The sequence below is a fragment of the Ipomoea nil genome, unplaced genomic scaffold, assembly GCF_001879475.1.
Source record: "Ipomoea nil cultivar Tokyo-kokei standard unplaced genomic scaffold, Asagao_1.1 scaffold2159, whole genome shotgun sequence".
NCBI classification, from domain to species: Eukaryota; Viridiplantae; Streptophyta; class Magnoliopsida; order Solanales; family Convolvulaceae; genus Ipomoea; species Ipomoea nil.
The window spans coordinates 2,213,183-2,346,943 of NW_017618587.1; the positions used below are offsets into that span (position 1 = coordinate 2,213,183).

The 133,761-nt window shown below is 36.3% G+C and overlaps 26 protein-coding genes across 59 annotated transcripts in view; 12 read left to right on the forward strand and 14 right to left on the reverse strand.

The window, feature by feature from the left end:
* Window positions 1-5,051: 5,051 nt before the first annotated feature.
* On the forward strand, window positions 5,052-7,544 carry LOC109149423 (mitochondrial outer membrane protein porin 2-like). The gene is made up of 6 exons (XM_019297188.1): window positions 5,052-5,169; window positions 5,336-5,403; window positions 6,301-6,411; window positions 6,492-6,578; window positions 6,683-6,891; window positions 7,008-7,544. Exons 1-6 carry the CDS (start codon window positions 5,118-5,120, stop codon window positions 7,312-7,314), a joined length of 834 nt encoding a protein of 277 aa, XP_019152733.1. The 5' UTR covers window positions 5,052-5,117; the 3' UTR covers window positions 7,315-7,544.
* A 190-nt stretch (window positions 7,545-7,734) lies between these two features.
* On the reverse strand, window positions 7,735-12,071 carry LOC109149420 (DNA excision repair protein ERCC-8-like). The gene is made up of 9 exons (XM_019297183.1): window positions 11,705-12,071; window positions 10,982-11,242; window positions 10,717-10,876; window positions 10,204-10,382; window positions 9,765-10,005; window positions 9,487-9,641; window positions 9,277-9,366; window positions 8,342-8,413; window positions 7,735-8,024 (listed from the first exon to the last, which is right to left on the reverse strand). The coding sequence occupies exons 1-9, from the start codon at window positions 11,852-11,854 to the stop codon at window positions 7,968-7,970; spliced, it is 1,365 nt and encodes a 454-aa protein (XP_019152728.1). The 5' UTR covers window positions 11,855-12,071; the 3' UTR covers window positions 7,735-7,967.
* A 6,816-nt stretch (window positions 12,072-18,887) lies between these two features.
* On the forward strand, window positions 18,888-22,010 carry LOC109149416 (tetratricopeptide repeat protein 7A). Of its 2 annotated transcripts, none has more exons than XM_019297168.1 (7): window positions 18,888-18,998; window positions 19,307-19,542; window positions 19,629-19,890; window positions 20,012-21,216; window positions 21,290-21,437; window positions 21,518-21,833; window positions 21,878-22,010. In XM_019297168.1, exons 2-6 carry the CDS (start codon window positions 19,333-19,335, stop codon window positions 21,826-21,828), a joined length of 2,136 nt encoding a protein of 711 aa, XP_019152713.1. In that variant the 5' UTR covers window positions 18,888-18,998; window positions 19,307-19,332; the 3' UTR covers window positions 21,829-21,833; window positions 21,878-22,010. The 2 variants fall into 2 exon arrangements, with proteins under 2 accessions (XP_019152713.1, XP_019152711.1); XM_019297166.1 differs by having other exon boundaries at window positions 18,890-18,998; window positions 19,291-19,542.
* Window positions 22,011-22,016: 6 nt separating this feature from the next.
* On the reverse strand, window positions 22,017-23,106 carry LOC109149425. The gene is made up of 3 exons (XM_019297191.1): window positions 22,855-23,106; window positions 22,358-22,463; window positions 22,017-22,211 (listed from the first exon to the last, which is right to left on the reverse strand). Exons 1-3 carry the CDS (start codon window positions 22,965-22,967, stop codon window positions 22,197-22,199), a joined length of 234 nt encoding a protein of 77 aa, XP_019152736.1. The 5' UTR covers window positions 22,968-23,106; the 3' UTR covers window positions 22,017-22,196.
* Window positions 23,107-23,794: 688 nt separating this feature from the next.
* On the forward strand, window positions 23,795-28,585 carry LOC109149421. Of its 6 annotated transcripts, none has more exons than XR_002048958.1 (7): window positions 23,795-24,452; window positions 24,970-25,111; window positions 25,645-25,804; window positions 26,002-26,193; window positions 26,549-26,602; window positions 26,866-26,983; window positions 27,826-28,585. XR_002048958.1 is itself a non-coding variant. In XM_019297187.1 (6 exons), the coding sequence occupies exons 1-5, from the start codon at window positions 23,930-23,932 to the stop codon at window positions 26,552-26,554; spliced, it is 1,023 nt and encodes a 340-aa protein (XP_019152732.1). In that variant the 5' UTR covers window positions 23,795-23,929; the 3' UTR covers window positions 26,555-26,602; window positions 27,826-28,585. The 6 variants fall into 6 exon arrangements, 4 of the variants coding, with proteins under 4 accessions (XP_019152732.1, XP_019152731.1, XP_019152730.1 ...); XR_002048957.1 differs by having other exon boundaries at window positions 27,831-28,585; XM_019297187.1 differs by lacking the exon at window positions 26,866-26,983.
* Window positions 27,777-28,472, reverse strand: LOC109149202. Its single transcript, XM_019296866.1, has one exon. The coding sequence runs from the start codon at window positions 28,470-28,472 to the stop codon at window positions 27,777-27,779; it is 696 nt and encodes a 231-aa protein (XP_019152411.1).
* Window positions 28,586-29,845: 1,260 nt separating the features above from the next.
* LOC109149417 (spore wall protein 2) lies at window positions 29,846-32,512 on the forward strand. 7 transcript variants are annotated; one of them, XM_019297175.1, is made up of 4 exons: window positions 29,846-30,999; window positions 31,201-31,604; window positions 31,783-31,802; window positions 32,116-32,210. In XM_019297175.1, coding segments are annotated over exons 1-4 (1,455 nt in total). In that variant the 5' UTR covers window positions 29,846-29,969; the 3' UTR covers window positions 32,117-32,210. The 7 variants fall into 7 exon arrangements, with proteins under 7 accessions (XP_019152720.1, XP_019152719.1, XP_019152716.1 ...); XM_019297174.1 differs by having other exon boundaries at window positions 29,846-30,857; window positions 31,050-31,604; window positions 32,116-32,208; XM_019297171.1 differs by having other exon boundaries at window positions 29,847-31,441; window positions 31,475-31,604; window positions 32,116-32,204.
* LOC109149419 (serine carboxypeptidase-like 17) lies at window positions 32,483-35,419 on the reverse strand. Of its 2 annotated transcripts, XM_019297181.1 has the most exons (13): window positions 35,245-35,418; window positions 34,891-35,036; window positions 34,733-34,809; window positions 34,523-34,645; window positions 34,328-34,430; window positions 34,193-34,230; window positions 34,011-34,109; window positions 33,664-33,897; window positions 33,499-33,570; window positions 33,290-33,408; window positions 33,081-33,194; window positions 32,935-32,980; window positions 32,483-32,716 (listed from the first exon to the last, which is right to left on the reverse strand). In XM_019297181.1, the coding sequence occupies exons 1-13, from the start codon at window positions 35,382-35,384 to the stop codon at window positions 32,633-32,635; spliced, it is 1,395 nt and encodes a 464-aa protein (XP_019152726.1). In that variant the 5' UTR covers window positions 35,385-35,418; the 3' UTR covers window positions 32,483-32,632. The 2 variants fall into 2 exon arrangements, with proteins under 2 accessions (XP_019152726.1, XP_019152727.1); XM_019297182.1 differs by lacking the exon at window positions 32,935-32,980 and having other exon boundaries at window positions 35,245-35,419.
* Window positions 35,420-40,626: 5,207 nt separating this feature from the next.
* LOC109149418 (serine carboxypeptidase-like 12) lies at window positions 40,627-48,065 on the reverse strand. Of its 4 annotated transcripts, none has more exons than XM_019297178.1 (13): window positions 47,911-48,065; window positions 47,435-47,571; window positions 47,272-47,348; window positions 47,066-47,188; window positions 42,986-43,088; window positions 42,825-42,862; window positions 42,636-42,734; window positions 42,408-42,515; window positions 42,128-42,280; window positions 41,868-41,939; window positions 41,165-41,283; window positions 40,954-41,067; window positions 40,627-40,858 (listed from the first exon to the last, which is right to left on the reverse strand). In XM_019297178.1, the coding sequence occupies exons 1-13, from the start codon at window positions 48,048-48,050 to the stop codon at window positions 40,729-40,731; spliced, it is 1,413 nt and encodes a 470-aa protein (XP_019152723.1). In that variant the 5' UTR covers window positions 48,051-48,065; the 3' UTR covers window positions 40,627-40,728. The 4 variants fall into 4 exon arrangements, with proteins under 4 accessions (XP_019152723.1, XP_019152724.1, XP_019152725.1 ...); XM_019297179.1 differs by lacking the exon at window positions 42,986-43,088 and adding an exon at window positions 46,864-46,966; XM_019297180.1 differs by lacking the exons at window positions 42,636-42,734; window positions 42,825-42,862; window positions 42,986-43,088 and adding exons at window positions 46,526-46,624; window positions 46,699-46,736; window positions 46,864-46,966.
* On the reverse strand, window positions 44,619-46,386 carry LOC109149424 (putative serine carboxypeptidase-like 52). The gene is made up of 6 exons (XM_019297189.1): window positions 46,301-46,386; window positions 46,046-46,195; window positions 45,882-45,953; window positions 45,196-45,314; window positions 44,985-45,098; window positions 44,619-44,852 (listed from the first exon to the last, which is right to left on the reverse strand). Exons 2-6 carry the CDS (start codon window positions 46,169-46,171, stop codon window positions 44,723-44,725), a joined length of 561 nt encoding a protein of 186 aa, XP_019152734.1. The 5' UTR covers window positions 46,172-46,195; window positions 46,301-46,386; the 3' UTR covers window positions 44,619-44,722.
* Window positions 48,066-53,325: 5,260 nt separating the features above from the next.
* Window positions 53,326-55,641, forward strand: LOC109149824 (U-box domain-containing protein 4-like). Its single transcript, XM_019297832.1, has 2 exons — window positions 53,326-54,540; window positions 55,423-55,641. The coding sequence occupies exons 1-2, from the start codon at window positions 53,560-53,562 to the stop codon at window positions 55,501-55,503; spliced, it is 1,062 nt and encodes a 353-aa protein (XP_019153377.1). The 5' UTR covers window positions 53,326-53,559; the 3' UTR covers window positions 55,504-55,641.
* Window positions 55,642-61,672: 6,031 nt separating this feature from the next.
* Window positions 61,673-66,980, forward strand: LOC109149718 (calcium-transporting ATPase 1, chloroplastic). The gene is made up of 7 exons (XM_019297656.1): window positions 61,673-62,112; window positions 62,425-62,479; window positions 62,563-64,496; window positions 64,803-64,961; window positions 65,649-65,820; window positions 65,911-66,209; window positions 66,332-66,980. Exons 1-7 carry the CDS (start codon window positions 61,936-61,938, stop codon window positions 66,578-66,580), a joined length of 3,045 nt encoding a protein of 1,014 aa, XP_019153201.1. The 5' UTR covers window positions 61,673-61,935; the 3' UTR covers window positions 66,581-66,980.
* Window positions 66,981-69,567: 2,587 nt separating this feature from the next.
* On the forward strand, window positions 69,568-70,248 carry LOC109149203 (mitogen-activated protein kinase kinase kinase ANP1-like). The gene has a single exon (XM_019296867.1). It carries the CDS (start codon window positions 69,568-69,570, stop codon window positions 70,246-70,248), a length of 681 nt encoding a protein of 226 aa, XP_019152412.1.
* An 803-nt stretch (window positions 70,249-71,051) lies between these two features.
* LOC109149351 (cyclin-D5-1-like) lies at window positions 71,052-73,423 on the reverse strand. Of its 2 annotated transcripts, none has more exons than XM_019297073.1 (5): window positions 72,780-73,423; window positions 72,597-72,683; window positions 72,224-72,518; window positions 71,697-71,830; window positions 71,052-71,572 (listed from the first exon to the last, which is right to left on the reverse strand). In XM_019297073.1, exons 1-5 carry the CDS (start codon window positions 73,032-73,034, stop codon window positions 71,444-71,446), a joined length of 900 nt encoding a protein of 299 aa, XP_019152618.1. In that variant the 5' UTR covers window positions 73,035-73,423; the 3' UTR covers window positions 71,052-71,443. The 2 variants fall into 2 exon arrangements, with proteins under 2 accessions (XP_019152618.1, XP_019152619.1); XM_019297074.1 differs by having other exon boundaries at window positions 71,497-71,572; window positions 71,714-71,830.
* Window positions 73,424-79,793: 6,370 nt separating this feature from the next.
* Window positions 79,794-83,855, forward strand: LOC109149204. The gene is made up of 3 exons (XM_019296868.1): window positions 79,794-80,806; window positions 80,954-82,758; window positions 83,107-83,855. Exons 1-3 carry the CDS (start codon window positions 79,794-79,796, stop codon window positions 83,853-83,855), a joined length of 3,567 nt encoding a protein of 1,188 aa, XP_019152413.1.
* Window positions 83,856-84,547: 692 nt separating this feature from the next.
* LOC109149712 lies at window positions 84,548-94,939 on the reverse strand. 3 transcript variants are annotated; one of them, XR_002048991.1, is made up of 9 exons: window positions 94,551-94,939; window positions 92,957-93,699; window positions 90,826-92,087; window positions 90,096-90,307; window positions 89,128-90,010; window positions 88,952-89,033; window positions 86,615-86,662; window positions 85,030-85,421; window positions 84,548-84,807 (listed from the first exon to the last, which is right to left on the reverse strand). XR_002048991.1 is itself a non-coding variant. In XM_019297648.1 (8 exons), the coding sequence occupies exons 1-8, from the start codon at window positions 94,852-94,854 to the stop codon at window positions 85,218-85,220; spliced, it is 3,738 nt and encodes a 1,245-aa protein (XP_019153193.1). In that variant the 5' UTR covers window positions 94,855-94,939; the 3' UTR covers window positions 84,690-85,217. The 3 variants fall into 3 exon arrangements, 2 of the variants coding, with proteins under 2 accessions (XP_019153193.1, XP_019153194.1); XM_019297648.1 differs by having other exon boundaries at window positions 84,690-85,421; XM_019297649.1 differs by lacking the exon at window positions 94,551-94,939 and adding an exon at window positions 94,388-94,405 and having other exon boundaries at window positions 84,690-85,421.
* Window positions 94,940-95,914: 975 nt separating this feature from the next.
* Window positions 95,915-97,321, reverse strand: LOC109149205 (transcription factor bHLH85-like). The gene is made up of 4 exons (XM_019296869.1): window positions 96,920-97,321; window positions 96,540-96,800; window positions 96,143-96,274; window positions 95,915-96,031 (listed from the first exon to the last, which is right to left on the reverse strand). The coding sequence occupies exons 1-4, from the start codon at window positions 97,319-97,321 to the stop codon at window positions 95,936-95,938; spliced, it is 891 nt and encodes a 296-aa protein (XP_019152414.1). The 3' UTR covers window positions 95,915-95,935.
* A 3,307-nt stretch (window positions 97,322-100,628) lies between these two features.
* On the reverse strand, window positions 100,629-103,839 carry LOC109149599 (adenine phosphoribosyltransferase 1-like). 4 transcript variants are annotated; one of them, XM_019297444.1, is made up of 7 exons: window positions 103,498-103,839; window positions 103,249-103,359; window positions 102,637-102,729; window positions 101,996-102,145; window positions 101,845-101,903; window positions 100,940-101,000; window positions 100,629-100,874 (listed from the first exon to the last, which is right to left on the reverse strand). In XM_019297444.1, exons 1-6 carry the CDS (start codon window positions 103,814-103,816, stop codon window positions 100,947-100,949), a joined length of 786 nt encoding a protein of 261 aa, XP_019152989.1. In that variant the 5' UTR covers window positions 103,817-103,839; the 3' UTR covers window positions 100,629-100,874; window positions 100,940-100,946. The 4 variants fall into 4 exon arrangements, with proteins under 4 accessions (XP_019152989.1, XP_019152988.1, XP_019152987.1 ...); XM_019297443.1 differs by having other exon boundaries at window positions 100,629-100,903; XM_019297442.1 differs by having other exon boundaries at window positions 100,629-100,898; window positions 100,936-101,000.
* A 3,307-nt stretch (window positions 103,840-107,146) lies between these two features.
* On the forward strand, window positions 107,147-108,168 carry LOC109149600 (zinc finger protein ZAT10-like). The gene has a single exon (XM_019297445.1). The coding sequence runs from the start codon at window positions 107,276-107,278 to the stop codon at window positions 107,990-107,992; it is 717 nt and encodes a 238-aa protein (XP_019152990.1). The 5' UTR covers window positions 107,147-107,275; the 3' UTR covers window positions 107,993-108,168.
* A 1,035-nt stretch (window positions 108,169-109,203) lies between these two features.
* On the reverse strand, window positions 109,204-111,997 carry LOC109149601. Its single transcript, XM_019297446.1, has 3 exons — window positions 111,439-111,997; window positions 109,893-109,954; window positions 109,204-109,679 (listed from the first exon to the last, which is right to left on the reverse strand). Exons 1-3 carry the CDS (start codon window positions 111,536-111,538, stop codon window positions 109,467-109,469), a joined length of 375 nt encoding a protein of 124 aa, XP_019152991.1. The 5' UTR covers window positions 111,539-111,997; the 3' UTR covers window positions 109,204-109,466.
* Window positions 111,998-112,690: 693 nt separating this feature from the next.
* On the forward strand, window positions 112,691-117,814 carry LOC109149598 (transcription initiation factor TFIID subunit 4b-like). Its single transcript, XM_019297439.1, has 15 exons — window positions 112,691-112,799; window positions 112,938-113,037; window positions 113,684-114,258; window positions 114,353-114,448; window positions 114,537-114,597; window positions 114,706-115,403; window positions 115,879-116,009; window positions 116,121-116,208; window positions 116,305-116,440; window positions 116,562-116,617; window positions 116,691-116,747; window positions 116,834-116,974; window positions 117,068-117,133; window positions 117,200-117,455; window positions 117,542-117,814. Exons 1-15 carry the CDS (start codon window positions 112,761-112,763, stop codon window positions 117,706-117,708), a joined length of 2,667 nt encoding a protein of 888 aa, XP_019152984.1. The 5' UTR covers window positions 112,691-112,760; the 3' UTR covers window positions 117,709-117,814.
* A 257-nt stretch (window positions 117,815-118,071) lies between these two features.
* Window positions 118,072-119,170, reverse strand: LOC109149602 (uncharacterized protein At2g23090-like). Its single transcript, XM_019297447.1, has 3 exons — window positions 118,916-119,170; window positions 118,747-118,787; window positions 118,072-118,348 (listed from the first exon to the last, which is right to left on the reverse strand). Exons 1-3 carry the CDS (start codon window positions 118,989-118,991, stop codon window positions 118,229-118,231), a joined length of 237 nt encoding a protein of 78 aa, XP_019152992.1. The 5' UTR covers window positions 118,992-119,170; the 3' UTR covers window positions 118,072-118,228.
* Window positions 119,171-123,839: 4,669 nt separating this feature from the next.
* Window positions 123,840-126,401, forward strand: LOC109149608 (acyl-CoA-binding domain-containing protein 3-like). Of its 9 annotated transcripts, XM_019297460.1 has the most exons (6): window positions 123,845-124,166; window positions 124,198-124,333; window positions 124,388-125,014; window positions 125,673-125,778; window positions 125,856-125,933; window positions 126,088-126,401. In XM_019297460.1, exons 2-5 carry the CDS (start codon window positions 124,236-124,238, stop codon window positions 125,916-125,918), a joined length of 894 nt encoding a protein of 297 aa, XP_019153005.1. In that variant the 5' UTR covers window positions 123,845-124,166; window positions 124,198-124,235; the 3' UTR covers window positions 125,919-125,933; window positions 126,088-126,401. The 9 variants fall into 9 exon arrangements, 8 of the variants coding, with proteins under 8 accessions (XP_019153007.1, XP_019153008.1, XP_019153009.1 ...); XM_019297461.1 differs by having other exon boundaries at window positions 123,843-124,574; window positions 124,635-125,014; XM_019297458.1 differs by having other exon boundaries at window positions 123,845-124,333.
* Window positions 126,402-127,021: 620 nt separating this feature from the next.
* LOC109149607 (syntaxin-61-like) lies at window positions 127,022-129,339 on the forward strand. Of its 3 annotated transcripts, none has more exons than XM_019297454.1 (6): window positions 127,022-127,240; window positions 127,293-127,466; window positions 127,645-127,759; window positions 127,909-128,520; window positions 128,595-128,775; window positions 129,033-129,339. In XM_019297454.1, the coding sequence occupies exons 2-6, from the start codon at window positions 127,390-127,392 to the stop codon at window positions 129,053-129,055; spliced, it is 1,008 nt and encodes a 335-aa protein (XP_019152999.1). In that variant the 5' UTR covers window positions 127,022-127,240; window positions 127,293-127,389; the 3' UTR covers window positions 129,056-129,339. The 3 variants fall into 3 exon arrangements, with proteins under 3 accessions (XP_019152999.1, XP_019153000.1, XP_019152998.1); XM_019297455.1 differs by having other exon boundaries at window positions 127,022-127,234; XM_019297453.1 differs by having other exon boundaries at window positions 127,022-127,466.
* Window positions 129,340-129,501: 162 nt separating this feature from the next.
* LOC109149609 (protein TRIGALACTOSYLDIACYLGLYCEROL 5, chloroplastic) lies at window positions 129,502-131,265 on the reverse strand. 2 transcript variants are annotated; one of them, XM_019297465.1, is made up of 4 exons: window positions 131,158-131,265; window positions 130,996-131,040; window positions 130,048-130,080; window positions 129,502-129,826 (listed from the first exon to the last, which is right to left on the reverse strand). In XM_019297465.1, exons 1-4 carry the CDS (start codon window positions 131,195-131,197, stop codon window positions 129,648-129,650), a joined length of 297 nt encoding a protein of 98 aa, XP_019153010.1. In that variant the 5' UTR covers window positions 131,198-131,265; the 3' UTR covers window positions 129,502-129,647. The 2 variants fall into 2 exon arrangements, with proteins under 2 accessions (XP_019153010.1, XP_019153011.1); XM_019297466.1 differs by lacking the exon at window positions 130,996-131,040 and having other exon boundaries at window positions 131,158-131,252.
* A 1,595-nt stretch (window positions 131,266-132,860) lies between these two features.
* LOC109149606 overlaps window positions 132,861-133,761 on the reverse strand; it is a 2,743-nt gene continuing 1,842 nt past the window's right edge. Inside the window, exon 3 of the mRNA XM_019297452.1 lies at window positions 132,861-133,761. This exon is cut by the window's right edge and continues 40 nt beyond it. Coding sequence (XP_019152997.1) covers window positions 133,175-133,761 — 587 coding nt within the window. The 3' untranslated portion in view covers window positions 132,861-133,174.

Below are 133,761 nucleotides of genomic sequence, written 5' to 3' on the forward strand. Positions count from 1 at the left end.
ACTATATATATGATGGACCAATATTATTAATTAGTTTCGGAAATAAGGATCAAATAGGCCATTGAACTGCACACGATAATTCAATTAGGCCACTGAACCTAAAAAAATCAACAATTTGATTCCTAAACTAACCAATTTCAAACAATTATTCCAATTTGAAGGTTTCCAACAGGTCAACATGTCATCCTTCCAAATCAATTATTTTTTAAAAATTAAATTTTAAAACTTAATTATTAATTATTTAAGTAAAAAAAAAAAAGGGGACTCTGGCCGGGTCCTTTTTTTTTTTTTTTTTTTTTTTTTAAATTAAAAATAATTACTTTTTATTTTTTTAAATAATTAATTTGGGAGGATGACATGTTGACCTGTTGGAAATTTTCAAATTGGAAGAATTGTTTGAAATTGGTTAGTTTAGGGACCTAATTGTTAGTTTTTTAAATTCAGTGGCCTAATTGCATTATCGTGTGCAGTTCGATTGCATATTTGACCCTTATTCCAATTTTCTGCTTTATTGCCCTCAATAGTCTATAAATGTAGATTATAATTAGGCACTATATGCAACAGTACAAAGATGCTAATTATTTTAACCTTTGCTGGAATTCACCGGAGTGTATTACTGACTGACCATGTAACTATTTTCTCAATTTACTGAAGGCCGGTCAAAAAGTCAATATTATCTTTATTAGAAATCAAACACATAACCTCCCATTTGAGAGAGTCACTTTGTGCCACTAGACAATAAGTTCATTGACAACTAAACCTCAATGTTAAATACATATTAAAACTATATATTGTAGTTAACGACAGTTCCTGACACAAACATTGAGAGTTTTGATTAGAATTTTTATGTATAGAAGTGTACAATTTGATCCTAAGTCTTGAAACTAGATTAACTCTATTTATCTCTTGAGAGGTAAGAGGATGAGTTTATGATATGCAAAATATAGTCGAACAAAATTGGAAAATATGGGTTTATATATATATATATATGGCTCATAAAATGAAATTGATGAACTTGGGTCGAGTTGAATCATTTATAGCCCTAAAGCTAACATACATGAAAATATTAATATGCCTCATAATGGGCTTCGTGAGTGTATGATGTTTTACGTTGGACAACCTATGCTAAAATATAGAGGCCAACTAACAGGCCTAGACTAGGTTTCAGTTGTCGTGGATCTAGCTACATTCTAGAAACGTTGAAACAGAAGTTTCCAAAGGAGGATTATTACAATTTACAAACATCTCTATCTACTAGAACACTCCATCCTCACAATTCGAGTCAAAGGCATGCAACATTATTTTGATCAAAATTCTACGTGCTTGGCTGCTGCATGTGAGGAAGTTTCCAAAGAACATTGTCACTTCTTAATTAAGATTATCTGATCTTTTCATTTAATTAAATCAATAGCTATGATTTAATTTTATGTTAATTTTTCGTACTTAGTTTGTTGTGCATTCGTCAGTTTGTTGTGCATCTATCCCATTTTTTTGTGCAATTTGTTTTGTTATAGCATTTAAATCATTCAAAATGGATAATCTGAATTAGTCCTCACCTAAAGATAGGTCCCCACCTGATACAGAACTTACAAACACCCTCTAATAGTACGTAATTACAAATTTCTCTAGTGATTTAAAAAAAAAAAAGAATATATCATTTAATTTGGTACAAGAACCTGGTTGATGATATTTCTATTTTTTTCAACTTTGGTCTACAACGTGGTCTTCCTTCTTTCACTAATTAATAATTAATTAACGTCGTCATCTATTCTCAATTAGTCACAAGTGGTGTGCTATAAGTATGTCCCCTCCATTATTTCCACTGCCATCATCTCCAACTTCATTCCCTTCAATTCATTAACACTGTACTGTGCAGCATGGGAGGCAAGGCGAGGCAGCAGAACAGAAAATTGATGCGACTTCTGGCACTGCCGGCGAGGTGTTTGACGCGAGCAAGGGACTATTACGTGAAGGGTATGAACAGGTGCGCTGTGAATCCGCCGAAGCAGCAGAGAATAATTGGGAGGAGTTACAGCGCACGCAGCAGCTCAAACGTGGATGACAGCGAGGATTTCCGGGAGCTCCTCCGGGCGGCTTCCGGCAGGAAAGAGAGTAACGTGGTGGTGGTGCAGCCGCGGATGCGGTTGCGGAAGATGCCCAGGAGTTGCAGCGTAGCGATGGGGAGGATTGATGAAGAGAAGCCTTGTTTCTTTGAAGAGGAAGATGATAATAATAATATTTATGTCATCAATCCTCAACTCCATTACTATCCTAGAAGCAAAAGCCATGCTGTACTGCCAAACTACAAGATGCTACTTAGGTAGAAGACAGTATATATGGAGAGTATATTGTATTGTACTTGAATGAAAGGATTTTGCAGCTCAAACATGAGTGGTTTAATTGCGCAACTGTTGAGACAATATAGATGGGTCTTTTTTTTTTTTCTGTTTTCATATTGGTATCCATACCCAGCCAAACTACTTTGACTGAATTTTGATATATTAAGTCTCATTGAATTGGGAATATCTTTCTCTATCATTTTACTACATACTCCATTTGTTTAAGCAACTTAAACTCTAACTCAATTAGTTCAATCGACCCACAGTAGTGAGACTTTGTAACTATTTGTTTATTATTTGTATGTTTTTTTAAAACCTTTCTGCCTCTAAAATAATACAACTTGAGTGATTCCTATATTTATTGTTTGATTGTTGTCATTGTTGATTGAATTATTAACACTGGTTGATTCACAGTGGGGGCAACTGCCATCACCCCATCCATTTTGTATATATTGTAGGTATATGTCCCTTGTATATATATAGTTAACTTATAAATATTAAATTAATTTACATTATTTAACCAAAGGATTAGTTAGTTTATATGGTAAGGTATATGGCTTCTATTAAATGTTAAGAGTTTGAATCTTACATTTTGATTTTTCATCCCTAATTAACAATATGTATGTTTCGACCTCTAAGCTAAGTATTTTTTTTTTTTAATTTCATTTTGATGTATTTTAATTTTTCGTCTAGTCAACAATATTTATGCTTCGACCTCTAAGTATTTTATTTTTTTCTTTCAAATTATAAAATACATCATTTGTTTTAATCTTTAGCACACACTGACGAAGATTTCTGAATCCGTCCCTAAATATTAACTCAATCTTAGCTCATTTAATTTCATTGAGCACGTACCTTGGATCAATAACCCAACAACCATAAAATGGGGAACCTAAGAGTCCTTTTTTTTTTTTCTTTTTAAATAACATTTATAATCCCTTTGCTACAAAAGTATATCAAATATGAGTAACTTTGTAGCAAAATTAGGGTAAGGAGATAACATTAGTTACAAATAAAATGATACTTAGGTTATCCACACATCAACTATCCGCATAAGAGCAACGAACCTCATTAGGGGTTTTTAGGTGATTTTTTTTTTTCAGAGATAAATAATCAAAAACATTATTTTGAACAAATAGGAAGATGAATTTTTGAAAGGTTTTTTATGCAAGTGTTGGTTCTTTATGAGCCTTGCGCTGAAATAAAATAATGCGCATGGCGCACGTTCTGTGCCAACGACCTCTTTTTCTTTTTCTTTAAAAAAAATAAAAATTGTCAGATCTATTTTTTTCTTTTTCTTTTTTACATTTTTTATTTCCATAATCTCGCTCCTACTTGACTCTTAAAAATTTGTGAAAAACATATATTAATGTAGTTGCTAAGACTCAATCTCATGACCTCCCATATGGGAAAATCACTACATATCATCTGAGCACAAAGTGCTTAGCAGCATATGTAGGGGTGACCACGGTTCCGGTTTCGGTTCGGAACCGCCGGTTCCGGTTCCGTGGATGGCGAAACCGGAACCGAAACCTTATAGTAAGGTTCCGGTTCAGAACCGGAATTATTTTTAAAAAATTTTTTTAAAAAAAACACTATAATATTTAATTTTTTCCGGTTTGGAACCGGAACCAGCGCGGTTCCGGTTCCAAAATTTTACAAACCTTAACCGGACCGGAACCGTACGGACGGCTCCGGTTCGGTTCCGGTTTGCACAGTCATGGTTCCGGTTCGAACCGGAACCGTGGTCATCTCTAGGCATATGATGATTTTCTTTATAAAAAAAACAAAGAAAAAGCATATATTTTGAAAATGAATTGGAACTTTTTTTTTTTGAATACTACTGACTCTCTCAACCTATTGAAACACTAAAGGCATCCTCAATAGTGGAGGTTTTGGTGTCGTTTTTGAGGAGTTTTTGTAGGTGTGATTAAAAAAAATGGAAGAAGGTTTTTTTTTAAAAAAAAAACAACGGCAAAATTCAAAAAAAAAATTAAATTAAAGGCTCTAAACGCGCCCAAGTGGGCACAAATGTGCAGTCCATGCACAGTTTTCTACTTTCTTCTTTTCTTTGTGGGGCCCACACAAGGTGACAAAGAACCCCAACCTCCTGCAACACCCTCACGTACTCTCTCTCTTCCGATCCCTCTCTTTCCTCACCCAAAATTTCATAAAATCTGGTCCAAAAGCCCCTTTTGGGATGCTCTAAGAGCGTGAATATCAAAGTTTATTTTAGGGATAATGTCAGAAAAGCTAATGCCAAATAGGAGAGATAATTTAGGAGAGAGGGAATCGGTTCTTCTGCATGGGGTGGATCATGGAATAATAAAATGAAAGTTAAGCTGGAAAAAAAAAACTTGATTGTTGTGCGCATTTCGCGCACAGCGGAGGCCTACACGGGATCGTGCAATCGGTGGCGCGTCACGCACCCCTGACAATATAACTGTATATTGTTTTTTAAAAAAATCAGTTTAGTTTTTTTTTTTTCTCTCTCTCCTCTCATCTTCTCTTTTTTAATCACACTTACAAAAAGTCTTTAAAAATTTCAAAGTAAATTTACTATTGTGGATGCTCTAAGGCTCGATCCCACAACCTCCATATAAGGGAGCATCTTGGTGTCATTCATACAAAGAATAATGGTAATAAATGGTTAAACCAATAAATTTAAAATAACCACCATGCCAGATTCTCTTTCTTGAATATTCAGAATCTTTTATTTTTTCCTTCCTTCTTCTGTTCTTCATCACCCGCCCGCCTCCGCCTCCCCAGTCAAAAGAAATGAGCTCTGAGGGACCGGGCCTCTTCTCCGATTTCGGCAAGAAGGCCAAAGGTAAACGAAGATTTACAGTAATATTTGCTACATATTTTGTTAAATACATCTAATATATACTTATGTTATGTGTATGTTTAGGTGGCTTTTTGGTATATGCATATATAAGCGTTAAGTTGAGTGATGAATCGCTTGGTTTGATTATATGTCTCTACTGTTTTTGCAGAAATTTTGACGACAGGTTACAGTAGCCATCAGAAATTCACTGTCGATTCTCGAAGTCATGACGGAGTTGTAAGCAGCTTATTGTGAACAAATTATTTACACTGATTTTGCTTGTTTCTGTATGTGCTCGATTAGGGATTTGGTTTTACTAGGCTCAAGATATTGATTCCTGAGAACTCGAATTTATTACTTTAATCATAGCTTACCCCTCCTTTAGCTATTAAAACGTAATTTCTGTTTGGATTATGATTTTAATCTACTATTGACTTAAGTTCACTAAACTTGAATCGTTTATCTAATTCATTTTACATTTATCAGTTCTTGAATTTATTCAGTTCCTTTTAGTTTGTATCACTGATTAATTATAAACTCTTATTATCTCATGAATCTAGGGAGTATAATGATTTTGTTAAGTTTGAATTTGCTGCTTTAGTTCTCCAATTTAATGATGGTTTTACATATATCAAACACACGGGACTAGAAAGTATAGCAAAGAGGAATCTAGAAATAAATGCAGGGAGCAAGGGATCTTCATTTATTTATTTCCGTTCCCATTTTTACTGAAATCCTTTCAAATTGTGTTAAATTGTTAACATATGGCTCATACTTTGCAGTTGCATTAGGTTCACTAGTCAATTAGAACAGAGTTCTACTTTATCTTTCATTTTAGGTATTTATATTTAACTATAGATATTTGTTCTGGATTACAGCATAATCACACCTATAATAAATACGGAGTAACAAAAAGCTTATATATTTTTGTTTTTTGTTTTTCCATTATACTACTGAATGATATGGGGTTAACTTTGATTGGTAAGATGTCTAATAGCAACCCATAAGACTTGCTGCAGTCTAGTAACCTATTGCTCTAGCGGTTTATTTGCTTTCGTTTACCATATAAAGAGATTGTACCTTGTTTTCTTTCATATTCTCTCAATAGTATTGAAATCTTAATTTTGTGTATAGGCCATTGTTTCAGTTTTAGAAAAGAAGGGAAGCCTCTCCACCGGATATGTGTCAGCAAAGTACAATTTCAAGAACACTGGAATAGATGTCAAAATTGACACCGACTCAAATGTATTTTCTGTCTGTCCACCTACTTTCTTTGCTCCTCAGCCGTATTATATAGTGGTCTTACTCCGATTCTTACATTACAGATCTTGACAGAATTGACCTTCGATGATATTCTTCCATCAACAAAGGCTATTGCTTCATGTAGATTACCTGATTATAAATCTGGGAAGGTACCTTCTTAATTGGGACTTTTTACAGTCATCAATTCAATTAGCTTGCTTGGTTTTAATGTTCTGTTATGCTTTGTTTATTTATAATTATTCATATTTTGCAGTTTGAGGCTCAATATTTCCATGAACATGCAAGGTTCACTATGGCTATGGGTCTGAACAAGTCTCCTGCTGTTGATGTTTCGGCAACAATTGGCACTCCACACATTGCCTTTGGCACAGAAGCTAGTTACGCCTTCGCTTTTCGTAACTTTACAAAATACAATGCTGGTGTTAGCTTGACAAAACCCAATTTTTCTGTTTCTGTAATTCTGTAAGTGTCAATGCTAATGGAAAGATAATATTCTGCTGATTTTGGTGTTAGAAAGCATACATTATCTTTTGCTATCAGCATTTCTGAGTTACAACTTTTTATTTTTGGTGCTGCAGAGCTGAGAAAGGAGATGCATTGAGGGCAATATATTTACACCATCTGGACCAGAAAAAGAGAGGAACTGTTGTTGGAGAGATGGAAATAAAATTCTCTGCAAATGAGAGCACACTAACAGTGGGATGTTCATATGCTGTTGATGCTCACACAACCATGAAGGCGAAGCTCAACAATCACGGCAAGCTTGGAGCCCTAGTAAAACATGAGTTGAAGCCAAAGTCTTTCTTGACAGTATCTGGGTCGTTTGACACCAAGGCAATGGATCAAATCCCCAAATTTGGCGTGTCCCTCGCTCTTGTGCCTTGAAAAGCTTTAATTGATCTAGTGGCAAGAGGATAGATATTGAATATTGATTCTTTTGAACACTGCTGTTAGAAGGGTAGATTGATTCATTTTAGGATTGCTGGGGGATTGAATATTGATTCTTTTGAACACACACACACACACACACACAAGAGACATGAAAATACCATTTTCTCTTTCATTGTAAGTATTTTGTTACCAAAATATAAGATCGAAGTTCATTTTTGTTACTTATGTACATTAATTTGGTTAGAGCTTTGTGAAAAAAAAACTCTTGATGATAATTATAATTTCTGAGGATGACATCTGTTCAAACTCTAGCTAAGAATGGCACATGAAGTTGTAAACAAAAGATTTATTTGATAACATATCCATATGTACTGGAGACAAGAACCATAGGCTCAGAAAGGGGAGGGGTAATTATAGATAACCCCTAAACTTAAAAAGGCTACAGAGAATATAGATCTGAAGGGCCATGTTTTGTTCATGATTTCAAGATGCAGTCCAAAATCTTAACCTCACCAACATAGTAGAAACAAAAGCTTCCAATTGTTCACAAAGTTCTCTTCATTCTTCAAGCAAGCTAAGATATTTAAAAAAAAAAAACATGTTCTTCCACAAACTTGCAAAACCTGTAAATTGATGGTCAATAGTCCTCAGTCACTCCAACAATCTTCATCAGCGACCATACTTTGCTGTTTCATCTTTCCCTCCTGCATTACAACCAGAACACTATTAAGATAGTTTTGTAACTTTTGTTGAATCAATAGTATGATGTCTCCCTTTGAGACGGTGTCTTTTCGGTTTATTCCTAGATCAACGAACAAAGTTGCTCATGCTTTAGCTAGAGATGCGAGTTCTCATACTGGTCCTTTGAGTTGGTTGTCTTCTATTCCTTATTGTATTTGCGCATTTCTTTAATTAAAGTTAATGAAGTTTGTTTTCAAAAAAAATAAAAATAAAAATAGTATGATGCCTCCCCATTCTTAGCAAATGCAGGGAAAAAAGGTTCATGGTTTCAAATGCATACTGATTCTTCAATAACAGTTTTGGGGGGAGACCACGCGAGAATTTTCCTGTCATTACTTCCAGTGTATAGTTCCTGCAACAAGGCAGATAATGTTCATCACCAATTTTACAAACAAATCCCAAGCCTGATAGTACTCATAATCAAATAAAATGATATCATCGACCACAATAGGGAAAAATAATTTAAATAAACCCTGTGGTAGAACCAGAATCCCCACTCTGGAACAAGATAAGGCAAATGGGTTAATATACTTAATTTAACAGACTACAAATCTCAATGTCCTATAGTTGAAAAAATCTCTCAATTTTGATTTCTTGGTCTTTGTATGTGTATATATCATAAATGTATAGATTAACTGACTCGGGATCAATTTCTATAAAACTGTTACAGTGATTGAACCAGCATCCAAAACCAGTTTAGGGGTAGTTTGGTTTATGGGATTGGACTAGCTATTCCCAGGCTTGTTAATTTTACGGGAGAGTATTGGCCTTGTTTGGTAAAATATTAGCCTATCAGCCAATTTTGGCTTATTTGATCACTATTAATCGTCTGACTTGGTTAAAAAATCAATTCCAAAATGCTAAAATTTAAAAAGTTGCTCAAAGCAGCTTTTTCAATTAGCTTTTTGAGAAAAGAAATTATACCAAACAGCTAAACAGCTAATTTACCAAACACCTCCCTACAATCGGCTACTGTTATCAACTAGTTACCCTTTAATGAACCCAAACAGCTATCAGCTAGCAGCCATTTGCCAAACAGGGCCTAATGTTGTTGGGAGGAGGTGGGGTAAGTAATGCTAAACTTTGGGATAGTATAGCAAATAGATTGTCAATCCCTTCACTAAGCAACTTTGGACCAAATGACCCCTAAAATTTTATGAGCATAGTAAAAAGTCATTCTTATAGTGGCAAGCAGGAGAGAGGAGAGGTTTGTACCTGGTCCTGAGCATTGTACCAACAACAATTTACATTTTCATAATGCCCACGGAAATTCATCATTGCCTTGCCCGACCATAAATTGAATGCCTAAGAGATTCAATATGATGCAAGTGAACACTATACTCTTAAAAATTGTTAAGAAGAATTAAGGAGAGGTTCAATATTTTGAGAATTAAATTAATTGAGAAGAGTTGCAGAAACTCTTACTTTAGTGGTAGCCATGCATGGAACAAAGACAACAGTTGAATCCTCGGATATTGCCATTTGTAGTGCTTTGGTGGTTTGAAGGCGTCCAGTTTCAAAGTTCACTAGTGTATTGCAACCAGACTCTATATCCCATAACCTTAACCTTGAATCAGAACCTGGAGTCATAAAAAGTTGTAACTTAACACTTACAGGACACAATCCACTAATTTCATAAACAATTTGATGGAGATAGAGATAATGAAAGTAAAGTATGTATTAAGAAAGAAAAAGACGTCTACCTGCACTGAGAAGATACAAACCATCATCAGTCACTTTCAAACTGCTTACTACACCATAATGAGCAGTGGCACGATCCTGACTCGACAACAGCCCTGGATGTAGTCTCTGCTTCGATGACACCCTAACTTGTCTGTCAATAACAGACTGTTTGTGACCGTTACTGATTACAGTTTTCCGTTGAGATGGCCGGGACTTTAAAGATGAAGTCTGATTTACTGATGGAGATTTAGATGTTGAACTCTGAGAAAAACAGTGAAGGAAATATAAGAAGAAAGACAGAGGTAATAAAGGAAAAGGAAGAAAGTTATTTGGGTGTCTCAACTAAGAAGGCAAAGAAAAATGCTTTCAAAATGGAGTAGAGGTAAACTTTATCATCAGAAGATTCCGAACTGATAATTTCCAATTGAATAAGTATTAACAGTGTCTAGAGATCAAGACCTTATTCACAGCAGAACGTGCAAGTACAGGTGGGCGTCTCCCAAGCTGAGAATGGGACTGATCTAAAACACGAAAGCATCCTGCTCGCCTAATGTCCCAAAAACGAATTGCACCATCACATCCCCCAGTCATGAGAACCCACTCACTAGAAGAAGACCATTCCATTGACATCACTCCATCTGCCATGAGAAAAATAATTCCTATCAATTCCAACAATCAATGATGCCATAGCCAGAAATGCACATTCTAGGATCTAAATCTTCATGATTGCATCCCCTTAATTTTTTTTTTCCCAAGAAAATGAAGGTACGCTGTTGCATTATTTCATATTAGCTGGTTTAGATAAACCTCTTCTTGATGTTCTAAACTTATATCTAAGGATTGGTTGATGAGTTTATTGCAAATCAGATTTCATTATTGATGAATAAGAAGTTTCCCAGAAGGATATTATGTAGCTTAAGATCTAAGTCATAAATATTTTGTAAAAACAACTTTACACAAATCTCAGCATACCACGATGACCAGACAAAGTGTGAGCAAAGGCCCCTGAAGCTATATCACAAAGCCGAACTTGTACATCTTCAGTTCCAGCAGCAATTAGCATATGAGATGTTGCCAGAGAAGACATGGCAGTCTTATTAACCTTTCCAGGCATTTTAAAATTAACAACCACCTAAAAAAGAATGAGTTTCAAAACATTGTCATGAATATATAGAAGACCAGACTGAGGAAGGGGGAAGAATACTGTAAGATGAACATAATAACAAACCTACACTACCTGTGTTGTGTTTGTGTCCCATACATTAACGCGATGGTCATATGAACCAGTGACAAACAGGCCAGTGTCAACTGGATACCATATGGCTGTAGAAACGGCATATTTGTGGCCCTGTTCATGTCGTTTGTCAACAACAAAAAGGGGCTTATGCTTAGCGATCAATCCACCTCCCTCATGACCTGTTGCACGTTGGACATCATAAACAGCAACTGATGCATCCGAAGCACAGGATAGTAAATACCTTTGCTCTGTCAAATCAACCTGATTTTGTGATCAAAATAAATGGCCACAAAATGCAAGTTTCACCCCACATAATTTTCAACAACAGATCCTATCAGAAAACGAAAACGGCAACGAGCGAATAACATATTTCAATGTGGCAAACCCAAAAGCTGTAAAATGCCTAACCTATACAACTCTGCCTTCACTTCAGTTATATAATTAAATTTCAAAGCTGAATTAAGAAAGATTTTCATTCCCCTTAAGAATCTTATATTAAATTATTACTCTAATTACACCATCCTTCCATCAAACACAAAATGAGCACAATTAGAATCTGTAAATCACAATTCTATATGTTTTTAAGTTCTAATCCTCTCAAATTCAGCTAATATTAGTAAATTCAATAAAGCGCAAGTAATCTACAGCTCAAATTCATAGGGATTCCTCCTGATATGAAATTGTGTAACGCGCAGTGATCAAGGGGATTGAGTTGGGGCGAACCTGAAGAGAGTTAACGGGGCCGCGGTGAGGGGAGACGATCTCTTTGTGATTGGAGAGCTGAATAGCAGCGAGTCGGTTCAACTTAACTCGGTTGCTGTACGAATTAGGTCGAAGTTTCCCTGATTCTCTGTCCCTGATTTCCTTCCACATCTTCTTCCTCGCATCCTTCCCGGCTTCCACCAACTGCTTAGATCCACCGCCACAACCGACCAGCCGGATTCAATTCCCCCCAGCTTCTCTGTATGTATAAGTATAAGTTTTACACCCAACACACAACATATATTGATCTCAATCGCACAGAAATATGCATAAGAAATCACAATCGCAAATCTTTTCTCTTCTGCTTTGCCGTCACTGGACTATTTCTCACATTTCACGTTTTATTCCTTTATTTTTTTTTTTTTGAAACATTTAGTCCTTATATTTTATTTAATTAACTTTTGACCATCTACTACAATTTTCATCAATTAACATTAACTCTTTTAATCATTTCATAACTCTACGATTTTAACCTCCTTTTTTTGTTAAACAATATTTGAATTAATAATATTCATACAAAATGATTTGAGAATTAAATATGACAGTATTACAATAATTGTAAAGGGTTGTTTTCAAAAAAAAAAAAAAATTGTAAAGGGAAATTATCTATTGTTGAAATTATCAATTTCATTTTGAACAAAATAATATTTTCATCATATATTTATATGAAATTAGTAATTTTAGCCTCTCAATTATTGATGTGACATTATTAACTCTTCACAAAGTTATAGTTTCAATTCCTCTTCCTACAAGGTGGTGATGTTGAAGATTTTGATTTATTAACTTGTCAATGAGGACTTTAATTATTTAAAATCATAAATTATACTCTATAGTTGCTTCCATATATTGACTAACATACTCTCCACATGCAATACAAAAGTGATAAACTTTTTTTTTTTTTTTTATACATTAAGTTTTAACTCATGTTTAATGGGAGGATATAAATTGTGAATTATCCCATCAAAGATGTTGTTTTCATCCTTACTTGTACATACTTTTAACAGTCTCCATTAGTAAGCGACTGGACCAGAGTCTACTTTGCAAGATACCTGGATCCTAAATAACGTGTAAATTGTGTATTTTTAGTATTAAAATTATGTATTTTTAAAATATAAATCATGTTTTTAAGTCAAAACACATAATAATAATACAATACATGGTCATAAAATCCTAATCTGTTAATATTGTGTGACTGTAATATTTAAAAGGAATTTGTCAATACAAAATAAGATAATCAATTATATATATGTTAACATCATGTGTTCGTAATATACAAATTATAAATTTTTTAAAAAAATAAATTGTGAGCATTTAATATGTAAATTGGCATCGTTATACCCTACACCACGGCGCACATAGTACTGTGCGCCGCGCGCCTCCCAAAATGACATCGTTTTGGGAGGCGCGGTAGGAAGTTGCTGGGATTATGTGTATTTGTTCACACAGTTATGTGTATTTGTTCATACAGTTATGTGTATTGGTTCATACAGTTATGTACATTTTTTATACAATTATGTACGTTCTTTTTATACAATTATGTACATTCGAATCAGAAAATTTGTGTGTATTATGTTAATAGTTGATGTGTATTATGTTAAAAGTTTATGTTTATTATGTATTATGTTAGATTATGTGTATTATCTTTTAAAAAGAGTATGTATATTTTGTTATATAATTATGTACATTCATGTATACAATTATGTGTATTCTAGTATAACATTATGTACATTCTTGAACAGCGGATTTTTTTTGAAAGAAAAAACTACTGCCATTCACTGGGGCGGGAAATTTCAAAAAAAAAAATAAAAAAATTAAAACGACGTTGTTTTGCATCTGAGCGCATAGTGCAACGCGCGCCGTGGTATAAGATATAAATTGCCATGTAAATTGTGAACATTTGGACATCATCGACAAATTGTGATTAGTAAGAGACCAGAATCATCAAATTTGAAAGCCCATATAAATAGCTTAAAGTGGTCCATCTAAACCCATTACCCATATAAGATGAATAGTTATGCTGTGCATCTGTATGCACCATGCATGGTGCATACAGATGCAAAAACGACGTCGTTTTATTAAAAACGCGCGTCTTCCCTTTTAAAAAAAATTCAGGTTCGATTCCTAGTAACAACATTATTTTGTTCATTCATTATGGAATTTTAGTTCATGGATTATGGAATTATAGTTCATCGATTATGGAATTATAGTTCATCGATTCTGAAATTTTAGTTCATAGATTCTGAAATTTTAGTTCATTCATTCTGAAAATTTTAGTTCATAGATTAGATTATGGAATTATAGTTCATCAATTATGGAATTATAGTTCATCGATTATGGAATTATAGTTCATCGATTATGGAATTATAGTTTCGAACCTAATTTTTTTTTTTTAAGGGGAGACGCGCGTTTTTATAAAACGACGTCGTTTTTGCATCCGTATGCACCATGCTTGGTGTATACGGATGCACAGCATAATTTGCCATATAAGATATATTTGTGTGGACTGTGGATATTTGTTGCGATGGCCCATTTAGGATTTGTTCACAATATGAATTCAAATTGTGAACATTCAGAATGTAAATTGTGTATTTTAAACTCGAATTTTGAGTCTATCTTGCAATATGGACCAGATCTATGGTATAATTGATGTGTTAAATGTGGTCCATCTAAACCCATATAAGACAGATTTTTGTGGATAATCGTTTTGATGGCCCATTTAGGGTTGATTACTGGCCCAATCAAGTTTAGTGTACCACACAGGCAAATTACGCAAATTATACCGTGGAATCGTGTTTACCGAGAATGGTGAACACAAGTCAAAACGATGTCGGTTTTAGGCAAAAAAAAAAAATCGCGGATGTGGAGTTAACGGCGCGTTACTGATCAAATTATGAATTTTCTGTTATAAGATTATGAATTTTATGAAAATTCATAATCTCATAACAGAAAATTCATAATCGCATAACAGAAAATTCATAATCTCACAACTGAAAATTCATAATCTCATAACAGAAAATTAATAATCTTATAACAGAAAATTCATAATCTCATGGTTCCAAAGTGAATGTGTAGGCATGGTTCCAAAGTGAATGTGCAGGCATGGATTCATAATTTATGAATGTCCGTGATTTCGGACGGGAATATGTAGGCATGGTTCCAAAGTGAATGTGCATGCATGAATTTATAATTTATGAATGTCCGAAACTCCGAAATTATGAATGTAATGAAAATTCATAATCTCATAACAGAAAATTCATAATCGCATAACAGAAAATTCATAATCTCATAACTGAAAATTCATAATCTCATAACAGAAAATTCATAATCTCATGGTTCCAAAGTGAATGTGTAGGCATGGTTCCAAAGTGAATGTTTAGGCAGTCACGTAATTAATTAAAAGAAAAAAAAAAAAAAAAAAGATAACGGTGCACTAACACCATTGGAACCGTGTTCACCATGAATGGTGAACACGACGGTTCCATGGCATAACGTCTGGGCAAATTATGCTGTGCATCCGTATGCACCATGCATGGTGCATACGGATGCAAAAATGACGTTGTTTTAATAAAATGCGCATCTACCCTTAAAAAAAAATCAGGTTCGATTCCCAGCAACAACATATGAACTAAAATTTCATAATCGATGAACTATAATTCCATAATCTAATCTATGAACTAAAAATTCCAGAATGAATGAACTAAAAATTCCAGAATGAATGAACTAAAATTCCATAATCTATAAACTAAAATTTCATAATCGATGAACTACAATTCCATAATCGATGAACTATAATTCCATAATCAATGAACTATAATTCCATAATCTATGAACTAAAATTCCAGAATGAATGAACAATATAATGTTATTGCTGGGAATCGAACTTGAATTTTTTTTAAAGGACGCGCGTTTTTTAATAAAACGACGTCGTTTTGATATCCGTATACACCATATGCACCACCATGCATGGTGCATACGGTGCATACGGATGCAGAGCATAACGATTGTACCACACAGCCATTATTAATTGTCAATTCATGAGGGATACGGTTCAGTCAACCATATACATCAATGAATCAATTCATCAAAGAGCTACTAACTAGTAACTACCTCTATGGCTCAACAATAACTAACAGTTAATAGCAGTGGATAATATGATTGTGTATTTAAACATTTATTAGGTGGGTGGGTGGGTACCTGTCCATTATGCACCAAAGGTGCACAATTATGCCATAATTTCTCATGCACCTTTGACTTGGCAAAACCATACAACCTTTTGTGGTAAATGACAAAGTTTTCCTACCACACCACCAACTTTTATCTAGTTGAAGCACTTTATTATTTTTGGTTAGCCTTCTGCCTGCCTATCCTAATTTGAAATATGGAAAAATCTCACCTAATGCATTAATCAACTATCTATTCTTTTCAAATTGTAATCAATAGTGTAAATTAAATTGAGAGATAGGAGTTATTAAGGACCACAATGAGTTAGGCACCTTTTACGGACAGTCAAATTTGAAATCCGACTTGTGGTTATCAAGTCAACTAACCGATCAATTCGACTACGGTTGCTTCAGTGATATTATTACTGATCAATGCTATTTAATATGTATGTATGATAAGGTTTGAGTATAAGTACAAATTAAAAGAATCCGAGAGACCGATATTATCTATTGAGAAAATTTCAATTTTGGTCCACTGACTATTGGGGTTGTGTTAATTGCAACACTTGACTTTCAAAAATGTTAATTTCGTACCTTGACTATGAAATTTCTATCAATTTTGGTCACTCCGGCCAAATTGCCGGCCAAATCTCACTGGAAAATTTTAATAGGTCAAATAATGAGGATTTTTTGATCATTTTACATTTTTCCTTTCTTCCCCGGCAAGCAACTCCATTTTCGGCGACTTCTTCTTGAATCTATTCGGCGGCAGTTGCTCGACGACTTTGATGCTCCGTTGGCGTCTCCCCCGGTTTTCTGCCGTAGTGGAAGCTTCGGTGAATCCGGGTGGTTGTCGGCGGTGGATGAGACGCCCACTGCGGTTGTCAAGGAAGAGCCAAAATTCTTCGCGGAGAAGTAGCCAACGGTGATGAAGAAAGAGGATTTTTCAGTCGGCACGGAAATCCAGTAGCCATCTTTAATTTGTGGGTGTGTGTGTTCGCCGAACCCAATCTCACACTTCACAGCTCACTCACCGCCGCCCTGCATGTATTGTATTTCCAACCAATTAATTTAAAAGCAAGATATTTCAAAAAAAAAAAAATTTAAAAGCAAGAATCCACAAACCAACAGTGAAATTCTCACTCAAAAAGGACTCAAAATCCATTTGGCCTGTCATCAGTGAAATTCTCACTCAAAAGCACACCAAATCCGCTGAAGAACATCGCCGGAAATGGAGAAGAACGTCGCCGGAAACGGAGAAGCTCATCGGAGAAGAAAAAAAAGGAGTAAAATTACTAAAATACCCTCATAAATTGACCTATTAAATTTTTTCGGTGAGATTTGGCCGGCAATTTGACCGGCGTGATCAAAATTGATAGAAATTGCATAGTCAAGATACTAAATAAACATTTTTGAAAGTCAAATGTTGCAATTAACACAACCCCAATAGTCAGTGGACCAAAATTGAAATTTTCTCTTATCTATTATAAAAGCTTATATTGGGCATATGAAAGTTGAAGTGGAATAATATTATGGAAGTTTGTTTCACATCTTTGAATTTCGTCCCAACATATATATCAAATTAGACTAGACAGGGAAGAATGGAGTACGAATTGAAATTGTTTTTTGAATTCAAAAAACCTGCAGTGTAGTGGTACGAGCCTCGAGCACCGTGACAATGTGGAGGCATTATAGAAAAAGTCGACAAAAAGCACATTAATAAAAAAGTTGGTTGTTTGCTAATGATGTGCCCATGATGCCATTATCCCCTAAGAACTCGTAAACATAATTATTCATGTTTTTCAAACTCATTTGAATATCCAGCTTCAAACGCAAGCCCACACAGCTTTGCATCAAGGACTACTGACAGTACTGTACTGTTTACACAGAATCATGTGGATTTGATTTTATACATCACATTTCCATTCAACTTTTTTTTTTTTTTTTGGACTATTTGAATGCTTGCAATAAATATAAGCGTTATAGTTTGGTGTTAGTTTATAAATTAAATTAATGCGATTTACTTTCTCATGAGTCGGGTTTAAAAATGTTTTAACTTTTAACTGAGATTTGTAATTATAGTTAATGGTGGGGGGATATTAGCATTTGGGTTTAAGCTTGTTGTGAATTGTGATAGTGTGAAAGGGGCATTCCAGTTACTCCATACTTCAATGCATATTCTTGTGGCTGGTCCCTGCCAGGCTACAAAGAATCCGCCAGTGATAAGTCACATGCCAAACATCAAAATCTTTGTTTTTTTATTTATTCTGCATCGTCATTGGTCCATGTGAATTTTATTTATTTTTTATTAGAGACTCCTAAATACAATAATCAAACTTAAATTAACCATCTTCTTTTCCTTTGAACTATCCCCCCTAGTCTTGTAAAGCATGTTATCATGAAAAAAAAACAATGTTGCATATATGTTATAAGCTATAGTTGTTGACATTATACTAATGATTGATCTTTGATTAACTGTATTTACTCTGGTTGTTGGCTTGGTAATTATAATGTTTCAAGTTCGACTTCAATAGCAGCCAATCGACATTCTCAGTTTGATTCATTTAACTATGAGCAACCTAAGTTAATTTATCTTATTATGATCCTTTATGAACTAGAGTCTCAAGCGGAGTTTCACCTGAACGCACATTCACGTAACAACTTTATATTATCGCCGTAAGTCAAAGTATTTTAGTCTCAGTTTCCCAAATCAATGTGCTTTCCAAACCATGAAAGTATGAAACAAGCATTATAGAAAAATCAAACAATCCAACTAAAGAGCAGAAAAGAAGTTGGAATCTATGACCAGCTAGAGTTTCAGCAACCACTTTTTTTTACCAATGCTGGGTGCAAACTTCTCTACACATGCAATTAAAATACATATATTTTTCAAGAAAAAATGGTGAATGGAGGCCTAGAGGGGTGATAGAAAATTTCAAAATGTCCCATCATTTGGATTTGACATTTAACCCCAATCCATTAACCAAAAATAATGCTTGTCAAAACACAGACTTCTTCTCAGATGTTGCTTTCATGGCTATTACTACTAACAATGGCTGATGAGTGGCTAAACCCAAAATATTGATTTGTTGTTGGTAAGCCCAAAGCTCTCTCTTCTTGCTCTTGTTTGTGTCGCCCCTCTCATTGTATGCTTTTTCTTGTCTTTTTCTTAACGTTCTTCCATTTATATTCTAATATTCCTTCTGGTAATTCTGTTCCATTTAGATTTTATGCTTCTCTTCTGGCCTGGCCCCTTTGCTGGAAATTTCTCATTGAAATCTTTTGGCTCTTTGCTATTGTTATCTGATCCCTTCTTTTCCTTTGGGATAAGTTCTTTTTCCTTCTCAGATTTCTTGGACTTGAGTTTAAACTGAAAACTCTATAAAGTTGGCATTTTTAACAGGGAGAGCTCATTGCCGGAGAAGGAAGATGCTGTGCGCTTGTTCCGGTGAGCAATTCAAATTTGAGGAGCCGGAGCCGGCGCCTCAGTCGCCGGAGTCATTGGCGACGAGGGATTTCTCTGCGAGTGGTCTTTCTTCTTCCAGAACAGGCACTGCTGATTGGGAATCAAGATTCGAGGAGGCTCAAGTTGATGAAGTTGAGTCTACGTTGAAGGAGGCACTTTCCTTAAACTACGAGGTACTGACAAAACATTAAACATGTCAAGATTTTGATGTTTTGCACCTGTTTGTGAATGTGGGTTTGGTTTTTCCGGTGAGATACAGGAAGCCAGAGCTTTGCTGGGGAGGCTGGAATATCAAAGAGGGAATTTTGATGCTGCCCTTCAAGTTTTCCAGGGGATTGACATTAAAACCTTGTCACCAAGAATGTCCAAGGCCATAACTGAGAGAACTAGGCCACGCAAACCGCGTGGTGGCAAGGGTGAAATTGTGGTTTCTGGGGTAATGTCACTTCATTCAGTGAGTCTACTTCTTGAAGCAATCTTGCTTAAATCCAAATCATTAGCTGGACTTGGGCGCATTAGAGGTATTCTATATATGTGTGTAGGGAATTTGCAAAAACCTGTGCTTTATGTGTGTTTGAATGCAATGATGTTACCTGCTGTTAGATTCTGATGTTTCTGTTTTGGGATTTCCACCTTCATCAGATGCTGCTCGAGAGTGTAAAGCAATTCTTGATATAGTCGATTCTGCATTTCCTAATGGGATGTCGGAGGGCGTTGGGGAAGACTGCAAGTTGCAGGAGATGTTTCACAAAGCGCTGGAGTTCTTGCCCAAGCTATGGGTGCAGGAAGGGTTGATAGATGAAGCTGTGAATTCGTACCGAAGGGCTCTTGTGAAGCCATGGAATTTGGATGCAAAAAGGCTGGCCAGTATGCAGAAGGATCTAGCCATCGCGTTACTCTTTGCAGGCGTTGAAGTGGATCTGTCTCCCCGGTTCAAAATCTGGTGTTCGACGCCTCCTAAGAATAACATGGAGGAAGCTATCCTGTTGCTGTTTGTACTCATGGGGAAAATCCAGCAGGGTGAAGTTGAATGGGATTCAGAAGTTATGGATCATTTAACTTTTGCGTTGACAGTAGTTGGAGAATTCGAGTCTCTTGCAGATAATGTTGAGCAGATTCTTCCCGGGATGAAAACCAGAGCCGAGAGGTGGTACTTTCTTGCTCTCTGTTACAGTTCTGCAGGCCAGAACGAAACAGCACTGAACCTTCTGAGAAAAGTTTCTGGTTCTTCAGAAGCCGAGCACGAGCCTCATATCCCATCTCTCCTGCTGGGAGCGAAGCTGTGTTCTCAAGATCCATGTAAAAGTCGCGAGGGAATTAGTTTTGCTCGTGGAGCAATGGACTCAACCGTGAATCAGAACAAGCATTTACTCTCCCAGGCTCGAAAGTTTCTCGGTGTCTGCTATGGAAATGCTGCTAAAATCTCTTTCTCAGATTCTGAAAGAAACTCTTACCAAACACAGTCGTTGAACTCTCTCACCCAAGCCGCTATGCTGTGTAAGGAGGATGCAGAAACCGTGTTTAGCCTCGGATTGGAATACGCAACCCAGAGGAACTTGACTCCCGCTTTTGACAATGCATTGCAGTATTCTGAAATGACGGCTGGAAGCACAGCCAAAGGGTGGAAGCTTTTGGCGCTAATCGTCTCAGCTGAGCAGAGATTCTCAGACGCTGAAGCCATAGTTGATCTCGCTTTAGATGAGACCGGGCAGATTGACCAGCTGCAATTTCTCAAGCTGAAAGCTGCTCTTCAGATTGCTCGACAACACCCCAATCAAGCCATGGAGACTTACAGGATCTTGCTCGCTATGATTCAAGCTCAGAGACAATCGGGGATGGATCACGAGGTGCACACTCCTACAAGTTCTAATTCCAAAAGTATATCTACATCGTGTTTAACATTATCTCCTCGATATGTAGGTACTATCTGATAGGAAATTGGAAGTCGAAGCTTGGCTAGATTTGGCCAGGATTTATATCGATCAAGATTCATGGCCAGATGCACAAGTCTGTATCGACAAGGCTAAGACAATTGACATTTATTCGCCTCAGAGTTGGCACACAACAGGTCTAAAGTTCAACTTCTCGAGCACAAAAACATTTTCTGCATTTCTTTCTCGATCACTAAATGGTTCTGAAAACTTACAGGTGCGTTATTTGAAGCTCAAGAGAGATGCAAAGAAGCCCTAGTCGCCTTCTCATTTTCATTGTCAATCGACCCAGATTATGTTCCCAGCATAGTGTCCACAGCCGAAGTGCTGATGAAGATGGGTAGCCAGGCAGTCCCCATTGCGAGAAGCTTGCTAATGAACGCTCTGAGAATAGAACCCACATGTCACGATGCATGGTTCAGCCTGGGAAAGCTTTCGAAAATGGAAGGCTCAGCACAGCAAGCTGCAGACTTTTTCCAAGCTGCACACGAGCTGAAGCTTTCCACACCAGTTCAAAGTTTTGTTTGACAGACAGGCCGGCATGGTTTTGGTTCAAATTTTAAAGGTATTTATCCCGGATCTTAGGAACTCGAGAGATTCTCAACTGGAAATACTCACCATTAATTATTTCCTACCATTTGTTCATAGTCATTAGATATGTAACTTATCTGTAAATGCTGTCAGCACTTTGATCAATCAATGGAAAAAAAGAAAAAAAAAAAAAAAAGGCTCTTTATGAGGCAGAACCTGAGCATTTTTGCTATCTTTTAACCATCTTTTCACAATTATATATAAACTTTGATAGTTAGGAATCAGAAGAAAGTGGATAAGAATATCTTTACACATTTTTCTCTTCTCCTTTCCAAACTCTTTTCACAAATGCATAGTAGAAAGCATCATCCCATTTGCCACTGCATAAATGTAATGCAAACACAACAGAAAAAAAGATCAAAAAAGGAAGATGAAAGATTCTGACGTGATTATCAAACTGACTGTTAGAGAAAGAACAAAAGCACATAGAGCAATAGCATCAAATCTAAATGAACAATTTCAAAACCTTGAGAACTGGTTCTCCTTTGTTAGTATTTGCAGACTGCTTGGCAGCTGCTGCCATCTGAGCCCGCGCAGCTCTTCCTGCAGCAGATTGTTCAAATTGCTCTTGCCTGCAAAAATGGTGATTATATTGCACGTCAGATTGTTGATTTGGTAACCACAATGTTACAATTAAGTTCGACTCTCAATAAGAGCAATCAGGTTGCCTTATTGGCCTTCTGATTTGAGCTTGTCAACTATGGACAACTTAGAAGCAACCTAACACCCAGTTTTCTGGTCAACGTGAGAAAATTAAAAAACTAGTATACATGTATGTTCCAAAATGCAGATTCTCCATTACTGTATATGCCAAGAGAAGAAATATCTTGATTCTTGAACTTAAGGTGCACATGCAATGTAAAGATGAGATTTTTATTGGAGAATCTGAGGAATCCGAATTGAAGATCAGAAGAAAGGAAACATATATAAATAAGTAGAGAGAGAGAATAATAGGTAGCCGGCCTTTTGTGGGCAGCTTCGGCGGCCTTGGCGCGAGCTTGCTCTGAAGCTAATCGTTCTTCTTCTTCTTCTCTCCGCTTGGTTGCTCCTCCGGTGAAGCAATTGAAGCAACCCATTGTTGTTTGTCGAGGTTTATTGCAGATTTTGAGGTGGATAACGGGCGCGATTAAGATTGAAGGCCGGTCGGTACCTAGTACCTATCACTTGTAGTACAACTAAACTATAAAAATACAAGGCACGCACGGGTGGGTGGGTTGTTATGGAATCTGCCCCTTAAATTGCCCCAAGGGGCTTATGTTGTTGTGGGGATTCGCCCCCTTAATTGCACCAAAGGCCTTGCTTTTGTTCTAATACTAAGGTGAGAAGGAATTGAAATTTAAAAGATATTGAATAATAGTTTAATTTTTGCTACTAATAAAAATAATATCATTTTTATTAAGTTTTAAAATAAAGGAGGACAATTCCAATGAAGTACCAACTACAAGTAATTGTCACTTGCGATTTGATTAGACAACTGGAACGACATCTTGTATATTATTACTAGAATATTTTTTTAGGTCACAATATAATGTGAGACCTGCTACAATAACTTTTATATATTCAATCATATGCGTTCATCCATACTTATATAATGTGTCTGTTTCTATAAATATGACGTTGTATTAGTAACGATTGTGAAGTCCCCTTGATCTTTTTGATAAATATTTAATATTTTGTTGGTGCTCCTGGAACTTTTTTGGAGCATATTTCAAAATTCAAAGTATATAATTGATTTAAATACATCTGATATTTTGATTTGCGCAGTTGAATGGATTACAAAAGTAATTAGATAGATTATTTTTATCAATAGCCAAAATAAGTGTTCCGAAGTGCACACAAGAATTAATGACAACATATAGTTACAATATGAATCCTCAACAATAATTGACTTATTTTCATAGTTACATCTTAATTAGGATTTTGTTAATTCTCGGAGGGTCTATGTGCTAATATTGTTGAATATTCATTCTAAGTTCTAACCCGTCTGAATAGCGCAGAAGCTGACTAGACCCGTCGCGCCACCGAGGCACAGAAGAAGATGAGCGATCGATCCTTAGAATTTCTCCGGCCAACGGAAACCGTAGAGCTCGAAAGCGGACTTTCACTGGTCCCACGTGTCAAACTCCTACTCACAGTCTCACGGGCCGACAAGTCCGTATCGCCGGTCGACGAGTGGAAGCTGAAGCGGTCACTGATCGATTACCTGAAGAACACACATTCCGTCACCGTTCAAGAGGAAGACCTCGAAGTCCGGAGATTCAAGGACCTCAACAAGCGCAAGCGCGACGAGCCGGTTGCTCGCGGCACCCTATGTATTCGGGACCTAGGGTTTCTGGCGAAGCTCTTGGCCTCGAAATCTCAGTATGATGATGAGAAGGATGAAGTTAAGGCAGCTGAGAAGAACTTCCTGGAGTGGAGGAGAGGAATTGTGGAGAGAATGGATGGTATGGAGGTTAACATTGAAGGCACTAAGTTCAAGCTGAGTGCTGTGCTGCCGGCGTCGGATGATTTTGAAGGGATGAAGAAAGAATGGGAAGAGATTGCTGCTTTTGGTGGCCGAGGTTTGTAAAGTTTCAATCTTTTATGACTATAAGTTTTCTGTATTATGAGCCTTCCCTATTCTAAAGTAGCATTGCCTTCTTTGATTACCAAGTTTCCTGTCTATTCTCAGGAAAATAGAGTGGCTTGATAGTTATTGTGTCAATATAATGGCTGGTTACAGTGGGGAATGAATTACCTTCCACAGAAGTCCACATAAACCTTTGTGATTGTTTATGTTTGATAAATGATGTTTTCTACATGTTTATGTATGACACTGTCCATAAATCCATAATTAAACATCAGCTAAGCTTTCCTAATATTCAGAAAATCTATAATTCTGTACTAATCACTAAATCAGTGTCTAGCTGTATGGAGGTTTGTCACTGAAGGATTCTTTCTTTTTGTGCGTGTGTGTGGAGAGATGGAGTTATTGCATTGTGTATACTACTATACTAGATTTCTGTTCTGGTAATTGCAAGATCAAGCTCATAATATTGAAGTCAATTAATGCCATTGACTATTATCTACGTTTTGTAGGATATCAAAGGGGTTCAAGTATGCAACCAGATACACTTGTGTTGAGAGGTTTGCCATCAAGGTGGTTTGCTGAGACAAGGGTGTCTTCGAAGCCTTCCATGCTAGTCAGCCATACAATTTTTTCAACATTTGGGAATATTAGGTGCGCGTGGTAGTTTTTAGTTTGATACTCTGCTTGGGTACTTTGCCAATGTTCTTGAGTAATTATTCAGGCGATTTTATGAATTATAATTGATATAGTCTTATTTTAAAGATAAGAATCACAATGTTTCTTGGTTATATGGTAATATTATATTACAAATGAAAAAAGTGGAGGCTTCACCTTTTTGTTTAATATTTTTAATTAGAATTTTTAACAAGCAAATCTCAAATGTTTTTATTGAGAAAGTGTAACCTTAGCACAAAATAACAAGCTTCGACAGGATTTATTGGTTTATGCATTGCAAATAGTTAACATGAAATTCTACGGGATAATAGGACAAATATTGTTCGCTATACTTGTAGAACTTTTCCGAGGTAAAATTATAAATGGGGGTAGGGGAAGTGGGGGGTGCAAAAGCTTATTACTCAAGATGTGGTGTGCATTTTCTTTCTAGAATTGTAATTGATACTCCGTATTAGAGATTGCCTAGTTATTATTACTTTTTTATTTGCTTTAATCTTTTCATTCAATAGGAACATTGATGTGGCTGAGGACAATTATGTTGGTAAGGATGTAGAAGAGGATGGACTGGACATTATTTCAGGACTCCAATGTAAGATTGTGGTTCGGTTCAAGAAGCACAAGGACTTCTGCAATGCTTTGAAGGCGTTATGTGGCCGTTCATTGCAAAAGGTATTACATATTTCCTTTTGATGATATGTAAATAGAACAATCTCACCTAAATGAATTTCCATATTTCCCTCCTCTTTTTAGTGCCTGAAGGCTGGTCTTTCTATTTGCATAAATGTGTGTGACAATTTTGTACTTGAGCTGCAAATTACAAATATTAGGGTGATAATCACATAATTGGTAAATGGTAATTTATGCAGCAAGGGTCACGTTTGCGAGCTGATTATGATGTCACTTGGGATAAGGATGGATACTTCCGAAATGATGAAAGTCAAACAGGAGAAAGAAATAGATGGGTGCCTGCAAGGGAAGCACTGAATGAAAGAGATGAAGCACCTAGGAGTCGATCACGCAACTTTAGTTATGAAGATGGCCGCAGAAAGAGATTTAAGGTTGGTTGGTAAATATGTTACTACTGCAAATGACTGAACATTTTTTGTATTTCCAGCCAAGATAAGCTGTTAGTGCAATTCTTCCATTCCTTGTCAGTTGTCACTAAGTTTTTATTTTTTTATTTTTACCTAATCTTGAAAATTTGTGTTGGTGCTTACTAGCATGAAGCTGTCATTGTTTTCGATTTCATAAGCCCCGCATTTGTTCTAGCATCTATTCTCCACGTTTGCTCCTCTCCAACTTTCTACATGTATACACGAAAGCATGCACTAATCACAAGCCCAGATTTAGTTCTTTAAATTTGCTAAATAAGATTTGCATGACTTACTTAATTCTCTTCTTCTTGAATTGCAGGAATGATGCTTCAAAATTCAAAATCTTAACCTGTGCAAGCTTAATATGGAAGTGGTTAGTATTTTTTGAAAAAAAATTCCCCTTTGGATTCTTTTCAGCACCATTATACTTGTACTAGTAGTAATTGTACTAAATACTGATCCTGTATTGAACCATCTGCCAAGGAATTTTTTTACTTGGTTTGTCAAACAAGCAAATGACCTCACTTCTTTCTCGATGATCCCATGTCCATTTTTAACTCGCTTTTTATTTCTCGTTTTTAGTCTTCACCCCCCACCCCTCTCTTCATGACTGTGTTTGCTTCCTACATGACGAAGCTAAATGGTCGATGATAATAGCATCAAATTTGCAAATCTGTGGTCTGCATGACAGCCAGAGATTTATGACAGCGATTTCGGTCAACTTCAAGTTTGAGAAAAACCTTGCATTTGGAAGGTATTCTATCACCCTGTTTCTGCACAATGGATCATCACAAAATTTTCAGCACTTCCTATACAATTTCTATAAGATCATTTTGCTGTCTCAACTCTCTGCCTGTGTTTCTATGACCATTTGAAAGTTATAGAATATAGCTCTTAAGGTCAATTGGAGGAAGCTTGAATAGAAATTTACCCATCTGGCCATGGAAGGCAATTCTGAATTTATGATCCACCACCCCACTTGGTTGAACAAATATAAAATGTACAAAGTGTATTGATTATAGATATATACATATAAATATTTAAAAAAAAAATGCATTGTGATATGATTTCACATTGACTCAAGAAACTTAGGGTCGGGTTAGTCTTTTGGGATGTGCTTTTCTTTCTGAGTTCGAGTACCTACTAGTGCTCTCATTAAGAAGCTGGAGTTGTTTGCTCCACAAGAGATTGTGGAGTGATACTATTGACTTTTGTCGAAAACAATCCAATTCCAATATATACAAGTCAAATATAAACAATCCCACACATTACACATGTAATGAATGTAAAATTGTTTTTCTCATTGTAATAAGTCTTTGTAGTAAGTTGTTCAGGTTTGAAAATTTGAAGGATGAGTGCACATTTTAATGATGACTTCATCTAGAAACTTGAAGGCTCACAACAGTGACATCCATGGAACTCACCAAAGAACATATGAACAAGTTCAACAACCTTACTTTTAAAAGAACAGCCTCAATTTACATTCATAAAAAAGAAAAAAAAAATCAAGAATTCACACTAGAAAAACCTTAACATGAGGATGAATCTCAGAAGCCTCTCCCATTGCTTGAATTTGTACTAACAACAGTTTTGCAGCTCAGTTTTCTGGAGAAATCCCTCTTCCTCTTCTGCTTTCTGGAGCTCAAGCTTGAAGATGAACTCTCTCTAATGGTGGGAATTGCATACCATCCAATGGAGGTACACATAACTGCAAACGTCCTTCCATAAACAGCCAATAAAGCCAAAATCAAGATTATAGCCACAGGCAAGTAATACCTCGGCTTCTTCCAGTTTTCCCACTTCATGACATAATTCATCTTCTTCCAAGAAACACTCTTGCCCAACCTTTTCTCTTCACCACCAGTTTCTTGAGCTTCACCTGTGGACTGAACCACATTCTGCTCAACTTCATCCTTGTCTGCTGCACCTTGTTTCTTGTTCTTTGACTTGACAATAATGGGCTTGACATCATTGGAGTTCAAGAAGGCGAAGCGGACGAAGGAGATGTCATCTGAGCCCATCTGTGTGTAGATTTTCTGCTTCAGGTTTTGAAGATCAGCCAAGAGTGCAGAGAACTTGTCGAGGCCGCGATTAGCATAAGGGTTTTTGATCTCTCTCCCCCTATAAAATGTGCCCTTCTTTGACCTCTTGGGGGTTGAAGATGGGCTAAGAAGAACATACATCTCATCTTCATCAGTTTGAAGATCAAGATGCGAGCTTCCACAAATGCATGGACTGAACATATTCAGAAACTAAAGGGTTTTGCAGTTGGAGGAGATGAATATGTGGAATGTTGTTTTGGGATAACTTTGATGGACAAAGATAGAGAAAACTGGGAGCAGAGTGGTTCTTAATTAGTGGTTTGATTGCTGCATTTGATCCAGTTGGGAAATAGTCAAACTTGACATCAGAGGCTTGAAAACTTAGGATAAATATGACACAAAAATAATAATAGTTATTGGAAATATGGAAGGGAAGCTTCTATATATTGATCTTTGTTTGACTTTTTGTTTGGAGCTATGGGTCAATATATTGCTGCAATTAAAGAGAATTAATGATAAGAATATGAAGAAATGTATTCCTACATTATCCAAAAATTTCTTAATCCTTGCTGGAAACTAGAAAGCCACCCAGAGATGATGAACATCTATGGATAGTTAGGTGACACACCAAATAATAATAATAATAATAATAATAATAATAATAATAATTGTTTGGGGTAAGAGCATCCACACTAGTGGTTTAAGTGGAGTTATTTCAGAAATAAATCACTCAAGTAAAAAATAATACTTGATGTGGGAATGAGTTATTTGAAAAAGAATCAGCTTGCAAAATGTGGGTTAATGTCAGAAATTAAAAAAAAAAAAAAAAGAAGAAGAAGAAGAAGAAGAAGAAGAAGAAGTAAGGCTGTGCGCGTTTCGCACAGCTGGGCAAAAGCCGGGCGTGTGCAGTGCGCTTGACAACATCAGTTTTTTATTTTTATTTTTTTAAAAAATCAATTTTTTCTCTTTTATTATTATTATATTTTTTCTCTCCCCTCTCCATTCTCTTTCCTAATCACTCTTACATTATCCCAACATTCTTCCCAATTAATGCGGATGCTCTAATACTTTTGAGTATATCGAGCTCGATCCATTTATGAACGGTTTAAATAAGTTATCATTTTCTAGAAGCCATCAATGTTTGTGAGCTACAACTATTCCATTATGAGAATGACTTGCCATCATGGTCACTCCAACTCCTCCAAGCACCTCTCTACTAAGAGAGGTATCATAGTTTAAATGGAGTTAAAAAAAAAAAAAAGTGTTTTGTTTATTTTAAAAATATTATTATTGAAGTATTATAATATATTTTGCAATTTAATAATTTTATAGAAACCGGTATGTTACCACCTAATTGAAATGATAATAGATTTGTTATCGTTTGGTTTTTAAGTGTCAAAATCTCACATTTCAATCACATAAATGTTACTAAATTCTTTCATTTGAAAAAGCCACAATTATACCGTTGGACCTCCGGATAGCAATATTAGCATATAATTTAGAGATTTAAAGAAAAAAAAAAAAAAAAAAAAAACCATTTTGGCATTTCTTAGTTATTCTCGTGTATGAACCAACCCCTAATTATTGCTTTTCGTCTTGTAGTCAACTTGGCGCTTTCTTGCTTCTCTTTACACAAAGAACACAACCCTTCTCTGTTCTCCCAGTGAACCTTCTGCTTTTCCTTCTCTTCATCTTCCAATGGAGGAATCCGACGACAAAGATTCCTTTAATGAGCCGCCGCCGCCTTCTCTTCCCCCGAACTACGTTACGCTGACGATGCTCAAGGAGCGGTGGCTGCAGAAGAAGCAAGAGGAGGAAGAAGCGAAACTTAATAAGCAACAGAACATGGAGCACGAAGCGAAAGAGGAAAGAGCGGGCGGGTCTAGGGATGTGATTACGCCAACGACCCGGAACCAGAATCGCGGGAAATCTGGGCCTGCTTATGTTCCTCGCCGTCGCCAGCAAATCGCGAGGGATCGGCGCGGAGGTGAAAGCTGGGTGAGGAAGCACGAGGAGCCGGAGAGCAGTGGCTCGGTGGTAATTGGGGGAAACCAGGAAATAAAGGAAAAGAAGCACTGGGAAGGAAGAAAACCTAGGGCTCCACAGAATGTGAAGTATCCGGAAAATGTGGCTGAAAAGGGGGAAATTCCAACGGTTGTGAGTGAGGAGAGTAATGGGAAAGGGAAAAGTGTTGAGGAACTTCAGTTGGATGGTGATAATGGAGGTGTGGTTTCTGAAAATGGGGTTGAACGGGATAGCAGAAAGGGTTTTGGGGGAGAACGTAGAGGAGAAAGGAAGGAATGGAGAGGTGGCTTTAAGAGACATGGGAACGGTAGGATGAATTCTAGGGTTCACAAGCAGGTAGGAGAATTGGAAGAGAATGAAAAGAAAGAAGAGGGAGTTGTTGGAGGAGCTGAAGAAAGAAAGGAAAAGGCTGAGAAGGGGAGACAAAGTGGTATAGGACAGTCTGCAGTGAAGATTGATAAGAGTTCTCAGGATTTGTTGTTGGATGATAGAAAAGATGCCAATGTGAGTGTGAGGGTAAGTGGTCAGCAACTGAGCATGAATTCTAAGGTTCACAAGCAGGTAGGAGAGGAAGAAAAGAAAGGGGCGGAGAGGGTTGTTGGAGTGGCTGAAGATAGAAGGGGAAAGGGTGAGAAGGGGAGACAAAGTGGCATAGGACAGTCGGGGGTGAAGATTGATAAGAGTTCTCGGGATTTGTTGTTGGGTGATAGAAAAGATGGCAACATGAGGATGAATTCTAAGGTTTACAAGCAGGTAGGAGAATTAGGAGAGGATGAAAAGAAAGCAGAAGAGGGGGTTGTTCTAGTGGTTGAAGATACAAAGGAAAAGGGTGAGAAGGGGAGACAAAGTGGTATAGGGCAGTCGGCTGTGAAGATTGATATGAGTTCTCAGGATTTCTCTTTGGATGATAGCAAAGATGGCAATGATAGAACGGGGGTAAGCAGTCAGCAACAGAGCATTAATTCTAAGGTTCACGAGCAGGTAGGAGAATTTGGAGATGAGGAAAAGAAGGTAGAGGAGGGGGTTGTTAGAGTGGCCGAGGATGGAATTAAAAATGGTGACGAGGGGAGGATAAGGATTAGAACTTGTGCAGGACCTTGGGCTAATAATATTGAAAACAGATTCAGGAATGATAATAGAAAATATGGCAATGTGAGAAGGATAAGTGGTAGTGCTGTTGGTCGGCATGGATATGTAGGTGGTTACGGAAGGACGGCTCGACAAAGGGTTGAGCAGGTAGAGAATCGATTAATGTGGGTGAAGAAGGGAGAAAATTCCAGTGGCAATGTTACCGAGTTCAATTCTCAGGTATCTAACATTTTTTAATATTATGTGTGGTTTCTTCATTATTTGAGATCACGTTAGTATGGCTTGTGTATTCTCTTGCCTTGTTAAGAATGCTGAATTTTATCTCTATAAGTGGCACATGTGTCTACCAGTACCTCATGTAAACATGGTGTTATAATTGGAATATCTGTGATTATAGGTTTATGGAATGAGCATCTAGCTTAGCTTGCCAATAATTGTATTGGATTGCTTGACTCAAGAACAAAGTTTTCACAAAACTTAAGCACCTTTGTTCTTGAGTCAAGTAATCCCATACAATTATTGATTATAGGTACATGGGAGTGTTTCAGCCTGCTGGTCTTACTTAATTTGATGAGTCATTATACTACTGAACCCAATCGATTAGACCACAGTTGGTTGTTTCTTCAAACTAGTAAAGGGAAAGAGAAAAACGTTTGCATTACCCATGGAGTTAGAGGGTATCTGGTAAGTGTGTTGATCACAGCAACTTCGACATGCATATATGCTTCATGCTTTCAATTGGTTGACACGAATTGTATGAATTGCGAAAGACCCTTTGAATGTCAACAACTGTGAACAATCTCGGGTTGCCTATATTTATTTAATAACATACTGAACTTGTACTTCTGACTGTTTTGCACTTAGGTTCATCTGTGAAGGACATAGTAACAGAACCAATGAAGCTGTAGACAGCAGGAGAAAAGAAGAGGACTCACCAAAACATGTGATGTTAGTTCAGTAGGTGACTTTAGAATGCGTCACTGGTCTCTTCACCAGGCAAGAAAATGCTTCGGCATTTAAGAAATGCTGGTTAATGCTTTAACCTCATGCTCAACATTGTTCAAGTGATTGCATTATAATAATCTGAATATACAAACTTGAAAGAATGCTTTTATTTATTTATTAAATGCCAATTTTAAGCTTATTGAGAGAGTTGGATGACAACATATAATATATGCTAAACATGGATGACATACTATATAATATATATGCAGATATCATATATTCCTGTATGAAAGGAATACATCCTACAGAGGTTTATAAGATAGCCATCTTTCTATCATGGCCTGACATTCTGGAGGTTTGTACTCTGGTGCTGTATGCCCTCCACCCTTCAAGAAAAACAATAAAAAAAAAAAAGATTCAGGTTGTTTGACTTCACCTGGAATAAGTTGTGTGAGACGTGTAATATTTTTCAGTTAAAATGCAATAATTTTAATGAGTGCATTTTAACTAAAAAAAATATTATATGTCTCACGTGAGACAATCTCATACAAGACATGCTCAATGAATTGGTGATGCAATTAAGAAAGTGAAATAATTTTCTTGCCTTCACAGTGGCAAATGTCATCTGGTTGGAGTATGTCCTTGTGTAACTACATTGTTGACAAATGCAAGACATATCTACTTAGAATTTCTACTGTTTAACAAATCAAAACTTAAATAAACCAAAAGAAACCTTAGTTGAGGGCTCACCCAGCAACCTGACCTTCAACAGTCCATGGTCGCCACTCATCAACGATAGAGTAGTTCAGAGATCGTATCCACGCTTGAGTAGAAAGAAAGGGGACCATCATATCATGATCACCGCTGTTTCATATACAACTTTTACGCTCATTAATTTTTGTCTAAACAGCTCATTTTAAGGTTGATGATTCTTAGCCATAAGGTGCCCATCTAGCTACCTGTATATAAGAGACCTGTATCCTTTAGCACTGAGGTTTGCATGGTACGGAATGCTATTCCAGGTTGTTATTTTGTATTGCAATTTAAGGTTGCACCTAGTCCAGCTCCCAATACTTCCCTGTACTCATCAAAACCACATTTTCTACTTGTTTTAGCTTACTTTCCTTTTCTTGAAGGAATGTAATGACTTCCTTATCAATTATCATACCTTGTTTATATGGAGGGCGTCACGAACACTTTCATTATCTGCCCAGTAATAAGAGAGCCTATACCAATCAATCTGCATATCTCATGACAGATGATTGTTACAAGAGAATCAGGAGGCTTAGCTTAACCAACAATTTCTGCTAATCTTATTTGCAGGAAGACTTACATGGCATTTTAGTGCAGATAGTGGGTGATGATTGAGTTGTTGGTGAAGAGATCTTCGTCGTTGGCTGGCAATATCATCATCTGCCATCGAGACTGCAAAACCGCAAGTCCAGTCTAAGATTTGTGCACCATCAATTCCATTGATCAGTTCATTCAAAGTGTTTATATCCTGCAAGCACTTTGCATTGCTGGGATCTACACTCTGGTACTTTCCATTGCAGTTTACCTGAAGAGACTGCTTAGAATATGAAATTCGGTTAATGAGTTCTGTTTCAACTAAAAGTTTAAGCTGTTATAATGGTTGGGGAAAGACGAGTGAAGTATGTGGGGAGTCAAGAAGATGCATACTTCATACAGTTCATCAGAAATAAGTGCCATTCCATGAGCAAATTGAATTTTATAGTCATTTTCTTCTGGAAATGTTTTTGGATTCCCAAGCATATACCCCTGGAATCATTTTATATGTCATATGGTGTTTTAAGAATTCATCCATGAACAAAAAACAAGGAGTTCATGAATTTTGACAAAACCTGGAGATTAATCTGTGGATGAATTTCCATCTCATTCCCTGCATGGTTGCAAGAAGTACTAACTAGAATGGATAAACATTAAAGCACAATACTTCTGTTATTTCTGTAGTTCTGTACATATCATTCATGTCTTACCATCAGATATGAGCTGAGAAATGATTGGAACCAGAATGCCAGCGTATGAATCCCCGGCAACATAGAATGGATTGGATATGAACTCCGGGTGATCATTCAACCACTTGCAAACAAACCACCAAAATATGATCAAAACAGATACTTTTTATCAGGATGCATTTCGGTTTTAACTAAAAGTTGTCATTGAAGTCTTACCTTCCGAACAAATTCATATGTTTCATGGCAAGTTTGCATGTCACTAGATTGCAAAGCAGATGGGGTTTTGGCATATGAAAATCCAGTACCCACGGGCGAATCCAAGAAAATAATGCTTGCAACCTAATAGCTCCTCAAAGCTTTCAACTTTAGTGATGAGGGCATGTAACAGTTCCTATGCAGACAACTAATGACAGACAAAAGATTCACCTTTGTCCAAGAGTAAGGATTCAAAACAATCCTAGGTAAGCTCCCATTATACTTCTCTTTTTCAAGAGTAATCGGCCCTGCTTATTACCATGCATTTAAACACTCAAGAATTTGTATAACATAGCGATTAAAATCCAAGAATTTGTAATCTGATTTACCTATTTCAAACAGTAACCCAGAGAGTGCAGAGCAGCCAGGACCTCCAGTTAGCCAAAGAATAATGGGGTCAGATTCAGGCTGCGATTCTGACTTGGTGAAATAATAGAACAGCTGAACATCCTCGGACTCTCCCACTCCAATGTAACTGATACAGACAATCAATTCTTGATCATCAATTCAGAAACTAAATCATGCATTATATTCTTGGGACAACCCACGCAGTTAAGGTTCTAAGTTCGACTCCCTGCAGGTTGATTGGTTTTCTTGATTTGAGCCAGTTAGCAATGAAAAATGTAAACTGGTTTACCTCGAGTTTCCCAAAAAGAAAAAAATATATCATTCTTAAAGCATACCCGGTTTCGAGTTCAAAAGGGAGAGGCCCTTGAAATCCAGGCAGAAATTTGACTTGTGAACCGCCATCTCCAAACACCAGCAGATACAGAAACACACAGCACCATATCTGTGCACTGTTAATAAGCTTCTCTGTGACCATTTCTTTTGCACTTTCAGGCACTTGCAATAATACTGAGCTTGATTGAATTGCTACTTATTATCTCAGCTGGCTGCGCTGCTTAATTAACATATATATTACTGTTTTTATTATTATTATTATCTGGAAACTGCATTGACAAATTCAGAAAAAGACGTACAGAATACAGTTATTACTATAATAATAAAAATGGAGTATTTATGTTGTACATCGAGCCATCGAGGGTGATCGTTCTAATATAGATGGTGATGGGGACTGTTCTCTTGTTACTATTTTATTATTATTATTATATGTCATTTTTCATGGACGTAATTAAGCATTTTAAAGACTTTAAGGTTTTGCAGGCGGATCACGCCAACAAATGACAGAGACATGGAGATATATATCTGCTCTAGCTCGGCAAACCCAAAGATCAAAATCCTTGAACATATCGTGAGGACGACAAGATAATATATAGATTGTTAGAGGTCAAGATCCCCACACACGCGCGTGCACACATATATATTGTTAGAATTTTTAGTTAAAAATGACATTTTGAGTGATTATTTTATGGTACAAATATATGTGGGATCCACTTTCGATTTGGGTCGGGTCAAAGTGGATTCGAGTTCTTCGTAGTAAGACGAAGAATTTGATATAATATACGCTCAAAATGGATAATAGGTGAATGAGAAATTGATTCTCAAAGTGAACCCTATTAGAGAGAAGTGAAATTTTAAGCTTAAGTAATATGATTCGTGCTATTTGTAGCACTGATGGTTCGTGCCAATAATGCATGTTAATGTTGAGCATAATTTATTAATTAAGGCTCAATAAAACTTAAGCTTTGGAATTGGGAATATAGCACTATGCATGGATGAATGATGCATCCACTTGAAAGCTTAAATTGAAGTTCGTGCTCCCTTCGTGCTGTGGATTCGGTGAGCACGAGTCAATGCGATATGCATTGATTCGTGCTGCACCGTTTCGGTGCTCGTGGGCCGATGTGCTTTTCACTCCCAATTCGTTAACCTTTTAGGTTTGTACGAACTTCTCGGTCGTTCAGATATTTTCGAAACATGTGGTTATGGTCAGTACGAATTAATCATATATTAAGTTCGTGACCGTTGGTATTATTATGATAATAAGTACGACCGTTTCAAACGTTATTATCCAATTATTAAATTTTGAATTTATGTTGGTTAATGTGCCATGAATAAGCTATTAATTCTATTTCTCCTACAAAAAGTTTGTGTGTTGGCAGATTGTTCATTTTGTTTTTGAAACTCTCAAAAACTTTTTAGTTTTCTCTAAAACTTTCATCCTTCATTTACAAAGAGAAAATTCTGCCAACATCTTCCATAAAACATCGGAGTGCTCAGCTTGTGTTCTAGTTCGCCGGACTTTGAGTTTGAGTGCTCGAACACCAAAGTTGTGATCCGTTTTATCCTGGGAGACTGACGCTACAACGCTCCTAGCACCCTCGTGAGGCGACGAATCGGTTTTAAGGAGAGTGTGTGTACACACGACTCGGGCTTCCTCTGCTTTTTCTTTCTTCTCGTTGGGTTAAAACCTCATGTTAAAAACCCGTTTTTTTTTTTTTTTTTTTTGGTTTCGTACCAAGTGGTGGGATTAATCTTGTAAGGATTAAATCCCTTGTACTAATTTCGTACTAGTTGTGGTGGGATTAGTTTTTGATAAAATAAATCCCTTTTATATATATATATATATATATATATATATATATATATATAATTTTGGTTTCGTACCAAAATTGGTTGGAATTAATTTTCTATAAATTAAATTTCATTTTTCGGGACAAATATATATTTTATATATATTTTGTGTATCGATTTATTCACCATATCCAACATATATATAGTAGTCTCTCTCTTTTGGAATCTTATTAAATAAGATATTGTTTTAGCCATGAAATATAATTGTTATAGGTCGGGATATCTGGGATTCATATCGCGTCACAGGCCTAAAACTTAAGAATGAAAATGCAAAGCTTTGTTGGAGTGTTACTTCTTCTCCCCTATATAGAAGTTTTTCTGGAGTGCTTCTTCTCCCAATTTTTCATTTAATAGAAAGTCAAATTATAAATTTCTAAGGTGTCCCCTCTTAAATACGACATCTATTTATACAGGATAATAAACTTGCTTACTATCCCATTATTGTGTTATAATTACCCATGAATCCCACTAATAAAACTACCGCCTATGAATTCCACTAATAATAATAATAATAATAATAATAATAATAATTGCAGCAACACTGTGATTGTATCATTTTTCCGCTAATCAAAATTACATTGTCCTCAAGGTGATGATACACAGTGTATTATTGTAAGCCTTCATGGTCTAGACCAAAAGATTTCAAAGTCCTTCGAGATTTTTATTTTTTGCCTTCCAAGTTCATACTCTCAATGAAAGCACCTGCATGGTTTGACCGGGATTAGAACCTGTAATTGCGTGTAAAGAGAGATCTGGATTGTCAGCCATCCGTGTAACACCCCCAACTCAACAATATGTTAACTTAGAATTCCATAGCCATTCTACTACACAAAGCAATCTAAAAGTTTAACTTCATTAATATATATTCAAGTCTATAAACATAAGACTTAAAAGTCACATCATTACCAACATAATGTCAACTTCAAAAGATTACTAGCTAAGGTCAAACTAAAGAAGAAAACTATCAAGATAAAGCCTCTTTCGTGCTCTCATCATGCATCAAACCAAACCTAAAAAGGGTTATCAAGAAAACAAGGAAAAAAACCCGATTAGCATAAAATGCTAAGTATAAACTACTCAAACCTGTAAAGTAGATATAGGTTTGAAAAATAAATAGTTTTGACATTTAAACATATCAGCAAACGTAGGATCATAGAGGATCACGCAAGTATACGCATAGATACGTTCACATATTTACATATCTATAAGGTTCTCGAGAGTTTATAAAATTTATTTTTCAAAATTTTTCAGAGGGTAAATATTTTTTCTAAAATTATTTTATCTATTTAGAAAGGTTTTCTAGAGTTTATAAAATTATTTTTAAAATTTTTCAGATGATCAATTTTGTATATGAAATTATTTTCCATATTTAAAAACTTTGTCTAGAGTTTATAAAATTATTTTTCAAAATTTTTCAGATGGTCAATTTTTTTTCTCAAATTAATTTCTACATTTAGAAAGGTTCTCCAGAGTTTTTAAAATTATTTTTCAAAATTTTTTGAGGGACAATTTTGTATATGAAAATATTTTCCATATTTAAAAACTTTGTCTAGAGTTTATAAAATTATCAGAGGGTCAATATTTTTTCTAAAATTATTTTCAATATTTAGAAAGATTCTCTAGACTTTATAAAATTAGTTTCAAAACTTTTCAGATAGTCAATTTTGTATATGAAATTAATTTCTAAAATTAGAAAGGTTCTCCAGAGTTTTTAAAATTATTTTTCAAAATTTTTAGAGGATCAATTTTGTATATGAAATTAATTCTATATTAGAAATGTTCTCGAGAGTTTATAAAATTTATTTTTCAAAATTTTTCAGAGGCTCAATATTTTTTCTAAAATTAATTTCTACATTTAGAAATGTTCTCCAGAGTTTTTAAAATTATTTTTCAAAATTTTTTTGAGGGACAATTTTGTATATGAAGTTAATTTCTATATTTAGAAAGGTTCTCTAGAGTTTTTAAAATTATTTTTCAAAATCTTTTAGATTGTCAATTTTGTATATGAAATTAATTTCTATATTTAGAAAGGTTCTCTAGAGTTTTTAAAATTATTTTTCAAAATCTTTTAGATTGTCAATTTTGTATATGAAATTAATTTTTATATTTAGAAAGGTTCTCGAGAGTTTATAAAATTATTTTTCAAAATTTTTTAGACGGTCAATTTTGTATATGAAATTAATTTCTATATTTAGAAAAGTTCTCTAGAGTTTTTAAAATTATTTTTCAAAATTTTTTAGAGGGTCAATTTTGTATATGAAATGTTCTCGAGAGTTTATGCTGGGAAACCTGAATTTTTTTTTTTAAGGGGAGACGTGCATTTTTAATCAAACGACGTCGTTTTTGCATCCGTATGCACCATGCATGGTGCATACGGATGCACAACATAATTTGCCATGAATGGTCAAAATAATTTTTTTGACTTTTGACCAAAATTTATAAAATAACCCAAATTTTTTTCTAGCTATGGGCCCAATATATATATATATATATATATATATATAAGGGACAATTTGGAAAAAATATTTCTAACTCATTCTCCAAGTGATACTTTGATCTATCAAGAATATAATAAATTAATTATATTCTTAAGGGACAATTGACCCAATCATAATGCATCTTCAATCTCTGCTCTGCAGCGGCAAAAATAAAAAGGTTTACATTTAAAAATAAGCATGCAGAATATTATCCTGCGTCAACTGTCTGATCTGATTGATATCAATGGTTTGATTAGTTTGCTTACCACTACATTTAATGGATCCTATCTGATATTGAAACTCAAGACTCAGGCAGCCAATCTTAAAGTCCATGTAATTTTGTCTTTGTTAAAATTCATTCATCGAGTGCACCTGTGCAAGTAATAGTGTAGGATAAAATCACTTACAAGTGCACATATTTTCACCTATAAGTGTATGTAACTTTGCCTTGTTAACATTCATTCATCAGGTGCACCTACTTATAACTATAGGTGCACATAGATCTGAATACGTGGCGCGCTCTAGATAGTTTGCAGTTCGTTCCTAGGCGCGCCGTTCGTACCTGAACGCGACTATATATATATATATATATATATATATATCACATGGCTCTAGAATGTTAATAATAATATAATATTATAGCACATGGTTCTAGAATAACTCTTGGAAAAGGATATATTAGAGCCACGCATGTGTTCCATGTGTTCATATATATTATATGAGCACATGGGTCTAGGATAGCTCCGTTATAGACACATCAATCCATGTTTTCAAGTGTGTTGGAGAGCTATCTATCAAGTGCCAATTCCGCAACAAATTCAAGCAATAGGCGTATAATTTAAATTGTTCTTCCCCATTAAAAGATTCTTTGGAAAAAAATGATTGAACTTAATATAATGTCACGTCTATTATTGTACATGTTCAATTTTGTAAATAAGGTAAATTGTGAGATGTGTCTTAATGAGTAAAAAAAAATTAAGAATTATCTATACTACCAAAGTGTCTCAATAATGCATGAATTCAACTTATTGTGAATAATAATACAAATAGTGTACTCATAATATTATAATAATGATAGTAATAATGGTTACAAATTAAGCAATCATACCTAATTTAATTATTGAAGATAGAACATTAATCAATAGATATGATTGATCACAGTGGACTGGAAGAAAACCATCTTTCTACCATAACTTGGCATTGAGAAGGTTTAAACTCAGGAGCGATATGACCTGCACCCTTCACCGTTGCAAATGTCATATTATTGGAGTAAGTCCTTGTATACCTATATACATGATTGATAAAAAAAATATTTTAAAAATTAAAATTAATTTAGTTTGTGTGTGTGTGTATATATAAAAAAGTAAATTTTCATCCAACCCAGCAACTTGGCCTTCAACATTCCATTGTCGCCATTCATCAATAATAGAGTAATTTAGAGACCGTATCCATGCTTGCGTTGACTGGAATGGTACTATCATATCATGGTCTCCACTGTACGTAAAATATTAAAATGATAATAATCATTTTATGTAACATAAAAATATAAAAAAAATCTTATTAAAATATGAAATGAATAAATTATTATTACCTATAAACAAGTGATCTATAACCTTTAGCATTGAGATTTGCATGATATGGAACTACACTATCAAGCTTATATATATAATCCAAATCATTGCTGCATCTTTCCCAGTTCCCAATACTACCCTGCGCCCATAATTTATATTTAATAATAAGAATAATAATAATAATTTTTTATATAAATGGGAAGAAAAACAAAATATTACGATCATTTACTAATTTAACAAAAAATAAATTAGGTTAGGATCAAATAAGTTATTAAACTTTTAGGAGGTAAAAAAGAAAGGTCTAATTGTATCATTTTGTCAAGTTCAATGGTTTAATTGCAATTTCATAAAAATTGAATGACTTATTTGATCCTTATCCCAAAAATTTTTAATTTTTAAAAATTAAACATGAAAAGCATAAAATATTTATACTTATACAATTTTATTTTAAAAATTTTGAAAACACTTACTTTTTAAAAATTATTTTCTAAAATTTTCAAATATAAAATCACATAAAACTTTACTAAAAAATTACTCAGAAGTCAAAAGTTTGAATTTGTATTATTTTTATAATGTTATAGTCCCAAATAATTAAAATTTGAAAAATGATTATTGATAAACGTGTGTTTTCTTAAGCTAAAAATATTTTTAAAAATAAAAAATTGAAATATACAGCTCTTAGTTTCCAATTTTCATCTTTCTTTTCTAAGGATAGGGTTATACCTGTGCTATGTGGAGTGCTTCTTGAACACTCTTATCATTCATCCAATAGTCCGACAAATCATAAAGATACTCCTAAATTTTGTTATAAATAATTTAATATGAATGCTTGAGAAGTAATCAATATATGTGATGAAATATAGGTAAATTTCATAATAAAGTAATTGCATGTTGCCACAAGTATAGCTTGTGTTAAAGTTGATTTTTCATAACTTTGAAATTCATAATATAATAAGCAGAGCAGTGGGTATTTTATGACTTACACGACATTGGTTTGAAGATTGTGAATTAAGGTTAACAAGATTTATATGCTTCTCGTCAAGAAACCTCCTGTTAGTGAACAATTTCTGTGATGTTTGAAGTCCACTATTGCAACTGGGATCTAATATCATACCAACTTGAATATCGCTTGTCAACTATTAAATTGAAAAACAAAAATAAGAAACCTATCAAGTTACACCAAGGTTATATATATATATATATATATATATATATATATATATATATATATATATAAAATATAAATTCTTGTGACCAAAATACCTCCTCAAGAATTTGAATATCTCTCACACATTTGAGATTTTCTGGATTTATGTTGCCACCCGGCTCCCTCATTTGATACTTTTCTCCTTTACAATTTTCTTTCAAGGACTGTATTATTATAAAATTAATTAATTATATTGTCATTGTAATTAAATTAAAGTGTGAATTGAAACACACTTTACAAATTTTTAAAAAATATATATATATATATATATATATAGACTTTGCCTCATAGAATTCATCAGAAATGAGAGCCATTCCATGGGCAAAAGGGAATTGATAGCTGTTTTCACCTAGAAAAGTTACTGGATTGCCCATAACATACCCCTGCACCATTCAAAATTTTACCTTAGCAAATTAAAACCTTACACACATACAAACAAACACATACATATCTACAGCTTGCAGGTTGCAAACCTTAAGATTGATTTGGGGGTTATTCCCTTTCTCATTCCCTGCATTCACAAAAAGATGAAGTGATGAGAGCATAGTTGTGGAGATTAAAAAAAATAATTATTAAACCATAGTATATGTTTTAAATTAATATTTCGAGACGATATAATATAGTGAGGTCTTTCCATCTGATATGACTTGAGTAATGACAGGAACGTATTGGCCTGCAAATGAGTCACCCCCGATATACAATGGATTTGACATGAATTCTTGATGTTCAAGTAACCACTGTACAAATTAAATATAGTTCGTCGTTAATTTGAATAAATTGAGTTATAAAGCTATCAATTTATAGCACAACACTGAGGTTAAGGTAAGTGAAACCTTTAAAGCAAACTCGTATGCCTGATGGGTAGCTTGGAGAGTGTTTGATTGTTTAGCAGGAGGAATTGTTGCATAAGAAAATCCAGTTCCCACAGGAAAATCTAAGAAAATAATGCTTGCCACCTGAAAAAGAATAGGATAAATGTGTCACCATAGTATTAATTAGTTAATATCGATCAAAATTGCAGTAAATTAAAAATACAATACTTTTGTCCAGGGGTAGGGGTTTATTATCAATTGAGGCAAGCTTCCATTATAATCCACTGGAACAAAAGTGATGGGACCTGCATAAATGCACCCTCAAATTAAAATACACCCATTTGAACTAAGCTTGTTAGGAGAATTCCATGAATTACCAATCTCATAGATTAGCCCATTAAAAGAAGAGCAGCCAGGGCCTCCAGAGAACCATATCATGAGAGGGTCTGACTTTGGATTAGACTCAGACTTAATGAAGTAGTAGAAGAATTGCACATCTCCAACTCCTATATACCTGATCAATATAATTAATGCATTCAAATCAAATCAGAAATATATTTTTGGTTAACGAGAGAAATCCGTATAGTAGGATTAAACCAGCTTAAATTGTTTAGAGACCCGGTTTCGAGGTGGAAGGGCAAGGGGCCCTGGAACCCTGGCAGAAACTTGACCGGTGAACCAGCATCTGCATGTCCGTACAAGCTGCAGCAGCATATAAGCTGCAGAATAAACACACCCAACACCACTGTCTTTCCCATGTTTTTTATCCTGTAATTCTTTCTTCAAGATGTATAATATAAAGGTTAGGGCTCTTTATAATTTATATAGGTGTAGGAACTAACTCACACGGTGTGAATTTGTTAGGTGAGTTGAATTTGGGATCTATCAAACAGTGAAGACGTTAAGCAAGTGTTTATTAGGTGAGTGAATTGGGATCTATCAAATTTGTGGTAGCTGGAAAATTCTTGAAATAGTATTGGAAGTCATAAATACTGCTTGCAGACTTTTAATAATGTACGTTGGTAGCTGGAAAATTCTTGAAATAGTATTGGAAGTCATAAATACTGTCTGCAAACATTTAATAATGTAGGTTGCGCGGAAGTTGAGGATCAAATCTAATATTTTGTTATAAAAAATGTAGCATCGATTATTACAGTAGTATAAGAAAATACAGTTATGCTTTCACATTTAGTTATAATTTTTTACATTGTAGTAAGCATTTGATCTTGACAATATTAAAATTAAAAAAAAATAAAAAAATCTTCAGATAGTAAATGTAGGCCTTTCCACAAATCAATGAAATATATATATATTCCATTTATCCACTGCATTCATCAAGAGTTCAAGATCTTTACTAGTTTTTCAAATTTCAAATAAGTTTCGAATTCATTTGCATTGAATTACGAATTCAACTTATTGGGAACAATAACAATGAACTCAACTCAATGTGATTAATAATACAAATAACGTACTCTTAATAATGATAGAAATAATGGTTACAAATTAAGCAATCATGCCTAATTTAATTATTGAAGATAGAACATTAATCAGTAGATTGATCACAGTGGATTGGAAGAAAGCCATCTTCCTACCATAACTTGGCATTGAGAAGGTTTAAACTCAGGAGCGTTATGGCCTCCACCCTTCACCGTTGCAAATGTCATATTATTGGAGTAAGTCCTTGTGTACCTATATACATGATTGATAAAATTTTTAAAAATTAAAATTAATTTAGTTTGTGTGTGTGTATATATATATATATATATATATATATATATATATATATATATATATATATAAAAGCAAATTATATCATCTAACCCAGCAACTTGGTCTTCGACATCCCATTGTCGCCATTCATCAATAATAGAGTAATTTAGAGACCGTATCCATGCTTGCGTTGATAGGAATGGTACAATCATATCATGGTCTCCATTGTACGGAAAATATTAAAATGATAATAATCATTTTTATGTAACATAAAAAGTTAACAAAAAAAAATTAAAATATAAAATAAATAAATTATTGTTACCTATAAATAAGCGATCTATAACCTTTAGCACTGAGATTTGCATGATATGGAACTACACTGTCTAGGTCATATTCATATTCCAAATGATTGCTGCATCTGTCCCATTTCCCAATACTACCCTGCGCTCATAATAATAATAATAATAATAATAATAATAATAATAATTTATATAAATGAGAAGGAAAACAAAATATTACACGATTATTTACTAATTTAACTTAAAAAATTTGGGATAACGGTAAAATAAGTCATTCAACTTTAATTGCATCATTTTTTCAAGTTTAATGATTTATTTGAAATTTTTTAGATTTTGATGGCTTAATTGTATTTTTTATAAAAATTGAATAATTTATTTGACTCTTATCCGAAAAATTTTTAATTTTTAAAAATTAAATGTGAAAAACATAAAATATATTTAGTTATACATTTTTATTTTAAAAATTATTTTCTAAAATTTTCAAATATATAAACACATATAACTTTACTTAAAAATTTCTCAAAATCAAAAGTTCGAATTTGTATTGTTTCTATAACATTATTATAGTCCCAAATAATTAAAATTTGAAAAATGTTTATTGATAAAAACGTGCGTTTTTTTAAGCTAAAAACATTTTTAAAAATGAAAAATTGAAATATACAGCTCTTAGTTTCCAATTTTCATCTTTCTTTTCTAAGGCTAGGGTTACCTGTGCTATGTGGAGTGCCTCTCGAACACTCTTATCATTCGCCCAAAAGTCCGACAGAGCATAAAAATATTCCTAAATTTTGATATAAATAATTTAATATGAAGGTTTCATAACTTTGAAAGTCATAATATAATAGGTTGAGCATTGGGTATTTTATGACTTACACGACATTGGTTTGAAAATTGTGAATTAAGATTAACAAGATTTATATGCTTCTCGTCAAGAGATCTCCTGTTGGTGAACAATTTCTGTGATGTTTGAAGTTCACTGCAACTGGGATCTAATATCATACCAACTTGAAGGTCGCTAGTCAACTATTAAATCAAAAAACGAAAACAAGAAATCTATCAAGTTACACCAGGGTTGAAGAAATTAAAAAACAGAAAAAGAAAATAGATAAATACATGTGACCAAAATACCTCCTCAAAAATTTGAACGTCCCTCACACATTTAACATTTTCTGGATTTATGTTACCACCCGGCTCTCTCTATTGATACTTTTCTCCTTTACAATTTTCTTCCAAGGACTGTATTATTATAAAATAATCAACTATATTGTCATTGTAATTAGATTTAAGTGTGAAACATACTTTACAAATTATTTTTTTTTTAAAAAAAAAAAGGAAAAAAAAAAAAGACTTTGCCTCATAAAGTTCATCAGGAATGAGAGCCATTCCATGGGCAAAAGAGAATTGATAGCTGTTTTCACCTAGAAAAGTTACTGGATTGCCAAGAACATACCCCTGCACCATTCCAAATTTTACTTTAGCAAATTAAAACCTCACACACACATATCTACAGCTTGCAGGTTGCAAACCTTAAGATTAATTTGGGGGTTATTCCCTTTCTCATTCCCTGCATTCACCAAAAGATGAAGTGATGAGAGCATAGTTGTGGAGATAAAAAATAATAATAATATTAAATCACACTATAAGTTATAAATAATGAATATATAAAGAGATATAATGTAGTGAGGTCTTACCATTAGATATGACTTGACTAATGACAGGAACGAATTGGCCTGCAAATGAGTCACCCCCGATATACAATGGATTTGACATGAATTCTTGATGTTCAAGTAACCATTGTACAAATTAAATATAGTTCGTCGTTAATTTGAATAAATTGAGTTATAAAGCTATCATCAATTTGTGGCACAACACTGAGGTTAAGCTAAGTGAAACCTTTTGAACAAACTCGTATGCCTGATGGGTAGTTTGGAGAGTGTTTGATTGTTTAGCAGGAGGAATTGTTGCATAAGAAAATCCAGTTCCTACAGGTAAATCTAAGAAAATAATGCTTGCCGCCTGAAAAAAGAATAGGATAAATGTGTCACCACAATATCAGTCAATTCATCGATCAAAATTACAGTAACTTAAAAATGCTGTACTTTTGTCCAGGAGTAGGGGTTTAGTATCAATTCAGGCATGCTTCCATTATATTCCACTGGGACAAAAGTTATGGGACCTGCAAACATGCACCCTCAAATTAAAATACTTATTAGCAAAAGCTCCCATTTGAACTAAGCTTGTTAGGTGAATTCCATGAATTACCAATCTCATAAACTAGCCCACTAAAAGAAGAGCAGCCAGGGCCTCCAGATAACCATATCATGAGAGGGTCTGACTTTGGATTAGACTCAGACTTGGTGAAGTAGTAGAAATATTGCACATCTCCAACTCCTATATACCTGATCAATATAATTAATGCATCCAAATCAAATCAGAAATATATTTTTGATTTAGAGAAATCCGTATAGTAAGACTAAACCAGCTTAAGTTGCCTATAGCTGATAAGCTCAAACAAAAAAGATCACTGGGCTACGCTATTTCTGTTGTAACTTGGTACGTAGTTACTAATCAACAACCTCACCAAGGACTCGACCCAAATTAGAAGTATACTTAACAATACACATGCATGCATGCATCATCTTTGCCTAGGGATAGCCTAAACTACATGAATCTGCATGCACTATCAGAATTTTATATATAGATATATATGAAAGTAGAAAATTAAAGTATGTAGAGACCCGGTCTCGAGGTGGAAGGGCAAGGGGCCCTGGAACCCCGGCAGAAACTTGACCAGTGAACCAGCATCTGCATGCCCATACAAGCTGCAGCAGCATATAAGCTGCAGAACAAACACACCCAACACCACCATCTTTGCCATGTTTTTGATCCTTTTATTCCTGGTTTTATTGACTACGAGACAATCAACAACCGTATGAAATGGAATCTGATGAGAGAAGCTAGGCCTTAATTGGCTATGAATGATGATCTCATAATTTAAGGGTTAGGGCCCTTTATATAGGTGTAGGACCTAATTAACTCACACCTAACTCATTCTCCAAAGGACACTTCATCTATCAAGAATATATTATTCTACAAGGGATAGTTGACTTTCAAGAATATAATATTCTTGAGGGACAGTAGACCCGAATATAATGCATCTCCAATCACAGTTCTGCAGACTGCAGCAGCAAAAATAAAAAGGTTTACATATTTTTTTTTTTTTAAAAAAAGTTGTAATTCAGAAATGCTGATAGCAAAAGATCGACTTTCTAACGAACATTATGCACTTAGTCCACAATTTGGAGCTGCAAAGTATCAACCATATTTTAACGAATTAACAAAATTTGAAAGTATTTCAGTAAAAATGGGAACGGAAATAAATGAATGGAGATCTCTTGCTCCCTGCATTTATTTCTAGATACCTCTTCGCCATACTTTCTAGTCCTGTGTGTTTGATATATGTAAAACCATCATTAAATTGGAGAACTACAACAGCCGATTCAAACTTAACAAAATCATTATACTCCCCAGATTCATGAGATTATAAGAGTTTATAATTAATCAGTGATACAAACTAAAAGGAACTGAATAAATTCAAGAACTGATAAATGTAAAATGAATTATATAAATGATTCAAGTTTTGGGTGTGTTTGGAAACCAGGAGTTCGAGTGTTTGGAAGAGTCTGAAAAATTGAAGCCAACATAAATCATTTTCCGGTCAAAGGGAAAATAAGGATGTTTTGGCAAATTCCACAGCTACACCACAACCTTCTTTCTCTCAACTTTTCTTCACTTTCTTCTCCCAAATCCCTTCTTCATTTTCTTCTTTCTCTCAAACCCCTTCTTCCATCCACCAGCAAAGTATTTCTCCTTTTTTTTTAGCTTTGAATTTTTTTTAAATCTCCAGCGGTCGATTTGACGAACATCAGCCACCGGAGATGGTTTCCAACTGTGGGGATGAAAATGCACAGCCAGAAAGATAATATTATAAATTATTTTTTATTACATTTAAATTGTTATTTTATTATTATAAATTATAAATATTTTTGTATTTTATATTCTAAATAAAACAATTAAAATGTTTAATTATACAATTCTAGTCATTTTTCAGAAAATGACAGTTTTTCAAAATGGAATCTAACATTAACTATGGAAAATGACAGTTTTCCAAAATGGAATCAAACGTTAACTATGGAATGGAAAATGAAAGTTTTCCAAAATGGAATCAAACATTAACTATGGAATAGAAAATGACAGTTTTCCATAATGGAATCAAACATCTAGGGAAAGTGACAGTTCTCCAGAATGGAATCAATTAATCAAACATCAACTATAACATGAAGTATACCTGGAGGTTAGATACTTAGATCCTATATATTAATATTCTTACACTTGGTATCTCTCTAAAGTGCATACATATATTTGTGCTTAGCTATTTTTCAGTATGTACACATATATTTGGATTTCATAAATGTATATATAAATTTTTCCGAAATAATTTTGGAAAAATATAAATGAATTAATTTCGAAATAAAATAAATTTTTTTCATAACCTACTGCCTTACTACTTGGATTCGCCGAATTTGTTTCGCCGGTTACCGTCTCCATTCGGTGGCGAAGCTAGCGAAGAAATCAGAGGACGACGGCGGAGGCGAGGCTGGGTTTCCCGGCGACGTCACTGCTCATCTTCTCCTTCAGGCGACGACGGTGACAGATTGTCGTTACTTCTCGAACTTCCGGCGACCGTCGCTGGGAGGCGGAGAAACGACGACAGTGGATGGCGTCGGCGACGGCAAGGCGGAGGGATGGCGATGCTGGTTCTCGGGCGATGGTTGCGAGCGGTGGTGCTTTCCGCTGTCGGCTCGGGCATACCCTAGGATAGATACAAAAAGTGACGTTACCTCTTTTTTTTTTTTTTTTTTTTTTTTTTTTTTTGAAAACAAAAGTGAATGTTGGAACACGGCAAATTATGCTTACGGATGCAAAAACGACGTCGTTTTAATAAAACGCGGGTCTCCCCTTAAAAAAAAAATCAGGTTCGATTCCCAGCAACAACATATGAACTAAAATTTCATAATCGATGAACTATAATTCCATAATTTAATCTATGAATTAAAATTTTCAGAATGAATGAACTAAAATTCCATAATCTATAAACTAAAATTTCAGAATTGATGAACTACAATTCCATAATCGATGAACTATAATTCCATAATCAATGAACTATAATTCCATAATTTATGAACTAAAATTTCAGAATGAATGAACAATATAATGTTGTTGCTGAGAGTCGAACCTGAATTTTTTTTAAAGGGGAGACGCGCGTTTTTTAATAAAACGACGTCGTTTTGGCATCTGTATGCACCATGCATAGTGCATACGGATGCACAGCATAACGATTGATGTAACACAAAGACGCCCAATGAAGAGGGAGTCCAAATCTGGCACTGATACGGCCCATTCTTTAATCTTAAAAATGGCCTCAGCCCAATTCAAGAAGTAAATTCCCTTAAGTAGAAAATGGACTATCGACCCAATCAATAATGTTAAAGCAGTAATAAAATCCAAGGGCCCACTCCAAATCAGCCGTGTACAAATTACATCAATAGTTATGTCAGGACCCAGGTCCAAAATGACGCAGTTTGCATGTGAAAATAATGATGTCGTTAGTGGCACCGTTTTCACAGTCATTAATTTTTAAAAAAAATTATTGAAAACAACGTGAATATTCAGTTCTGTAATTGTGAATATAGAGTTTAAAATTTGTGAATATAAAGTTCTGAAATTGTGAAAATTGAGTTCTGCAATTTTGTATATTGAGATCTAAAATTGTGAATATTCAGTTATAAAATTGTGAATATAGAGTTCAAAAATTGTGAATATTGAGTTCTGAAATTTTGTATATTGAGATCTAAAATTGTGAATATTCAGTTCAAAAATTGTAAATATAGAGTCCAAAAATTATAAATATAATCGGAGCCCACCTTGCCATATGTACCCGGATCCATAGCATAATTTGCCAAGTTACATCAAGAGCCCAACATACCAAGATAAAACTTGTGGAAATATGAAAATTGACTGATACATTCTCCCTTTTCTATGAAGAAAATTTCAATATCTTCTTTCCCAATATTAGACTATTACATAAGAGGAGTGAGACTTATTTTGTATGTATACATAAGAAAAGAATTTATTAAATGTACACCATTAAATAATGATCACAGTTTTTTTGGCACCAATACAATTCAACTAACGGAAAACAAGTTGTGAAACCACATGGCCTGCTTCCTTTTCAGTCCTCACCTAATCATCGTTGCTATGACTTTCTGCCTCAGAATGATGATATGGTCATAAAATTAAACCAACACAATACACCTAGTACTCACCCGTAGTATGCAGATGATGTTCAATGGCCTAATATAATGGGGACTGGGAGGATCAAAAGCTGACTAAGAATACCATTATGTCGACCCATGCATCTCTTTTATTATGGTTATGTCAGTTAGTTGTATAACTACTTTTTTAAGTTGTCAGTATGCGGACATCTTCTCCCCTTTTATTATTCCTACATCCACTTGATAAGTCCATAGCTCCTAATGGACGAATATGAAATTTCACCTACTATATATTAATCTCTAATAATAGTCTAGCTAGCTAGGTCTCCCGATAATACAACTATGTGGATTTGTCACTCTTTAAAATTTTATCATGTCGCACAAACAAGATTAGTTTTAGTGTGTGGTAGGTAGATAAAATGTACTCCGTAATACTTTTTTGTAAATTCATAGAAAAAGTATTGCAGAGTACATTTTAACTAAAACTTATTATTCGTCTCGCAATGATGACAATGAAAGCTTCTGCTTCCATAAAGCTAAGCAAAACAATGGAGCCAACTACATGCAACTTCAATGCTCATGAATAACCACCATTATTTTTTCACAGGACAGCACCTTGAAGCAACTGGTGCATGTGGGAGGAGTGCTTCCAACTAACACCATGGATTCTCACCATGATAACCCATAACGTGACCAGTGACCCACAAGTTTATAACTAATCAACTTTATATATATATATATATATATATATATATATATATACCGGATCAAATGCAAACAAGGCTTCCCATGCGACCAGTGTAAATTACACCATTAGAGATGCATAAATGCACCACAGAGTGTTCGAAAATGCACCAGAGTGAAATGCACGTACAAATGCACCTCACCAAATGGTACATTTCCAAACACTCTGTGATGTATTACCATTTTAGAATTTAATATTGGATTGTAGTCACATAATCAGGTCAAAATGTACTTAGATCAAAGTTGATAACTCTTACATTGAAAACATATGGTTTATAATTGAAAATTTGTGAAGATTGCGTGATGATTTGGAACACTAATTATGACAAAAAAAAGATTTTTAACACAGTTCGAGAAATCTCTAATCTGTGATGCACTTCTCGTATTGAGAAAAAATCCAAATTCACTATGAGCACAATTTAAAAGTACAGAGTTTGGAACACTTTTACATAATAGAATATAGATCTCACTATATATTTCTATTGAAACCTGACTCTAGTATTACTCCTATGTGGAATTCCTTCTTCTCAATATTTCTCTGCTCTCAGTAAAGAAGATAGAGAATTGAATGCAAACCGTTCCTTGCTAGTTGCTAGCGTGAGATCTTTATATAGTATTTCAAGAGATCCTTTATCTAGTCTGTATTGGAATATGAATCTTACCTTGTCGGAGATTTATTCTTTGTTTCTTTCTTTGATTGATCTTCTCTATATTATGATAGATTTGAGATAATGTTTTTACACTACACGATTTTGAGCCAACAATAATTATCTGTGTAGAACTAACTAAAAGGTAAAATTAAACCGTTTATTATTGATTTGGCCCGGTTCAATTACGTAATCTTGATTCAATTTTAAATTCTAAAAACTAAAATACAATATGAAATATGATACGAAGAATGGTTTCCTACTATTCTCTTGCATGTTACGATTTTATCATTATTCCAAACGTAAAAGTGAAAAAGCTCTATCGAATGGCGAACCTTTGACGCACGCGTTCTGAGGGACTCTTTGCACGTGCTGTCCCGACTGGGATTCGTTACTGTCGTGCGCGTGGCTTCCCTTCCTCTCCTGCTCTTATTAGCCCATTTGTCTCTAACCCCAACCGGTCGTTTCTTTCGTTTTATAATTTCTTTTCTCTCAACGGAAGTTGCAAAACGTAAAGCCATCGAAACGGGGTCGTTTTTAGCTTTGAAATTTCATATTTTTTCTCTACTACAGCTAGTACTATCTGGGCGACACTGAATTCCGGTGACCGGGTGCCGGTTTTTGATGAAGTGAAACCGTGGGATTGGGAGTTTTAGCGGCGATGGAGAAGGAAGTTCAATCGGATTACACTTATATGGGACGAAGCTTCAGCGGTCTCAGCATAAACGATGATTCATCGGCTTTCAGCGATTGCAACAGTGATAGATCTGGCGAGTTCCCGACGGCTTCTTCTCAGAGCCGGCGGCTACTCGTGGCTTGCGCGACGGATAACTCCGACGAATTGCTCCAGCAACTGGTGTGCGATCTTCAGTCGACATCAATCGATGAACAGAAGCAAGCCGCAATGGAAATCCGGCTCCTCGCGAAGAACAAGCCTGAGAATCGAATCAAAATTGCCCGAGCCGGCGCGGTCAAGCCGCTCATAACGTTGATTTTCTCCACCGATCCTCAGCTTCAGGAATATGGCGTCACCGCAATTCTCAACCTCTCGCTCTGTGACGAGAACAAGGAGCTCATCACGGCGTCCGGTGCAATCAGGCCTCTCGTTAGAGCTCTGAAAGTCGGCACATCTACGGCTAAAGAGAACGCCGCTTGCGCTCTGCTCCGCCTATCACAAATCGAGCGAAACAAAATCGTAATTGGACGCTCCGGCGCGATCCCGCCCCTAGTGGACCTTCTAGAAAACGGGAATTTCCGCGGCAAAAAGGACGCCTGCACGGCTCTGTACTCGCTGTGCTCAGAGAAAGAGAACAAGGTCAGAGCCGTCCAGGCCGGAGTAATGAAGCCTCTGGTGGAACTAATGGCCGATTTCAGCTCGAACATGGTGGAAAAATCCGCGTTCGTGGTTAACGTATTGGCATCCGTGAAGGAGGCGAGGGCGGCTCTGGTGGAAGAAGGCGGAATTCCGGTGCTGGTGGAGATTGTGGAGGCCGGAACGCAACGACAGAAGGAGATTGCGGTGGCCATACTGTTGCAGCTATGTGAGGATAGCGTCACACACCGTACCTTGGTGGCCCGAGAAGGAGCCATTCCCCCCTTGGTGGCTTTGTCGCAGTCCGGTACAAGCCGCGCCAAACAAAAGGTAAATATCTTCTTCTTTTTTTCTTTTTTCCTTTAAAAAAAAAAAATCTTTTTAGATCTTTCCAGTTGCAATGCCTTTTTACACATTTAAATTTTTCCCACAAAGAAAAGTAGTGATTCATTTACTAATATATTACAACATTAATATTATTAATAATTTTAAAATTATCACAACTTATTTATAACATACAATGAAACATTAATTCCATATACACTAATTGAATAATGTAATATAATATTATATATCTCAACTAAAAACTTAAATTGATTATTAGACACTTAGATTGCATATTTATTATTTATATACTAAATGCTAACATATTTTTGACGGAGCACTGCACATACAATAGGTAAGGTTTAAATCTACTTAAGTTAGTAAATTGACGATTAGACTACACTTTTGTTATTTATATATTATATACTTAATATTTAGATTAGAATAATACATATTTTTATGATCTTTTAATTTAACATAGCATATGCTTGGTCGAAGAGTCGTGCTAAAACATAATCTTAATAATATTGATGTTGATTGTTATAGTAAAATAAAGACATGGACAAATAGGAAGTTACCAAATTTGTAGCTGCAATAAACAATAATACGTGCTAGGACGAGCAGATGTCTAAGCTTAAAATATAATATATGAACGAAATAAAATAATGTAGACGAAGGTAAAGGAAAGGAACAAACCCAAAAAAGGTGATTGTTGATTGGTTGGTTGCTGAAGTGGCATCAGCATTTAAAGGTATTAACGAATGGCATTAATGCGTGGTTATATTAATAGTGCACAAAGTTGGCATTATAAGTTTTTATGTGACAGTACGTCACAACTCTCGTGTGATTATATTCTCTTTTTATTGATGGCCCTGAATTTGTATATAGGCTGAGATTTTGACCGATCTTCTACGGCAGCCCAGATCCGCCACTGCTACTGTGCCCAGAACGTCTGATGTGTCTGTTTAAGGTACCCCGCAGCCTCTCCACCAAGTATTAAATCGAACAATTTTATTTTTTTTTTTTTGGATGATTTTGATTAATGATTTGACGAGAATAGAATTCTCCTGTAATTGTAGCGTACTAGTGTTTAAATAGTTGAGAAAAGATTAAGTAGGAAAAATATGGGGTAACCAAAAAAAAAAAAAAAATACATGTAAATTGTTCTAGTGATATGATGTATTTTAAGGGTTTTTTTTTTTTTTTTTAATTTGGTTTTTCTGGAAATTTAAAATGTTTGAAGTTGAGGATTTAATTATATCTTTGGCATACGATCAGTTGTTGGTTGATTATGAGTGTGATTATTTTATTGATGATATTTTCATGTACCTTTTTCCTTGTCCCTTCACGATTACACCAAGCAGTGGGCTGGGGTTATCTTGAATTGTCAAAGGTATCAATAACCCACTTGATAAATGGGTAGTGGAGAAGTTTCCTTTCTTATCTCCCAATAAATTGCATGGGAAGGACCCACCAAAAACAAAGAGTGAAAGACTTATACACGAAAATGGGTAGGAGTAGATTCTATCTATCCATCTACAGTTAATATATATTCATATATACTGTACCCAAAACAAGATTCATAATTCACTCACAACGACAGCAGCCTCGATCTTGTATGGTGCAGGCACGTCCGCACGTTGTATCATTGTGTTTCTTTTAATTTCATTATACCCTCCATTAGTCCATAGTCCATCCCCCCATGTATCATGTGTTATTAGGAAGCAGTGATAGGTTGGATTCCCCTCAGTTCATGTCCCCACACCCCACCTACTGAGTGCTACGAAGACTACTATTATTAGTCTTATTATATTAAGTGAGATAGCTTAACTGTTAGTCTGTTATGAATGAGGATTGAGGAGTAGTAATTAATTGCCCAATGATAGTAATTAATGTATTCAATATGCAACCAGCTTGGTTAACGTGAGTGATCATGTACTATGAGGTCAGGAATTTGAACCCCCTTTTCGTATAGAAAAACCAATCTGACCAGCACGCTCGTTGCGAACGGGGATTAGTCTGAGTATGGTACGGACTTAAAGGTGCCTCCTAACGTTAGAACCTGCTCAAAATATCTCGTGGTCTGACAAAAAAAATGTATTCAAGAGAGAATAAATAAATATATATTCGGAGGTAGTACTAAAGGGGGTCACATCCAAAAACACTTGTAATCCTACTACAAAAATGCAAATGGTAGTAAATACACCGCGATTTACAAATACGTATGTCTTGTAGTATATGAGCTCGGGTAATTATGGTAGTAGGTTAGACACTCTCGAGCTGGTACGAGATTAAATTGTTGTTCCCAAAATCTCCTCCACCAGAAATTTAATGCCCTATTTATAGAGGTGAAGAAGGAGCACATGTCGGGGATCAAGCATGCTTAGCTTGCAACGCGTCTCACATGCACTGGTGTGGTCGGCGGCTCTTCTAATAGGTACGTGTGGACATTGATTCCTGACAAGCCCATTTACGACACGATCGGCTGATCGATTAGCAGAGGTATTTTATCCTCTAGCACAAAAGGTAATCCGATAGGAGGACCCGACCCGAGCACTAAGGGTAGGACCGAGCAGAGAGGATGCCATAACTTGGCCAATAATCTTAAAGGTCACACTTTTACCGTGCCGGGGATATTCCTTATCAAATGCAAAATAATATTTTATCATTTCTTTAAATTTATGGATGTGTTCAATCTCAATTAAAAGTTTAAGTTAATAGTTCTGCATATATATTATGTGTTCAATATGCTCCCTCACACGTGTGGACCAATTACTTTTTTGATGGATATGATCATTAGCATGTATATGAGTCTAATATAAAATTTAAAAAATATTAGTCCGTATCAACTAAAATTTAAACTAATAATTAAATTGTATATTCATATTTTATATATAACTATGCACAACTTGCCTCTGAAATGAACCATGCGGAAGCATGAAATTTTTACTTCTATCTTCTAGCTGGCTTTCAAGACTTCATCAACACTATATTACTATATTTGGCACATTAGCTACCATAAACTAAACAACTTAGACTCACTTGCAAATGATGTCATATTGCCATTTTTTGGCAACAATGAAAACGGGCAGTCACAATTTCAATGCGTACACTAGATAAACCTCATTCCTATGTAATAACTCGCAAATCATACAAAAAAAATTAGAAAGACCTTGTGAGATGTGCTTGACCGAAAGGGTATTGACATTAATTGAACTTGTGACCTTTAAGTACAAGAATCATGATTCACCCATCGACCACTAATATTGGGGCTAATATTGTCATTTATGTTGAGAACAAGTTGGCTAGTTGTGTTTTTTTTTTTTTTTTTTTTTTTTTTTTTTTTTTAACAAGTTGGCTAGATGGTAAAATATATTTTATCATTTTAGTACCTTTCTAATATAATTAACAATTAACGAACTAATTATGGGAAGAGTTGCCATTTGTGCCAAGGTCTTAAATTCTTGTGAGACCGAGTAATAGTAGTTGCAAAAGCTGGCAAGGCAAATTATTCAACTTGACAACTCCAAGAAACATTCAAATCAAACAATTTTTACTTTTTTATTTTTAACTACTCTATATAATTAATTTAAAAAAACATTAAATTCAATATTCATACAATAGACATCGTAGTTCTGTGTCATTTTTTTGTCAAAAAAAAAAATACACTTGCATGTTATGATATTATAAATATTAATATTAATAGCTCCCAGAACAAATATAGGATGTCTCGTAGCGACAAAAATAGACATCTAACCTAAACAATTGAAGACTAGTTAGCCCAGCAACAATCAACCATAATTCTAGTCAAAAGCCCAGTTCACAACCCCACAATCGTTATACCCTACACCACGGCGCACATAGCACTGTGCGCCACGCGCCTCCCAAAACGACGTCGTTTTGGGAGGCGCGGTAGGAAGTTGCTGGGATTATGTGTATTTGTTCATACAGTTATGTGTATTGGTTCATACAGTTATGTATATTTTTATACAATTATGTACATTCTTTTTATACAATTATGTACATCCGAATCAGAAAATTTGTGTGTATTATGTTAATAGTTGATGTGTATTATGTTAAAAGTTTATGTTTATTATGTATTATGTTAGATTATGTGTATTATCTTTTAAAAAGAGTATGTATATTTTGTTATATAATTATGTACATTCATGTATACAGTTATGTGTATTCTAGTATAACATTATGTACATTCTTGAACAGCGGGTTTTTTTTTTTTAAGAAAAAACTACTGCCATTCACTGGGGCGGGAAATTTCAAAAAAATAAAATAAAAATTAAAACGACGTCGTTTTGCATCTGGGCGCATAGTGCAACGCGCGCCGTGGTGTAGGATATAAATTGCCACTACCCCATCCAAATGTTCCACTGTCAACTTTAATTATACAATTTTCTTTGGCAAACCGGCTGCCAGTTGTTATACCATGGACCAGGTCCACTTTGTAAAATGGACTCTAGTCATAAATTGATCCATGTTTTAAGAAAAAATGGATATTAAAAATGTATATTGCATTCATCTTCCACACACAATAATTTCGTTTTACAATTTCATATCACCTATGAAATTTGATTTTGGCCTTTCAATTACAAGATTTTAAACTATATTAGCCATAATTGATGAAAAATTCGAAACGAGCATTTGAATAGGCCCAACTACTGCGAAGCCCAAATGATCACATATAGTTTCATGCAAATCAGACTTTGGTGATCGGCCCATTTGATGCTCCAAACAAATCGTTGAACACGGCAAATTATGCTGTGCATCCGTATGCACCAAGCATGGTGCATACGGATGCAAAAACGACGTCGTTTTTATAAAACGCGCGCCTCCCTGGATGCAAAAACGACGTCGTTTTTATAAAACGCGCGCCTCCCCTTAAAAAAAAAAATTAGGTTCGAAACTCTAATTCCATAATCGATGAACTATAATTCCATAATCGATGAACTATAATTCCATAATTGATGAACTATAATTCCATAATCTAATCTATGAACTAAAATTTTCAGAATGAATGAACTATAATTCCATAATCCATGAACTAAAATTCCATAATGAATGAACAAAAAAATGTTGTTACTAAGAATCGAACTTGAATTTTTTTTTTTAAAGGGGAGACACGCGTTTTTAATAAAACGACGTCGTTTTTGCATCTGTATGCACCATGCATGGTGCATACATATGCACAGCATAACTATTCGTTGAACACATCCCAAATGACAGTTATTAGCAAATAGCAACTAAGCTGTTGAAAAAACTAATGAATACGCAAAGTAAAGTTGAATTTTATGGTTGAAAAAGGTTATTCTTGTGAACGGGGAGTGGTGGGCCACTGCAAGATGCCGTCCAAGCTGTCCTACACGTGCCTCGCGTGGAATCCTACACCCCACCCTCCACGCCTTCCAAATGGATCCATGTTTTAAGGAAAACAAACAAACAAACAAAAAACATCACTTAAAAAAAGTCCTCAAAAGGAAAGAATAATAGAGTAGGTGGAGTATGATTCATCTATTTAAAAGTCACAACTTACAAGTCTAATTTTTATTAAGAGTAAATACCTAAAATGGTCCCTCGACTATAACTAAATTCACAAATTAGTCATTGACTTTCAATTTCAACCAATTAAGTCCTTAACTTTGCAATTTTAACAGAATTTGGTCCTCCGTCTATTTGACAGTTTGTTGACCGTGATCTTTGAGGATATATATGTAATTTCACAATTCTGCATCATTCGCCACGATTTTGCATTATCGTCGGCGGCTGCGCCGTCATCGACGTCTCCATAAAACCTGCAGCTCTCGTTGGAGCGCATGGAGGCCTCCAGGATGACGTTGCACCGTTTCGGAAACACGTCGTCTTCTTCGCTCTGGTACGAACTCAACTAGAGTGCGGTCTGAAAATGCAACCGGAACCTTAAAAAACCGACGATGGACCATGAAATTACATATATATCCTCAAAAATCACAGTCAACAAACGGTCAAATAGACGGAGGATCAAATCGTGTTAAAATTGCAAAGTTAAGGACTTAATTGGTTGAAATTGAAAGTCGATGACCAATTTGTAAATTTAGCTATAGTCGAGGGACCATTTTAGATATTTACTCTTTTATTAATATTTTTTTTTTTTTGAGCTTATGACACAGTTTTTTAAAGTGATTTACTTTAATATTTTTACTCAGTGCATACTCTTAGTTAGTAACAATTGGAAAGCGCCCTAAATATGATTATGATTATTATACTTAAAAATAATGAGTTTTATTCTTGTGAATCCATTTTCAATGAGTTAATTTCATTTCTGGTTCTAGATTTATAGGTATCAGTCTATTTGTCGGGTGTGTTTGGTTCGCACAAGGGATTCGAAATTAGAATGGGAATTAAATACTTGGTAATTGTAACGAGTTTTGGTAAAAACATTTTACATATTCGATAGTATGTGAAAATTGAAATGATTATCAATATTGATGTTTGGCTATGTACGACTTTGTAATATGGTATTAAATTTGTTATCAATACATAAGTGTACTACAAAATCTACAAAAGTGCAATTAATAAAACAACAAGTCAACTTCATGGCAAACTCTAAGTTTAGTGCATAAGTCTACCCCATAAAAATTCATAAGACTTTGTAGTTATATTACCAATAAGAAAAATGATGCCCTTAGGCCTTAGGGTTGAGGTTCAATCTTTTGGAAGAATAAGAAAAATGATGATTTTGATGATTAATAACATCATTTAAACATATTTATTGACATTGTACAAAAAGTAGTCATACCACACTAATGTTTATAATTAATGGGATATTTTGAAAAAAAAAAAAAGACTAAAAATAGAATATTCATCAAACCATTTATAACACGGGAGAGATGTGGGGAGCTTATAGTTATTTTTAGTAAATTGTTAATAATTTTTCTCTCGAATCTCAACGGTCCATCTCTGACCTCTTACAGTGCACCAACATGATCGGAATTGCTGCAAATGACGCCGAAACTTAAGGGTCTCTGTACAATACAGAAATGGCAGAAAATTACAGTTCTATAATTATCAATTTTTCATTTAAAACAAATTAAAATACCTTTTTTATAGGAGTAATTGTTTATAATTATATGATTTGATTGAAACGAACATCAACTTTGTGGAAGTGTCAGTCACGATTCACGAACATAAAGAATAGAATAGAATACACTTTTTATCTTCGACTTCACTGCGAAGATTGAAGTAAAGTAAAGTAAATCTCCATATTCGTCAACTGCTTTTGGGAGATAGCAGGCAGTTTTAGTGGTTTAGGTATAACAGGCGGCGGAGCAGAGCTCCAGCTGCAGCAGTGCGTGCAAGGTTTCTTAAATTCTCAGCAGAAGAAGAAGCAGTAGTGTTGCGTAGTTGATCTGTATGGAGGAGTATATTAAGGAGAATTACGGGGAAGTGAAGGCGAAGAACTCATCGGAGGAAGCTTTGGAGCGATGGAGGAAGCTCTGCTGGCTCGTCAAGAATCGCAAGCGGAGGTTTCGATTCACCGCTAATCTGTCCAAGCGCTTCGAAGCTCGTGCTATTCAGCGCTCCAATCAGGTTTCTCTCACTCTCACCTAGTAAAATGCGTTGCACTTACTAGAATCTCTTTTCTGTTGACTTTTCCCTTCTTGTTATTATTGTTTTGTCCGGTTTTGTATAAATGCAGGGGAGTATATTACGTACTTTGTTCTTTAATTTCATTGCTACATAATGGGAAGTTAAAGATCTGTTTGGAATGAAGTGGATCCATAAGAGTCTGTAGATTAATTAGACATCATAGTTACCTAAGTTGTTGATGTCTAGGTTATGATCGACGTTTTGTGTATGAATCTATCAAACATATACCTAATTGACTATCTCTTATTATAGGAGAAACTAAGAATTGCTGTTCTGGTTTCACAAGCTGCACTTAGCTTTATTCAAGGTATGCTTCATTTTGGAACTGAAGTTTTCAGTAGAATCAGTACTGTAGTTTCATTAGGTTAATATTCAACAAACTACTTCCAGGTGCAAGTTACTCTGTCCCTGAGGACGTCAAGGCTGCCGGCTTTCAGATATGTGGTGATGAGTTAGGTTCTATTGTTGAGGGTCATAATTTGAAGAAGCTGAAAGTTCATGGTGGGGTTGACGGCCTTGCGGACAAGCTCTCGACATCAGTTGCAAATGGGATTTCTACTTCTGAGGATTCTCTTAGCAGAAGAAAAGATATATATGGAATTAATAGGTTTACTGAGAGCCCAGCCAGGGGATTTTGGATATTCGTATGGGAAGCCCTTCAAGATACGACACTGATGATACTTGCTGTATGTGCTTTTGTGTCTTTAGTGGTTGGTATATTGACTGAAGGATGGCCAAAGGGTGCTCATGATGGACTTGGGATTGTTGCTAGTATCCTGCTTGTGGTATTTGTCACTGCTACGAGTGATTATAAACAGTCTTTACAGTTTAAGGATTTAGATAAAGAGAAAAAGAAGATCACAGTTCAAGTTACTAGAAATGGCTTGAGGCAAAAAATTTCAATTTATGATTTACTTCCTGGTGATATTGTTCATCTTGCCATTGGGGATCAAGTCCCAGCTGATGGACTCTTTGTTTCAGGGTTTTCCTTGTTGATAGATGAATCAAGCTTAACTGGAGAGAGTGAACCAGTTAATGTGACAACTGAAAATCCTTTTCTCCTTTCCGGAACCAAAGTCAGGGATGGATCTTGCAAAATGCTTGTTACTACTGTCGGGATGAGAACCCAATGGGGTAAATTGATGGCTACTCTTAGTGAAGGAGGAGACGATGAGACCCCATTGCAGGTTAAACTGAATGGAGTTGCAACTATTATTGGCAAGATTGGTCTCTTCTTTGCTGTTATTACATTTGCTGTTTTGGTGCAAGGTTTATATATCCGCAAGTTGAGAGAAGGCTCCCACTGGAGCTGGTCTGGAGATGATGCTCTGGAAATGCTGGAATATTTTGCTATTGCAGTTACAATTGTTGTAGTGGCTGTTCCTGAAGGGCTTCCTTTGGCTGTGACTTTGAGTCTTGCATTTGCTATGAAGAAGATGATGAATGATAAAGCACTTGTCCGCCATTTGGCAGCGTGTGAGACAATGGGATCTGCCACTACTATATGTAGTGACAAGACAGGGACACTAACTACTAATCACATGACCGTTGTAAAAGCTTGCATGTGTGGGAAGATTAAAGATAGTTCAGTGGACGTTCGTACATTTGGCTCTGAGGTTCCCGATTCTGCAATGAACATACTATTGGAGTCCATATTTAACAACACTGGAGGTGAAATAGTTAAAAGTAAAGATGAAAAAATTGAAATCTTGGGAACACCCACCGAAACTGCTCTATTGGAATTTGGGCTTTTGCTTGGAGGAGATTTCCAGGCAGTGCGCCGAGCATCAGAAATCATAAAAGTTGAACCATTTAATTCTATCAAGAAACGAATGGGTGTAGTTGTAAGACATCCTAATGGAGGCTTGCGTGCACATTGTAAAGGTGCATCTGAAATAATTTTGGCAGCATGTGACAGCACCTTAGGCCCTAACGGTGAGGTTATTCCTTTAGATGCAGCATCAGTTGACCATCTGAAATGCTCAATTGAAAAATTTGCATGTGAAGCTCTTCGAACTATTTGCCTTGCTTATAAGGACGTAGGAAGTGACTTCTCTGTTGATAACGCTATTCCCTTTGAGGGATATACTTGTATAGGAATCGTAGGTATTAAAGATCCTGTGCGTCCTGGTGTCAAGGAGTCTGTTGCAATTTGTAGGTCGGCTGGGATTACTGTGAGGATGGTCACAGGAGACAATATAAACACTGCCAAAGCGATTGCTAGAGAATGTGGCATCTTGACTGATAGTGGAATTGCAATTGAAGGCCCAGAATTCCGAGCAAAGAGTGAGGAGGAATTGGCTGAAATTATTCCAAGACTGCAGGTGATTTCAACCAGCTTTTATCTTTGATTTGATTTTGCTCCTTACTAGTACATATATAGAAACTTCCCAATTCTAAATGGTCCACTTGAGTGGTAGTCATGTATAAATCTGTTTATTTTTGTAATTTTCTTCTTTGTTTCCTACCCTCCATCCCAAACCAATATTCATCTAATGTTGATTTCTGCATCATTGATATTCATCTGTTTTTTGTATTTTCTTTTGATGGATCACTCAGAGATTTTTTCCTGCAGCTGTATAAGGAGAAATAATTTTGCTCAGTGAAACCTAATAGATCTGCTTCTGCAGGTCATGGCTCGTTCTTCACCAATGGATAAGCACACACTAGCAAAACATTTGCGTACTACATTTCAAGATGTGGTTGCAGTGACTGGAGATGGTACAAATGACGCTCCTGCACTCCATGAAGCAGATATTGGACTCGCTATGGGCATTGCTGGAACTGAGGTGACATTTAAATTCTGCTGTAGTATGAAACATCTCATAAAATACAGATAAAGTTGGGTTTTGAAATTCAACATTTTCTATTATCTGGCTAGTTATGCCAAGTATCAATTTGCAAAGTCGAATTTAATAATAAATTCAAGGTGACATTTAGGGAAAACAAGACTAATGGTAAAGATATTTTCCCAAACTCAACATCCTTCTCTCTCTCTCTCTCTCTCTCTCCCTTTTATTTTTATTTTTATTTTTTTTTAATTTTTTTTATGCACTGTGATTCTTGAAGTTCACTTATTTTAGCTCTTTATATACGGCTATGAAGTATTAGATTTAATGTTCATTCCATCACAGCAATCCTTACAAATTAGACAGTCTAGTATCCCTTTGGTTACTTCTTCTTAGAAACTTCTGAAGCTACAGGTAATGTTTTAACAACAGCATTACATTTCTTGGTATTATTCAGGCTTGAAGTTTTTGTCTGGTGATTCATACATGTCCATATCTCCTTAAGCCTTGTATATTGTATTTTGCCCTTCAAGCCATCACTTAAAATCTTGATGGTTTACTACTTTACCCCTCTCACACTAGCATAATCTGTAGACTGTAAGACAGTCAAATGATTCTACGTATATTTGGAAAATTCTTAATGTTACATTTGTTTGTTATGAATATTTACTGACCACTTATTTTCAGGTGGCTAAAGAGAGTGCTGATGTCATAATTCTAGATGATAACTTCTCAACAATTGTTACTGTGGCCAAGTGGGGACGCTCTGTATATGTGAATATCCAAAAATTTGTCCAGTTTCAGCTGACAGTTAATGTGGTTGCCCTAATTGTCAACTTTTCTTCAGCCTGTTTGACGGGTAGAATAAATTGATTTATATTCAGGTTAATTTATTTGTTTAGTATATTGTTGCTGATATTGTTTCTGTTGAATTTGTGTGCATTTTCAGGTGTTGCTCCCCTCACTGCTGTTCAGCTTCTATGGGTCAACATGATCATGGATACACTCGGTGCACTCGCTCTGGCTACTGAACCTCCTACTGATGACTTGATGAAGTGCCCACCTGTTGGAAGAAAAGGGAACTTCATCAGCAATGTAATGTGGAGGAATATTTTCGGACAATCATTATATCAGTTTGTTATCATATGGTATCTTCAAGGTTCGGGAAAAGCAGCCTTTCATCTTGATGGCCCCGATTCTGATTTGGTTCTCAACACGCTCATTTTCAATGTATTTGTCTTCTGCCAGGTAGTTATAAAGTTTTATTACTCAATTGGCTGTGTTTTGTGTGGTCTAACTTCCAAGTGGCTTGCAAATCATCAATTATCATAGAATTCTATGACAATGTGCATCTTTCTCGTCTCTTGCAGGTTTTCAATGAGATCAGCTCGAGGGATATGGAGAAGATCAACGTGTTCCATGGCATACTAAACAACTATGTATTTGTTGCCGTTATTAGTTGCACGGTCCTATTCCAAATCATCATCGTTGAATTCCTGGGCACTTTCGCAAACACCACTCCTCTTACCTGGCAACAATGGTTTGCAACTGTTGCCATCGGATTCCTAGGCATGCCTGTTGCTGCTGCAATTAAGATGATCCCTGTAGGATCCCTCTGAATTCCTGGTGAAGATATAATGACTTGAAATAGAACCATGAAAAAGACCTTTGATATGTCAAGTTCAGGTTTTGGTGGAACTAGTTGCAGCGACCCGAGACTGTAAGATAGTATTAAGGTTGAACATCCCCTGATACAGTTGCTGGAAAAGGTGGTCTGTTTTGGCAGTTAATCCTAAAGAACATGGAATCGGGCTTTTGAAGCTATCAGAACAGTGGGAATTCATTGTTGAATACCTTGAAATTCAAGGTATTAAGATTGTTTTGCAGCATTCTTGTCATTGAATTTTGTGATGGGCAAAATTCTGCAGAAATCATGATCTGATTCTCTGCAAAACTCTTTAATTAGCGATTTTGTTTGTCCTTTGTATACCATATAATTCTTTTATCATGCTTTAGTCCTACCACCTAGTGTTGAGCATATAATATATAAAACACACGATTCAAACTTCTGCATAACTAACTTCTACAAGTGCCATAGTAGGTCGGGTACCCTAGTTAAACTAACCAATCATTGTATCCGTCCTTGAGCCTTTTGCTAGAAATACTCAATAACAATATAACATGGTTTGGTTTATGGATTTCAGCAGGAGCTCTTGGATGTTGTAAATTTTTTTTTTTTTTGTTAGACGACTACAATCATTATTTGTGAGTGTGCACTAGATAAATTTCAGTTTGTGTCCTTAGTCCACTAAGGACCACAATAAAATAAATCAATCACAATGAGATAAATTAACATAGGTTACTCATAAGTCTTAATTGATCATTTAAACTAATAAGGTTAATGTATCTCATGTTAGAAATTTTTAAAATTTAAGAATAATGGTCAAATAGGCCATCCAACTGCACAGGATAATACAATTAGGTCACTAAATTCAAAAAAACTACAATTAAATCCCTAAATTAACCCATTTCAAACAATTTGTCCAATTTATAGGTTTTCACCCTTTCTAACAAGTCACCCTACTAAATATATTTTTTAAATAATTAATTAAAATTAACTAAAATTAAAAAAAAAAATTAAAAAATTCACACGCCTTCTCTCTGCGAAGGTGCTGATGTTCTCCATCTCCTTTCCATCATCCGCGCCGCCGCCTGCGGCGGCCTTGATGTACCGCACCAGAAAAACGTACGGCGTCGGAACCATCAAGTACCATTCCAGCTTCCCGAGAATCGTCTTCTCCATGGCCAAAACCTGACTCCTAAGATAGCGTTGTCGGAAATCATGATGAAATCGTTCACGTCCGGCGCCAGATTTCCTCATACTTGCAGGCAATCAGCATCGCGCTTATCCCTACCAGACGAAGCTCCTTCCTGGAAACCGTCTTCATCGAAAGAAATCGATCAATCAGGTTAACCGTAAGGTAGAAAGTTTCCGGCAGGAACTCAAACTTCCGGTGAACTTCCACCATCCAATCCACAAGAATAGCTCTCATCTTCGCGTTGTTCTCTGGCTGCGCCGCCATGTAATCTACCACTCGACCTTCTTCCTAAATCACACAGCAGAAACCATGTAAGTAAGCTTTTCAGGCCAGTCAAGCTGCTCGATAAAAAGCTTGATTCGAGATCGGTCAAATATACATTATTTTATATAAAATTGGGAAAGTGAAAGGTGGTGAAGCCATTGTTGGACCTCTGAGAGCTTGTAGAATTCGTAGATATCTTCAACGTAGTCAAGCACAACCAATTCATTGCCAGAATCTGCTGCATCAATCTCCAGGATTTGTTGGACCTCTGTCTCTCCTCTCTGCGAACTGCAAACTGTGTGAAGCGGAAGACGGAAGTGCGGAACGCTGGAACTGCGGACTGCGAACTCCGAGTCTCCGACCAGCGACCGGACACCTGCCAGTGCGGTTTGGTCTTCTCAAGTTCTCCCGGTCTCTCTGCGAAGTCGAAGCGGAAGTGCGGAACTGCCGATTGCAAACTCCAAGTCTCCGACGGCGACCTGCTCGCTGCCAGCTCCGGTCTCTAGTGGCTACTCCGGCGGAGGCTATGTTTTTTTTTTTTTTTTTTAAATATATTTATTTTAGTTTATTTTAATTAATTATTTTTTTAAATTAAGTGGAAAAAACCTGTAAATTAGACAAATTGTTTGAAATATGTTACTTTAGGGAATTAATTGTAATTTTTTTTTAATTCAATGACCTAATTACATTATAGTTCAATGGCCTATTTGACCCTTATTCTTAAAATTTATAACCTTGTAATTTAAAAATCACACTAACCAAAAAGATTTGGGGTGGAGAGAGAATCATAGTACACATAGAATTGTTCCATCAATCAAATGTAATCAACAATCATCATAGAAAATGACAATTCCCAATTTCCCATCCTTTCCCCTGAACTGTCTTGGTTAATTTTCCACTATTAGTTAATTAAATTATTTTCTAATTTTATAGTCTAAAATGTTCTTAACTTTCCTAATTACTTGAGTTCCAATCGGTTTCTTAATTATATTCTGGATTGAACTGGGATTACTTGGTGGATTACTATATAATTTTCTATTAAAAAAAAAGTTTCCTAATACTATACATAATTGGATTGAGAGATTATCCCAATACTAAACTTAATTGGACTGAGATTATCCCAAGTCCTATATAATACTTTGTTACCCAACACTTGGTGGATCATTAATTCCAATTCATCATCATCAACCTTACTATATAGGAACCTTAGTACTCAAGTCCTATATAATACTTTGTTACCCAACACTTGGTGGATCATCCATTCCAATTCATCATCATCAACCTTACTATATAGGAACCTTAGTACTCATAGTATGTCTTGCGAAAAGTTGGAACTCCTTGGTGGGGGAGCCCATGGCATTGTGTTTCTCTCTCAATATTATAATCCACCTACTTTCAGTGTTCCAATGAAGTTAGCCGTAAAGTCTTCGAAGGTCGAGTCTTCAGGTTTACTTTGGGAAGAAGCGCAAATCTTGAGAAAGTTGCAAAGATGTCCCTATATAATTCAGTATTTAGGAGAAGATATGAGCATAGAGCATGGAAACACTATATACAATCTTCTGCTGGAGTACGCTCCCGGTGGAACACTCAAGAGATTGATGAATTCCAGGGAAGGATTCATCCCAGAGGACGAGGCTTCACTATATGCTTATCAACTTTTGAAGGGAATCTTAGAGGTGCATCGTCTCGGGTTTGTCCATTGCGACTTGAAGCCCAACAACATTCTTATCTTCCCATGCAGGTGCGGCTGCGGCTTCAATCAGCTCAAGATAGGCGATTTTCGGCTATCTAAGGTCGCCGGAGAGGGAGGTCACCGAGGAGCTTTACTCTACACCTCCCCGGAATCTCTATTTTGCGGCATGCATGAGGCGCCTAAGGATATATGGGCCATAGGGTGTATGATGGTGGAGATGATGGCCGGGGAATCACCTTGGAGGTTTTGTAACGGTAACGACGACAATAAGTTAGTTCAAGACATGGCCTTCAAGCAACCCCAAATCCCAACCGGCATATCTGATCATGCCAAGGATTTTTTGATGAAGTGTTTCGAAAGAAACCCAAACCTTAGATGGACGGCTGATAAGCTACTCAATCATCCATTTGTTGCCAATACCCATAATCCACTGCTATGCCAAAGATGGGAGAATCATCAAGCCTTGGGCAATAGGCCTTTCAAGACCTCTAATATTGGTTTATTTAACTAAAAGGCAGGGCATAAGAAAGGAATAGGATTTTAGAAAAGAAAAGGATGTTTCGAAACAAATTTTATGTTAAATTTTTTTAGTTTTTGTAAGTTATTGATTTGTGTTTACTTTGTAATCTTGAAAATATAAATGTCAACTTTTCAGTGCAAATCTCTTTTTGTGCTCAATTCCTTTGTAATAGGGTTTTTATATGTATTTAATAAGGTTTAATTTTCAGATGTTTGAATAATTAATGCTTTAGGCATATGAAGATGTAAGATCAAATAACGTGCTCCATTTTTCAGTGATTTGAAGTTGGTTTTGGTACTCTTGTTAATTTATAGGGGCATATAGGTTTTTATACTCAAATCTAACCAAACAATAGAATTAATATTTCTAGTAATTCTTTTTCCACCAATCAAACAATGAAATTCGTCTTCTTAATAATTGTTTTTCTATGAAATTTCAATTTCACTTTCCTTAAAATATTTTCGACGAACCAAACGAGACCTTAGTGTTCTGATGAAGTAAGTCAAAAAGTCTTTAAAGATCGAGTTTTCCCATTCGGAACGAGGGGAACGACAAATTCTGAGAAATTTACAAAAATATCCTTGTATAATTCAATGTTTTTGATGGGATGTTTCGAAAGAAACCCAAACATCAGATGGATTACTGATAATCCATAACCTTTCAACACAAGGCAACAGCTTTACCAGGACAAGAGATGTCAAACAAATGACCCACATCCAAACACATTGTCCCAAACATTCAAACAAATCCAATCCAATCAAATCAAACTCACATTCATGATTCAACAATTAAAAAAAAAAAAAAAAAAGAATGTTTGATTGATCCCAACAACAAACCCTAGAAAAGGTTTATTTCAAGAACATTGTTCAATTCAATTGACACCCCTTTTATAACAGATAAAAGATCAAAACTAAACCAAACCATACTTGCAGCAAAACATCCCCAAGCACACCCTTTAAAAGTTAGGGCTGCAAGCCTGCAAGAGATTACATATAAACACCAAACCAAAAAGTCCCAAACAAATTTACTAAAAAGAACAAATTAAAAGCAACCAACCAATTCAAAGATTAACCTAAATGAAGAATGACTAGTAAGCTTTGAAGCAATATCTTTAAACACTTTTTCTTTTATTAACACTGGACTGTGAAATGTGCTTTTCATGCATGTTGGTGTTGCTGAGATTTGGTCACAATCCAAGAACATCATCATCCGTCCTCTTCCTCTTGGACCCAAGATAGGAAGAAACTGTACAGGGCTTTGGGAACTCATTTTTTTCCATTTCCCTCATTTGATTATAGCAGGATAATACATCATCCTGCACCAGACCAGAATAGAAAGAAGAATGATGAAACATTGTAAAGAAGTGACAATTTTTTGGAGATTAAAGCAAAATATTAATTGCTTAAAAAGAGTGAAGAAATTAATAAGATTTGACTCACAAGCTTAAGACATCCACCTGAAGGTAAGGCATTAATCTTAAGCTCCATACTCTCTTTGATTAGTCCCCCATCCAATGCCAGTAATGTTGCTGCTGCAGCCATTACAGATGGCCTATGACTCATTAAATTTGCAACTGCAGACACAACAAAAAAGGGCAATGAAAGCACTTCACTCTATGACAATCTATACTCAATGCATGGACCCCACATGTAAAGGCCATTATTTGGGTGACCAGAGAAATTCGCAACCACTACCAGATAGTGTCACGCCTTGTGAAAGACCACAAGAAGACCTATAAGTCTATAACTGACCAGCTCAAACCAAGAAGGTCAATAAAACACTGGAGTTGATCTTGTAATCATGTGATTATCTGGTCAACAACCTGGCAACTTGGCTGGAATTGAAGCATGTGCTCCATCTCAACTATAGTTGGATTGCACATTAATGGTTATATGCTCAACAGGGTTGCCTTGTGGAAGACATTATTGATTTGATGACAGATTGGGATTAGAACATATCAAATTACCTCTAATCACACTCAAGATGATCTCCATAGTTCTTGATACTGCAGCACTCTTTCTTTCTGAGACAGTGCTAAACTTTGATAAAAAATAATGGGTGAAAGCAAAAGGAGTGATGAATCCCAGTTTCCAATCCAATGTATTCAGCACCAAAAGCTCCATTCTTTGGATCAAACTGCTCTTAAAAGTTAAGTCTTCCATGGGGTACTGTGACAGTGCTGGAACTCTGCATTCTTCCATTTTTGCAGCCAAGGAAAGGCATGCAATTGACAATAGCTTTATTGCCCAATACTTCTCTCCCTATGTAAATAAAAAAACACAATTACTACATTAATCAAGAACCATAATAAACATCCATAAAGAATCCAATGGGCTCACATCTATGGATTTTCTTGAAAGAAATCTGTCAAGATAAGTGATTGAAAGGAATGTTGTTTGCATTCTGAATCCAAACAACCCTCCAGTCTGCAAAAACAACAAATAGATAAAGAATCACCATTTCCCATCAGAGTAATTAACAAAAAAATAAAAGAGAATGAAATGGGAAGGATAGAAACTGACTTCAAGAATGTATTGTATTGCATCCGATCGAGCTTTTTGGACCCAATTCTCATTGATAACCTGTGAAAGATCAAGCTTTTGGAGTCCACCATTCATGGCGGTTTCCCTATCAAGCAATATTTGTATATACCCATCATCATCTTCATCCTCTGCTGTCATCAATGTGAAATCATCTCCTTCTTTAAGTTCATCATTCAAGCTGGATTCACTTTCTGTACAAAGCAGACTGGACGCAGTAAACGTAGGATTTTCCATCTCAAGAATGTAATAATCTTTTCACATTAATGTTATGTATGATCGTATGGGGAGATGAAGAGATGGGGTTGGAGTAGAATTCTGGGGCCGCCAAACTTTCTTGGAATTTAATTGCTGGGAGGGTATAAATCAAGAAAATGTTGGATAATTAAGAAAACAGAAAATGTGGCGTGAAAGTAGAGATGTGGGAGAGGAAATGGCGGCGGCGGCGGGGTGGCGGTGGCGGTAGTGGTGGCGGAAGTGTAGTAGTAGAATGAGTAAAAGCATGGGTTTGACTGAGCATGAAATGGTGGCAGCAGTGTAGTAGGGTGTTCTGCGGATTCTCCGCTGGGTACCACTCCGTACTTGTTTTCTTAATTGAAAGCAACTTTTTTTTTTTTTTTTTATGAAATTTTGTGGGAAAATAGTAAGTTTTTGGTCGGACTAAAATTCTTGTCACATGTGAGGAAGTTCGGTTCTCGGTTCATATCTCTTTAACATGATATATATTATTTGATATTTATAATTATGATGCATCATTAGACGTTATAATTGTATTAATAGTCTGTTCCCTTCCCCAACAATTCTAATGACCGATCATTCGTTATAAAAGATTAATTTTTTTTAATACTATCGCCAATCAATATAGACCACATATATAACTATAATATATAATTTAATAAAGCTATTGGGCTTCCCATATGAGCTATCTATTGATTTTCTTGATTTGAGTTGGGGTCAGCTCCCTTATATTCTTTTGTCGACTAGGGCACAAGATATATTTCACCCAAAACGCAGATTCAATTTTCAAATAGCGGTGACAAAATTTCTAGTAAATCAAAGTATACAATTTAATAAGTATGCTTGTAGTGTAATATGTGTAGTTTGTGAAGTGAGTGGGCTTCACGGACGTAAACTTTATTTTTTTTACTAACTATAAAAGGGAATAAATTGGTACATGAAAATGTAGATATACTTTGGTAATAAGAAAGCCCCTTTTTGTATTAAAAAAACATGCACTATTGTTAGTTAACCCAAAAGTCTGCAATTATTCGTTATTGCCTGTATTTCAGTGCAAAAGGTTATGCCTACAACAAAAGCAACAAAAACAACAATGTTAAATTATATCTTCAAGATTTGACCCTTTTGACTGAGAGTGAAGCTAGGTTTGAGGATGTTCATCAAAGGACAACGCCTCGTTGATGACTATAATAATCATGACAAAAGAGTGAGGAGTGTGCACCTTAATAATGGACAAATTAATAACCAAAGATAGTCCAACTAGCACAACCAAGCTATAAGTGTATTAATGTATTAATAGCATTATAACTTAGGAGGAAGAATCTTTTTTACTTTATTATTATAACCTTAATATAGCAAATTCTATTTATAAATAATTTTATATTATTTCATTTGCAAGTGATTTTTTTTCTCGATCAGGAGGGGAGGGGAACCTCGGCACCTTAATTTTCTCTAGTGAGGATTCTTATCAAGTGCGGGATGCAAATGCAATCTTCCCTAATAGTTCTTCTCGTTAGCACGGGTAGGTCATCAAAAGTGTGTGTATATGTATAAAGTCAAATTCAGGTGCAGATAGACATTATCAAAAGTTGAAAATTAATGAAAAGGGGGGAAAACGCAGTGACATTTTTATAATTTTTCCAATCACCTTCCTACATTGTATCATTACGATATTGCATTTAGAAATGCTTGAAAGTGCATTTAAAAATGTTTGATGGTGCATGGAAGACACTACTTAGTTCTCATCATCTTCCTCCCCCGTGTCATGACGATTGTGCATTTAGAAATGTTTGACGGTGCATGGAAGGCACTACTTGATTGATATCACCTTCATCTCATGTGCAACCACAATTGTGCATTTCCAAATATTAGATAGTGCATTTAGAAATTCTTGACAATGCATTTCCAAAGCACAGAAGGCACTACCTAATTCTCATCACCTTCCTCGTGTGTATGGACAAGAATTTCTAAATGCATCGTCAAGTATTTTCAAATGCACAATTGTAATTAAAGAAAATTACAAAATACCACAATATTTTTCCTCTTTTTCATTGATTTTCACATGTTGATCATGTTTAGATGGACAAATCAGATTTGTCAAAACATCTACACATGAATGCATATTCACATTTAATCCCATATATATATATATATATATATATATATATATATATATATATATATATATATATATATATATATATATATATATATTGATCTATCCATTTGAGTATATTAACAATTAAGGGTTGTTGATAAAATAAGGAAAAAAATAAGAGGGGTTAATTTTATAAATATTATAAATTTTAAAGTTTATAATAATTATAAAATTAATATTTTTACTAAAACTATCAACTATTAATGAATCTTGATCGACTAATGTGATGAGTCTTAATCTTTTATTGGAAGACCTTGTTCTCATTCGAACTCCTATACTGTATAACAGGGCCGGATTTTAGGCTGTGCAAGCTAGGCTACCGCACAGGGCCCCCAATTTTAGAGGGGCCCCAAATTTTAGAGGTCCAATATTTAATTTTTATCTAGCTACTTTCGAAATAAAAATTAAAATTCTTCAATTGAATTTAAAAAGTTCCATGAAGAGATGGTAAGAATGTGTGCTTATTGTATTTTAACTTTGAGGTCAAAGGTTCAAAACTTGCATGTATTGATTTTAAAAATTGCGATTTTTGGTAGGGTCACATTTATTTACCAGAACAAGGCCACCAAATATCAGAGTTGTTAACATAATAATAAAGTGGAGAGTCTAAGAACCACATATCAGAGTTATTTTATATAAACTCTCACTTTTTGTTTTTTGTTTCTTTAAAAAAAATTTTAAAAAAAATTATGTAATGTTTTTATTTTTCTTTTTTAAAGAGAGATGGATTCACAATTTTTTTTTCTTTTCTTTTCTTCCTCTAATAAATTCCGAAATTTTATCCTCAAAAAAGTTAAGTTACCATATTCTGACATATAATATAATTAGACACAAAGTCCGATGCAAGTATTGTATGCAATGCATATGTTTCACCAAAAAGAAGGTGCCAATCTGGTGGCATTATTAAAAGCTTTGTAGTTAAGTGAATGAAGGAATTGAAGAAGATGGGAGTGGGGGTTTGGTCAGGTGAGGTCAGGTGGGATTCCCAATACTTTGACTCAACTCTTCAGTCTTCACTCTTCTCTTCCTTCTTTCAAACCCCAACACTCTCTGGGCAGTGTGCTCACATGCCTACTTCCCCCATTCATACCCCACTCACTTCACTTCATTTCATTTCCTTCCCTTACATCTCTCCCTCTCTATCCATTTCACAACTAACATTGTGAAATATAAAGTGTTTTAACTCTTTTCAATCTTAAAATGTTATAATTAAACACATTAATTTGTTAATTTGATGCAAGTGTTGACATGACAATACATGCCGAGTTATCCACATGTCTTACACGTATTGGATGTCGGTTGGACACTTAAGATGGTTGTGCCAAATGTCTAATGAAGGCTGCAAGCTAGGTTGATGGGAAGTGACGGGACGTGATATGACTAATTGTTTTACTTGAAAAGTGCCTTTGGGATAGTTACGGTAAATGAGACTTGTTCGATCGGTTGGCCTAATGGGCCTTCCCGGTGAAGTCCGATCGAAAATAGCCGGAGCGAAACAGATGTACAAGGGGATAACTCAACCTTGGTTGAGTTCGAGAAGTTAGGTCGGGGGGTAAGGTAGCTAGCTAGCTATCAATAATAATGGTCGGATATGATCGGCACGGTAAAGATATACCTGATCGTACTAATATATTCCCCTATCATGTGCTTTTTTGTCCAACTGGACAGAGAAGCACTAGAGAAAGCATGACTCGTTACTGTAATATTGGTTACGGTAACGAATAGACTCGTTTATATTCATTTAAGTTAATGTTGAGCCCTTTCAAAAAAAAAAAAAAAAAGTTAATGTAGAGATTAAAGATATCATGTGTATATAATGAATAACATGAAACGACAAGAGGTTAATGACAAATCACAGATGCATGACTAAGGTTATGGCTACATAGAAGAGCTCAAATGCAAATAATAAACACACTTCTTATGGTATGCTATATTATTACTCTTTTTTTTCCCCCACTTTTTAAGTGCTGCAAAATGTATTATTGGTCATGTGCACTACTTAACTGGCATGCAAGTAGGTTCTTGTCTTCTCAGATTTAGTACAATCGGAGAATTTTAGTTATATATTAATGTATACATACATAGTTGCAATTGTCTTAATTGGTTAACTAATTTAAAATAAATTTATAAATTTTACTTTGTTAGTAGCTGTATGATACATGATTAAAAATGTCTGCATTTAACCTTGTTATAAATATTAGTGTAGGTTCTTGTCTTCTCAGATTTAGTACAATCGGAGAATTTTAGTTATATATTAATGTATACATACATAGTTGCAATTGTCTTAATTGGTTAACTAATTTAAAATAAATTTATAAATTTTACTTTGTTAGTAGCTGTATGATACATGATTAAAAATGTCTGCATTTAACCTTGTTATAAATATTAGTGTATAAGCATATGGGGTCGGAATTCAAACTTATACATGGCTGCAATCAATAGTAGCATACATTTTTTATAAGTGAACAGTGGGAAACTTATGTACTACAGTGTACGGCAAGAGTTCCAGTTGTTGGGAAGGATCATCTGGGGGCATAATGGGAAATTTCTGAGTTTTGCCAACTCAACATACAGAGCCTCCGATCAGGTGCAATAAACCATTTTCACTTGAGTCAACACTTTTCATCGAGGGATATAATGAGGGTGTTTGGTAAATGGTAAATAATTGTTGACTGATTGGGTTAGTGAGTTTGACTAGTTGATAACAGATTGTAGAAAAGTGTTTAGAAAATTGACTATTAGCTGATACCTGATTACATGCAAAATGACTGTTAGCTAATATCTGATTACATGCAAAATGACTTGATCAAAAAAGCTGCTCACTCCAAAATTGACTGATAAACTTACTATGTTACCAAACAAGGTCAATGTGAATTTTGAATCTTAACAGCTAGACTTGTAGAGTCTTGGTCGGGTGGGATAAACCTTTTTCACTCGAGTTTTTTTTTTTTTTTTTTTTTTTTTCTTTTTAATACTATTGACTATATTATAAGGTAATATTTGTTCCATACTTTCTCTAACTATTGCAGCCCAAAGAGTCAATACCCTACCACTAGAGTTCGGTCCTGTGACCTTCCCTCAAGGATAGTCACAGATGTGTCATCTAAGCACAAGGTGTTCGGTTTTTTTAGTCACTTAAATGCTTTGTTGTTACCATACTTTGATGAAATATTGCAATAAAAGCTCAGATTTCTTGGCGAGTTTTTCCAAAGCAATAATGAATAATGATAAAATCAAAAGTGATAATCTTAGGAGTCTTGATAAAATATCGTGGGTAAGTGCAGAATTAGAAAATTAACTAACAGATGCTTGCTGGACACGGACTAAAAAATTTTCTCTCTAGAATTCTAGGGTTTTGCTTTCTCTCCTAGGGTTTTGGCTAGGTTTTTCGCTATTCCATCAGCTTTCTCCGGCGTGTTTACTGGTTTCCGATTAATAGCAAGGCAGCGCTAATTCGCTAATCAGCAAGGCGATATGGCGGACACCGAACAGGAGCACCATGTGGCAGAATTAACGCAGCGTACGGTCGAAATTGTGATTGACGATGAAGATGTTTGTTTCGCACCGGTGGAGGAGGAGGGCGGGACTGAGGGTGCCGAGCAGCCGGTACAGACGTGGAGTGTAGTTGGTAGATTCCTAACAGCACGTATGATCAAATTGGAATACATGAGGCAAGTATTGGCGTCCGTATGGCAACCGGTGATGGGGGTTACGGTAACGGAGATATATAAGGGATTGTTTTTATTCGTTTTCTTCCACAAAACGGATGTTGAGTATGTTTTGAATGGTGGTCCGTGGGCATTCGAGAACAATACATTGGTTTGCCGGTTGGTGGAGGATGGAATGTTACCGATTGATGTTGAGTTGAACTCGGTTGATATGTGGGTACAGCTTCATGATGTCCCTATGGGTTATACGTCCCTTCCAATGCTTGAGCAGATGGGGAACTTTATTGGAACGTTTGTTAAACATGATGAGAGATTTATGGGGGCGCCTTGGCTAGCGTTCTATCGGATCCGGGTATCGATCCCGGTGGACAAACCTTTACGAAGACGTATGAAGTTGTTGAAACGGGACAAGACCACTTGTTGGATTAATTTCAGGTATGAACGGTTGCATTATTTCTGCTTCTTTTGTGGGCTTTTGGGACATACATACAAATTCTGTGTCAAAGCCCGGGTCTCTACAATACCGGTTCAGCTTTATCCGTATAGTGCGGAGATGAGAGTTGGGGGAGGCCGTGGACCGAGGGAGGTGGGGGAGAGCTGGCTGGTCCCAGTGGGGGGACTGCCACGGGTAGCCGAGGGGGTGCGGGAGGAGGGAGGCCGAAAGGGCGGTGCGGTGGGGGAGGGTGTGCTGCGGGTAGGGCCGGTTGTGGATGGTGGGGCCGAGGAGGCGGTTGAGGCGGTTTCGAAGAGAAGAAGGGAAGGGGGGTATGGGGGAGGAGGGCGGGGTAACGGTGAGGACATTACCATGGCAGATGTGTCAAAAAACTTGTTCATGGCGGGTGCTGGTTCCCAGACCCGCCCAACATTATGAGTACGTTGAGTTGGAACTGTCGTGGCTTGGGTAATCCACGAACAGTTCGAGAGATTGTGGACATGGTGTCCAGTAAGAAGCCCGATTTTGTATTTCTGATGGAGACCATGGTTGCCCAGGATCATGCGGAGCGGCTCCGAGTGAAACTTGGCTTCGATGGTGTGTTTAAAGTTGATAGTGTGGGGACAAAGGGAGGATTAGCTTTACTGTGGAGAACGAATGGAACGGCAAGCCTGTTGAGTTACTCTAAAAATCATGTGGATATTGAGGTAACAATGCCGGGGTTTGACAAGTGGAGGATGACAGGGTATTATGGTTATGCGCAAAGAGAAAGACGGAATGATTCTTGGGAATTCATCAAGTCCTTATCACATCGCTCTGAGTTGCCATGGGTTATTATAGGGGATTTTAATGATCTCTTATATCAGTATGAGAAGCGATGGGGTAATCCCCATCCAGAGGCACTATTACGTGGCTTCGGAGAGACTATTGATGAGTGTGGGCTAGCTCAATTACCTATGCAGGGGTACCCGTTTACCTGGGAAAGAGGAGAGGGGACAGTAGACTGGATTGAAGAAAGATTGGATAAAGTGCTGGTCACGCAGGAATGGCGAGATGTGGTGAGAGAGGCAAGTGTCTTGAACATTCTAACCCGACGCTCAGATCATTCTGCTCTTTTCCTTGGGATTCTGAATCTTCGGGAAAGGACGGGTGGTGGGAGAAAAGGGTTCCGGTTTGAGATGGCCTGGCTTCATGATGAGGGTTGTAGGGGTGTGGTTGAGACGACATGGATTGAAGGAAGAGATAGAGGTTTACAAGCCTGTATCGAATTATGTGGTAATAAGTTATTGCGATGGGGAGGTGATAAATATCATAGGTTTGATGAGAAATTGCGGTGCCTACGCAAGGAACAATTGCGGTTACGGGGACGCACAGATCAAAATTCATTGGCTGAGTATCAGCAGTTGGAGGAACGCCTGGCCCAATTAGAAGCTCAGGAGGATGCCTTTTGGAAACAGAGGGCGAAACAACACTGGCTGAAGGGGGCAGACGCGAATACAAAGTTCTATCACAGGTATGCCTCTCACCGTAAAAAGAAAAACACAATTTCAAAAATTATGAATGATAATGGGGATTGGGTGGAGGGAAAAGCCATGAAAACAACTATTTTTGATTATTATCGAGATATTTTCACGTCAAACCAGTCCCAGATGGATGAAAGTTTTTATGCCAATATCTTGCCCCGGGTGACACACACGCAGAATGAAGAGTTATTGCGCCCCTTTGAAAAGGATGAGGTGAAAACAGCCTTGTTTGCTATGTTCCCGGATAAGGCACCCGGCCCGGATGGAATGAATCCGGGTTTTTATCAGCAGTTCTGGGATGTGGTGGGAGGAGATGTGTCGGATTTTATTGTGGACTGTTTGAATACACGGACCTTCCCAGCCAACTTGAATGATACTGATGTGGTTTTAATACCGAAGAAGAAAAATCCAGAACGGGTCACGGACCTCAGGCCTATAGCGCTAAGCAATGTGATTTATAGAATTATGGCTAAAATGATTTCAGCCAGGATGAAGCCACTCATGGATGATATTATTTCTGATACACAGAGTGCATTTATACCTGACAGATTGATTACAGATAATATTTTGATAGCGGCAGAGGTTGGCCACTTTCTGAACAGAAAACAATGTGGAAAGGTGGGATGGGGTGCTTTAAAGCTGGATATGGCGAAAGCGTATGATCGTATGGAATGGCCTTTCCTACGAAACATGTTAACAGCTTTGGGCTTTAGTAATATATGGGTGGAGTTAATCATGTTATGTGTGACTACTGTGTCATATAATATCAAACTGAATGGAACCCGAGGTTTGCCAATCATCCCATCTCGCGGACTCAGGCAGGGAGACCCATTATTCCCGTATCTATTTATTATCTGTTCAGAGGGACTATCTTTATTGCTACAACAGGCACAGATTCAGGGAGCAATTCATGGGTGTAGAGTTGCAAGGGGTGCACCTTCTATTTCACATCTATTCTTTGCTGATGACAGCCTACTATTTTTTAAAGCAAATGTGCAGGAAGCAAGTGCGATAAAGCAGTGTTTGACACGGTATGAAAATTTATCTGGCCAAGTGGTAAATTATCATAAGTCCAGCATATGTTATAGCAAGAACACACAGGATGATAGTAGGGAGGAAGTGGCGCAGATACTGGGGGTTACTCAGGCACCAAACTTTGGAAAATATTTGGGACTACCCTCATTTGTAGGGAGAAATAAAAAAGCAGCCTTTTCATATATTGAGGATAAGATAAGGCAAAGAATCCTATCTTGGAATAAGAAATTGTTATCGCAAGCTGGTAAGGAAGTCTTGTTGAAAAGTGTGGCTCAGGCAATGCCCACCTTTTCAATGAGTGTCTTTTTATTACCTATGGGGATTTGCACAGCTATTGAGCGAACAATGAACCGGTATTGGTGGGGATCTGGGAATGAACGAGGAATCCATTGGAAGGCATGGGACAAATTGTGTATACCAAAAAAGTATGGTGGCCTGGGTTTTAAAGAATTGCACGCATTTAATATAGCAATGCTGGGCAAACAGGCATGGCGCTTGTTAACAAAACCTGACTCTCTGGTCTCACGAGTTTACAGAGCGAGATATTACCCAAAAGGGACCTTTTATGATGCCAAAGTAGGAAATAACCCCAGTTTCTGTTGGCGTAGTATAATGGCAGCTCAGAGCCTGATTTGTAGCGGAACGAGGCGCAGAATTGGAAATGGAAAGACAACTCTAATCTGGGACCACCCATGGTTACAAGATGAACACGACCCAATGGTTCATACTGATAAGCCCCCATATTTAAATAATGCAGCAGTGTTGGGATTAATTGATCATGAGACACAAACCTGGGATCCGGATATTTTGGCAGATATTTTTATTCCTACGGATGTGGCTAGGATAAAAAGGATTCCAGTATCACCGGACTATGAGGATATGTGGTATTGGCATGGTGATCAGGGAGGTAATTATACTGTTAAGAGTGGCTACAAAGTAGTTGTGGGAGATCTCAATGATAATACAGGCACGCATAATTGGTTACGCCTATGGAAATTAAAAGTTCCCCCCAAATGGAAGACATTCTTGTGGAAGGCTTTGAGTGGTATCCTCCCTACTACAACGAATTTGATTATAAAGAGGGTGGAAATCCAACCAACATGTGCTATGTGTGGAATAATAGATGAAGACACAATGCATGCTTTAGTAACATGTGGTTATGCAAGTTCCATTTGGGCTCAATCTCACCTTCCAATCCCCATGATAGCAACAAATGTTTTTCATACTTGGTTTAGTGAGCTATTAAATATTTTAGACACTAACCAAATTGTTCACGCAGCTGCAATATTATATCATATTTGGAGAGCCAGGAACGGAGCGGTATGGGATGCGTGTCTACCGCGACCACGAAAAGTGTTAGCCTTGGCCGAAGCAACCGCACTTGCATGGCAAAGAGTCCACCACACCCACCCACAAACGGACCAAGGGGCTGCCGCACAAAGCAGTGCTACTGCCACTGCCGTGACACGGCAGCAGCAGCACTACAACACGGCAAATGCCGTGACTGCTATGGGGATCGCCCAAGAGGGCGCACGGAACGAGCCTGCCGAGCCGAGACGGAGATGCTATGTCGATGCTGGATTCATGCCAGCTACAGGAAGGGCTACGGTTGGCGCGGTTTTGTTCGACGAGGAAGGGGGATATGTATCGGCATTCAGTGCACCCTTGTCAGATTGTCTGTCCCCGCTTATGGCTGAAGCAATAGCATGTAAGGAAGCCTTGTCTTGGTTATGGAATCGTGGAGAGCGCTCAGTACACATACTCACGGATTGTTTGACCCTGCAACAGTATTTGACAAATCAAGCTATCACTGTTCGGACTTACGTTGGCTATGCCATTGATGCTTGTAGAGCATGCATTATTTCTTTTGATTATTGTTCAGTTAATTTTATTCCTAGATCAGAGAACTATTTAGCACATAGTCTAGCGGCTACTGCATTTAATTCTTCTACGATTATGTATTCGGACGATGTCCCTCCAGACTCTATTTCTGAGTACCTTTAATATATGCCTTATTGGCCACCTTTCAAAAAAAGAAAATTAACTAACAGAAATATATTGAAATGGAAAATAAAAATATATTTACCAAAAATGCCCCAAGGCAGATCATGCAAATATCGAATATATATTTCCCACTACATCTACCATGTACATAGTACTGTAATATTTTACACATAAATCGTTTGTTTAAAAAAAAAAAAAAAAAAAAAAAAAAAAAGCATTACAAGTACAACTTCTTGTAGTGGATTAACAGCAGACTCACCAGGTCTCTGTCTTCTTCACAAAAATAGGCATCCATTGATGAACATCTATCCTGGGAACTGAAAAGGTAGATTACTCCTATGTCCCCTCTCTACCTTGAACTTTTTTTTTTTTTTTCATTCGGTCCAGATCACGCTTGTAGAACTCTCAACATGACGCCCCATAAGAATCGATCTTTCAACTTACTAGGTTACCTTGAACTATTTTTATTTTACTTGCAGAGCTCTTTAACATGATATAACCCTACAAGAATTCTTTCGATCTATTGGGTTACCTTGAACTCTTTTTATTTAGCTTGCAGAGATCTTTAACATGATGGAACCCTATAAAAGTCATCTTTCGATCTACTGGGTCACCTTGAACTGTCTTTATTTCACTAGACTAGAAGGTAAAGTATGTCATAATTGCAAGATATATAGTCATTACTCATTCACTTAGTACAAGGTTGTCATTGTTTTAGTGTTATCATCTGCTGTCTTTGCAGGACAAAAAATTATGGTGACTACACAGAAGTTGCAGGAGTCTGGGGGGCCTGGGAGAAAGGGAAAAGAAAAAATTTACAGAACAAAAGTGGCATATGATAATTGAAACTTACATTTTTAACGTCTAATGTCTGCTGTGAATTTGTACAGATTCAGAGTTTTCAGACAATCCCCAAAACTGATGTCCGTTATATTGAGTACCTTGTACAGTTCTAGAAAAGCAGAGCAAATAAAGAAGACAGCGTTAACTCTCAAAATTGTTTATAGTTCTATAGTCTAACATTTCTTCATGACGAAATAAATCCTAGATACAACCCACATTACAGGAAGATAGTTTCCTAACCAAAGTGGATCACGGCAGGCATATATTTACAAACAAAATTGGTCAGTCGTTCTAACTATGTCAGGATCTCTAAAGTCGGAATGCTATTTACCTCGCCTTGCACCTTGAATGGCACCGCCAACTACTACTTGCAGAGCAGAGTTGCGAGTTTTAACCTCGTTAGCAATTCCATTTCAATCGATTGTCAGTTTAAGTGTTAGATGAAATGAAAGGTTTGCTGATATAGGTGGTGTACCTAAACTCTCTTCCCATGGTAAATTCTGAGATGCACCAATCATATCACACCCATTCAAAGTTCATTTCTTTAGGCAAGACCAAACCGATGAGGCAAGGGAATGGGTTGGGCTCGAGAGAAAGCATGGAGCAGGTCTCTGAAGACTGCGGAAGAATGAAAAGAAGTCTCGCCCACATAGATTTTACGGCTGGCATTTTAATGACACCGGCACATTCCCTTTGTTGCAAGTATGAAACAAAATCCTGAAACTGGACAAGTAACAATATCTTATCACTTACACCTCTCCATATATAACAGAAATGTATCGAGATTGACATTTAGACAAAATGTTAAAGCCTAAGTTCTGTACTAGAACATAACTCATGCTATTGATCCATGGAGAAAAAGAAATGCACTTTACAGGTCATTCCATAATCCATACTTTATTGCCAATTTCCTGAGACCATGTATTAGAATATATAGGGGTTTGGCATTTTACCATCTATAGTTTCAGCTAGTTTTCAACTAAATTTCACCTTAAAAGTTTCCATACACTTTTTAATTGTTATTGATACCATATACCAAACAAATATTTACTTCTCTCCAACAGTCTTCACCTACCACTGATAATCCACCTCTTAGTTTATTAAATTTCAAAGAAATCTACTAATAAGCTTAAACAGTTGCAACTACTAAACAAATAATTCCCATGATCATATTTTTGAATTAATTTGATCTTAGTTAATTTTAGTGGAAAACTATTTTGTACATTTTAGCAAAAAATGTCTTTTAATGCCTAGAACTTGATGAATCCAAAAATTATAGAATAAGGACAATGCTCAGTATCACTCAGCCTTCTTTTTAAAAATGATTTAAATATATATATATATATACATTTATACATTATACAATTCAAAGCTGATTAAATTCATCATCAATGTGGAATTAGGCACCATATAACATAATATTAAGCACTTAACATAAAATGTGTGCTTAGTGGCTTAGAGAAATTACTTTTAGTTATTTTCTTAGGTGGAGATGTGTAAAATGGTTGAACTAATAATTGTTATAAGAAAATTAATTCAAAAAAATATAAAAGCTCAAGAAAATTAAGGGTGAAAAGTTATTAGAAAATTTGGCCAAAACAAGTTTAAATTGCAATGTTTCAAAAATGACAAGGTATGGATGGGTATTTGAACTATAGATGATAATGTGCAAAAGAGGCAAAACCAAAACTATAGAGGGAAGAGTGCTGAAAACTCATAATATTTTAAAAGAATGCTTAAATGCCTGGCTTTAATGCTTGGTAAACAACAACAATTATTTTGGAACACAAGGCTTATATTAAGTTATTATATATGCCTCCCTTTCAAAAAAAAAAAAAGGTTATTATATATGCCAGTGACAGTTACGCATAACTACAAAAGGAAAACCAAAAATATAAGAGCAGAGATTAACTTACCCCCTTATGGTCCTCTTGACAAGTAGGAAGCAACCAGCATATCTCTCTCTGTATTGTATTCAGAATCAGTAAGTCAGATAAATGGGGGACATATTCGCAAGTAAAACCAGTTCTTAAAGCTCATTCAAAACACAAAAGATACGATACAAGCACAACGTAATCAGTAACTAGCGGCTTCCCCTTCGACTATATTAACCATAAACTGCAGACATAAATATTATCAAGTAATCCCCACCAGCTCAGCATATTTCACTAAGCAAAGCAGGACTTTCCTTCTTGTGCATGTCTCTTAGCAATTGGAAAAAGTGAAACAGTCAGTGCCTCAGTGACCACCCTGTTTGGTTTGTGGAAAATAATTGAGGAAAGGAATTTAAATTCCATGGTAAAAAACTTACTGGAAAATTTGATTCCATTGTTTGGTTCGTGGAAAAGAAATTACTAGGAATATTGATTCCATTTGGGTTTAGAGTTGTAAGGAGTAATAAGTATAAACTATAAAGAACAGTTAGCCCCTACACAATAATAATGATAATAAAAGTAATACTAATAATTTATAAATTAAAATATTATAATTATATATTTTATTATAAATTATAATAATATAATATATATTATAGCATTATTTAATAACTTTCATCTCCAAATTATGCTCAATACAATCAAGTCATATGAGGGTAGTTTGGTGATGATAGGTTGAACTTTGTTCCCAAATGCCATGAGAAAAAAAAAAAAAAAAAATATATATATATATATATATATATATATATATATATATATATATATATATATATATATATATATATATATATATATATATATATATATATATATATATATATATATATATATATATATATATATATATATATAAGATGACTAAAGAAAATATTTTCCACATATTTGAGGGTATTGTTGTTAAGGCGGAATTTCAAGGCAAGGTGCCACCGACTGCCTAGTCGCCTAGGCAATGAGGATATATATATATATATATATATATATATATATATATATATATATATATATATATATATATATATATATATATATATATATATATCCGTGTGTGTGTGTGTTAAACTGTTAATTCATAAATTAACATTTTAGCATATAAACATATTCTCAAATCTCAACAATAAGTACTAAATTATGCAATAATTTAGCATTTTCAACATGGGTCTTAGATTTAGCCTTCCTTTTAGGATCCGTTGATGGATCATAATTGGGGTTATTTTCATTTTAAGCCATAACCTATCATAAAACAAAGTAAACAACCACTAAGGCGAGGCTGGGAGGGGGAGAGTCAACTATGTATTAGTGGGGATTTTTTTTGTTTAAGGCGAGGCGAGCTCGTTAGGCGACCGGTCTCCACCGACCGGACGCCTAGACAACGCCTTAACAACAATGTTTGAGGGATTCAAGTTCTTTTGGACAAAAATTCCTATGAACCAAACAAAGCATAATTAAATTTTCCTCCACTTTTAGGAATTCTAGTTCCTTGGAAAAAAATTTCAAGCAAACCAAACACCCCATAATCAAGTTCTATTAATGCTCCACTTCTTGAAATAATCCAATTTTGCTAAGATAGTAAGGCTTATTTGTGAAAAACAACTGGCATGACTATTACAGGATGATCATAAAATTTCATGGCTCTTAGTTCTTTCAACCAATCGTTTCATTTTTCCCTTTAACATATGTCCACATCCCTCTTCAAATGCTTTCTGAAAAGCATTAATCAAATAGATTATTTAAAAGTTCAACCCTAGTCCCTAGTGCCACATCTAAGCTACTGAACTGTATCTCATCATGGCAAGAAGACTTGAAGCATAACAAAAAGGTTCCTTCAATAGTATGAGAGGTTAATTTTAAAACTATCTAAGCACCTATATTACCATTATTCTCTCCCAGTGAATCTGTAGATCTGGTGCAGGCGAAATGAAGATGTGATCCTTCCAAGGAAAAGAAATTCACAAAAGCACTAGGACCCAATTCTTGACCAACCCCCACCACCCCCCCCCCCCCCCCCCCCAAAAAAAGGCAAAGATAAAGAAAAGCAATTTGCTTATCAATAAACTAATTCTGCATTTTTGTATTTCAATACACACCCTGTTGTCAATGGCATGAAAAATTCCTAATCCAATTAAAAAATCTAACTAGTCTAAGACACTAAAACTAGAAAAATGAATTACAAGTTAGCTAGAAAATGAACTAATCTAGAAATGAAATGCTAGAGTGCTAAATTCCTAAATCTAAAAGCATTACTTTGTCCTTCTAACAACAAGAAAAGAAATAAGAGATGTGAAACAGAATAAGAATTGGTTTCCAGTATTATTAACTCACTTTGTTAATCGGAGTATTAGAAAATGTAGACATGACATGCTGAAAATCTGTGCGTTTTGTCATATCTAACTTTGCAGGCCATCTGCATATATTGGAAACAAAAGGCAAATAAAATATGGTAAGAACACAATCCCTTTGTGAATCAGTTGCAATATCAAAAGATCCCAATTCCTTACTCAGTTGGTTCAGCAACAGCACTTGAATACTTGCAGATACCAGAATCCACCCTCTGTGCATATATTTTGCAGTAATGAACCCCACTTTTATTCAAGGTTCCCTGCCATTGATGCTGTGGACATTGCCTCAAATTCTCTGAATTGGAAGATTCTGATGGTGGAGGGGGAGGAGGTGGGGAACTAGGTGGAGGAGGAGCAATAGGTGGCGCTGGATAAGGTGGATGAGGTGGGGATGAAGGTAATGGAGGCTGCAACATAGGCTGTGTAGTAAATGGAGGCGTCAGTTCAGGCTGTGGGGCAGGGAAAGATGTCAAAGGAGGGCGATTGTTCATGTAGAACGTATGACTGAATGGTGGCATTGAGCTTGCTTGTATCTGAGCAATGGGAGTCACAGAAGCAGGCAGATATGGCGGTGCAATTGCATTGTGATGAATACTACTAGGCATTACACTGGATGAAGTAGGATTTGGAGGCATGCTATGGTTCAAAGCATGTGCATCCCAACCAGTTGGAGTAAAGTAAACAGGTCGTATGAAAGGAGGTGTTTGAATTGGCTGTGATGGTCCAACAGTAGGTGGATGAATTGGCTGTGGTGGTGGTGGTACTAGATGTGTATGAATTGGCTGTGGTGGACCAACTGGAGGCCCTAGAGCCACTTGTGGGGGCGCAAATGGAAGTGCTTGACCTGGCTGTGGTGGTGCTACTGGAGGTGTTTGAACAGGTTGTGGTGCAGCAGGAGGTCCCTGAATGGACATTGATGGTCCCATAGCAGGTCCTTGAGTTGGTGGAGGTATGCATGAAATGGCTCCTGCTCCAGATTGGAGCTCTCTTTCAGATTTCCCATATACCCACATCGGATCACCACTGTCAGAAATGCTACCACCTGAAATTAATACCGATGACCTAGACATTGTAAGTACCTTATATCGATGGAAAACCATGAGTTGAATAATGAAATGAAATAGTACCTCGATGGGAAGGATCAACAGCCATTTTGTCAGATTCACCGGCTCCAACTTCAGGCATTCCTTGGCACACAATAGGTCTCCAGTTTGACTGAAACCCATGATGTCCACTGGCTGTCATAGCCCCATGCTCTGGCTTCATTCTAGGAGAGGTATGCTCCAGAAAACCATTATCAGGCTTTGCAGAAACAGGAACATGATGCAACCCAGGTTGACTGCTCAAAAAGCAGAAAGAACATAGCTATTAGACTCCTTGATTATACATAGCTTAACTTTTGATGGGGGTTTGGGATGTGTTTGTTTAAGAAAACATTTCTTGACACAAGTGTCAATAGCAATAACATTTGTGATCACATAAAACAGGATAAGCATAGGTACTAAGATTCTTTGGAAGATTATTTGCAGAGATTATGCATCTGGTTCAAATAACAAAGAAGTGCCCATTGACATATATCCTCCTATCAGTCAGTATAGAACATGTTGACTTGACTGCAAAACCAAAGATGGCTAACAAAATTAAAATGGGTGTGTTGGAAAAGCTATCAGCCAGGGAATAGAACCTTCCTGTTTGATTGCAAGATCAAAAATAGCTAAATAATATCTAGGAAAAATGATAGTTTACCATTTGGAGATTGGAATGTTGATAAAGACATTAGTTCTCAATCAAATAACCTTTGTTTATAATGATATTCTTTCCAAACAGTATTACCAAAGCACAGAAAGATTTTACAACCTTGTGCGGGCATTGGGCTGTTGCTCAACCATAGTCTGAGCATGGGATGGCACAATCATATTATTGACAGAGGAGGTGGAAACCAGCCTTGAACCATCTACACGCATAGTGACGTTCACTGGACCTACATTTTGTGGTCGAGGAGAGCTATTCTTTGAATTACGGCATTGCCTAAGATGATTCATTGCCATGGCAGCCTCCTCAGGTGTTTCAAATTCCATTAGCAATGCAACTTCGCTGCTGAGATCAGTAACCATGACAGGGCCCTTATAAATTACTTTCCTTAGTTCATGGATGATCTCATCCTTTACCCATTGGTTTTGAACATTTCCAATGTAAACATGACAACTAGAACCAACTGCAACACCATTTATAGCACCCCTAGTTCCATATCCCGCATCCAAGAATTTAATGCTAAGGGCAGTGCCCCAAGGAGAACTTCTTCGCATGAGTTCCCTGGCTTTAACAGCATCCCTAATGTTCCTAAACTCAACCAAGGCAAACCCTTTTAGGGGAAAGTATGAAAAATTGTTCAATGGACCAAACTTCTCAAACTGATGTCTAAGAAGTCCTTCAGATACACCAGGATCCAAAGAACCCAGCCAGAGATGTTTTGAAGCAGGATATATATCCAAAGCTGCTGGGTCACCGTCACAGAACCAAGTCACCTGATTTGTTGAAGGTTGGTGTAGTGGCAAATTCTGTCTAGGGGATGGAGTAGAGCCAACCGCAACTCCACTGGAAGTTCTCAATGCAGGTAGTGGATGATCCATGTTTGGAATAAGATTTTTCTCTGTTGGAGAACTACAGCTTCCACTATCGAAACTGCAACTTCTCAGGTACATTGGTCTCGTTCTGGGTGAAGGAATTTGTTGATTTAACAATTCCCCTGATCTGGAAGGCCTATTATATGCTAAATCCCCTTGCTCATTGGAATCAACAACCATGGACCTAGACCCAAAATTATTAATATTTGAACGACAATCTGCTAATTGAGAACCTGTTACACTTCTAGAAACCTCAGAAGTCTGCCCTTGACTACAGACTCTGGGAAGAGAAAACTGATCAGCATACTCTCTTGAACACAAATCATCCTCACTTTCTTCCTTAACATCCTCTGCCTTAACTTGATCCAAAAAAGAGTCAAAAACTTCATCCAGGATAGATGTAATTACTGAGACAACTTCAGAAAATCCTGACTTACTTAACTTCTTATACCTAGAAATGACCCAATTTTTTAATGATTGATCGTTGTTTAGAACCTGTATAAACATAGCCAAAGATGACACCTTGTCAGCAGAGGCCATTAAAACCAATCTAGTGTAATTTCACTATTTCAGTATACACAAAGTTCAATAGCAACCAAAAGAAGTCAACATATTACAATACTTAAATTCAAAATTCTCAGATCAAAAAATCCAAAGAGTGCTCAAGGGTGACATTGATTTTTTACTGATAAAAGAGATGTAGAAACACTTTCACACAAAAAATAGAAGTAGCATTTCTTCTAGATACCTATTGGCAGATATAAGTACGTTCAAGATGATTTGTGGTGTGTACACTTTTGCTAATGTTATAGTACTTGTTAATGAAGTTGTAGAGGAACTTGAAAGTTGGGATTGTTGAGATCTACTCTAAAACACGAAAAATTTAATACACACACACACATGTACGTGTGTGTGTGTGTGTGTGTGTGTGTGTGTGTGTACAGCCAACCATATAACTGCAAAATACACATAAAGCTGAAAGAAAAAGTCTATCACACAGTCATTTGTTCAATGCATTTTCTGTCAGCAAATGAGCAAAACACCCCGTAAGATGGTTGTAACAAAGGTGAGAAATGATAAGATAGATGTGTGAGAATGCAAGAATCAATATTTAATCTCTAACTGCAGCCACTAGTCCGATTCATTTTCTGTCAGCAAGTGTTGGATGGCAAAGGAACAAAATGCCCATAAGATGGTTGTAACAAAGGTAAGAAATGATAAGATAGATGTGTCAGAATGCAAGAATCATCTTTAATCTAACACACAAGTCTTATAGGCTGATAATTTTCTGTCTGCAAGTGCTGGAGAGCAAAGGAGCAAATGCCCATAAGATGGTTCTAATGAAGGTAGAAATTGAGTATTACCAGGCCCAGTAAGCAGTTTCTGGGAACTGCTTTTGCATGTTTTAAGGTATTTTTACCCCCTCTTGCAGAACCATCATCATTGGAATCATTGCCACTGCAGCTTGTGTTCATGGAAGACGTAGATGGTATTGATCCATTGCATTCAACCTTCGAAGAGCAGGATAAAGTTTCATCAAATCTGTCTGTTAACTGCCTTAGAAAGTAATATCCTTCTTTGTGGGTCTCCTCTGCTGCAGTAGAGTCAAAGAGCTCAAAGCATGTTGCAATTGAATTTTTAGAGCATGTAAAGAAAATTCTAAGAAGACTTAGAGCACGGAATTTTGATAATTTGAGCAAGACGGAATCATCCAAAGCTAAAATTTTTTGCTGGTACTGGGAAAACGAATCCAAAACATCATCAGTTTTTAGGATTTCTTTATCAACAATCTGGAAGATATTCTTCCCTTCAAAGGAGGATATGAAGAAGGTCACTGCATCACGAAACACTGTGGTGCAGATGCCCTGAATAACTGATGACATTGGTGCAGCAGCTGCAGCACTTACACAGATATCAGCTAGGCCAAAAATGCAGGCTTTAGCAGTGTCAAGTGCAACACCATCTGCATCTTCACCTCTACTGATCACTGCCAAACTCCAATTATGCATATTGATTAAAACCTTGGCAGCAGATCCAAGAGCAGATGGGCAATATGATGCATATTTGGGAATAAACTCAGCTGTGAGACGCTGTACGCTACTGCAACCTTTGAAGCCAAAAAAAAAAAAAAAAAAAAAAAAAAAAAAAAAAAAAAAAAAAAAAAAACTGATTTTAGAACTTCATTGACGAGTCAAGATATTTACTGCAAATCCACTCTGCTAAAAACAATTAAGTGCATCAGGGGATGCAGGTGGGAAAAATTCTAGATACTACATTTCATCTTAATTATATTGTTACCCTAGCAGCCTAGCTAGGTATTATGCAGTATTTATCTTTGCACTTACACCAGCACCGCTTGAACAAGGACAACTCAAATACATCATGTCATGCAATCTTATCTCATGTGATATAAACCAGCTTCAAATAACAGTATAGCACAAGCATAGAGCACATAGCATATCAAATGTGTACATATGACAGGCTACCTCAAAATATCTACTTCACAGTCCTTATTGCTAGCCTAAAGCCAAAATTTTGCATATATTTTTATCCCACTTTTGTTTCGAGAAAAAGTAGTTAACCCAATCCTTGGTTCTATACAGTTCTGTTACCAAGGATAAAACCCTAGGAAACATCCAAAAGACTCTTACTTTCTAATAACTAAGCATTTTATTCTTCAGTGCCAGCTTTGAGTAAGTCAAGTATATAATGTGCTTAGTATGTGAACCAAATGCACAAAAGCTAAAGGAGAGAAAAGATGAAAAACATCAAATAAAACTCCATTTAAACTTTACCTCATCAGCTTTGAAAAAGAAAATCACTCACCTAAAATAATAATTGGAGTTAAAAATTAACAGGGAGAAAGAGGATTTATAGAGAAAACAGTAAGAGCAGTGAAATAGGGGCAGAACTGAAATACATAAAATAAATAAATAAATAAATAAATAAAAATTGTACCACTGGAGGCAGTGACGAGGGAGGCGTAGGCTCGTTCGAGGTCAGACGTGAGGCGCGTATCTTTCTGTGCGATGCAGAATTTAATTCGATTGTAGCATTCATAAACATTCCGGATCTCTTCCTGGTTCCTCCTCCGCAGGACAACTTCATCCTGTGATATCTGCGGCGGCGTTGGCGGAGGCGCCGGTTGAGGTGGCTGAGCAGCCGGAGGCAGCAGCGGCGGTGAAGACAGCGCCGGAGGTGAGGGTTCTTTGAGCTGTTCGTATAGCTTCCGTTTCTTTAATGGCTGCTCCGCCCCAGCCATGGCGCTGAAAGAAAGAAAGAAAGAAAAGAAAGAGAGAAGTTGGGAATTCTGTTTTTGGGGCTTTCGCCTTTCGGGGTATTGCGAACTAAGTCCTCTCTCTCTTCTCTTACTGTGTGTATGTGTGTGCGTTTTCATTGCGATTTTACATTCATGCCCTTTTGTTCATTATTGTTTTACTTTTTCAGTTTAGTGTACAGACTATACTCATTTGGTAATAAATTCATAAACGTTAGTCCTCATTTTGGAAGGTTAACTTTGTCAAATAACTACGTCACTGCTACTGGATGAAAGTACGGAAACACAACTCACCAAATTATATAGTGCGAAACTGCGAATCTCTTTTAGCTCAAATTAAATGGAGTAACATTAATTATGAAAATATTTGTGATCATATTTAAAAAATAATAATTGATTCTTAACCTAAGTACTCTCATTTTCCCTCCTCATGATTATATATTCTTACGTCCATAGAGATAATGATTAATCAATAAGTAAAAAGTAAAATAACAGTACATGTAATACAATTCTGGTAACAAATTTTGTTCGCGTATTAGATTTGAAATATAATAACATTCCAAAAAATCGAAAATATACTTATTCTATTGTTTATTAATTTATTTATTGAGTAGTTTATAAAAATGAAATATTTGAACGATTCATTTCAGATTTTCAGGTATTATTAATATCAAACAGGTTATATATTGGGCCAGGCCATTGCGGTCCATTTTATTGTGAAAGAGATATTATTACATACTACATAGTACATAGTATAAAACTGAACATGAGAATTACTCTTCATGGTTTATTGTATGTATTTGTTTATTACATTGTCTGATGATCCCACTTTTGGGTTAATTGCCATCATCAATGAGCAAATAATTGAGAACACAACTGCAAGATGTAGGGAAATGCTAAGTAGATTTTTGACAGTATTACTTTCGTCACGTGATCTGTATTGATTGGGTGAAAAGATGAGATAAAAAGAGAGAAAAAGTGAGTCAACTCTTAAAATCAATGACTAATCAGTATATTAAAAGAATCTATAGTTTTATAATAATAAAGTAACGTTTTAAAGATCGGATCAGGAGCTTGGTAATAGCATCTTTTCGTAAAGGCCAATGTCCATTCCATTGTAAGCAATTGGAGCATACATCCACAGGTCATCTGAGCTTAGGAGCTGCATGACAATATCAAAAGATTCAATCAATGGCTTTCTTCTTTAGCAAGTTCATATGAAAAAAAAAAAAAAATTAAAGAAAATGACATGAAATTGTGATCATATATATACCTTGATTTGAAGCTGCATGAACTTTACATAGTGGACAGCCTCTTCAAGCATAGTACTAATGTCAACCTTTGTTCCATTGGGAACTAGGCTCTGCAAGATTCTCAGCCTCTCATTTATCTTTTCCCTTCTTCTCTGCAAGTAGTTAAAGATAATTATCACACAACACCATACATTATAACCTTAATGAACACAAGACCCGAAAAACCTGCAGTCACTACTCAAAAGTGTGTACAGATAAACTTGTCTTGTGACCCTAGCCGGCAAATTAAAAAATGTTAAACCAGTCTAGGTTGTTCATAATTGACAGACTCAAATCAAAAAGGCCGGCCAATAGACGGGTCCTCGTAACCTTGTGGCAATGAACACAACATTTTAGGATTATGTATGTGTTACCTACCCTTGCATATAGGCTTTGGGGATCAGTTGCAGCCCCTCTGCTTGCCCTTGTTTTCCCATTCGAGGTGGTCGATCCAGGATTGATCAAATCCTGAGATGCAATAGAATCATCCTCGCTGCTGTAACAGCTTGAGCTCTGCACTGCATTATTTGCAGACATTATAGTATTACTGTCATACTCTTCTCCATTGGAATTTTCAGTCATGTTCTTAGGATTCTTCTTTGTCTTTGAGTTTGCATTATTCCTTTTATTCTTCTGGCCCTGCATGAATTCAATATAATGATTGATTAACACATAAACCCTTCAGATCAGAAACCAATTAAATGTAAATTTCACAAGATATGATGATCTGATAGATATATACAGTAGTGTGAACTCACATCCCGCGAAACTGATCGTGTTCTCTTCTTGGGATTTCCATTTCTGGTTGTCTGTTCTTCTGAAACTTCAACCTCGTCCGAGATGTCTCTGATAACCTCGTCAGGATCGAAAACAGGAACTGAAGTATCAAACTCATTCTGGGATACCACGAAAAACTTCATGGACTCATCATCAGATTGAACAAGGTGGTTCAAATGGTTGTCAAGACTTCCACCGCCATTGTTACTAGCTTCTGCAGCCTCAACAGCTTGCCAGAAAGTGGATGGGGCTTCAAAGCCAGCGCCGCCATTGTCATCACCTTGGAGCTGGAACATGAAATCAGGATTCTCAACAGCAAACAGTTTGCTCAATGACGATTCCCATTCCTCATCAAAGAAAGCAGCAGCCCCCACTGTCTCCATTGATGACAGATCAAGAATATAATTGTTCTTTGTGTACAGATACTAATCAAGAACTGTACTTTTGTTGTACAGAAGTATTCTCAAGGGTGACAACAACAAGGTTCTAACTTATGAGGTAGGAATGAGGAAAAACTATAAAGATTTGGACATATTTATACCTTAAAATGTTAAAGTTAGAATTTTTTAACTTTTTTTTTAATTAGTGATTCTTAGTCGGTAAAAGATTCACCAGCCTAGATAACTCATAACTAACCGGCTCAAATTAAGAAAGTCAATAGATAGTCTATATTCTTATATAATATTATAGTTACTAAGTCAACAATTTGAGCAATTAACTTCACCGGTTTGCCCAATTAACATTTTTATATGTTTGTATACTGATTCTATGATTCCAACTGATATTTTTGTAAAAAATGATTTGGAGGTGGGGCCAACAACCTGCAGGCAAATGACAGCTCAGAGGAGGGACCAAGTTCATGCAATTATGCATTAAGATATATAGTGCCTCCCAAGTCCCAACCTTAATTGCGCCCATTATATTAATTAGTCAGCTTACCTTAATATGCGTTAAGATTCAAGACTGGTGTTTTAAACAGGTTAACTGTCTGAATCAATCATTAGGGTCGTTATGACTCCCATGACTACCCACTAATAACATATATATACAGCTTAACAAACTCGCAAACTAACTTCTTTAAACGTTCTTAAAGACTGTAAAATTTTTTCAATGTTTTTTTAAATAAAAAATAATCCATCTTATAATTATTTTAGTTGACGAAAAAGTTAAACTAACCTAAGTTGTTTAATGTTTATAGCTGAATGATTCAAATCAAGAAGATAATAGATCGTAACTTGAAATTTTATAATTACTAAATTAAATATCCAAAAAAAAAAAAAAAAAAAAAAAAGAGCAAAAGGGCGGCCAGCGATTGCTGTATGTAGAGATGATGAGTATGTATGATTGGTTGTCTTCCAATATCCGACATGGTAACCGTAAACCTCGTTCTTTGTCTTTTCATATATCCAATGGCCAAAACTCAGACCACTGTTATTAACTTCTAAAGGGTTATATGAACTGTATAACTGGAGGGAGGAGGATGTGCAAGGTGATGGATATATGTTTTATTAAATATTACCTAGCTACCCAATTACATATTCTAAAGCCCATCCCCAAGTAATCATTTGTGCTTATTAAATTAAGGAATAAGGTTCAAATTGGCCACTGAACGTAACCTGAAAATGCAATTAGGCCACTGAACGAAAAAAAAAAAAATGCAATTAGGCTATTGAACACTCAAAAAATGTGCAATTAGGCCACTGAACTCTCCAAACATATACAATTTTACCGGATAGCAGGTTACCATCAATTTTAGCAGGTTACCTGCTTACGTGGCAGCTTAGTTGACATTTTTAATAATTTTTAAATAATTTTTAATAATTAATTTTAATAATAAATTTTATAAAAAATTGGAAAAAATTAAATAAAAAATAAAATAAAGTCGTTTTTATTTTTAAAAATTTTTTTAATAAAAATTTATTATTAAAATTTATTAAAAATGCCAACTCAGCTGCCACGTAAGCAGATAACCTGCTAAAATTGAAGGTAACCTGCTATCAGGTGAAATTGCACATTTTTAGAGTGTTCAGTGGCCAATTTGAACCTTATTTCTTAAATTAAATACTCCTAAAGATTACATCTTGCATGGATTAAATGTGCCCTCAAAAGATTCTGAAATATCAAATTCTTCTTCTCCCAAAAAGGCTGAATCCCTGATTCTGACAAAGTATTTAGGAGAATGTATATTACAGTGACTGAGCAGACATAGCCAAATACTTATGCGCACAAAGAATTTGCTCACTTTAGGCATAATCTTCACACTATCATTGTTAAGGTTTGAACATTGGTCGCTTCTCTCAAATATTGCCTACTGAACCAGTGAGCTAAGTTCGTGTAGGTTTTGAAATATCAATTTGATAGTTTGGTTAGAGGTTATGATTTATTTCGAGGTCTTTTTTGAATGATAGGATGAGCGTTATGTCCCTTATTTTCATGGGTTTGTTTTAATTTAGCAAGTTAAATTTGGGTTTGGAGTGATTAAAAATAAAAAACAAAAGTCATCTTCATTTGTGGTTATTAACACGGTGTAATTGAAGATTAAAGTTGAAACGTGCAAAAACCGGCCATAATCCAGATAGACCTATATATAGTTAATTAGGGAAAATCGGTAAGTAATCTACTAAACTACTCCGTAATAAACCACATATATATCTAATCATAAGTCTTCTTGGAAAGCAGGAAACATATGACGACACAACTTCCAAAACCTAGCTGTGATGATATCAACAAATCATTCATTATTTGATATACATATGTGGCCTTGAATGAACTATCCCTAGGGGTATAAAGCAGTACTTAAGATTCGAATTGCCTGTACTTAGTCGTTGATCTGCCTATGATTCTGGCGAATCCCCCGCGTTTCAATCCTACGTGTCACAATTACACACTGCTCATAAATTTTAAGCACCAAGAATAAAGAAATTAATCATTTTATCTCCTAGGAAATCTTGTGTACGTACGTCAGCTGATTCAGTTCTATGGATCTATATTTCAATATGGGGTTTGGGTGTTTAGGATATATTGCACCGCCCATTGCACGACGTATTGTCCTGAACAAGAACGAGAAAACCAAGACTAAAAAGAAAGAAAGAAATATATAAAATACTCCGTAGTTAATAATGTGTGAGGTATATGTAAAATGTGTAATGTTTTTTTAACAAAGATGTATTTCGTAATACTTGTATATAGATTCATATAAAAAATTATATTTTAGTTAAAAAAATATTGTAAATTTTAAATGAGATGGTCATACGCAAGCAATTAGGAAGATGTTTGAACAATTCTGGGAAATCATCTTTTGGAAATTGTTTTTTCATGGAGTCGATTAGGCCGACTTTGTACGACCAAGTCTAAAATTTATGAGTTATAGGTTCAAATCAGTTAACTACCAACCACGAACCACCTAAGCTAATACCTAGTACACACTATTCGGTAATAGTTGTGAGATTTTGCCACTCATAAAATACATTAATACAACTAATATTTACAATATATCTTTACATAATATGCAAATAAATACATACAAATTCTTAATTTGTACTTCTGCAACCATAGTATAGGTATAAATTTACTCCTTAAATTTTTAAGGAAGTGGCAAACTTTTTCCTTAAAATTTCGCTAAAATCCTAACATCAAGAATCAGAAATAACAGCTAAGAGAGCTTGACTTCGTTCACTTCAATTCTCAAAGAAAATAAAAATAAGAATTTATCCGATTAGAAGATGAGAAGTATTCAAGTTGTAAGTAGTGAAATAGGAAAGTTGATGATCACACATAAATAAGATGTCTCGTGTTATACTATGCAACAATCCAACTAAAACAACAACCTTTAAAGCTTATTACAATCAACTGATCAAAGCCAGGATTCAATTTTCTGCTGTTATTATAAGAAGATAAGATTGTTAAGATCTCTCTTGAATGGGAACCAACCAACTTGAGCATGCTTGCTTTCCCACTGCTCACATGTCAAACTGTAACTCCACATTCCACGTATGCTACGTTTCATGATCAAGTTGAGCTCACAAGAACAAACAGTGGTTTGTCTCCTAACCGCGCCCGCCCCTGGCATTAAGCAAAACGACCCAATCATGCATACAGAACAAAAACGAGCATATAGACCAAAAGGCGTAGGCTCGAGTGGAAAGGGTCTGAGTCACGCTCAGGGGGTGTTTGGTAAATGGTTGTTAGCTGATTGGGTTAGTGGGTTTGACTAGTTGATAGCATTAGCTGATTGTAGAAAAGTGTTTGGTAAATTAGCTGTTAGTTGTTAGCTGATTACATACAAAATGACTTTTACAAAAAGCTAATCGAGAAAGCTACTTTGAGCAGCTGTTTGAATTTTAGCATTTTGGAGCAATAAGTTGTTACAAAAAGCTAACTAATCAAACACTCATATTAATTGTTTAACCAAGTCAAACAGCTAATAGTGGTCAAATAAGCCAAAATTAGCGGATAGGCTAACTATTTTACCAAACAGGGCCAATGATTTTAACTCAAATAGTTAAGGATTTTTCAGATTCCTGTGCCAAAAGGTTCATACACCAACTAACAGATAACTTTTCAAGATTCCAGACAACAAATTCGAGCAACATGGTAAGGAAGTAAGATAACTTGATCTTCCAGCTTTGATTTCCAAGTTCCTCAGCTAAGGACATATTGTCTCAATTAGTGGACATACGATGCTAAATGTAAGATGATATTAGTTCGTTCTGCACAGTTTATTTTACACAAGATAGTTCTTTTACGTTTATGGAAGCTACATGAAAGTGTGCTCATAAGTTATCCACACCACAAGCGGATCCAAGTTAGGAAAGGAAACTTGAAATAGAGACCCAAAAAATAAGGCTACAAAGTGATTCGGTAACATGTTATGAATATTGATGGATATTGGAAGACAGTGGCATACCTTCAGTTCTGGCAATTCAATAACACATGCACACTCAACCACAGTGCCGCCAACACGCTCTGAAAAGAAAACCAACAAAACGGAAAAGGTGAACTTCTATTATTTTATATCACAAGAAAATGCAGCAACCAACAAGAAACCAAGACGATACCAATTAGCCTGATTGCAGCACCCAAGGTACCCCCAGTTGCAATAAGATCATCTATTATAAGGACGCGTTCCCCATCTTGGACAGCACCTACATGCATCTCGATTACATCTGTTCCATACTCCAAAGAGTATTCTTCTGAGATAACCTCACCTGTCAAGCATAAAATAATAAAGTTACTATGTATTATGACATAAATTATTTGACTGAATTCTTAACAATGTTGCTTGATACATATGGCAGGGATCGCAATTTGTTTTTGTTTGGACATTCAGATAGTTTTGTTAAGGCATTTTTATTTTCAACCAAGACTTCATAGTTTTATATGACAAAATGATGAGCTTGTGAATTTCAATTATTACAACCACTCTCTTCATTAAACATGCGCATATTAAAAATATGTATATTCTTGATTTCCTCTCACTCACAAGTGCATGCTTCATGCTATCCCAGGGACATTAATATCTTTTTTTAGTACTACTGACTCTGCTACAATGTAGTATCTGTCCATAACCTATTAAAGAACAAAGAGTCAATGCACTCACTGGGGTTCGAACTTGTGACCTCCCATTTGGGGACATTAATATCTATAGCAATAGAAATGAAAGTAAAGAAACAAAAAGATGGGATTAAAAGCCATGTACCAGGTAACTTCTTGGGTTTCCTCATAGGAACAAATTTTGCCCCTATAGCCAATGCTATTGGAGGGCCAAAAATAAAGCCTCTTGCTTCAATACCTGCAAAAATAAAAGGATTATGTCTTCCACAAGCCTGTGGGTACAACGAAAACCAAATAGTTTTAGTACATAGTACTTTAAGACAAAACAGTCGATGATCCTGCTTATGGTGTGCATGAAAGGCCACTATTAGATTTCAATTCACAAACTCACGATCATCAGCAAAAATATGTATTATTTAATCTAGTTGTGATGTAAAATGTCTTGCAAACAAATGATTCCCGTGATTTGCCTGGAACTTCAAACTAAAATACATTGCTTCTTACTTATCCTCCATATTTCATTTTCAGGTGGCATAGTCAGATCAAAAATTTTGATTTTTTTTTTGTTTTTCTCAGAGAGAAGGCAAGCAAACTTTCTACAATAGTTCTCAATTTCTTATACAAACTTTAATGGATGCCAAAACACGAATTCATAACTTTACCTGTTTTAAAACCCACAGCTCATAACTTTAAAGATCGAATTCATATGTGGAAAGACAACAAGAAAAAAAAAACACGAAATTTGCAAAGAGATGACCTGCAACCACATTGATCTTTTTGTCCTGGTATCTCTCCACAAACAAATCGATAGTGTCCTTGAAAGCCTTGGGATCAAGCAGCAACGTCGTTATATCCTGAAACATAATCCCTGCCAATGATCTCCAAAATCAGACAGACCACTCAAAGGTCGCAACTTTAAGGCACATTAAAGGAAACCCAAAAGAAATATGTATACACACATATATACAGACGAGGGGAGAGAGAATTGGAAGAAGAGAATCGGTACCGGGTTTGGGGAAGTCGGGGATGACGCGAATGGCGGATGAAATCTGGGCGATTCGAGTGTCTTTGATAGCCGGATCGTGAGAAGCCATCTCCGTCAAGGTGTCCGGGTCCGATGAGACGGGTGTGGTATCGCCTCCGGCAGACGCGTGGATTGGCTGAGCTAGCTTTGGAGTGGTGGTGGCGGCGGCGGAGAAGGAGGCAGTTGTGTTAGGTAACTTTATTCGGACTAAATTGCCACCTTGAAAATATCTTGGTAACTTTTTTCGGCCAAAATTGCCCTCCCTGAGTCTGAGAGCCAATTGGTGGGTGATTGCTTCCATCGATTGAAATAAGGGGCATGATGTTATAAAGTGGACTAAATAAGTGGACGCAACTATAACATTTTTTACATCCTTTATTTTGATTCAATAATTATCGTTTTTTTTTTTAATAATATAACCAATAGGTGACTTCAATTTCGAATCAAACTTGTAATCGTATTATTATTATAATTCAACAACCTGACTAACTTGGTTGGAGTTACAATTTAATCATCACTTGAAACTAGATTCCTGATTTTAGTTTACTCTTATTATGTGTGATTCGTATAATTTTATATATTGAAATCTCATGCATTCAAACACCAAATCGACATTTACACCGTGTAACTTAAAATGTAAAAAGTAATATTAGATTTCTCACAAATTTAAACCAATAATTCACATAAGTCATTCATGTCAAAAATTGACATGATTAACTTGATTGAAGCATGAGAATCAATGGTCCCAAGTGTCCAACCCAAGTCCACTACACATGGCATAAATTTGTGTACACATTTTGATCAACATACCAAGAATATTTTAATTTTAAAAAAAAAGTTTGTAACTTCTCTGCAGATGTGAGTTTTGAATAAAAACTCATATTGTTACTTAAAGTAGCAAAGGAATCACAATGAGACAACTCAATTTAAATTATTTATAATTATTCAGTTCAAATCGAAGATGTCAATAAACGACTTCCGTAATAAGTTAATATAGAAAGTGTCATGTCTCAAAATGATGGATGTGGAGAAGTGGGATGAACCATTTACTCTTTTGTTGACTTTGAGAAATAAAAGAGGAGGAGAGCCATTGGGCTAGATAAAAAGGGTAGATTGGATTAGATTTGGTGATAACTTTTTCGAATATGTTGCTGACTTACCTTAAAAAATATATACATATATAAATTAGTGAAAGGAATCAATCGTGGTACGTCACATACATTAGTTAGAGTGGGTGTACGGTTTGCTGCTGAATAAAATCAAATGGGAAACACATCTTCTATATGCCTTCCAAATGGCATGAAATGAGGCTGAGAATCTTTTTGTGAAAAACATTACAAATTCCCACTTGATATTCACTAGTAATATGTATACTAGTGACAAAATAATTCGCACGGGCTTAACTCAATGATTTAGTGGACAGTATTTAGAATAAATAGTGACAAAATAGACATCATGATATGATATCTAACAAATTAGAGAAAAGGGTTAAACAAGTCCTTAAACTTTACCCCAAATGTTAATTAGGTCCCTAAACTTAAAAAAGTGCAATTAAATACTCAAACATGTCAAATTACAGGTTCATTTCAATTCCGTCGAAAGGCGACAAAATCCGGCTACCGTCGTCAGATTCCGGTCGTCTTTCACTGGAAAAGACGATCGGACGGCCGTCTTCTCCAGTGGAGAAGACGACTAGATGACTGGAATCTGACGATCGTGGTCGAATTTTGTCGCCGAAATTGAAATGACCTGTGATAACAAGTCATTTATTTATTTTTGAATTTCATTGACCCAATTTGACATGTTTAAAAGTTTAATTGAACTTTTTTTTTTTTTTATTTAAGGACCTAATTAACATCTGAAGTAAAGTTTATGGGCTATTTGACCCTTTTCTCAACAAATTATTACACGGTTTGGTCCATCAAGCAATTAGTTTTACTCAGGCTATTGGGCTATGAATGATGAATAATAGCAATGGGCCAACTTGTACCTTTAAGGCTTTAAGTCTTTAACTATCCAATACTATTTGGAAGGTCAACTCTAAATTATAATTTTATATTTTTTTTTATAATAAATCAGAGTAATTGGGATTACGATTACCTAACTTACTACTATTACTACGTGCACAGTTAACAAATATGTTGACTATTATATGTTCTTCAAAAATATGTTCAACGTTTCTAACTTGCGAAGAGGACAACAAATTAAATTCATGGACCACGTGTTAGCTAAGCAATGACTTAAGCTCCCAATACTAAAATATCTAGGCTTTTATCAATTCTTTGCCTATGGCTGCACAATACTTATATATTCATTTTATTAATTATTAGTTTGGTATTATTATTATTTTTTTGAAAGCACAATTAAAATAATCTATACTCATCTGAATTGAGCAAACTATTTGGCCAGTCTCCTATAACTTATTGTGCTTAAAGTTATCATATATGATTTATAAAATTAAAAAAAAAAAGAACAAATTAAAATTTTCACTTATATAGTAATATAGAAGTGCAAAAAATGGATTTTTGGATGCATTTGGTGGTTGGTTGTGTAGTTGTCAGTTGTGTGGTGTGAGGCTGTAGGCTGTAGCCGCGTGGAAGGAACAGTGGCGTGTGGAAGTTTCGAGGACGTGGCTATTCCTATTCCCGGTGCGTGGTGGGAGTCTAGAATAGCATATACCTAAAATTCTAGAAACCAAACAAGGTGCACGTGGTGAATTACAAAAACAACACCTAATTCGCAAAATTCAGGGTTGACTCAACCTCCCCCGGGTGGGTAAACGTTGTTGAACGCTCCATAATGTACACCTGCCTGTACTTCGTTGTACTGTTCCCATTCATTCACAATTATATTCACAGAATTCAAATACTACATTATCTCAAGTAAAAAAAAAAAACAAAAAAAATCTAATTTCAAACCTATCTGTAATCGTAATCTGTATGCACCGCAAATTAAATGTCCGACCGTCGGATCCTCTCATCAGCCCCACCAAAGTCTCAATTGGCAACTTAATTTGGCCATCTTCCTCACACCACGGCGGCTCTGTAAATATATATAAAATTTAAATTAGCAGTAACTTTTTGTAATTAAACTCCATTTAAAACTCCAAAAGATCACGTTTTTTGTCTGCATACACGAACCTTATATTGGTGTGCATGGATGGATCGACTAGAATAAGAATATATACCTATGATTTTTTTTTTTAATGACAATAAAAATTTGGATCTTTATGTATACTGGATAAATTCTGTATTGTGATATTAGTCAGCAAATTATCACATTTAGATAGAGAATCAATCTGATTAAAAATTAAAAAATTAACTTTGTGATTATTAAGTCAATCATCTGACCAATTTGACTGGAGTTGTTATTAAGATTGTTCTTGTTCTTTGTTTCTGGTTGACCTTTGACCAAGCTTAGTCCACTGAGTGTTGAGTTGAGCTGCTGAGTGGCTTCTTCTGAGATGGGTCCCACGCTCATTTAGCCGACTTTTCATAGCCACCACCTTCCACTTGTCTCTGCACCAATCTCTCATCTTCAAGAATCTCACTATTTTATTCGTTCACTAACCGTCCTACTTTCCTCATACCTGTCACGCAACTTCCTTTTACTTCCTATATATATATACAACCCTTTCTTGAGTTTCTTCACACTCAACTAAAACCACCATTACAGCTCTAATAACCACTGCTAGCTACCAACTCACACACGGTTTAATTTAAAGAAGTTGAAAGGTTCAATCTTTCTGGGAATTATTGAGATGGCCACTCTTGAAGCTTTGAACTCTCCCACTGCGGCTTCGGCGCCGGCGATTCAGTATCTTGATCAGTCTTGGGTGAAAGGGAAGAGGACGAAGAGGGCGCGGGGAGTGGAGTATCAGCCTACTGAGGAGGAGTATTTGGCTCTGTGTCTTATTATGCTTGCTCGGGGCGGCGCCGGCGGCGGGGCTCCGGTGGAGGAGCGTTTGCCCACGGCGGCGGCGGCGGGGCAGGTTTCTGAGCAGAAGCTTTTGTATAAGTGTTCTGTGTGCGACAAGGCGTTTGGGTCTTTCCAGGCTTTGGGAGGGCACAAGGCTAGCCACCGGAAACACGCCGCGCCTGGCGGCGGCGGCGGAGATGACAGGTCAACTACCTCGACCACCACCGGGAACAGCTCAGCCAACGGCGGCGGAAGCGGGCGGGTCCACGAGTGTTCAATTTGCCACAAGTGCTTCCCCACCGGACAGGCGTTGGGGGGCCACAAGCGGCGCCACTACGAAGGCGGCAACGTCAGGATCGCCGCCGCCAGAAGCAACAGCGTAGGGGTCGCCTCGTCGGACTGCGTGGGGTCCACCAACAGCTCCCACCGCGACTTTGACTTGAACCTCCCCGCCTTGCCGGAATTCTCCCCCGGCTTCGCCGAAGACGAAGTTGAGAGTCCTCACCCGGCCAAGAAAGCACGACTTTCCATTCCAACCACAAAACTCCACCTCTTCTAATATCAAATCGCTTGGATTTTTATGTCTATTTGCTCCCTCAATTTTGATTCAAAGTAGTTCAAGAAAAATGTTAGTTTATATTTATCTTTGAGACGACAGAAAATTCTTTGTACTGTAAATACAGTGATATTAGTTTTACTTAATTCAATTCAATTCATTGTTTTTTTTTCTACAAATATTTCAAGATATTCGATTGAATTCCAATCTTTTATATATTTTGGCCAATTTTAGTTCTTACCAGATGAATGTTTTATTTAGTTTTATTTGGCAGAATTCTCTAAATTCGTTACAAATTATGTGTTAATATTAGACAATTTTAATTAAATTGTTCAGACGATTAACTTAGTAATTATTCTGTACCAAAAATAATGTTACAAGTTAGAATATCAATGAAAGTTGTTTATTACAGTACTTTCTTGATTTAAATTGTGATCAATTATGAATAATTTAGACTGATTTACTTCCTTATGCATGCTTTTACTAATTGTTGTGGATTTTCTTGTTCACCAAAAAAATGTGCTAATTATGTCAACGTTCTTCTTCACGTCGCCGGCGAAACCGCGTAAAAGGAGGTAGGAATTTCCGGACAGGAATGTGAACACGCCATTGCCGACCTGAAGAACACGTTGTATTAGGTTATTGTCCGTGAGGAAATTAAGGTGAAATTGCTTTAGAAGGCAGATACTTTAAAGAATAAAGATAGCTTTAATGGTGTGATGCTAAGCACCCAAGTTATGACCGTCGTATATCAAACACGTTTTGCAGGCCCTACCGTTGAAACGTTCTTTCCTGCCCACCCTAACTCCATTCAACACGAACATGGCACCTAGACACACAACATCTAGAATGGGTGCCAACTAAGTTGGAAGTAGTAGAATAAGTCTAGATTTGCCAAACCTATAACACCCTCATGGAATAGACTCAGTTAGATTAGTCTCATTTCGCAAGATATTAAACACCCTTCAGAGAGTTGTTCTTGAATTGAACTGATTAGTCTTATTTCGCAAAATATTAAACACCCTTCAGAGAGTTGTTCTTGAATTGAACTAACTAGTTTCATTTTGCAAGATATTAAACACCCTTCAGAGAGTTGTTCTTGAATTGAACTGACTGAGATTATGCTAGATTAGTCTTGTCCTATGAAATATTGAGATATCAAAAGTCAGTTAGATTAGTCTCGTTTTGCAAGATATTAAATACTCTCCAGAGAGTTGTTCCTGAATTGGACCGACTAAAATTCAACTAGATTAGTCTCATCCAGTGAGATACTGAGATATGGTCTTGTGGAATCTATTCCTTTGTCTACCATCATAGCATGAGTTGATCAAACATTGTAGTCCTTAAGAAGCTTACATAGTCAAAACAAAGGTAGGAATATTGGACAGAAATTATCTGCAAACTAACTTACTAAGTACCATAGTTACTAGATTCTTCAGACTTGCAAGGTGTAGCATAGATATGCAGAGGGTGTGGTCTAAGGGAATCCCTCGGGCTTCGAGGGACTCGGAGGAGGCGCAGGCGAGGGCTGAGGCTCGGGAATGTAAGGCATGAGGGGAGTACCATGTTGGATAGGTCCAGGTTTTATGGAAGCTTTTGAATTTGGTACTGGATCGATAGGTCGGTAATCTTCCAAGTTTACCTTGCCCACGCCACTCTCACCGAGGCTTGGAACATGTCCGCCATTATCCTGGGGATAAGAACTCGATTAGGTAATTGCAGAGTCTTGGTTTAAAAGAAAACAGAATATTAGGAAGGACAGATAGCAAGATAGCAACTTTCTTTATTGATCAAATCGACTTCTAAGCTAGCTAGCCTAACTGTTGAGCTCAGATATGGAGAATGAACTTTTGAGATGAAAAGGAAGAGAGAAAATATTTATCGTTCTAGTCTATTCATGTACCTTCAGCTTCCTGTTCTTAATTGTGGCAGTCACGTCATTCCCCTGCCATGTCAAAGTCGTACCTAAGATTTGCCAATGGGAAAGGTTAGTGTATTAAACGTTTGACAATATGAATACAAAGCCAACTATAAATCTCATATGAAGTCTTAGATGATATTTCTTTGTGAATTCATGGACTGATATGATTTGTCAGAGAGAAAATAGTACATTAGTACACACATTGCCATTTTGGCTAGCTAAACAATTATCAGCTTAATCTTCTGAAAATTGGAGCCGAAAAAAAAAAAAAAAAAAAAAGCCCAGTGAGAAGGACAAAGCCTCTTTGTAAGTGGAAAGCCCTTGGTTAGGCTTTGCAATGAAACAAATTATGTACATGTTTAATATTCAATTTGTTCGAGTTTTAACCTATTGGGGGTGTAACTGTGAGGACTTTTGGGCCTCATATAAGGAGTGGAAAGGCAGGCCCAAGTGGGCAGACGGTCCACCATGGCAGGCCAGAGTACACTGGAAGGTCCAACGGTTGGGGCAGTAGTCTAGGCACTCAGTAATCGAGCAAGGCATGGGCAAGGGTAGCCCAGGCGTTGCTAGCTCGAGCAAGTGGGTCCCTCCGAGAATGGCGATGATCTAATTGTACAACAAAGTTGGTGACAGTTTCCTTAAAGTATGGCTCATGCCGGTCAGCTATGTAACAGCCAAGAACGCAACAAACAAGCTTAGTTTTCTTCACCGGTCATACTTAGAGAGCCCCACCTAAACACATATATATAGCAAATATTGGCTTTCAGGTGGGGACTTTTAGTCACGAGAGAAACCATAATCTCTTTCTTGTAAGAATTCCCATTGCACACAAAGAGAAATACCACTTATCTCTCTCTACATCTTGATCCTAGAAGTATAACGCACATATTTTCCTTGATCTCACTCATTACCCGCAATATTCTTACACTAAAAACAAAGACATAGGAGGTAAAGCTATGTATGTTGGGCCAGCTAACTTTACTCCAACACCACCAAATAGTTTCGAGTCTCGATTCAAATAATGCTTTCTTCTGCACATAGTAAGATGCTTGATAACCCTATGTTCCAAACATTAACTGCTAAAATCTTTTGAGTATACTAAATTTTAAACTTCTGTTTAACCTTAATGCAAGGACAGCCATAAGTTTCTGCAATGGAATCATGAATTATATATCCTTTGCTCGAATATGATACCAAAGGTTAACTATAACTAGTCAGTGTTCATGAGATAATTTCTTCTTCTTCTCCCCTCACAGCACAACAATTAAGCATAAATCATTCTACAAAAGACAGCCATTATTGCTCACTTGAGTTCATCTACCCAGATTAAAAAGTCTTAATCTTTCTAGAACACACAGACATGCAAATCTCAGAAATATCTGAGAAATTGCAAATGAGAGAGTATCATTACCCTAATGAAAAGAACCATACCAACCAAAAATGTGAGAAATTCATCAAGGATTCAAACAATTTAACCAAAAAGGGCAACAAATCAAACTAAAACTAAAAGAAATATAGTACCAAATACCTGAGCTTGAAAAGGCACCATCTTTGGTGGAATAGACCAGGCATACGAAACCTATCCCTATCACCATGGCCAAAACTGAGAAGGACCCAAAATCCTTCATATTGTATCCTTTGTATATATATATTTGGAAAAAAGGCGGAAAGAAAAGAAGAAGAAAAGAGGGAATATGGAAATGCTAAGAAAGTAGGGCGCAGAAGAGCAAATTTGAAGGGGTGGGATATAGAGAAAATCATGTGGGGCACAGAGTGGTGGTGTTGGGAGGAGGAAATTGGTACAGTAATTGAATTTTTTGCAGAAAGCGATACACTAAAGAGAGAGAGAGAGAGAGAGTGAAATTATCTTTTCGGCATAGAAATTAAAAAGTTCACAGAACTCAGTTTCATTGAACATATGACACTGAGTAAATGCGCTGCCATGCCGTGTCGCTCTCACCTCCTCTTCAAATAACTGAGATGAGAAGTTGAGGTTAGATCATAACTCCATAAGGTTAAGAACAATCATAACTCCATAAGGTTGAGAACAAGAAAGGTAGACAAGTGTCACCATATTCATACTGCATTTCATGCAAAGGGAAAATTGAATCAGATCTTCATTTATAGAAGGAGAGGAAAGTCTAGATGGTATTTTACATGCCTATTTGCCTATTCACATCCCAATTTGTTTTCATTCATTAATTTCAGTAATAAAACCCTTCTTAATTTTTTGTATAGGTGATGATGAAACCCGCAATTAATACTGTGTGTATCGGATAAACCAGTTTCTATATAATAATAACTACCGAATCATACATGAGAACCTTTTGTCTTGACTAATCATTATTATTGGACTAAAACTATAATTATAGGCTATGACTGTATTTAAATTTTAAAAAATAATAAAATGAGTATAACAATTTCACATATTAATCAAAGCAACATAATTTATTGAATATTGAGTGATTTTTTGTCGGTTTAAAAATTTAAATAAAAATATTTTAAATTAAGTTAAGTACACTACCCATTATTTCATTCGACCCATTGAGTTTATTTGAATCTTTTAATTAAAATTAGGCCAAAGAAAGAGTAGCTTGAAAATATTCCAAGTATTCTTTTTTGCTATTTACATAACAACTATTTTTTTTTTCTTAAATAACTTTTTGTTTTGATATTATTAAAATAAAATAAAAAACCGCGGAGTGGGGGGTTTTTGCGCGAGAGAGAGGGGGGTGGGGTCTACGTGTAAATGTATATATAGAGGCGATCACTGGAGGAAGAGTCTCTCTATGCGGCGCAGAAGTCCAGAGCACTGGAGAAAAACAGAATACAGAGATTCACCGTTTCAATATGGACGCTTCGATCATGAAACTCCTCGAGGAAGACGAGGTGTTCTCTCATCCCATCGGAATCCACCATGAAATACGTGCTAGAATATATATACATATATATAGATTCCTTGAATTTCTTGAAATTAAGTATGCAATTCGAAGAGTGGATAAAAATTTAACGTTGAAGTTTCCACAGGACGAAACACTGCATTCAATGGCGGACTTGGAGGCGTTTACAGCCGCCCTCGATAGAGATATCGGATCTTCGTCGCCTCTGCCTTCAGCTTCCGATGCCGGTAATATTGCACCTCATTTATCTCGCTTTCCTATTCAATTTATGTAACCCCGTGCCCGTTTATTAAAGGAGAACTGAGAAGTTTGGATCTTAAGGATTAAATAGTGTAGCAATAATCTTTGATTCGTACCTTTACATACGAATTGAGTAGAGTATACAGGTAATCATATGCATTGGGCTGGAAAGCTGCCATCAATAAGTGGTTATTTCCACAGTCTACTAGTGGTTTATTAATGTCACTTTCAGCTGCATCCAATAGGGTTCATTATCCTGTTCTTCTAGCATTACTTGATTTAGACATCTCCAGGATCTCTTAGCCAAATCCAGCACAAGGGAAAAAAGCAAATATGTTATCTCAGATTCATAATAAGTGATTAAAGAGCTCAGATACTTATAAGTCTGCAAAAATGAAATTTAGGTACTTCTTTGCTATCTGTTACTGCTTGTGATTAGCAACTCAAATGGATGTTGCTTTTGTTGGGAACGTTTGCAGTTTATATATTCTGTTTGAACGCATGAATCTGCATATGAATGATTTCCACTGCTCATTTTCGTCTCTTGTTTTGCTGTTGTGTTATTGAGTTGTTGTTTCCTGTTTAGAAAGCATTTCCCTGTCTCAATTACAAAATATGCAATACTTTCTCAAGGAAATGCTTGCACCTCAAGTCAGTTTATGCAGTGGCAAACTACGACCAGTCTTGGCCAAAATACCATGTCTCAGAGTCTTCAAGATTCCAGGGACATGCTACAAAGAGAGCAGAATTCATCTGAACTGATGCTAAAGCAGCATTGCCTAGATGCTGGAAATCAATATCAAAAGGATTCCTGCCTGGATGCAAATCAACCGCCATGGGCTGAAGAAACATTTCGAGCAATGGAGGTGCAGAATTCTGGAAATGATCCTGTTCCTATCCAGGAGCAAAATGGTACTCAAAATCCAGAATCTCAGCATCTGAACATACAGAGTTTCAGTACCCAACAGTCCATCTCCATTGCGACGAGTGGTCAATTGACAAAATTGAATGGGACGAGTGGTCAGCAGATCACGACAACAGGTGTAACTAGCCAAAAAGAGGTGTTACAATCTAAAAGTAGTCAACCTATGGTCAATGTACCAAAAAAAGGAATGCAATTGCCATTTGCCCTTTTGGTCCCACACTTACAAACCCAAGTTGATAAGGACAGAGGAATGCAGCTTGAGACCTTGTACCTTAAGCTTAAGGTGGGCCACTGGAACTGATTATTTCTGGAATCATTATATGCTCTTGTTTCTAGAATTATTCTTTTTCATTATCCTAACATATTCACATTTACAGAAAAATGAAATTTCTAAGGATGTTTTCGTTAGGCATATGAGAAGTATTATAGGTGACCATATGCTCAAGATGGCCATATTAAAGTTTCAATATCAGGTGAGTAATTAAGGAGCAATGTTTTTTTATATTTTCTGAAATTAGCTTAAAATCCCTTCAAGAATAGCTAAATCTAAATTGAAATCAGACTGCTAGGAACACAGAGAAGCAGGCTTCAGCACAACAACAACAGCAAACACTATCAAATGGTGCTACCCTGCTCTTTAATCTTGGTCACCTGTATAACTGTATTACTTATAGAAAGGTTCTAACTTCTAACTCATGCATTGGTGTAAAATGCTGTTTTGCATTTGCAGTGCAAATACCAACAGATGTGAACAACTTGAAAATGGAAAGCAGGGAATGCCAGGCAGATTTGCAACGGACCCCAGAAAACCAAGTGTCTTCTTCTGGGTTGAGTGCAATAAAACAAGAGGAGCATCTACCATTTCCAATTCAGGGACTTAGTAAGCAACAGCAACAGCATTTGCATTTCCCCCGAGCATCTTTTTCCACATATGTAAATAAGGGGAACAATAATAATACATGCTCTGCGACAAACAGTTCATCTACACCGGCATATGCCAAACCTCAACATCAGGATCTTCATATTAGGCCAATTTGTGCTCAACAGAGTATAGGTGCTACTCAGTTAAGACCTGGAACTTATTCGATGAATATGATAAATTCACCTAACACAGAAAGGAAGGGTTCTCTGGGTGAACCAAGGAGAGCAGTTACTCACACGCCAAGTAACTCAATGGCACAACAGAATTCAGTTCAGTGGCAATCATCAACCAACAAAGAACAGAGAAATATTCCCGTGGATCATTTTCCTGAGCTGCAGCATAAGTCTCAGATATCTTCCCCCTCTATCTCTGTGCAAGGAGGTTCTACTGTGGGAACTTCAAAGGATTTGCAATCCTCTAGAATGGGTTTCTCTACAAGTGCAAGTGATGGACCTTCAAATTTTCGTTCAACTCCTATGTCAGCTCAAGTAGACACTAGTAGCTTGGTAATATTGCTTTATCCACCCCTAAATCATGTTCAAATTCAACTCTGTATGAGCTCTCATTCTTTAATCTATATGTGTGAACACTATGTTTATGTAAATTTAGGCTTGTTCTGGTGATCGATTAGCATCATAATTTTTAATGGTTGAGACTAGTGCATATGGTTATAGTTCATCTTACATCAGCAATGCAAAAGAAAGTCTGTGTCTGAAGTTGCAGCAATTATCAACAAATTAAAACCAAGAACTGGTGATTTGTCTTCGATAGCTTTATTAATGTGCAAAGGTTGATAATATATGATTTCAAACTGAGTTTCCTATGGACCTGTTGGCACACTTGTAATTTCTTTGCATTCTGCAGTCTGACCGAGAATGTTTGTCTATTTTACCTGACTTTCTATATTAGGAATTTGTTTTAACCTTTTATCTCCATCTTTATAGCTATTTCTTCTCTGTTCCTCCTTTTTCATTTCATCAGTTAAATTCCTGTAAACCTCCTGTCACCTCTCCCAATGAACCTGGAAATAATGGGAAGACTCCACTGAAAAATCCATCAATTGGCCAGAAGAAGCCACTGGAAACACTCGGTTCTATGCCTCCTCCTCCAAGGTAACATACTTTCCTGCTCTTGTGGTAGCTTTTCAAGTAGACTTTGAATATTTCATCATTTTACCTCCAAAGCATAATCTTCACAATTGTTTATCCTTTAACAACATACAGCAAGAAGCAAAAGGTATCTGGGGACCTTTTAGGTCAAAGCATTGAACAACTGAATGACGTTGCAGCTGTGAGTGGAGTTAATCTCAGGGTAATTCCTCAACTACCTGGAACAACAAATCTATAGTTTTTATGAGTTAAGTTCTCTAAGTTACGAATTCAGTATTATAACAAATGCGTAAAACAGGAAGAAGAGGAACAGCTATTTTCTGGAGCCAATGAAGATGGTCGAGTTTCTGAAGCGTCTAAACGAGTTGTGCAAGAAGAAGAGGAAAGGCTGATTTTACAGAAATTTCCACTGCAGAAGAAATTGACTGAAATAAGTTAAATCTCTATATATAACTGAATGCTTTTGATACAAAACTTAAGATTTAGCAACTTATGAACCAGATTGATAAAATTCTGACCCTCTTTTATCTATTTATTTCTTTTGGTTTGTGGTAGTGAGAAAATGTGGTATTAAGAATAGAAGCAGTGATGTGGAGCGATGCTTATCATTGGTGAGGTCATATTTTGTTTTAATCATAATTTAGTTGCAGATTTTCTTGCCCTACTAAGTGGTTGATTTTTCAGTGTGTTGAGGAAAGGATGCGTGCACTCATGACTACTCTCATTAGATTCTCAAAACAGGTAAATTTTCATGTTGTTTTCTTTCCTCAGACAATAATTATTAACATAGTACTTGTATGCTAACTGGACCGTGATATATACTGTAGCGAGTTGACATTGAGAAGTTGAGACACAGAACAATTCCGACCTCAGATGTTAGGAAACAAATCATGGTAATAAATGAAAGAGCTAAGGTAGAATGGGAGAAGAAGCAAGCTGAAATAGCAAAATTCCAGAAGACCAATGAAGTGAGCATCCCTGCCGTTTCTTCATTTGATACTGTAGTTCAGATCATTGCTGTTTATAGTGTGCATTCGATCAATTTATTATCCACACTGCAGTCAGAGGATGATACTGCAGCGGATGGTGACAAGGAGAAGGATGAAGGTCATGTGAAATCAGGGAAGGTACCAACCATCATCTTTTTCAAACCCACTATTTAGTATGCAAGGCTGACTAATGGGCATTTCCAGGTAAACAAGGGAGAGGATGAGAAGACACGAGCAACGGCTGCAAATGTTGCTGCTCGAGCTGCCATTGGAGGAGATGACATGTTGTCAAAGTGGCAACTGATGGCCCAACAGGCCAGGCAGAAACGCGATGGCAGTGGACTTGAGGGAGCATCTGATTCACAGTCCAGAAAAGATGTTGCATGGAGGCCTGTGTCAATCTTGAATAGAAACACAAGTGACCCTCAAGAATCTGAAAAAGGTGCTACTTCACCAACTGGTATGTTTGGTTTTGGTATCATGATTGGTCCTTTAGTTTTGTTACAAAGTCACACCCAAACATTCGAGATCTTTGATGTTCTACAGGCACTATGAGAAAATTTGGAAAAAACAAGGCTGTCATGTCCCAAATTGCTAGAACCATCACCATCAAAGATGTAATTGCTGCCCTCGAAATGGAGCCACAGATGTCCAGATCTACATTAGTATATCGTTTGTATGAGAGAATTCGATTTGATGCTTCCACTGAGTAGTTTTGGTACCCTCAGAGTTTGTAGAGGTTAAGGTAACAACACAAACGTTTATGCATCTTTCCCATTGTTAATAATATATGGAATCAAATGATTTTCATTCCCTAAATTATTTTCTTGCCAGTGGATATAGTAAAGATATCAACATAGAGATAAAGAGATCAAATGGCGATAAATGGCGGTGTTTGGTAAATTAGTTGTTAACTAGTAGCTGATTATATGCAAAATATTTTCTCAAAAAGCTGATCGAAAAAACTACTTTGAGTAACTTTTTGAATTTTAGTGCTTTGGAGCAATAAACTGTTATAAAAAGTTAAAGTGATCAAACAAATCAAAATTAACTGATAGGTTGATGGGCTAACTATATTAGCAAACAGGGCCAATATAAACATATTTAACAAGAGATTTCAGGTAACAATCTGACAGTTTTGAGCAATGATCTAAGCAGAAAAACCAGAAACATCAGCTACATCATGGTGACATGTCATAATACAGGCAGGAGAAAGACAATAATGTTGTTCACTCATTTCTTGAGATGAGGGAAACATGTGTAGACATCAGCTTTGGGATGCTTTGCCTCAGCATGCTCTCTGCATTTCACCTCTGAAGTAGTGCACATGAATGTCTGCATACATACCTTGCACTGCATGCATCACAACCACCAAAATCATTAGGCTCTGATCTCTTCATTACATGAAATAAAAATTGTAACTGGGCAACCCCAACCAAGTCAGTCAGTTGTTGGCTTAGTAACTCTCAGTGAGAACGGCCTATATTGGCCTTTTAGTTTGAGCCGGTCAGGCGGTCTGCTATGGGCCAGGGTTGGTTTACCTCATTGTGGTCCTTTGACGGCTAGGTGATAAGGCGGGTTGCCCTTTGCAAGAATCTTTTCAGGGCTGCTGCCCTTACCAGAAAGAAATAGTGGTGAAATGAGTTTTACCACAGTTTAGTTACAGTCAAAACAGCAGAGAAGTTTCTAGAGCTCAGCTGAAATGGTGAATCCCCATCAGATAAAAAATGGTAAATTTGATAAAACCTTACCTGGATGTTCATCGCCTTCTTGTTAGTTTCAAGCTGACTTCCTGCGCAACACACACACCATATATCACAATTCACAAAACCATTGATCAGATCAGCTCAGCTCAAATCATATCCATTTCATTCTATCTCAAAGCTGATACATAACATATATATAGATGTGAATGCTTACCCTTAGCAGCAGCTTTCATCTTTTCCATGTTCCTTTCACGAGCCGTCTTCGACTTCTGGCCGTTCCCTCCCCCCATGCCTCTCTCTCTCTCTCTCTCTCTCTCTCTCCAAGAAATCAAGAATCGATAAAGGCTTTAGGTTTGCCTCTCAGAAGTGTCATAGTTGTGTTCGTATATATATATAGTGTGAGGCTGTTTCTAAGAGGGATGGTTTGGACTGGGAAAAGATTTTGACTATCATATCGGTAACACTAAATGAGTCTCATTCCACGGGAGATACCACGTCACTGCTAGTAGTATTGATTTTGGTAGGTTTGATATTCTATTTAAAATTGTTTAAAATCACTTCTTAACCTAACTCCATGTTACAAATTTTTTTTTTGATCTTATCATCTTATTATTAAACTACAATATTATTAAAATATTTTCTACCAATCACTATTTCAGTCGAGTCCATAATAATTACTTTCTTAGTGTGATTTATATCTTTTATGTAATTTACGAACTATTATAGTACACCATGTTTTAGTGAATTGTATTGTATGCAATTCTATTTTACTCATTATTTTGTGATTTATAGATTTATTATTAATTATTAATTTTAATACAATTTTTTTAATGAATTAATACAAATTATATGATGAAAGTATATACTTGAGATATACGGAATAAATACCGATTCCCATTTTTAAATATACAAATAAACTACAGCTGGAGATCACTAGGCTTTAGTGGAAGAAAGCAAATCAGCACAGGCATAGCCATTTTGAGACATAAGAAGCTTCTAGGTTTGTCATTTGTGCCCTGGTGGACCACCCCAACTCAGCTGAAACCTCAACCACTGAATAATTCATCTCTCACGTCCCTCTAAAACGTGAGTTAACTCAGCCCAATATTCGCCGTTCGTTTTGCCCATAATAAGTTGGGCTTTTACAATATTTGGCCCACATTCCTGATTTGGTAACCGGCCTAGTTGGAACTATGAAGGACAGCCCAAAAAATTAGATTGTAGCTCAATCTCATATTAGCTTACCAACTAATTTTTGGCCAATTATATTGTGGAACTGTGGAAGTGTGTCCACCTTGTAATGTGGACACGGTTCTAAAACTGTTTATAATTATAAATGTATAATCATGTAATTATGAATATAGAAATTTAATAATTGTGAATATGAAGTTCAAAAATTATGAATATACAGCTTTATAATTATGAACATATAGTTCTGTAATTGTGAATATAGAGTTCAAAAATTATGAATATGAAGTTCAAAAATTATGAATATATAGTTTTATAATTATGAATATAGAATCGTGTCCACCTTCCAAGATGGACACAGTTCTACAGTATAACAATTGCTAATTTTTATATATTTCCAAAAAATTCAACAAAGGTTCATAAGGTAAATCACCCCTTCGTCAACCACATGACCACTTATCACACTCACACCCAAATGTGCCAAAATTCTTTATCCTGAGAAAAATCCCGCAATCATTACCTGACGGGAATATGAAAGATAGGTTAACCAGCTTCTTATGTAATAGTTTACTAAAGAGAAAAATCCCGCAATCATTATCTGACGAGAATATGGAAGATATGTTAACCTGCTTCTTATGTAATAATTAACTAATCATATAATAAAAAATAAATTACCCTAGAAAAATCAAAGCAGAACCCAACTATTGTTTTGCAGTGTTGTTATATATACATGCTAATACGGAGTACAAAATATTTTATATATGTAGCTTTCAGTGGTGGGGAAAAGGCAGCCGGAAAAAGTGAGCGGCCACATGATTGGAAGGTGGCTGCAATTATGATTACAAAAACTTTGCCTTTATTTCCCCCCTCACATCCAATTTTCCAACTCATCCATTCTTTCAACTGGATAAGCTCGTCGACGTAGACACAATAATCTTCCCCAATTTAATTAATGCCAACATTGTTGAATTGGATAATGAGTAATGACCATTGCAAGTCAAGATTCCATCACTTATTATATATGATTTAAAATACGTTTTTGTGTTCAACACAGCGAAATTCCTCGCATTAAAAATTTTATATTCTCATACGAGAAGATTGTGGATAAGTAAATTACGGTGACTCAATGAAATTTTAGCGATGGATGTGATTATGCAAACTAGCATGTTAGTAGCGGTTATGAAAAGATTAGGCAAGATGAAAATTTTAAGGATTTAATTTGTATTTTCATAATCTTTCAGCTATCCAGGAACTGCATGGACGAGAATGGAGGTGTTGCGTCATTTATTTATTTTTATAGAGAAGTCAGTTATTCTGGAAATGGATTAATATTGCGTTACGTTTACTTTTCTTGTAATTTTCTCCTTATAATATGACCCAAGAAATGAAGCCATAAATTTGGGTATGTATGCAGTGGTTGGATGCATACGTGTATGGCGAATTCAATACAATGCACATGATTTACGTGCAAAATGAGTTATACAGCAATGCGCGCTCTTTTGTTTCTTCCGTAAAACGCAACTTCCATTCAACCACGGGATAATATGAAGAATTTTAATAATTTCTCCGTATATTTAATCTACAATGTGACCGCCAACTACTATGTAGTGGGATAACATTTCAGTTACCATTCTAAATGGATGGTCATATATTTGAATTTCGGTGGTGGGGCTTAAGTTCTTTGGACAGAAAATGTTTGAAAAAGTATAGAATATAACATGTGCTCCATCTTATGAGTGGAGGGCTCTGATACCAAATTGAAGCATGTGCTCCATTGCAACTAAAAACATAAACTGATAGTTGGATTGCACGTTAATGGCTATATGCTCACACACCATAAATAATTTTATCACATTTTATCCAAACTTATTAGACAGTGGACAATTTTAGTCCATCGTCAGAATTCATGTTATCTCTCCGTGAAACAAAAGGACTTTTTTGTCCTTTCCAGTGGTCTTCTTCATCATCCCGAAAAAGAAAGAAATTTTTATGGTTGATTATGCTTACCAAAATTAAGCTAGGCTTATTGTTCCTTGTATAATAGGAGAAAGGGACCTTGAAAAGGGTTAAGCATTCCCTACACACAAAAAGCAATACATATTCTTTCCGATTTTATTCAACTGTCAGGTAGTGTTGGTCTGCCAATTGACTACTTTGGTAGTCATAAAACCAACCGTCTCATCCTCAAAAAATCAAAATGTGACAAAACACTTATAAATATTGTATTTTTTAAATTTTAAACTAGACTTACGACATGTCACCTACTCTTATGAATACCTTATTAGATAAATCAAAACATATAAATTATAATTTATAGTCTAGTACCAAATTCTTTTCTTAATCTTTGTCTAACTTATGCCCACACTCAATCAACTAACCATTACTTAAATGTTCAAATTAAACTTTCCCTATTAATCAATTAACTTTTTTTTTGAAAGCAACCATCAAAGACATATATGAGAGATAAGCAGAAATAGAGTCGGGAGGACTAGTCTCCCAGTACATAGCAAAGGATTGACTAAAAGCCGTTGAGGCCAAAGTATGAGCTAGTAAATTCAGCAATCTAGGAATAAAACTGACTAAACAACAATCAAACAGTGAAATAGAATGTCTGCAACTATCAATGGCATAGCCGACGTACGATCGAGCTGGCTCCCCAGTAGAAGATAAACAGTGCTGAAGACTCGAGCAATCCGTAAGTAGTTCAATAGACCGCTCCCCGCGATCTCTTAGCCATGACAACACTTCCTTACATGCAAAGGCCTCGGCCATATAAGTAGGGAAAAACAAGGAGGTAACGTAGCATTGAAGGCCGCAACATAGCCTCTATTTTCATCGAATAAGACCGCCCCCACTGTGGCGTTGCTGGACGTGGGCAGATAACCAGCATCAAAGCGGCACGAGGGCAAACCAGAGGATGTTGTTGTGGCAGCAGCATGTGGCTTAGTTGTGTGGCTCGTGGAAGCAGCATGCGAAGGCGCGACAGCAAGAACTGTTGGCGCAACTTGAGGAGCGGCAGTGGCGGCGTCAATGGGCAGGCTCTGCGCGTTGGCAACTGGCTGGGCACTAAGCCATGCATGCAAGGCGGTTATGGCGGCCGCCACGACCTTTCTCGGGGCCGGAAGACATGCATCCCATACGGCACTATTTCTTGCCTTCCAAATAAAATATAGAATAGCAGTTGTGAAAAATATCTCATTAAAGTTTAGAATACTCAAAACTTCATCAAACCAAGAATGAAAAATATTTGTCACAATGGTAGGGATTGGAAGGTGGGATTCTTTCCAAATGGCTCTTGCAAATTCACACAACACTAAAGAATGCATGGTGTCTTCATACATGATTGCACACATGGCACAAATAGGATCAACCTCTACCCTCTTTATAAGCAAGTTTTTAGTAATAGGGATGATATATTTAAGACTCTCAAAGGAAATATTTTTCATTTTGGAGGATTTTAAGCTTTCACAGAGTTTGCCATTTTTCAAAAATGACTACCCTGTGAAAAAGATTTATCAAGTAACTTAATTATTGAGTAATATAGCATAGCATGTTAATTAACCACTACTTTTTTATGACCTAATTAACCCTATTATAATCATAATCCCACGATAGAATTCTGAAATATCTACCGAAGTATGCGATATTAACAAGGAGGTCAATTATGGAGTTACCGACGGCTCTAAATTGTTAGGTTATTGAATATTTAAAGTCAAAATATTCAATATTGTGACATAGAATTCTTTTTTTTAAAAAAAAAAATTTTTATATATCATTGTCTGAAAGTGTGAACCTCGCTTACAAAATTTTATGTGATGAATTTAATTACAAAAATTATGTCGCACTTATTCGATCATCGCTTTCGGGGCTCCACTTTTAAATTCTTGGACCTGAAATTTGCATATAATGGACCGACATAGAGGTTGCGAATAATGGACCGACATAGAGGTTGCGAATATGCTTTCCTCTGCCAGGCAAATATACCTTGAAATTTTGAATGGGCCTGGTTTATTATTAAACAATACGTAATTAAGAGATGGTATCCTACTGAAAGTAAACCAGTTTCAGAGTCGTAGTCATCAACAAAGATTAATCTTCAACAGTAATTGGTTACTCTGTATCATATAATGCGCGGAGTGTATAGATTTTATGGGTCCGATGTTTGTGCCGATAAAGAAAATCCAGTGTACATCATTTGTTAATTTATTGTGCGCCCATAAATTTCTTTGCTTCTTTGCGTAATCTTTTGTCGCTGTATTTATCTTCTTATCATCTGCACCACCGTGAAGCAACCCAGAGCTGTTGACTACTGTGAGCCCGGGTGGTATAGTTTAGGAATCAAGAGAATGATAGAGTTTTTGCAGGGATACGTCGAGACAGCCTTGTGGGCTCTCGTGTTTTCTTGCATCATTGTGAAGCTGGTTTCGAGCGCCGTGGATAGTGATGGAAACGGGAGCGCAGAGAGAAGAGTTGTGGCGGTGGGAGATGGTGATCAGGTTGGAACTAAAGGTGTTCGAGAGATTGACGCTGAGAGTTTTGATATTGTGAAGGTGGTTGATGAAGATGAAGGAGAAGTGATTGTTGAAAAGGTTCAAATGGTTGAACAATGCGGTGATGCGAGAGATGGCAGTTGGACAGGAGGAGAGTCCAGGAATCTTGGATTGTCGGAGGTTGGAGCCTCAAAGATTGATGCTTTGTGTGGTGGTGTTGAGGTTGCTGGGGAGGAACTGTTGGGAGCCTCAAAGATTGATGCTTTGTGTGGTGTTGAGGGAAAAGATGTTTTTGGGGATGTTAAGGTTGTGGGAGAGGAATTCAAGAGTGAAGAGGTTAGGAAAAAGAATGTTGTGGGAACAAATTTGCCCACTGCAAGTGGTCATATTGAAGGAGGATTTAGACAAGAGGATGAGGGTCTTAGTGATGATGATTGGGAAGGAATTGAGAGGAGTGACTTGGAGATTCTATTTGCCAAGGCTATCAACTTCGTCCAGTGTGGGAACAATGATGCATTGTCCAATCTGGGAAGCGAGTTGAAGATGCAGTTGTATGCTCTTCAGAAAACGGCAATGGAAGGGCCTTGTTATGAGCCTCAGCCAATGGCATTCAAGGTCTCTGCCCGTGCCAAATGGTATTTAACTTCAACTTGATGCTCCTAAGTTTGAAATTGTGTGAATATTTAGTGTTTACAAATCTTATGTGAATCCAGTTTTATTATTTAGGTAATGAGAGTAGAAAACATCAAATCACCTAGAACTGCTTTAAGATTTATGATGCCATGCGAAATGATTCAATTTCAGCTGATGATTTCTTGTGCTAATCCAGCTTGAAGAATAAGTAGATTGAAGCAGATACTAACATAATTTGCTTTCTGTGGATCTTGATAAATGATAAATGAATGATTTTAATGAATCTTTTGTTGAAGTTGAGTCACCCAAAATCTGTCACAAGAGAGTTATATTTGCTATTACAATCAAAGTGCTAACCTGCAAAAAAAAGTTAATTGAACAATTTTTTTAAGAAGTAAGTGTGGCTGATTAGACTATATTTTAGTTCGTGGTGGGAATTGAGCACTTGCCAATAGTAGATGGGCCTATTTGACACTTCTGCCTTGTTGAATATGTTAGATATAGTAAGAAAAATTTGAGAGAATTGGAGAAGTCAATGCAATTTGCATTGCTGGGGCGAGCTTAGACCTACTTTCCGGGTGTAGTTTGATTGCTAGGTATATAACAGGAGTGAAAGCCGCTATGTGTAAATGATGGGGAATACTAATTCCATTGTGCAAGGAATGCTTGGCGAAGAACGGGAAGCATGAGTTCGGAGGCGGCTATGGAGCAGTACGTTAAACTTCTATCGGATACTGTTCCCGCCTGGATTAGATGCTCTTCCACTGTAAGTGTCACTGTTCTTTCAATGTTACTCCCATTTGGCAAAATGGACTGCTCTATGACCCTTCAGTTATTTTCCAGGAAAGTTGTGTAGATAGTTCTTCAGCAATTGGAAAGACGAAGCTCTCCCGACATTCAATCTGATTGTACCAATGAAAAGTACTCTTTTCCTCTGTTAATATTTCTCCTCCTTAATTTTATTGCTCAATATTTGCATCTTCTTCTGAACTCATAAGTAATTGACTTCATTTCCAGTTCATGTACATTCTTGCATTTATGATTCTTTCTCACAGTAGAACACTGTTTCCTGCAGGTTGAAATCTGATAGGAATTGATGATGAACTGCTTGTTTGTCCAACAACTTGGCCATTTCCCATCATCCAATCTGAAGTCTGAAGATGTGCTTCAAGAATTTCAGGGGTTTAATAATTAGTAATATTATTCGAGCTATTAGTTTTTCCTTTTTTTTTTTTTTTAATAATTTATTTCTGAACTATTGTTATGCAATACCCTGCACATGTAATTAATTATTTGCATCATATTGGGGCTGAACCTGTGCATAGATAACAGCTAAGTGCTCTAATAGAATGGTTATACACTTAAAAAAATTGATATATTGTCAAGCAATCATAAATGGGGTGTTTGGTAAATACTTATATTAGCTGTTAGCAAGTTGGTTTTCTTCGAAGAGGTGACTAGTTTTGGTCACCTTTTTTGAGAAGACGACTAGATTTGGTTGTCTTCCTGAAGAGAGGCGACCTAAAATAGTTTGGTCGCTAGAAAAGGCAACTGGTGTCGGTCGCCGGTGGTCGATCTTTGGTTGGAAATGATGTCGGAATTTTAGTAACTTGTTATCACATGTTATTAATTGATTTTTGAGTTAAGTATACCCAAAAAAATGTTATGAGTTTAATTGTAACTTTAAAAAATTTAAATACTTAAAATTTTCGAAGTAAAATTCGATGGTCTGTTTGATTTTTTTCTTTACAATTTTTTTTTTTTAATGCTAAATACGTTCCACATTTATCCAATTTTATTAATCATTAAACAATAATTATCAGAAGAAACTCCACGGTCAATGACTGAATGGTCAACTTCACTGGCTACATACGACGACCACGGACCACACTCGTTTTGACCGCACACCTAATTTTACACGGGCATCTTAGCGAACGACGACGTTTCCTTCAGATAAACTCCCCACGCGCCACCAAAACATAAATATTCATCCCTGTTTACGCAAATCTCTGCGCATTTTTCTTACCATAAATACTTCAAAATCGGAAAAATTCCCTTTTTTTTTGAGTCTTCTCCATCTTCTCATTGCCAAGGGAACCCCTAAATCTGCTTTTTCCGATTTCCTTGGCGCCTGTATTTAGTAATTTTCGTTTCGGAAGAATATCCTGCTTTCCCAAAGATCGTTAGATTCTTTCTGTAAATTTTGTTTTTTGTTTTTTGTTTTTGTTTTTTCTTCTTCTTCTTCTTTTTCCATTTCTGTAATCTGGGCATTTGTTTTTCCATTTCTGTAATCTGGGCATTTGTTCCAATAAATTTATCAAAGTTTTGCAATCTGCAAATTTAATTTGGAATAAAGTGTCCAAAGATTAGACGATACATGGCGACGCAGTATGATCGGTGGGAGAAAGATCCTTTCTTTTCTGCAGCGGAAGAGATTCAGGAATCTGCAGACAGGTAACCCTTTCCCGTAAATTGGTATTTTTGTTGTTTACTATTTTTTTTTATTGGGGGTTTGTTTTTTACCCATCTGTTTTCATTGTGCGTAGAAATGTAAAGATTGATGCTTTTGTTGAACTTTGGGGTTTTTGTTTAAATTGGTGAAATATAATGGTTTTGTTTTCCCTAAATGAAGGATGGAAACAATTTATAGAACATGGGTTCATGCGGTGAAGGATAAATCTAACATTTGGAACTGCGAAGAGCTACGCCGAGATCTAAAGACTGCTCTGGGCACTACTCAATGGCAGGTGAAGCTTTTAATGATTGTATATCTATATTACGGTTTGGATTAGTTTGAAGGTTAAATTTTGTTAAATAATTATAATGTTGAGCTCTGGGTGAGCAAAAAAGTAGCTTGAGCTGATGATTGTGGAATCTGGGCTATAATGTAATGCAGTTGGAGGAGTTTGACAGGGCAGTTAAATCGAGCTACACTAGTAGTTCAGCTGATGATGCGGAACATAGACACCAAGAATTTGTTTTCGCAATTGATTGTCAGATTAAGAAAGTCGCGGGTTCTTTGACTGAATCGGATGTTTCTCAAGGCAAGCCACCGTCCCCATGGGTGCGCTTGGATAAAGGGGAGCGAGATGAGCTTGCATTGTTCTTGACAGGACCTACAGGATTGGCTGCCGATAATGATAAGGAGCTGATGGAAATGGAGAAGTTGGGAGAGGAGGGTAAACAGTCAATGTTTGATGGTTTGAGGAGTTCTTCCAGTTATGCAGACAAGTGTTTAGCGGAGATTAATGAAGATAAGTTGGGACATCGTAGAACTGCTAGTGCCAGTGCTGATATTGGTGCCTGGAAGATTGCAGTTTCTGATGATCTCTCCAGCATGCAGCCTCAAGCGCCCCCGCGAAAGAATCCTAGTTTTTCGGGATTCAAGGATAGCAAGGAATCTGCAGCAAAATTGAAGTTTGCCAAGAATGGTTACCGCAAGTTCAAGAACTCGGATTGCCACTACGAAGGTGATGCTTCGTTACCACAAACCCAGCAGTCGGCTAGGGTGAGTATTTGCGATTTCATGTATGGTTTCAAATATATTTGTCGATTTTCTCATTTGTTATAATTGCATTATAGGGCAGCAACACAGGCTATGAGAGGAATAAGAGCTGCCTAAATGGATGTGATAGATGCTATGACAAACAACTGTATGGTTGGCATGGAGTCATTCAGCGACAGTTTCAGAGGTCTCAGTATTATATGCTATATAGTCGACCTGTTCGGGTGGTTTTCGTCATCATTCTCCTCTGCTTGATCGGTGAGTCTGTTGATTTCACCTTGTAGGGGTTCAAACTTTTGACTGTTGAGCATATAACCATTAATGTGCAATCCAACTATCAGCTTAGGCTTTTAGTTGAGATGGAGCACATGCTTCAATTTGGTATCAGACTAAAAGTCATGGGTTCGAATCTCAACGCCACTCATAAGTGCATGTCACAAAGAACAAACACGTGTGCCCAAGTTTCTTCTATCTGTTCGGTAATGGTTACTTATATCATTTTGTTTTCTTTGCAGGTTTTATGGCAATGCGTATGTGAGGAGTGATGAGTCGATCCGTGGAATCTGACAGGCATCAGAAAGGGTTAAAGAAGCAAGTGTGCTGAGAATGGTGTAATTTTGTTGCCAGTGCCTGGGATTGCTCCATAATTGCGCTGTAGAAACACCTTAACTATTCTTGATTTATATATTTTTTCTGGGTTTCTTTCTCCATAATTGTTGTATTATAATATGAAGAATCTTATGGATGGCAGGTGGCCATTATCAGTCCTTGCATCCCACAGAATGAAAGAATCAGGCTGTCACCAGCTAAATCTTGTACATAGATCTTGCACTTGGCTTCTTCTTTTATTTTTTTAGTCTCTTCTTGTACATAATGCTTACACTTTAGTATGATGTCAACCGATAGGTGATTGGGTTGCGTTTACTAACTAAAGAAACGAAAACAAAAAATGCGTTTACTTGTACATTTCTGCGATTTGCTAACACAGAGTGTAGATTGCTGATCATTAGCTTTCATAATGTATAAAGAGGAATCAATCATTCTTACACTAATGAACACTGAATCTAAGTCACACTCATGCGATAAAACTTGTTGCATCACAGGATCGGTAAGAAATGTCTAAAGAAAAGTCATTGAGAAGCATGAGTTTTCCTAGTGCTTTTGCTTGAATCTTTTGATTCTCTACCTTTGCTACCATCTTTACTATGAAAATCACTGCCTTCAAACGTAACACTAGAGTTCCGGTACTTGCTGCCAAACGCGGTTCCAAATCCCCATCCAAGGCCTACTCCAACGCCACAACCTCCACCTATGTCATAAGAATGTATTAGTATATTCCAAGGTTGAAAAAATTGCTAGGCGCCTGGGACCGCCTAAGCAGACGCCTAGAGCGCCTAGCGCTTAGGCGCCGATTGCCGATTAATCGGCGCCTAGGGGCAATTTTTGCAACACTGGTATATTCTCAATATAATGTCATAACTCATGAGTAGGATTAGAGTATGCATAATCAATGCTTCGGTAAATATTTACCTGCACCAAGACCTAAGAAATTTAGGGGCATCCCTGAAAGAAGATGCAAGAGTCAAGCAATCAGCCAGCAAAAGTAGAGAACTACAAAAGTTTATCCAAAGGCCATAAAGGAAAAAAAAAGAAGTGGTTGTTTTGAGGCATTTTTCATGGTGTGATATAAACAGCAGTGCTATAAACCCAAATACCCAATCATCATAATTCTTCCCTTCCTAGACTTTAGGTCTTTGACTATTCCCTAAAGACGTGAAGCTGCTTATTTACACTGACATTGCTGGTACTGCCCGGCACAAATTTGTTTAGTCTTTATACTTCCCTTTTATCCGAAAGTCCAACCATATCTACTTCAAAAATCAAGAATTTGCTAACAATGGAATTTATTCATCGAATTCCATGTGGATAATTGGATAATATAGTAGTATAACGGAAGACGAGTCAGGAAGAATATGGAGTAACAAAGAATGAGAATCGGTAATGCAAAGATGCATGTGAAGATCTTTGATCAAAGGATACAAGGTAACTGTTAAGAAATGGGGCACTATTACAGCTATAGTAACTAAAGCCACACCAAACATTGGGCAATGGCTCATTTTTCTTCCATTTCATCTTCTCAGCATCAAGTCCTTAACCCCACTAGGGCACTAGGATTCTGATATCTATCTACCCTGATCAATCATTGTTGGAGTTTCTTATCAAAGCCATTCTTGAGCTGCTTTATGATAATCCATTCTTGCAAGAATGTCTAGTATTGCTTATCTTTTATACTGTTTCCCAGCCTTATTCACAGCATATAATCACAATCATGAATTTACACAAGGAAGTTAGCATATCGGGATTGACCTAATTCACAAGTTTCAAGCAAAATGCACTGTTGTCTCAGTAAATAGGTTCTAATGAAGCATTTAAGAATAATTATCAAGCAAAAGAAAATGAAAAAACAGTGAATCATACCACCGAAACCCCATCCTACCCCGAAACCGCAACCAATCCCAAAACCTGAGATGAGAATAAAAATATATTAAGGAAAGAAAAAAAAGATCAACAGCGGGAACACACGAGCAAAGAAAAAGAAATGAAATGGGGATTCGGATTTCGGGCTATGAGTAGACATACCAAATCCGATTCCGGCACCATTGAAGTTCGTGAGCACCATTAGATTTTCCGGCGAAGAATCGAAGAATGCACAGATGTGAAAGACTGCGGATATGAATAATGAAAATGGGCCTCCTTCTAAGTTGGCCCAAAATTCCAATTTTTCAGCTTTTCATGTACCTATTCCAATCAAAATCTCGAATGCCACGGCGCGCGTGGCACTGTGCGCCGCCTGCCTCCCAAAACGACGTCGTTTTGAGATCGTTTTGGGTGACGCGGTAGGAAGTTGCTGTGATTATGTGTATTTATTCACACAATTATGTGTATTTGTTCATACAGTTATGTACATTTTTTATACAATTATGTACATTCGAATCAAAAAATTTGTGTGTATTATGTTAAGAGTTGATGTGTATTATGTTAAAAGTTTATGTTTATATGTATTATGTTAGATTATGTGTATTATCTTTTAAAAAGAGTGTATATTTTGTTATATAATTATGTACATTCATGTATACAATTATGTGTATTCTAGTATAACATTATGTACATTTTTGAACAGCGGGTTTTTTTTAAAGAAAAAATTATTGCCATTCACTGGGGCGGGAAATTTCAAAAAAAAAAAAAAAAAAAATTAAAACGACGTCGTTTTGCATCTGGGCGCACAGTGTAACGCGCGCCGTGGTGTAGGATATAAATTGCCCTCGAACCACACCAAGACTTCTCAATGTAAGGTAAATATGGATGGAGACATCTCAATGGTTCCAAGTTTGACTTTTGGCTGGTTTACCTACTTGTGGTCCTTTGTACGTATTATCGGTACTGACGGTGGGTTCCACCACTCAAAATAAGTTACTATTTTTACTTTGCCAACAATCACGGGTGCAGTCTTCAATGCATTTGAAAGCTTATGGGCCAGTTGATGCACATCCCGTGATTAATGAAATACAGTGTGGATATGCCGAGAGCTAAGTATATGACATTAGATCTGAGTTGTTTTATGTGGTTCCTTTAAGTTTTTCCCTTGTTATTAAAAAAAGAATCTCTAGATCAACACACACGAGTGCAAAGACTCTGTGAGCGCGTCATGGCCATTCAAGAAGTACAATCATGAAGAATGTGGGAAACCAACATGGTTAGCGTGGTGGTTCAACACCTCGTCCCTTAAGCATGAGTTTGGGGGTTTGATCTCCACCCATGTGAATGGAGCAAACCATTTAGTCAGTCCCCTATCATTTAGTGTGCTAACACTAGGGACGGGGGGAATATATCAGAGCGTGACCCTCCCAATAATCACTCATCATTCATCCACACACAGCTCTTTACTCTTTACTATAATGCAAATTGCAACATGATTACTTACACCCCTTTTTTCAGCACCACTCATTCACACACTCCACATTGCTGCAAATCAAACCACCCCAACCAACATGCATCTTTCATTTTCACTCAAAATGAATGCTCACAAATCACATGTGTATATATATATATATATATATACATATATACACTCCTGCTTATCGTTTTCTATTATCCAATTCCAACCTTACAATGAATTCTTTAAAGTTTGACAGACGACTAACATGTTCAGATAATATTGTTCGTCTAAAGCGACACACAAATTGCTAAAAAGATAATGAATTCTGTCAAAACACTATCTGTATTCTCAGTTTCTCACAGCATTGCGATTACAGTGGGGGTGTTCAGAGATCAGAGAATGGCAGTGAACTAAAACTTTAGAAAATCATTGCATAAAAAACATGGATCTAAAGCTTACAATTGACGATCATAAAAGAGTTATGCGTGATCTCATGTTAGGAGGAAATAGCAAAATACAAGTGCTGAATGATACTAAAGACACTGAATATGTACAGATTGAGGTAGTAGGGTAGACGGTAGAAGACCTGTGTTCGAGTTCAAAATTCCTTAATCACTGACATTCTAGAATCCTAACTCGGTAATTATTTACCTCTGGATTCTGGTTCTCCCGGCCTAACCATCTTGAAAAATTATGCAGAAAAGACCTCTTTCTTTACGGTTAAATGTTCATCCTCAGTACAATATTATTGACATTGCCATCGCGAGATTTCTCCAGTGCAGCAACTTTTGCTCGGTATGCTGCTGCAGCAGCCATGGTGGTTTGTACTCTCTGCCCTTGAGAAAGTTCACAGGCTTCACCGATCGAACCATATCTTAGCTCAGCGGGAGGGATGAAACATTCTTCTGAAAGACCCGGAACGTTGAACGCCACTTCCTCAATAGTCCATGCTTCTTCCATCCTGGTTTTCGTGTGGCTCATGGCAGTTTCACCAAAGCGGAAAAGTGTCACCACTGATCGGCCCGAGTGAGCGATCATGATCCCCTCGACGGGTCTATAATCATCGAGGAATGAATTGATCGTGGTCTCCCAGTAAACAGCATCTCCTCCGTTTGTTTGGATACGAGTCAGGTGGGAGTCTTCCAAGTGTACAAGAAGCCCGGTTTTCTGGCTGAAATAACCAAACAAAACGTGCCTAATGATCTCTGCCGGTCCTTCGCTTCTGGCCTTCAATGTATGCGGGTCAGCACATAGTTTGAGAACAAAGCAGTCCTCACCGTTGATTTTCTTTTCCCCCGTGCACTTTG

Excerpts from the sequence above, each read along its gene's own strand:
- LOC109149417 (XM_019297169.1), top strand. The coding sequence starts at position 29,970 with ATGGAGGAATCCGACGACAAAGATTCCTTTAATGAGCCGCCGCCGCCT. Across the intron at positions 31,605-31,782 it reads TTACCGAGTTCAATTCTCAG|GTTTATGGAATGAGCATCTA; the intron begins GTATCTAACATT and ends CTGTGATTATAG.
- LOC109149204 (XM_019296868.1), top strand. The coding sequence starts at position 79,794 with ATGGTGTCCAGTAAGAAGCCCGATTTTGTATTTCTGATGGAGACCATG. Across the intron at positions 80,807-80,953 it reads AATACAAAGTTCTATCACAG|TTTTTATGCCAATATCTTGC; the intron begins GTATGCCTCTCA and ends GATGGATGAAAG. Across the intron at positions 82,759-83,106 it reads TTGGCATGGTGATCAGGGAG|ACACTAACCAAATTGTTCAC; the intron begins GTAATTATACTG and ends TAAATATTTTAG.
- LOC109149205 (XM_019296869.1), bottom strand. The coding sequence starts at position 97,321 with ATGGAGACAGTGGGGGCTGCTGCTTTCTTTGATGAGGAATGGGAATCG. Across the intron at positions 96,801-96,919 it reads CACGATCAGTTTCGCGGGAT|GGCCAGAAGAATAAAAGGAA; the intron begins GTGAGTTCACAC and ends GAATTCATGCAG. Across the intron at positions 96,275-96,539 it reads CCCAAAGCCTATATGCAAGG|AGAAGAAGGGAAAAGATAAA; the intron begins GTAGGTAACACA and ends AACTACTTGCAG.
- LOC109149712 (XM_019297648.1), bottom strand. The coding sequence starts at position 94,854 with ATGGCTGGGGCGGAGCAGCCATTAAAGAAACGGAAGCTATACGAACAG. Across the intron at positions 90,011-90,095 it reads TGTTGATCCTTCCCATCGAG|GTGGTAGCATTTCTGACAGT; the intron begins GTACTATTTCAT and ends TATTAATTTCAG. Across the intron at positions 85,422-86,614 it reads GTCAAGAGGACCATAAGGGG|TTTCAGGATTTTGTTTCATA; the intron begins GTAAGTTAATCT and ends TTACTTGTCCAG.
- LOC109149824 (XM_019297832.1), top strand. The coding sequence starts at position 53,560 with ATGGAGAAGGAAGTTCAATCGGATTACACTTATATGGGACGAAGCTTC. Across the intron at positions 54,541-55,422 it reads CAAGCCGCGCCAAACAAAAG|GCTGAGATTTTGACCGATCT; the intron begins GTAAATATCTTC and ends ATTTGTATATAG.
- LOC109149601 (XM_019297446.1), bottom strand. The coding sequence starts at position 111,538 with ATGAAGGATTTTGGGTCCTTCTCAGTTTTGGCCATGGTGATAGGGATA. Across the intron at positions 109,955-111,438 it reads TGGTGCCTTTTCAAGCTCAG|GTACGACTTTGACATGGCAG; the intron begins GTATTTGGTACT and ends GGCAAATCTTAG. Across the intron at positions 109,680-109,892 it reads TTAAGAACAGGAAGCTGAAG|GATAATGGCGGACATGTTCC; the intron begins GTACATGAATAG and ends TCTTATCCCCAG.
- LOC109149202 (XM_019296866.1), bottom strand. The coding sequence starts at position 28,472 with ATGTTCAGTCCATGCATTTGTGGAAGCTCGCATCTTGATCTTCAAACT.
- LOC109149608 (XM_019297457.1), top strand. The coding sequence starts at position 124,236 with ATGATAGAGTTTTTGCAGGGATACGTCGAGACAGCCTTGTGGGCTCTC. Across the intron at positions 125,015-125,672 it reads GTCTCTGCCCGTGCCAAATG|GAATGCTTGGCGAAGAACGG; the intron begins GTATTTAACTTC and ends CCATTGTGCAAG. Across the intron at positions 125,779-125,855 it reads GGATTAGATGCTCTTCCACT|GAAAGTTGTGTAGATAGTTC; the intron begins GTAAGTGTCACT and ends GTTATTTTCCAG.
- LOC109149607 (XM_019297453.1), top strand. The coding sequence starts at position 127,390 with ATGGCGACGCAGTATGATCGGTGGGAGAAAGATCCTTTCTTTTCTGCA. Across the intron at positions 127,760-127,908 it reads TGGGCACTACTCAATGGCAG|TTGGAGGAGTTTGACAGGGC; the intron begins GTGAAGCTTTTA and ends AATGTAATGCAG. Across the intron at positions 128,521-128,594 it reads AAACCCAGCAGTCGGCTAGG|GGCAGCAACACAGGCTATGA; the intron begins GTGAGTATTTGC and ends ATTGCATTATAG.
- LOC109149602 (XM_019297447.1), bottom strand. The coding sequence starts at position 118,991 with ATGGGGGGAGGGAACGGCCAGAAGTCGAAGACGGCTCGTGAAAGGAAC. Across the intron at positions 118,788-118,915 it reads GATGAAAGCTGCTGCTAAGG|GAAGTCAGCTTGAAACTAAC; the intron begins GTAAGCATTCAC and ends TGTGTTGCGCAG. Across the intron at positions 118,349-118,746 it reads AGAAGGCGATGAACATCCAG|TGCAAGGTATGTATGCAGAC; the intron begins GTAAGGTTTTAT and ends TGATGCATGCAG.
- LOC109149423 (XM_019297188.1), top strand. The coding sequence starts at position 5,118 with ATGAGCTCTGAGGGACCGGGCCTCTTCTCCGATTTCGGCAAGAAGGCC. Across the intron at positions 6,412-6,491 it reads AAATTGACACCGACTCAAAT|ATCTTGACAGAATTGACCTT; the intron begins GTATTTTCTGTC and ends CTTACATTACAG. Across the intron at positions 6,579-6,682 it reads CTGATTATAAATCTGGGAAG|TTTGAGGCTCAATATTTCCA; the intron begins GTACCTTCTTAA and ends CATATTTTGCAG.
- LOC109149203 (XM_019296867.1), top strand. The coding sequence starts at position 69,568 with ATGAGCATAGAGCATGGAAACACTATATACAATCTTCTGCTGGAGTAC.
- LOC109149609 (XM_019297465.1), bottom strand. The coding sequence starts at position 131,197 with ATGGTGCTCACGAACTTCAATGGTGCCGGAATCGGATTTG. Across the intron at positions 130,081-130,995 it reads GGTAGGATGGGGTTTCGGTG|GGATGCCCCTAAATTTCTTA; the intron begins GTATGATTCACT and ends ATCTTCTTTCAG. Across the intron at positions 129,827-130,047 it reads TTTCTTAGGTCTTGGTGCAG|GTGGAGGTTGTGGCGTTGGA; the intron begins GTAAATATTTAC and ends CTTATGACATAG.
- LOC109149421 (XM_019297187.1), top strand. The coding sequence starts at position 23,930 with ATGAGCGATCGATCCTTAGAATTTCTCCGGCCAACGGAAACCGTAGAG. Across the intron at positions 24,453-24,969 it reads TGCTGCTTTTGGTGGCCGAG|GATATCAAAGGGGTTCAAGT; the intron begins GTTTGTAAAGTT and ends TACGTTTTGTAG. Across the intron at positions 25,112-25,644 it reads TCAACATTTGGGAATATTAG|GAACATTGATGTGGCTGAGG; the intron begins GTGCGCGTGGTA and ends TTCATTCAATAG.
- LOC109149424 (XM_019297189.1), bottom strand. The coding sequence starts at position 46,171 with ATGATATTAGATCCCAGTTGCAGTGAACTTCAAACATCACAGAAATTG. Across the intron at positions 45,315-45,881 it reads AGGCACTCCACATAGCACAG|GGTAGTATTGGGAAATGGGA; the intron begins GTAACCCTAGCC and ends TTATGAGCGCAG. Across the intron at positions 45,099-45,195 it reads TATAGATCGCTTATTTATAG|TGGAGACCATGATATGATTG; the intron begins GTAACAATAATT and ends TTTTCCGTACAA.
- LOC109149418 (XM_019297178.1), bottom strand. The coding sequence starts at position 48,050 with ATGGCAAAGATGGTGGTGTTGGGTGTGTTTGTTCTGCAGCTTATATGC. Across the intron at positions 42,516-42,635 it reads TTTCTGATGAATTCTATGAG|TCCTTGAAAGAAAATTGTAA; the intron begins GCAAAGTCTATA and ends ATAATAATACAG. Across the intron at positions 40,859-40,953 it reads GTTGAAGGCCAAGTTGCTGG|GTATACAAGGACTTACTCCA; the intron begins GTTGGATGAAAA and ends TCATGTATATAG.
- LOC109149425 (XM_019297191.1), bottom strand. The coding sequence starts at position 22,967 with ATGGGTTGCTTCAATTGCTTCACCGGAGGAGCAACCAAGCGGAGAGAA. Across the intron at positions 22,464-22,854 it reads GCCGAAGCTGCCCACAAAAG|GCAAGAGCAATTTGAACAAT; the intron begins GCCGGCTACCTA and ends CCATTTTTGCAG.
- LOC109149419 (XM_019297181.1), bottom strand. The coding sequence starts at position 35,384 with ATGGTCACAGAGAAGCTTATTAACAGTGCACAGATATGGTGCTGTGTG. Across the intron at positions 35,037-35,244 it reads CCTTTTGAACTCGAAACCGG|TTACATTGGAGTGGGAGAGT; the intron begins GTATGCTTTAAG and ends TGTCTGTATCAG. Across the intron at positions 32,717-32,934 it reads TGACATTTGCCACTGTGAAG|GGTGGAGGGCATACAGCACC; the intron begins GCAAGAAAATTA and ends TTTTTCTTGAAG.
- LOC109149599 (XM_019297444.1), bottom strand. The coding sequence starts at position 103,816 with ATGGAAGCAATCACCCACCAATTGGCTCTCAGACTCAGGGAGGGCAAT. Across the intron at positions 101,904-101,995 it reads TGCTGCAATCAGGCTAATTG|AGCGTGTTGGCGGCACTGTG; the intron begins GTATCGTCTTGG and ends TTTTCTTTTCAG. Across the intron at positions 101,001-101,844 it reads TTGAATTGCCAGAACTGAAG|GGGCGGGCGCGGTTAGGAGA; the intron begins GTATGCCACTGT and ends GCTTAATGCCAG.
- LOC109149416 (XM_019297168.1), top strand. The coding sequence starts at position 19,333 with ATGCTGTGCGCTTGTTCCGGTGAGCAATTCAAATTTGAGGAGCCGGAG. Across the intron at positions 19,543-19,628 it reads CACTTTCCTTAAACTACGAG|GAAGCCAGAGCTTTGCTGGG; the intron begins GTACTGACAAAA and ends GGTGAGATACAG. Across the intron at positions 21,217-21,289 it reads AATCGGGGATGGATCACGAG|GTACTATCTGATAGGAAATT; the intron begins GTGCACACTCCT and ends CTCGATATGTAG.
- LOC109149600 (XM_019297445.1), top strand. The coding sequence starts at position 107,276 with ATGGCCACTCTTGAAGCTTTGAACTCTCCCACTGCGGCTTCGGCGCCG.
- LOC109149351 (XM_019297073.1), bottom strand. The coding sequence starts at position 73,034 with ATGGAAAATCCTACGTTTACTGCGTCCAGTCTGCTTTGTACAGAAAGT. Across the intron at positions 72,684-72,779 it reads CAATACAATACATTCTTGAA|ACTGGAGGGTTGTTTGGATT; the intron begins GTCAGTTTCTAT and ends TTGTTTTTGCAG. Across the intron at positions 72,519-72,596 it reads TTTCAAGAAAATCCATAGAT|GGAGAGAAGTATTGGGCAAT; the intron begins GTGAGCCCATTG and ends TTATTTACATAG.
- LOC109149598 (XM_019297439.1), top strand. The coding sequence starts at position 112,761 with ATGGACGCTTCGATCATGAAACTCCTCGAGGAAGACGAG. Across the intron at positions 116,975-117,067 it reads AATTCCAGAAGACCAATGAA|TCAGAGGATGATACTGCAGC; the intron begins GTGAGCATCCCT and ends TCCACACTGCAG. Across the intron at positions 117,134-117,199 it reads GTCATGTGAAATCAGGGAAG|GTAAACAAGGGAGAGGATGA; the intron begins GTACCAACCATC and ends GGGCATTTCCAG.
- LOC109149718 (XM_019297656.1), top strand. The coding sequence starts at position 61,936 with ATGGAGGAGTATATTAAGGAGAATTACGGGGAAGTGAAGGCGAAGAAC. Across the intron at positions 62,480-62,562 it reads TGCACTTAGCTTTATTCAAG|GTGCAAGTTACTCTGTCCCT; the intron begins GTATGCTTCATT and ends AACTACTTCCAG. Across the intron at positions 66,210-66,331 it reads ATGTATTTGTCTTCTGCCAG|GTTTTCAATGAGATCAGCTC; the intron begins GTAGTTATAAAG and ends CGTCTCTTGCAG.
- LOC109149420 (XM_019297183.1), bottom strand. The coding sequence starts at position 11,854 with ATGTGGAAGGAAATCAGGGACAGAGAATCAGGGAAACTTCGACCTAAT. Across the intron at positions 11,243-11,704 it reads GCCCCGTTAACTCTCTTCAG|GTTGATTTGACAGAGCAAAG; the intron begins GTTCGCCCCAAC and ends TCACAAAATCAG. Across the intron at positions 8,414-9,276 it reads GGTACAATGCTCAGGACCAG|GAACTATACACTGGAAGTAA; the intron begins GTACAAACCTCT and ends GCCTTGTTGCAG.